At 44.1% G+C, this 109,368-nt stretch overlaps 1 protein-coding gene across 27 annotated transcripts; it reads right to left on the bottom strand.

Annotated features, from left to right (window-relative positions):
• Positions 1 to 3,022: 3,022 nt before the first annotated feature.
• Positions 3,023 to 59,474, bottom strand: Znf644 (zinc finger protein 644). 27 transcript variants are annotated; one of them, XM_050155689.1, is made up of 9 exons: positions 59,139 to 59,474; positions 58,048 to 58,275; positions 46,918 to 47,028; positions 37,059 to 37,119; positions 16,261 to 18,455; positions 15,457 to 16,161; positions 14,678 to 15,283; positions 5,441 to 5,543; positions 3,023 to 4,350 (listed from the first exon to the last, which is right to left on the bottom strand). In XM_050155689.1, exons 4-9 carry the CDS (start codon positions 37,100 to 37,102, stop codon positions 4,158 to 4,160), a joined length of 3,846 nt encoding a protein of 1,281 aa, XP_050011646.1. In that variant the 5' UTR covers positions 37,103 to 37,119; positions 46,918 to 47,028; positions 58,048 to 58,275; positions 59,139 to 59,474; the 3' UTR covers positions 3,023 to 4,157. The 27 variants fall into 27 exon arrangements, with proteins under 27 accessions (XP_050011646.1, XP_050011632.1, XP_050011639.1 ...); XM_050155675.1 differs by adding an exon at positions 38,726 to 38,960 and having other exon boundaries at positions 15,457 to 18,455; XM_050155682.1 differs by lacking the exon at positions 58,048 to 58,275 and adding exons at positions 38,726 to 38,960; positions 58,824 to 58,927 and having other exon boundaries at positions 15,457 to 18,455.
• Positions 59,475 to 109,368: the final 49,894 nt, after the last annotated feature.

Consider the following 109,368-nt stretch of genomic DNA (forward strand, 5'->3'; position numbering starts at 1 on the left):
CCCCCCCCCATCATGCGCTATGCTTAGTAAAGCTCCTGAACGGTGAAACTCCTGCAATCTTGTAAACACCAGGCAGAATGACGAAATTACTTAAGGAAATAAGTCTAACTGCAGCCAAAGAAAGGCAGAAAGCAGAAATGAAACCTCACGCAGGATGAGACAGGAATGCTGGAGAACCGCACACAGCCTGGTTAGCAAAGTCATGGAGTGCACTGAAACACAGCCAGGAGTCCAATTTCCAGTTATGAAACTGTAACGATGTAAATGCTGTTTTGATTTTACAAAGAGAAAGAAGGTGGACAGAACCCGTCTCACAGGCAGAGCCCAGGGTACTGGAGAACTGGCTGCAGGAACGGAGTGAACACATGTGCTGCTGCTGACGGTAAACTTGGAAGGGGCTTTCTAAATGAGAACCAGCACAAAAGCACCAAAGCCCAGCCGTGAATGGAAATGCCATTTGTCTCAAAGGGAGGGGACAGCAAAACCCACTGCGTGTCAGTGACAAAGGGCAGGGCTGGAAGACATCCCACAGGAAGGAGAGAAAGACCAAACAATTAGATTAAATAGTTATGAACTTCTTTTCACTGGCACACAAGAGAATCACAGTCTTGCATCTGAACAGCAAAACCATGAGAAAATTTGGGGAGGAACCCTTTATTTACAATAGTAAGAAATCCAAAACAAAGATAACTTCAAAGAAAATGGGTCATTCTCTATAAAGAAAACGTAAGACTTTTCCGCAACATCCTAGCAGGCTCCTACTGTGCAGACTGTGACTTCAGCATCCCGGGTTAGTGTCCTTCCAAGTGTCTGACCAGGGAGCTGCATAGCCATTTGTCACGGGCAGAACAAGGAGAAGTGGATTTTACAGCTCTTTAAATTTGCCTTTACGAGGGGGCTGGAGAGATGGCTCAGAGTACTGCCTGCTCTTCCAAAGGTCCTGAGTTCAATTCCCGGCAACCACATGGTGGCTCACAACCATCTGTAATGAGGTCTGGTGCCCTCTTCTGGCCTTCAGGCATACACACAAACCGAATATTGTATACATAATAAATAAATAAATATTAAAAAAAAATTGCCTTTACGTAACTCATTTGCTTTAACATTGCTCAGGGTTCACTAGGTGTGAACTAAATAACAAAGCTCTTTAAAAAGAATGGAAGTGGAAAAAAATACAAAATGCCCACTCAGAAAAACTTTATAAGAATTACTTAAAATGCGGGATCAACAGAGGCTGGAGAGACAGCATCTTAAGAGCGCTTGCTCTTCCATGGGACTTGACTGATTCTTAGACCCAAAACAACTTATAACTCCAGTTCTAGGGGATCCGATGTCTTCTTCTGGTCTCTAAGGCACCTACACTCAAGTTCACATAAACAAAAATAAAGCTTTAAAAAATGTTGGATTAGTAAACAAAAACTTAACACAAGCATTAAGAACAAGATAGTGAAGAAATACTGAACCAAAATCTAAAGAAGAGAAAGCAGTTTAGCTACCTCTAGTGAAACCTTTGTGTCTTTCTTAGAAGACCTAGGAGAAGAAAGCTCTGACACTGTATTCCAATGGTCACAGGGGACCGATCAAGACAAAGCTACACAGAACATAAAAACTAGCCTTAGTGCCTGACATCTTGAATTAAAGTATTCTAAAGCACCAATACCCTGAACACTTCACGGCAGTGAATAAAAATCCCAGTGGAGGCTAAGATGCTCCTGGGGGGCAGAAAGCCGGCTCTGTGGTCCAGTGCTCTTGCTGCTCTGAACAAGACTCAGGTTTGATCCCCAGCCCCCACACGGTGGTTCACAACCATTCGTAACTCCGGTTTCAGGGTTCTGCCACCCTCTATTAACCTCCACTGGCATATATAAACACATGCAGGCAAGACATGCAACCATAAAAACAAACCTTTCTTTAAACGGTTTATCTTTAAAAATATGCAAGACAAATAGTTTTAAAATATAATGTTCACCATATAGCCAAGCATTCGACATAGAGCAAGACAAGACCACAGCACACGGCACAGCTTGGGACAAGGAACAGAAAAGGCAACTTGCAATAGAATTCTACTTGCTTTGTTAGCCTATGTTTCTATTTCAAAAACTGTATTAAGCCAGGCACAGTGCCACACTGGTGTGGTCCCAGCCAGGCCAGAGGCTGAGCTGGGAGGGTGCTGAGCCAGCCCAGGGAAATGAGTGAGATTTTCTCCATCAAGTGAGCAGACAACAGGACAGACCCAGACTGAAATCTCATGGAAACTCAACATGACAGACATTTCTAGGAAGAGGTAATCCATACTAACCCAGACTTGGTATACTTTCAGTCAAAAGTAACGGAATGTGATGTAATTCCAAACATTAAATGGCCCTGAATTAAGAGTTTAATAACACAATAGGCAATTTTTTTATATATAACATATTGACCAATGTAGTGTTTCTAGAAAACCAAAGTAACATGGTGAATATAAAAAAATCTAAATAAGCCAGGCGGTGGTGGCGCACGCCTTTAATCCCAGCACTCGGGAGGCAGAGGCAGGCGAATCTCTGTGAGTTTGAGGCCAGCCTGGTCTACAAGAGCTAGTTCCAGGACAGGAACCAAAAAGCTACGAAGAAACCCTGTCTCGAAAAATCAAAAAAAAAAAAAAATCTAAATAAATGAAACAACCTCACGGACTACGTCCCATGATAAAAGATGAGAAGTGCTTCGTGTTTGAGGCATTATACTTCTTTAAGTCTTTTTATTTAGCAATTTTTGGTAAGGAGATATACCATAGAAAGTCATTTCACTGGCGGTGATGTATGTATATACTCTACCCCTTTTTTGGAACTGCTTTAATGTTCTGTACAAATGAAGAAAAGTATCGATGCATATCCTTGGTTGACTGATATTAGCAACTACATGAAATGTCGTGGAACGGGTGCTTGCACACGAGCTACTGCTCGTAAGGGATGCTAATTCTCGAACACAGGAACGAAGCTGCTTGTGGAAGGGTTTGTGAGTCACCACGACCAAGACACCTGCACGGTTTCTCCACTCCTCACAGCACATTTATTTCAGTATTCCATGTCGGTCCTTAGCATGAGCATAGTGTTACACAATTTTCATACATATAATCACATCCAAAACAAGCTCTAAGATTGAAATTGTAAACATTCTCATCATATGTAGAAATATTTTGTGTATTAATAGTTTTGCTAACTGATCAAATCTGGAAGATAATATAAATGAGAAAGTCTATTCTAAATTGTGTAGTGAGCCTTGTTTATTAATTACATTTCTACAATGTTAAATAAAGAGACAACCCTGTCCTGTAAGCATGTCAAACTGTACGTAAAACATTACAAAGAAACAAGTCTGTTAACAAAAGTATGTCTTGCAATAAAGAACATTGGATTTGTAAAATCTACTATGATACAAAGATGGAAAGGGTAATAGCATCTTTGCTGACAAAGTAGGAGGTAGCATGGACGCACCACTTCATTGTCTGAGAAATGCCACTGGAAGAAGACAGCTTCCTCACCGCGGGAGTTTCCAGGACTATGTACATAGTTCTTTTAGAAATACTTGTTTAAACAAATCTCCCTCCAACTTTTTAGTATAAAAAAAAAAAAACACCATTCCATGTGATTAAAAAAAAAACACTTACACACATCCAGACAGATAGTTCTCTGCCCTATCCGGGTGAACAGTCTCAAACTATGAAGTACATGATATTTAATGCCCTAAGTTGAGTAAATTTAGTTAGCAGTTCCTGGTATTATACAAAACACTAAATACATACCAACAAAATATAATATCTTAGTTTTCTATATAAGTGTGGGGAAAAAACAGTCTTGATTCTGGTAACACTGCAGAGAACATAACTGTCAGTAAGTCTGTCTGTGAATTCGTGTGCAACACTTTACAAATGGCTCTCAGATGTAAGACCTTTGAGTAAACTCAGCCAACGAAACTCAGTAACCCTTAAAAACACATTCCACCCTATATAAAATATATATATATAGGCTACTCACTGCCTCAAGTATTCAGATGCTCTGATGTCCTGTAATTCACGTCCCCCACTGTTCCTACTTTAGCATTTATAAATGGATGTGGCTTACAAAAAAAAAATTTTTAAATTTACATCCAATTAAATTTGCTATTGAAAAGGACTCCTGGTTCTATGAAGCTGCTTCTGCCATCAGTACAGAGAATGAGGCTTCTGTAATGGAGGCAGGCTTTCTAAGTAGTGATGTGACTTCCACCATGCCCGCTCCAGTCCGTGGAATATTAGCGTTTACAATGTGTCGTTGTAAGTGCTTAATCCAGTCTTCCTGAACAGACAATGGTCCCCGAAAGACTAGGCCACAAAACCTACAAAAGAAGAAGTGGATAATGGTAGTTCTTTTCATATAACTAATTCTATTTAAAACTAATTCACATAAAGCCCCTAGTGCAGGAAACAAATCTCATCGTATACTACACAGAGCACTTGTTTAATAAATCAAGGGTTCTCAACCCGTGGGTCGCAACCCCTTGACGGTCGGATGGCCCTTTCACAGGGGCCGCCTAAGACTACCCTGTGCATCAGATTTTACATTACAGTTTATAACACTACAATTACAATACTGTCGTTGGGAAGTAGCGATGAAAATAATTGTATGGTGGGGAGGGGGTCAGCACAACATTTAGGTTCTGTTATTAAAGGGCCACAGATTTAGGAAGGTTGAAAACCACTGGTCTGAATTAAGTGGACTCAATTTACACCTTTATTAGCAGGTTTAGTAAATGTCCTTAATTTTTGTAGCGGTTGTAATGTAATATTATCTGAGTGAAAATTAAGTAAATAGGTTTCTTAAAAAACAATCTAGGTGCACCGATATTTCGTCGGCCTCTAAGCTTGTGCACCATGTGCCTAAAGGGTGCAGGGCCCTGAGCCTGGAGTGCCATGCCTGACCCCTGTGGGTGCTGAGAGCAAAGCATGGGTCCCCTGGAAGAGCAGCCAGTGCTCTTAGCTGTTGAGCCACTTCCCCTGCCCCACTAACCTCCTCTATACCATCTAAATTCATCCATGGGAATTACTCCGCAGTGTCTCTCCAGTGCAGAAGGGCACTGCATCCACACATGCATCCATGAAGGAGCACAGAGGGAGGAAAAGAAAATGTGCTTTCAACAAGCAGGAACTTAAAGACAGTAAGAAACAATCCAAACTAAACCGGTCAAATATATAAAGCACAACTAATAGACCACTTCTATAAATTACAGGCATCTGGCTGATATACAAACCCAATCTTACGTGTTGTTGAAGCAAACCTAGGTATATGATGAAATAAGATTCTGCCTCTGCAAAATCCTAATTTATAATGTGTTGTTCAGTATGCCAAAAAATAAAACTGCCAACTAAAATAGTTACTGTGTCTCAAAGAAAACCTAAAGGGACGATGTCTGGCAACGAGACAAATACCTGCATCGGAGAATGTAGACCTCGTCAGCACCATGAGGCAATGTCAGCATCTTCTTCTTGCTTCCAGATCTTGACCTGGACTTCTTTTGCTTACAATCTAAGGCTAAACAAAAGAAGAGAAACACTTAACATTCCTCGTATGTTTAAAGCACACTTATGCAACAGAGAGACAGCGCCACCTATGCCCCATCAGAGAAGTCTGTGCTCCACTTCCCGTGTACAGGGCGCTAACTGCGGGGCCTCGCCCCCACAGCGGCATCTGATCTGCACATGTGCTCTGTGATGCTTTTTCAAAATACAGCTCTCCACGCACACAGAATGGAGGAAATGTGGCTGAAGAACCGGAAACTTAGCAGGTCAATAATAGCAATAATGGGAATCTTTACTTTTGATCACACGTAATTTTAAACATCTTTTTTCCATGAAAATTACAACTTTTTAATGTTAACCGATTAAATTAGCATTTTATTACTAATCGATTAAATAGATCTAGCAAACTGAGCAATGGAATGTCACAGTATAACAGAAAGCTCAATGAAAAGTCAGTTTCTGTGAAATTCAAGAGCAAACATAGCTCAGTTTTCATTTTTTAAACTCAACTTATATTACATGTACAATCATACAAATGTGAATTTTATTAGAAAATAGCTACAAATCTGTTACCTAAGTTCACAGCTGGATTCAATGTTTGATGCCAACTATCCTTTACAGTTTTCATCCTATATTTTCTCCAGTAGTTTATTTTAAAAATGTGATTTAAAAAAATACTTTTTTTAAGGGTAGGCAAATTTTTAGGCTAGTTTTGACATTTTCCATTACTTAATCTTTCCCTTTAATTATTTACTTCAAAGGTATGAGTCAATGGAAGAAGAGATTTTCATCAGTTGAACAGATAGGACACAATGCTCTACAGTCTTTGGGCAGAGCTACAACGTTCCTTTGGACAAAGGAATGATGGGAAATGCGGGTGCTGCTTGTCAATAGCAGGAAGAGAAAGAGTTCATCTCTAGGGGTCCAAGCGTACAGAAGACAGCACCACTCAGATGGCCTTCGTTCTTCTAAGAGAACAGGGCGGGCTGCTCAATGAGCCTGTGAATTGGGCTCTTCAAGAGAACAGGTGTTGCCATCACAACACCGGAGACCACAGTTCGTCATGGCAGCCGAAATGCACACGGCAAACTAAAAACTGTAGGAACCTAAATCTCAGTCACGATTTCCAACTTTTTGCCTCTTATCTACTTAAAAGTAAAATCCAAGACTCATGGTTTTTTTCTATTTATTATTAAAAGGAGACGCCAGTAAGCAAAGAACGATTAGAAGCCAGGCAGTGAAGAATAGCTAATTCAAAGCTAAATAACCCAGATCTAGAAAATTCTTTTAAGATTCTCCTCAGTTATTTGAGATGAGAGTCTGATACTCAGCAGGGACTCAAATGCTCTGGACCAAAAACAAAGCAAAGTCTGGCAATTGAACCACTGGCATCCAGAGGAGGCCACAAAGCAGTCTGGGCAGCGCTCCGCTCTGATGCCACCGCACACTCGTTTCACGCGGTGGCAACCACAGGCTTTGCACTGGCTTTGGTATTCACCAGAGGTCTTCACCAGACCTAGTAGGAATGAGCCAAATATGACACACTTCTTTCCCAGAGCTGCGACAGTCATGTGCACTCAGGAAGTAGAGTTGGGAGAACTTCTAGCTGTCAGCTCCTCCCTTCACCTACGAGACATGTGACGTCTGCCTCTGTAATGTAGGACACAAGGTTTAGCTTTAGCTACAGCCTTTCAAACTTGCCACACTCTATTCACAAGTCCTTGGAGAACGCAGATAAACGACTGCAGGATACAAACAGGATGTAGTATAATGACCCCTGCAAAACATCCAGGACTGCAAACGGTCAAAAGGAAGTCAAGGAATGTGTCGCAAGCTCCCAAACTCAGTTCCTTAGACATGCTATGACACCCGGAAACTGAACAGCCGGCATCTCTAAGATATTTCCTTAAATGAAGAAGAACAAATTTTCTGAATTTTGATACTGTACATACTCTCAGAAGGTGTTTTATGAATGACAATATCTAAGGTTGTAAATGAAGCCATCAAAGTTCAGCACTGATATTTGGAGGTGGCATGACATCAGAACACTGGGCGACCATCACTGTACAGCTGGTAATTTCTGGTAACTAGTTTTCCAAGTCAGGTTACAGATGTTCTTGTGTTAAGAGTCCTTATAAGCTTAAGATTAAGATATTTTAAATCTCACACCCCTGGCAACAAAACCTGAAAGTCTAAAATGTCTTAACATCTTCATTATTTTAAAATTCCTTGGTTCCCAAAAGCATTGTTTAGTAAGTGGAATGAGCACGTTGAGCACACAACCAGCCCTGTAATGCAGGCCACACATTTATAGAACTCTGTAAACAGCCGAGTAATAGGAACACTGCGGCATCAAAGACAACTTACACAGAATGTTCCGTGGAGAGCAGAGGGCAGCACCCAAGCGTGTCTGTCACAGAGCGCTGCTGCTGCTGCAGGAGCAGGAGCACAGAAGCACGCCTGGCCACACAGGCCCTCACAGGCCTGCTCAGACTGCAGAAAATGTGCAGGGAACCAGACTCATCCAGAAGACTGCTTAGAAATCGTTCTAACTCAGGTTATCTGGGTGTATGGAAGACGGACACTTGTTCCTGCAAAGTTCCTCACAAAGACAGTGAACTGAGCTACAAGGACATATACAAAGGTTCGACAACCTAACTTTTAGTAAAACAGCTATGTTTTTACTAAATACGGAAAAAACCCCAAAGACCCTCAGTGTTATGAAAATACAGTCCAAAGCACGAAACAGATGACAACAAGCACGCCATTAGATGACACAGTCCAGAGACAGGCCGCTTTCAGAACAATGATTCCATTTTGTGCACAGAAGAAAAAGAAGTCACTATTGGTACTGACGTAATTATATAAAATCTTTTGTTTTTTCCATTGTTCTGTTCATTGTATACAGTAATTTTTCCAAGAAAATTTTCTTTTCTTCATTATACAAATGACTCCAGAGGACGAGGATTTATTCGGTGTTACCTGAAGCTTCTTTGGCCAAGAAGTACATCGTGGCTAAACTAATGTTCACCACTAACGTTTCAATTGCACTCAGTCATCCCTGTCCAATCTGCTCCTTCTCTGACTGACGACTGGTCTGTCTATGTGTCTCGGTGTGCTGTCTGCTGCTGGAACAGAACACCGTAGACTGGGTGAATGGAAACAAGAGAAGCGATTGGCTCACAGTCCTAGAGACAGGAGTGTGGCATCCACTGTGGCGAGGGCCTTCCTGTTCAACAATAACATGGCAGGCAGATGGGTAGGTGCTCAGAAAACCAAGAGAACACTGGGCAAACTCATTCTTACCATTCCTATGCTAACCAGCCCATTTGTAAAGTACAGCATCAGCCCATTCGTGAGGACAGAGACTTGTAGCTTCTGACCATCTCTTAAGCGTCTGGTCTTCAATAATAAGACAGACATTCTCATTTCAAAAGACAAGAACAAAGAAGAAACTTGTCCTATGTAACTGTAAAAGCTACCAAGAAAAGCACCAAGAAGGCTCTTGTCGGGGCCGCCCTCCCCTACAGCTTTGCGGATCCGGGCAGGGCAGTCTTCTGCTCTTGGTGCTAGTCCTGTGCCTGTACTTGTTACAGGCTTGTGTCACATGCTGGGGGCTCCCACTGCAGGGTCCTAGAGGGCTCTGACTCTCACAGCCCACAGCTGCCCTGGTGGGGACTCACTGTTCAGCCCCCATGGAAGGAAGCCATGCTCCTGCTGTTCCTAGGTTCTGGGGCTTGGAGATTTAACATCACCTGGACACAGCACAGGCTTCCCACTTGTATCTTCTTGAGTGGGTCTGCTAGATCACATGGTCACTTAAGCCAAAGCTGCCACAGTCCCACAAGCCCTCACAGCTGAAACTCTTACACATTTAGGCTTCCTCACTCTGTCTGTCATCAGCCTGACTCGGCCTCACTTTCGTTACAGTAAGCTGCAGCTCCTGGCAACAGTTGTCCTCTCGCAGCTGACAGCAGCTACGGCGAACACTAAGCTACCCAAGGCTCTGCTCACTCCTCCATTCCGTGTTTACACAATTGGGCCCAATTCTTCACAACAATATAACAAGGATGACCTTTACTCTTGTTCCTCATTTTTGTCTGAGCATTAACAGAGCGGCCTTTTCTGTCCACATTTCTACCACTATTCCAATCACAACCACTTAAGGAACCTATAGCTTTCTTCCGATCCCACACCAGAATTACTCAATGTTCTCCACTTAGCAGGGCAAGCCTCTTTTGTAGCACACGCTCCTCCACCGGTCCTGTAGCTCCAAAGGTGGTGTTTCTAACAGTCCTACTTCTTGGCAACAACTTAACTCTCCAAGTAAATACATTCATAATTCTGGAGCCTGGTGAGTGAGGGCCTTTGTGTTGGACTGACTGCATCATAGCACCAGAAGAGGGAGGGGATGGGGAAGCAGAGGAAACTGGACAAGCCATTCTTCCTAGAGAAACCAGCCCTTCAGTAGCTAGCCTCTTCCCTACATGAAGGGTCAGCCTTGACGGCCTGCTCAGGCCATTTTAAAGCTAAAGACCTCTTAAAGCAGCACATCTTATAGTTACAACAGTAATTAAATTTCACACCAAACCGACACATGCTGGGATGGGGTGTGGCTCCTTTTTGGTACATGTTCTTAGCATGCAAAAAACACTGGATTCCAATGCCAGCACCTAATGAGCCAAACCTGGAACCAATTCTGTCAGAGGCTCGCAGGTGGTTCCTAGGAAACTCGCTACAGCGCAGTCTTGCCTCTGCGCTTGCCCAGTGCTTCACAGCTCATCCGCCTGGCCTTGCCTCGCCGGTCTGCCTATCTTAGGACCAGGTGCGCATGTACATGTTTCTGACTCTTGACTCTGTAGTGCCTAGCACAAAGCTTAGACCACAGCAGAACTTGAGGGGATGCTTGCCGAATCAGTGAGGAATCAGCCAGCATCTTTGGGTGTAGCAGGCAAACTGCCCACGCCTTTCCTTGCACAATAGAACAGTTTCTCGGTCCCTTTATAGGTTATGCTAAATGGGCATAAGGCTACATTTCTCCATCTGTTTCACAAGGCAAAAACAACAACCAAATGGCTGGGGGAAGACAAGTCAAGTTAGGCACTAAGGAAGTAATCTCACCATTCACTTTCTTGTCTGAATAATAACACATTACAGCCACAGAAACACACATACTTTTTTTTTATCCCATCTACCTCATAACTGAGGCAAGTTACAGCTAAGAAAATATGGAAAGTGTCTTGTGGACAAGTCAGAATATCCCCTGTGCTCCTTTCGTGTTCATGGGAGTCCATGCATGCAGGGACGTAGGAATCAAACCAGCCTCCTTCCTTCCTAGGTCTGCTCAAAAGGTCACCTGCGATAGGCAAACCACCTGAACGCTGGCCCCCTGTGCCCCTACGGCAGGTCCATCACCTGAACGCTGGCCCCCTGTGCCCCTATGGCAGGCTCCATCACCTGAACGCTGGCCCCCTGTGCCCCTACGGCAGGTCCATCACCTGAACGCTGGCCCCCTGTGCCCCTACGGCAGGCGCTATGCCGTGCACACTGTTCTCCAAGGGCTGCTGTCGCCAAGGACCCACCCAAAACTCATTTCAAAGCCAATCCCGTCGAGAGAATTACCAAGGTTTCTGCCTTTGAGTGAGTTGCTTTGAACAGTTTGAAGGTCAGCACCCTGCTTCTACTCGACAGGACTGAATGACAGTGCCATAGGAGAAAGCACTCCGACAGCATTTTCAGAGCACAGGAGTGACTTTCCCAAAGCTTTAGGAGCCCGTTCAGCACCTGGCGAGTTCACTGGCACTTGTAAGAGTACTATATCACTAAAGCTGAAAACAGGCAAAATACCCATTCATAACATGCAACCTACAATTGCACTCTAAAAATAGATCATTTTAAAAATAAAGTATTTTTTGAAAAGCAGGTACTGACAACGAACTAATGTTGAAAACCTTTTTCTCATTTCTTAATTATTTTATCCCATCTGGTCACTTTAAAAAAGTGGGTCCTTGTTTCTAATTAGACTCATATCTAGACTCCACTAAAATGTTCTCCACTTTAAATCCACTTTCATTTTGGAATTATCCAACAGAAAGACTTCTTGTATATAGCAGAGAATAGCGCCTGCGGACAGCCTATGTAGGGCAGTCTTGGTCTGAATCCCAGCTGTGCTATGAGTAACTCTCCAACTGTGGACAGACGACTCCGGCTACAACAGGAAGGAAGCCTAGACCATGGCACAGGCTGTCCCTATGTGCCATGCTTGGGAGGGCACAGCAGGGATACTGACAGTGACTTCCCACTCTTACGGCCTCCCGTCTTCAGTGTCTACAACTGCATGATCAAAGTGCAGCTGCGTGAGAACTGAGCCCTCACAGCCAAGCTCTGAACAGTAAACTAAAGCCGGCAGTTCTTCTTCTCAGACAGACAGTGCTCCGCCGTCTGCAGATAAAGTCAAGAAATAGAGTGAAGAAGCAGAAGGCACAGCACACAGCGAGGCCATGGACGTAACTTGTAGAACATGAGGAGGGACAAGAAGCTGGGCAAACAACTACTCAGGGAAGCAGAAGAGCAAGAGAACTTAGAAAAGATTAGAAAAAGGATCTTAATAGAAAAAAAGTATATTTTAAGACTTGAGAGAAATGGTAATTGCTAAAGCGGGCAGTTTGAAGGAGTACAAAGCAAAGAGCAAAGCATTTCCAGGGTGTGAGAAGTGCACTACGAGTAGGTTAGCCGACATGCTCACAAGCATCAGTACAGAGATTGCTGGCAAAGCTGGACCAGCCAACCAAACCAGCACAGAAACGTGCGCCCTAACACTTCTATTTGCATCTAGGTTTAGGAACCCTAAATGAAGGTGAGGGGCACTAAAGGGAAAATATTCTTAAGACTTTCCCCCTTGAAGATTCAATCTATACACTAATGAATTATTCTACATATTTGAAATTTCACTGTGAATTCCTTTCCTAATAAAGCATCTTTTCCAAAGTAGAACTATTGTCTTTTTCATGCTTTTTAACCAAAGAGGCGTCTTTATTAAAATCTATTAATAAAAAAATAAATTTGGAAATAAAAAAATAGTATAGTTTTTAAAAGAACAGAATTAATATAGACAAAGTTCACCTCCGGTGGGTTATTTTCTCCTAACCAATCAGCATGAGTCAGATGAAAACTCATCACTTCAGTGCATGTTCAAGCGTTGCTTACCAGGGGGGCTCCAGCTACCGTCTAACATTGGCACCAGAGCACTGCACCAGGCAGACGTGTTGATGTCTGTTCACACATACCTGTGCCCGTCACAAGGGCAGCACTCTTCCTTCGTGCACAAGCGCGGAAGTGGCTGGACAGGCTAACAGCACTTGTAGACGTCGTATTGCAATGCACACATGTTCTAAGCTTCACAGGCACACCTATCCTTCAAAAAAAAACACTATAATCCAGTTCTCACTTCAAAAAGGGAAATTCTCTTAGCTTAATGTGTGTAGAAAAGCACCACAATAAAGATGATTTTTAAAGCGCTCGTTGAGTTGGCTTAGCTTGAATTAAGGAAGGGAGTTAAGGGTTAGCAGTTGGCAGTTAGTATTCAGAGCTGGGCCGTGCTCCTTGGAAAGGTGGAAGGCGGCCTGACCTCTGAGCTCCTCAGGAAACACCCACTGTCACTTTCTGGCAGATGTCTGTGTTACACAGATCATTTCTGAAGCCTACAATAATTCAATCTTGTGATGTGAACAGCACAGATCTGCTGGGAAAGTTCAAAGCTTACAACACAGCAATAGAGAATGACAAAGTCTAGTGGACAAAGTGGTAATCAAAGTGTGGCCACAAAACCGTACAAGGCATGACTAAATTCAGCTTTCCAATGAAGGCTGGAGAGGAGGTGGTAGAACACACCGCTGAACAGCTGTTAGACACAACATTTTATTCAGGGCATTTTATGTTCATTAATCTGAATGCTCAATCAATAATGCCAAGTCAATGATTTGAAGTTTTATGCTAAAATCTTTGTGCTAAATAAATGATCAACAAGCCAATACCACCACAGGAAAGGAAACGTTGAAAAAATAGAAACTCTCAACTTTTCAGACAACCCTCACTTCAGTAGGTGTCCCCAACACTATCATGGCGGTCACAAGAAATTCTGTATCATGGTGAACACAACTAACACGCTCTCTGTGCTTCATCCTTCTTAAAAGGAAAAAACTACGGCCTTTGAAAGACTCTTTACTTGGAATAAAGCAGTTTACTATCCAGAATCCTGCATCAGAGAAAGCATTGTTTCAGGCTATTAATATTCCCCTAAATCAAAATTACAATACAAATATTAGAGATATTTAGTGCTTGCCAAGAGGTGAATCAGAATTACAGTAATTTGATTCTTTACTAATCCATGGGCCAATTTCTATTAGCGAAGACACGTCAACCGGGGCTCACATACACAAATCTTTCAACACTCTTAACCTCAAAACAAATAAACCCAAAACACCCTTCTAGTGTTTGAGTATAAACCAGACACATCCTTTCCCAATACATTCGAAATATCCCTTCAACAGAAACTTGGCACACCAGCACTGACAGAGGCACCTGCTCTGCTGCAGAAAAACACAACTGTAAAATCCAAAGGCCACGCAAATTTTGTTCATATTGACTACAGTTCTCAAAAGTCACACCATCCCATAATACAGTGAGCTTCCGAGAGGAGACGCTTGTTTGGGTTAATGGCATCGGGCACCAGTCCTTTGGTCTAAGAAGTTGTTCTGGACTGCCTTGCCTAAGCAGCAGACACCAGCAGCTCAGTTCTGAAAACAGCCCTCTGCAGCACTGGCAGAGGCGTGCCAGGTCTTCCCTTTCAACAGTGCAGTGCTGATACACGTCAGCCTCCCATATTACAGCAGCGCCGCTTTTCCCAGGTCAGCTGGTCTGGTGTAGGGGTGTGTGTGCATGTGCATGTGTGGGGGTGCATTTTGCTTTGTTTCTCGACTTACATTCAGACCAAGACATGAGGCAGAGACTCAGTGCTGCCAGGCATCCACCTCGGCCACAGCAGAATAACAAGTGTGCGCTGCGAATGTGCAAACGGAAGATGCCCAGAGGCTCCAGCTCACAAAGCCCTCAACTGTGTTCAAATAACAGTCACAAGCGTCCTCTTACCTGAGTGCACAGTCAAGTCCATTTTTTGTGGTTGATACATCAACGGACTGTCGTCGTTTAGTGGAAGAACACATTTCTGAACAAATCTCTTCCTTGCCGTCTGGTTATGAATCTTCTGAGGAGAAAGAGCAGAATTCCTTTCGTCCCCCATCCTTTTGTTTCTAAGAAGTTCTATCAGTGTAAGAGACTGGTTCTTTCTTCCACTGGGCAGTTCGGGTTTTGTTTCGTCACATTCGTTTAGGAAACTCAGGCGCTCTTCCTCTGAAGCAGACACTGACAGAGCCTCTGTCTTTAGGCCGTTGCGGTATTCGCCGAGAGGCAGAACATCCTGAGACAGGAAGTCGTCCCCTGACGTGAGTTTCTGAGCTACGAAGGGTCTGGGAATGACACGGCGATTGTTCAGGGCCTTTAAGATCTTCTCGTACTTCTCTTCGTTCTGCATCATCTCGTTCAGAACACAGATCGGAGACTTGTGAGCATCCCACTTGGTTTTCCCAAGTCTTTTCAGATGGCCTCTGACATGATTTGATAACCCAATCTTTGTGTCAAACCAACCACCACAGAGCTGACAAGTGTGTTCAGAAGTAGTCTCAGCCTTCTCTACAGCTAAAAGAGACGGTTAAGAGTGGCGTCAGGCTCTTTCACAAATCCCCACCAATGAATTAACTCTGAAATATGGAATTCTGGGATTTCTAAGGACCAAACTCAAACACAATTTTCAACTCCTCCGAATCTCAACAGATTTATTAGGCCCCAACTGTCTGCACATGTGAACTTACCTTTTCTAACACGCTTCACGGGCGTCCCTGCGCCCGCTCTTTTGAAATGCTGCATTTTGTCGCTTGTGGCTATTTGTTCTGGCGATACGACATGGCGGGCTTCATAGCTCAATCCTGCTCTATGAAGATGCCCTCGGACGTGATTTGACAGCCCAACACCAGTTTCAAATGTGGCTGGGCAGTAAGGACACGACTTCTTCTCAAGGGACAGATCAGTCCAGTGAAAAACGGAGCCATGCTTTGACAAAGGTGTTTCTGCATTTTCCAAAGGCTGAGGGTCATGTATCTCACGCAAAAAGCTGTCAGTACCACCATCTTCATAATACTCAAAATAAAAGCCCTCGTCCTGATTGTAACTGAGGGCAGCACTGTCCTCAGGACCTTGGCTTTCCATCTTGCTTTTAAATAGAGGCAGTAAGTTTACATGTTCTTGACTAAGACCACTGTAGGTTTCTTCTTCCACGGCCTGTGCAGTATAGTCACCAAGCTCAACATTATCCCAGGAACTGTCATCTTCTGTCTCGTAACTGTCTTTCTTTTCAGCAGAATTAAGCTTTTGCAAAACGACAACAGTCATTTTATGCAGAAAGTCAGGATAGCTATCCAAGTCTTCTCCACCAGAACTGTCCTTCCTGGAAGCCTTACCTACTCTTTTGACAGCCACACGCCTGTGATCTGGTCTTTTGGTATCTGGGCAATGAGGGTCTGAAATAAAATTATTATGAGAATTATTTGATGATGAAAACCGATGTAAAGAGTTTAATGAATTAACCTCTTTTTTGAAAGGAAGTGGGTATGATTCACCTGATTTTTTGATCATCCTGTAGTTTTCATACTTGTGTCTATATAAATAACTGTTTGCCTTGGCATTAGACTTTTCTTTTGCTACTTGATGGAGATACTTTGGCTTTTGGTCAGTGCTGCTTTTAACCGTAACATCCTTGTGGGGAGAGCTGTTTGGATTGCACGCGTTTGCACCAGACTGGGCAATACTTTTCCGGGCTTTTTGTATTCGATGTGGCCGCTTATGAAATTTTGAAAAATGACTTGATTGTGAGCTTGATGCAAATGTCCGTTTGACGTCTTGTTTTAGAGCAGAGTTCTTTGGAAACGTGGCTGACTGTTGTCTTACTAATGGCTTAGTGCAATTGAGATCTACAGACTCCTCAAGGACGTCATTTTTTCTTTTGTCAAGTCCAAGAGGATTACCAAATGAGTCGACACATGACGGGGAATGCAAACACTCCATGTGCTTTTTCAGAATACTTCTGGCTGAAGTAGTAAAGGGGCACATTTTACACAGGTACGTAGCTGGTTTTCTGGATGAACCTGTAACAGAGTCTTTGATCAAAGTCTTTTTCTGTGTTTTCCTCTGAGTTGCATCTGAACTGACGACAGGACATTTCACTGCGGCTCCGTGGGCGATGCCCCGATGGCACTCCAGTTCGTTCTCCGTGACCGCCATGAAGTTACACTCCTCACAGCAATAGTACCTTTTGTCCTTCTCATGGGTCTTAGCGTGCTGCACGAACGTCTTAGGGCAATTGGTACCAAACACACACTGAGGGCACTGCAATCGTGCGTTTCGTCCTTCATCTTGAAGTTCTTTCAATTCCCGGATTTCTTCCATCAGCTTCTGTCTCCTCTCCTGGTGAATGATCATATGCTTCAGCAGTGAATTGCGGTCCCGAAACGTCCGTCCACATTCTCTACAAGCATAGGGTCTCGGGACGTTGAGGTGGCGGAAGTGACTGTTGCCGTCTAGATGGTACATCATATGCCTGTGGAGGTGCTTTTTCTCCCTGAAGTTCACATTGCACTTTGTGCAGGGGTAGAAGGATGGCTCCTCAGCACTGAGGGTGGCAGGTGACTCACAATCACGCGCTTCACATTTCTTTTTCAAGGTATCTGATATAAAAGTGCGAGTATGAACAGGTGAGCTATCTTCTCCACATTTATCTGAGTTATAAACTAGATGCTGGAAAGTGTCCACTGACTCCAGGTCATCAGCAGATTCAGACTTCACTTTTGATAAAGCATATTTCTGTGTGTCTGTTGCTTGTACCTCCTCATTTTGCCCTACAAAGTCAACCTGTAGCATCTTTGACTTTGACTCACTGGAACAGTCCTCTGTGTAGCGAGTGATTCTGCTGACGTCCATTTTCCGCTTTCTCTTCTTCTCTACACCTGCCACTTTAGGATGGACCGGGGCTTTATCCACCGCTTCTTCATTCGTCATAAGAAACTGAATAAACTCTTTCTGGGGATCCCAGTTTGTATCATTTTCTGGCCTAAATCCATCTGTACCTGAGGAAATCCCTGCCAATGCACCGGCACAATCATCTTTTGCCAATGCCTCTTCACTACCCTCCCCCACCTCTACTTGGTTTAGTAAAGTGCTCTCTGACTTCACACTATTCCCTACTGAACTCGGAACATCACAGCCAACTAAAGCAGAGGTAGGTAGTTTTTTAATGGAATGGGCTGTATTCTTAGTATGTGCTACATCTGATAACAAAAACACAACTTGGTGCTGACTTGGTTTTTGTGGTGCAGACAGCTGAAGATCAGCTGCCACCTTCAAAGCTGAACAAGATTCTGTTGCTGGCTGATCCACAGGCTGCCCAGTGGTTAAAGAGACACTACCGTCATTCATACTGGAAGTCTTTGTTACAGAGGAGTGTGAAACTGGTCCATTACTTGCTCCTGTAGGCAAGGTCAAGTTTTCACTAGAGGCAGCAGGAGCGCCGGCAGGAATAAACAAAGCAGACTGGCCTCCACTTAAGGCTTTTTCTGATTTATCTTCCGGCGATTCTTCAGACAGAGTCAATGAGTTGTTTCTCTGAAATGATGTCTGACAGTCTTTTGGTTTATGAACTCCACTGTCTTTCTCTGAGATAAAACTGCTGTCATCTTGGAGTTCTTCTTTAGCACCATGAATATCGGTGTTTATCTTCAAATCATCCATATTGTTGGCAAGATCATTTAACACATTTAGTCTAGAAAATGGAAAACAAAAATTTAGATTTGCATGGAAGACAAGCTAGTGGCATGAATGGAGAGCTGGACGTGCACATTCTCACTGGCTTTTCTTTATATTGAAGACACTGATAATTTTCTAGGAATCAAAAGCATTTCAAAGAAAACGGAACCACTTTAAAAACTTTTCAAAGCAAACGTTGTTGTTCGAGCTCTCTAGAAATTCTGTGCTCCACACACAGACCACCTAGGGGAATGCAGCACACACTCACACACAACATCAATGAATGCATACACGCTGAAAAAGTTTTAAAAATCATGCATAAATTCATAATAAAAAGAATTCTCTGGCTTGAACAGACTCACTAAGGACAGTTTCTCACACAATAGAACTGGAGTTATCAACTGTTGTAAAGAACTGTCTTGTCACCTGGCAACGCATTCCTGGAGCAAAGTAACAATTATTACACAGTAAATAACTTTATTTAGGTCAAATATATTATTTGCAATCAATATAAATGGCTTACCTATGTATAAAATAGTAATTTTTACTTCTAAAAAACTTAAAATTGTTTTGCTATAAAGAAAGTGTTCTGTCAAAATTCTACCAACTAGAAAACTACTTTATTCCTAAGATTCTAGTCATTCTTTATTCAAGTTATCATTAATTATAAGTTACTAATGTTAAAATTAATCAAGTTTTATGCTAAAATTTCATTCAGTGAGATCTCAAATTTGAGGCATTCCCTAAAAGCAAAGCAGTTACAGCATTTATAATCTGACAAATTGCAGAGACCTAAAGCTTTGTTACAATGACTCGTCATAAATACTTAGTTATTTCATTCATAATGCGGACTGACATGGCAGAGTGCTTTTGATCATACGCTGAATTGTTCTAAGAACGAACAGAGTTTGAGAGGAAGGAAGTGGCTGTGAGTCGATCACATGCGCCCATCTACTCCCCACGTCACAGGGCTCTGAGGAGTGGACACACTGTACGGCAAGGACACAACCTGGCCACCAACATGTTTCACAGAACTACATGGCAAAGGTGCAAGGCGGAGTTTGTTAAATAAAGGACTAAGTGTTGAGTAAGTAGAAATGCAATTGTAAAATCAAAACTGAAACAAAAATAGCTTTTTCCTATGAAACCTAGACATACAATTTCAATACAAGTCCTATCACGGCTCTGGATCTGGAGTCGGCTACCACGGCAGAGCCGGGAGCACGGCTCACGCAGGCGCTACCTCTCACTCAGCACCAGCTATGCGCCCGGCACAACTGCAGTTCTGACACACGGCAAACAAGACAGACTTCGTTTTGATTTGCAGATAAAAATAAATCCTTCACAATATCTTTGCAGTATTTAAAACTGGACAGTGAACAATACTATTTTAAGTCAGCAGGGCTCTAAAATTCAATCAGAAACTAAGACATTTTACGTAACTCAGTTGGAGTGTAAATTTCATGCTTTATAGAACATTAACTCCAGCACAAGAATAAAATCTGTAATAACTGTCTCATTTCATAACTTACAAAACATTATTCTTTCGACAAAATATTTAATACATCAAAGATTACAAACAAATATCATAAAAGATCTCTTTGGCATTATTTATACCAACAATCATTATTCCTTCTCTCACACATTTTAGAATTCTGCTTTGAAACTGGCAAACTTCCACAGTAATAAAAATAGACTTCCAATAAGATCATATTCAATGATATCACCCCAAAATGGTGCTAATGCAGCACCCAGCAGGAGGCCGCAGCACAACCCAGAAGTTAAAACGGCAGCACATAAACACGTGCGGGGAAGGGAGTGGGGCTGGCGCTGTCCTCGTGCCCATTCCTGGTGCTTCTTGCTGAGATCAGGACGGAAGGAAAAGCCTCACTATTAACTACCGCCTCATAAATCTGTGGAGGATGACAGTTCTTAACCAGCCTGGAAGACACTCTGTGTTTCTATTTGGTGTAACCACAAAAGTAGACAAATATATGCTCAGTCAGTCTGAAGCCTGTATTAGCTTTTCTCAACAGGAAGCAGCGTCGCTAACGAAGTGGTGAATTCAGTGTTAATGAGTGGTACAGCCTTCCCCGTTCTGTGCCCACCCATCTGCTGTGGTGTTAGAGGTGACGGATGGAGCAGCCGCTTTCCATTTAAAGCAGCCTCACTGGTGCCCCCTGCACAGCAGGGGAACAAACCACGAGGATGCCATGTCCTTTCGGAGGCTGCATCCTTGTTACCAAAATGGCTTAATAAGAGCCTCTAACTTCATATTTGGAAGATACCAAACCAAAGACGTATGAAAAGTACATGTGTAAAACATAACTGGTCCACACAACATAGCTAGTTTAAAAAGAGAGAGAGAGAGAACTGAATTACACTGCTAAAACCTTTACCAGTCAGTGTTTCCTTATGCAAACATAGTGAAATGTGGCAAATAGTTGTGTTTATGAACAACTAACATTTGCCTAGTTGATCCTCACACTCTAGTCTGACTATAAAATGCTCAAGTATTTTACACGACTTCAGGGCACAGCGAGCAGCACTGCCTCGGCCCCACAGGTCATCTGCAGGAGTGACGTCATTTCCTTGGCTTCCCGGAGGACTGCGGTCACCTAGCTGAGAAAGTACTGGGCTATAAACCAAGCCTGCACTTTTCCAGACAGTTCTCCAGCACCTCTATATGGACACACGCAGATGCGCCGCCGCAGCAGTTTGTCACTGGAACACGGAAGAAACCAATCTGGAGATAAGCCATATTTATTCAATTTAAGGAAGTTAATCAGTGCTAGAGACAGCTCAGTGGGTAAGAGCACCGATTGCTCTTCCAGAGGACCTGAGTTCAAGTCCCAGCACCCACAGAGCAGCTAATACCTGTCAGTGTCCAGTTCCAGGGGATCCAACACCCTCACACAGAGAAACATGCAAACAAAAACCAATTCATTAAAAAGTCATATATATAATTACATAACTATACATAATATATTATAGTATATATTATAAGATATATGTAATATATAACATATTAACAATAAAAATAAAGGAAGGTAACATTTAAAACATACTATAATGGTATAATATTTAAAAGATTTCAATGTATAAGAAAACTTGAATTTGATTAAATCAAAGTACACCTTAAGATTCTTTAAAATAATGTTTAGATGGCACTATTAAAATCCTTCTATAATCATAGAATCACAGACTCTTCCTCTTAACTGAATTTAAGCATGTTCTTTAAACAATGCTCCCCTTACAGCTCCCCTTACAGCTGCAAATGGGGATTAGAACCTCCATGAAGGCGTTCCGGCCGGCGTCTAGAGCATAATGAGCTCTGCAGCGGCACCGCCTCCAGTTACACTGCGAGCGGGAGCAGTGCAGAGGTCAGAGCTGTCTTCAGGATGACAGATCATCACTTATGTGCCTCCAGCTAGGCTTATTGTCTCAGAAATCTCAAACATCAGTATTTTTGCAAACTATCAGCACTTGCTATAACACCCTCGCTACACTCCATCTTGAGGTTACTCCAGAAGAAACGAGGTGATAATTGCATATTAACATAATTATTCTGTAATCCCTCTGAGCAAGCTTCCTAGGTCACTCAGTGATTCAGATTAGATACAACCTTCCTGTCATCAGATCTATGCTGTCCACTTTCTGTTCATGAATAATTCTTTTTAGATAAAAATTAGCTTAATTTCATTCTCTTATGTACATTATTAATTGTATTTATTGCAAGTAGGTTAACATTCTGTGGTTACTTTTTACATAATGCCAACCTTTGTCATATAGCATAATTTCACATAAAATGTAGTATAATTCTGCCCTCATTCTAACTTAGTTCATTAGTAATTGTACTACACGGCTATAAATAAATTATAATGCTGCCCACTAGCTGAGCTCCAGCCAGGCCTTCTCAAACCCTATGTTCATTTATATTAGCCCTCGAATACATGACAACTTCAGCCAGCAATCTATGAGACTGGGTCCAGAAGAGAAGACCATTCACAAACTGTCATCTTAACTACAAAATAAATCCCAATTAACTATATTTAAATCACATAGTAGTTAAGTCTATAAGTGCTACACACAATGTAACAACATACAAACCTAATTCTCACCCAGATTCTACTAAAGACAAAGTATAATACATATATTACAAAGTATATCACAGAGACAAAGTGTATTACATATCACCCAGGTAGTATCTGAATGTGGGTGTCACACTGAATGGAAATACTATAAAAAGTGAATAACACTTATACAAACAGAGGTTAACACTAACCACAATGCTATATAACAACAAAGAGGCAAGTTAATATGTTTAGCCTCACAACCCACTCGGTTTATAATCTACACTACCTGCCAAAAACACCAAAGAACAGAACCCAAGGTTGAAGATCAGAAAGACAATTTCTAAGGTCCTCTCTTACATGTACAACACAATTTAATTTAATTACATTACTAAACTGCAACACTATCTGGAAATAGAATGAAAATTTAACTACTGGACTCCAAACATTCTAATTTCACAGTTACTTGGAATAATCTTTTAATAAGCACTTGTAACATGTTGACACAATGACCCTGGGTTCTAGGTGACTAACACATTGAAACTACAGAGCTATCTCTTAGCACAAAATCTTTCAAGAATCCTAAGATCAAATGGCAAAGACACAAAGAGAACTACAAAACTATGATTGGGCACAGGCATGAAACTAAAGCAAATCATGTAAAAAGGTAAATTTGTAGTCTTTGTTTTGTTAGGAACAGCCCAAGGCCCAATTTAGTGCATGTTTCTCTGTGTGTGTGCTGTGTTGCGCATGGCACAGATGTGCAGGTCAAAGATGGCGTACAAGAGTTATTTCTCTCTTTCCACCATGTGGGCTTGGGGGGAAGGAACTCAGATCTTCAAGTTGATAGCAGACACCTTGACTCTGAGCCGTATCAGCAGCTCTCTTTTCCTCATCTAAGAACTGAGACTCATGAGGATTATATGTCGCTATCTGAGGAAATGTGCATCTGGTTCTGCAAATGTGACCAGACCCAGTTAGGGAGCTCACAGACCCCAGGCCCCTGAACTCACTGTTATTATTCTGCTAAACAGACATAGTATCAGGCTGTCCTCTAAAATTGATCTCTGTACTCAGAGATTAGAGCAGCTCTCCAAGTAGATGGGGCTGGCAGAGAAGCTCGCAACTGCTCAGAGTGTAAGAATCAGCGTCTGTGAGCTCAGCCACAGACAGAACACCCACGTCATCACCACCACTTAACATCGCCACGAGTCAGGGAGAGAGGACCACTGCACTCATGCACTGCCTGCACGAGACCTGTACAGAGACAAGCGAGTCAGCACTTACTTACACTGAAGCATCTTGACAGATGGCGGCTTCTGTGAGAAGAGTCAATTCTCTTTAAATAGGTGGGCCCTGGCAGGTGGATCATGGTAAATGAATGACCTCACACTCTTAAACCAGATTCAGTGGGGATGGATCTAGGAGTTATGAGGAGGAGGAGAGTATTATGATCAAAATACCTCTCTGGCAGAAATGTTCTCATCTCAGCTGGTCTTCAATTCATACAAAACTGCAAAGTAGCTGGGTGGTGGTGGCACACGCCTTTAATCCCAGCACTTGGGAGGCAGAGGCAGGCGGATCTCTGTGAGTTTGAGGCCAGCCTGGTCTACAAGAGCTAGTTCCAGGACAGGCACCAAAAACTACAGAGAAACCCTGTCTCGAAAATCAAAAAAAAAAAAAAAAAAAAAAACCTGCAAAGTACCCTGAATAGTAAAAGTAGTATAAAAAGACGAGTGAGGTGCTTCCTAATTTCAACCTACTATAAAATTATAGTAGCAAGTAGCAGAAAGGCAGGTGTATAGGCCGATGGGATGTATTTCAGAGTCCCCCAATCAATCAATCATCTACGGCAAGCCAACTGTCAACACTGTCAACACGGTATAAAGATTACTCCACAGGGAAAGAACTGTCTTTTGAACCAGGTCAGAAATCAGAAATTAAAACAAAAACAATCAACAATCTGAAAACCCCAGTACTCAGAAGGTAGAAGCAGGTGGATCTCTTTGAGTCCAAGGCCAGCCTGGTATACAGTGAGTGAGCTTTAGGCCAACAGGGCAGTACAGTAAGACCCTATCTCTAAAAACAAACAAACAAACAAAAAACAAACAAATAAACAAAAAAAAACAAAAAAAAAGTTCAATGTGTAAAGGTTCCAGAAGACGGCATGAAATATGGATTCTTTGGCATCAAAATCATGGAGACGACAACAATATGGACTTTATCAAAATAAAAGATCTGTGCAGGGCACCCATCTGTAGTCCCACACTCACAAGGCAGAGGCAGGCCTGAGATGTCTGAATTTGAGGCTAGCTTGGTCTACAGAGTGAGTTCCAAAACAGCCAAGGCCAGGGAGAAGAGCCTTGTCTTGAAAATGAATGGATGAATGACTGAATGGCCTGTATATCAAACAGTGTTATCTAAATGTTTTAGATAAATACTAAATATTCAATCATGACATAGAAACAGGTCAACAAGAAAGATAACCAACAACCTGGTCAAATTGTCTTTAAAGAAGATCTACAAATAGGCAAACCTCAATGGAAAAATGTTTCACTTTATGGTCACTAACGAAATAAAAATCAAAGCCTCAAAAAGATAATTCTTCATACCCATAAGATCCTTAGCTTTCACGGCGCACTAGCAACAGCCAGCACAGACTCTCAAACACTGACGATAAGAAAGTGAAGCGCCCATCTGCAGATAGCAAGCTTGGCAGTTCAGAAAGGACTAAATAGACCCATGCAATCCAGTTCAACACCCAGATAATACATTCAGCAAAAACGAAAACTTACCTCCAAAGACATTACGTTTTTCAATGCTGGCAACCGAACCCGGAGCTTAATACATATTAGGCAAATACCATATGGTGAACTAGATAACATCCCCAGCCTCTTGTCTTTACTCAGTGAGAAAAGGGACCCACAGAGTTGCCTAGGCTGGCCCTCAGCTCACTTGGCAGTCCAGAAGCCCTTTAACTTATAATCCTCATGTTCTAGCTTCCAAAGTAGCAAGTATGGCGAGTTGTACCACCCACCAGACCTGGCTCCCAGAGCAACTTCTATTGAAACATTTACAGATGGGTTGTCCACAGGCCGGCGAGATCCTAGTATTTCCTTGATGACTAAACATATCAAGTTAAAACAGGACCACAATGCAAATGCTGAGTAAGGAGGGAGGAATAGAAATGCTAGGAAAGTCTTTTAGATCCTTGCGTTCTCTAAAAACATTAAAACATTAAAGTAATTTAATTAAATAAAACCTTACAGAGAAGAATGCATTTGTAATCCTCAAGGGTAAGTTTCAAAAGTGTGCTTTGAGGACCACTGGGGATTGCAAGGCTCTGTAGAGAGTCCTCAAAATTAAAGCAATTTTCATACTAACACCTTCCTTGCCTTTTCCACTCTCACTCTCTCCTAAGTGTCTAAGGGAATTTCACAAAGGCTGTATGACTTGTGATAACCCAACATAGTAAAATAAAAAGCAGGTATAAGAATACATAAAGCTTCAATTAAGACATTTAAAAGATTTTTCAAAATGTAAAACAATGCTACTCTTCTTACTAAATTACAATCTAGAAAGTATATTTTATAAAACTGCACCATTTATGCTAATGTGTTTCAAAATACTATCTTAAAAGAAAGAAAGAAGAATGTGGTTTCTGCTCACATTCTAATACAACAGCCATCAGTTTCAACCACGCGGGGACACCTTGGCTGTCGCACTGGGTGAGCACAGTGCGGACAGCTAAGCCCCCTAAGCATTTTTCAAGACACAAACACCTTATGATATCTGGCCTGAAATGTCAACTGTACTGAGGTGCAGAAACACCAACACAATCTCATAAACCAACCAGAGCTTAAAGAGACCTAAGAACAAATAATCTGAGCCTCACTGATTTAAACAAATAAAAATGACATTCATAAACACTGAACAACTTAATACCATATCATGAAGACACGGATTCTACCTCACAGGAGTGAATACATTCAGTTTTTATAAAACTGACAATGTAACCAAACATTTATGCAAGTGCAAAGAGCAAGAGAAGAGGGCAACACACTCGTCTGTGAAAGCTCTGTGATGTAGCACTGGTACCAGGATAAACTGATCCACATGTGTATGTATGGTCACCTTACGTATGACAACGTGACACATTATCAGTGCAGTCTTGTACACACATAAAACGTATAATCATATCAAAAGGTGACATGGTATGTAAAAATCAGTTCTGGCCAAATAATAAAGCTGCTAAGACAGTTTCTCAACCAACTGCTAATGGCATTGGCTAGATGACCCCCCCATGTGTTGCAGGTGCTTAGCATTTGGTAGACTAGCTCCTGGGTGGCATCCCTAGCCCAGTGCACGGGAGCCGAAGAACTCAGCCATTCAGCTGCAGAAATAAAAATGTCTTCAAGCACTACCAAGTCAGAGAGCTACGTGCAGTTGAGAATCACATCCTTACAACAGAAAAACAAACACAGAGCACAAGAAGCCAGGCTAGAATGCAGAGCAAAGACCGCCCGGACTCCACTAAGGTTAAGGCCTCTGTTTCACAAAGGACGGTGACCATGGCTCTGTTTCTGTAGGAAATGTACGAGCAGTTCAATCTAGAAGGAAGCTTAGGAAAGGGGCAGAAGACTGATGAAGAAAAGGGAAGATTAATTGCAACTAAAGCAGAAGCAAAGGGGCTGGAGGAACGGCTCAACAGTTCCATGCATACAGGGCTCCTGCTGAGCCCGAGTTTAGTTCCCAGTACCCACACAGGACAGCTCACAACTGTCTATTAACTAACTCCAACTCCAAGGGATCCAATCACCTCTTCTGGCTTCCCTGGGTACTTGTACAGTATACACATGCACACACAGATACACACAATTTTTTTAAAATACACACACACAATAGGAAGGTTTCATAAAAAGAGAATAGCTAATTGAGCAAGTAATACACTCAGGCAGGGTGCCCAGTCAGGAGACAAGACCTCCAGGAGAACCAGAATTAAAGAGGTCAGCAGACCAAGCTGTGGTTAGGAAACAGAACCTCTACAGGCAGCTGGCAAGGGCACACTTGGAAACAATTCTGGTGTTAAGCTTCTAACTCCAGCCAAAACACACCAGCAGAACAGCATCACTTAGTCCCAAAGTCCTGTAGTAAAAGACAAACCAGTATAAACCAGTATACCAACTCCAGGTGAAGCTGCTACACCTGACAAATCCACAGACCTCCCCACACACTGTTGATGAAAGGAATCCAGGGATAGGAGGGTGCGCCAGACATAAAGAGCTGTCTTCTCTCAAGTACTCTGAAAGAAAGGCCTAGGGACTGGGAGAGGAACAAACGCAGGTGCTCCGGGCTGTGGTGTCCTGTCCTGTGGCCTGTGTGTGCTGAACAATACACAACAACACTTTCTTATAGCTATCTATGTCTTTGTTGGGAGTAAAAGTATGTCTGGAAATACAATTCACTTCTCACACTTCAACTACACTTTGTCTAAATAAGAAAATAAAAGATTTTAGAGATCATTACTGGAGCCTTTAATATGCTGTAAGACTTCATCAAGAATATTTAGTTCTTTTTGTTTTCTAAATATGCTTACCTTGATCACCTAAAAAAATAAGTGTTTCTTAGCTTCATAAAAAAATAAAATGCTCACTTTAAAAAATATTACTAATAAAAAACTGAAATATTTTCTAATATAAAAATTACTAAGGCTGAATGGTAAATAGTATTTGAACTAATGGAGGTTTCTTGCAAACAAAAAAAAACCCTGCATACTTCCCTATCCACTTAGATTTTTTATGGAATTTTAGTAAAACCCTATTCTAGAATGCCAGTAATTATCATATTTAAAAACAAGAACCAAAACAACATCGAGTTTCTCATCCTAAGCAGTTTCTTCCCTGAATGTAATTATGTGTAACCATGTACAGCTAACATCACAATCTAAATTCATTTGTAAGCCATGTAGTGCCACCAAGTGGCAACAATTATTTTTTTCTAAAATACCTCAAGTAATTCAAAGTTAGATTGCAATATTTTATCAAAATGGGGGAATCAATCTTATAATTCTAGTCTAAGTTTAGAAATCAAGCAGCGTCTTCTGTTTCTGAGAGCTATAAAGTTACAGCTTGTCTCTCAGCTCCGCGTCTGCTCTCCTCCCCCAGGCCTGGATGACCCAGCTCACTGAGCCCCTGCATTCCAGGGTCTCCTTGGTCTGGAATCCTCTACTCTCCTCTCCTCGGCTCTCACTCACACAAATCTAACTATCCTTATCTTTAACTCGTGGAGTCCCTCAGATCAGCTCCAGCCTGGCTGCCCTCAGAGCTGTCTTTGTCACATGTCCATGTACAACAGTGTCTCTCAGAACGGTCTTCGTCCCACTCATGGCTACTGACCTAACTTCACCATAAAATCCAAGAAAAGGCTTCCCTCAGGAGGACACAAGACAAGCCTGCTGTATTTATTGCACTTTGAGCCATCAAATGCTATGTTAGACAGCATAAATGGACACACAAAATGAAGTAGGCTAAGTATAAATAAGCAGTAATGGCCTATGATCGGTCAGGAATTAAATTTTCTTTGCTAATGTCAGATACGCTGAGTGTTTCTAAGAACCCTCTAGCTCCCAGTGTGCGCACAAGCTCCAGCTTATCTGACAGTAAGGCAAACAAGAGAGGACAGTGCACTCAGTACACCCCACACAATGTACAGGATAGGACAGTGCACACAGTACACCCCACACAATGTACAGGATAGGACAGTGCACTCAGTACACCCCACACAATGTACAGGATAGGACAGTGCACTCAGTACACCCCACACAATGTACAGGATAGGACAGTGCACACAGTACACTCCACACACACAATACACTCCACACAATGTACAGGATAGGACAGTGCACACAGTACACTCCATACACACAATACACTCCACACAATGTACAGGATAGGACAGGGCACTCAGTACACTCCATACACACAATACACTCCATATAATGTACAAAGTCAGAACTTTACCCTGACATGTACCTAACCAGACTTTATCAACATGTGATTTACCAAATTCATAAAACTATATGAAATGAGCTTTACATGTACTCAAAATTTTGAAGGCTATATAATATAATTTAAAACAGTGTAAAATAAAGACAAAAGACTATGTTGAGCAAAGAAAGCAATTTACTCTAAACTCCTAAATTAAAACTATATTAACGGTCTAATTTCTCTTCAGACAAGAATGCTCTCTAGTGTAATTCAGTTGGGGGTTGAGTTGTTTAATGTAAGTTATGAGAAACAAGTGGACTTTAGACAATGGTTCTAATATTAACCATTACTATTTCTTGAGAAATAATTTAAATCTTTGTAGTATTCATGTTCTATCGATAGCCTTATAAAACAATCTTAAGACTGTCTCCAGTTCAAATTTTATAACCTTGACAAATAGTGTGTTTTTCTCTTATGTCAGCATCATAAGAATTGAAGAGGCTCAGGATGAACGTGTCGGCTAGAGATGTAGCTCAGTGACCAGAGGACATACTAAGCATCCTCAAAACCCTGAGCCCAATCCCACACCAACGCCTCCAAAAATTATCACAGTTGGTATAAAGTGAGGTCATACTGGGACTGCCTCAAATAGATGACGCTTCTAAACTCTTTAGTACGCCTCCAGACACGGAGATGCAGACACAGTGAACCAAAGGTCACAAATCTGACCATGGCATTACAACTGTCATCACATCTAAAGGTTAAACACATATTCATTACAAAAACCTAAGTAATGTCTTTGGCAGACATTTTTAGTAAGCAGTATCTATATCTAATAAACAATCCCGAATAGTTACTTCAGCACATATTATCATTCAGTTACAGAGGAGAATATTTTGAACATACTTAATCTGTGTCAACCCCAAATTTACATGCTGAAACCCTGACCTCCAACACCTCAATGAGACAGCTTCCGGAAAAGGCCTTCAACAACTGAAGGCAAAATAAACTGAAGGACAGGCCCTAATCCGGTTTGAAATATCTCTTTAAGAGCAGATGAACACACAAAAAAGGGGTATCCAAGGGTGGGTAAATACAGAAAAGTTCAAAAGCAGAGCTGGACAGCGACTATCTTCAAGTCAAGGCAACAGAACCCAGGAGAAACTACACAGCAACAAATGTCTTGATCTCAGAAATGAGAGAAAGCAGACTTCTGCTGCTGAGGTCGCCATGCTTGTGGCGTATTCTTACAGCAACACAACTGTACAATCACACTTAACATGTTTGCAACCAGACTTTATATGCATGTTCAATTGTAACGTAAACACATTAGACATTTCTCTTCTTTTCTCTCTTTTTCCCCAAGGCAGGTCTTCTCTGTGTAGTCCTGGCTGTCCTAAAACTCACTATATAGGCCAGGCTGCCTTGAACATAGATTTCCTTGCTCTGTTTCCTGAGTGCTGGGATTAAGGATAAGTGCCAACACACCAGGCCCAATACATCAGTGCTTCCCACCCTCTGAAACACCACTAAAGTCCCTTCTACCACACTAAATGTCGATATAAACAAGTACCTATTAAAACATATAAACTGATTTGACCAAGGGAAGTGGTGGTCCCTGCCTACAGGTATCCCTACAAACCCAAACAGCATGAAATAGATCCCAACTTGGATCAGCAACCATGTCAATTTCCTTAATCATAAAGAATAGCTTAACTTTTAAATATCTGATATAAAAACCTACGAACATTCTCTTGCCCACAGAACAGAAAACTTAGATCTGGACTCCACACTAAAGGTCATTCCTATGGTGAGACAACTGGACATCAGTATTACAATCTCCAGGTGTGCCTCAGAGAGAACTTCAGTTCCCCTGCTCGGAGATTAGAGTCTATGCCATTAGGGCCTCAGACAGTCAACTGACCTCCAACTCTTGGGCCTCTAGCTTCTGCTCCAGAGTGCTGATACTTAGTCCTTCTCTAAAAAAAAAAAAAAATACGATCTAAATCACTCTCAAAATGGTGTGTATGCATACAAGTGTTTTTGTGTAATCTCCTGTAACAGCAGCTCCGACACCTAAAATCTCGGGGTGAAGTAATTGTGACTAATGTGAAGGACGCCAGGTAAGGAGGTATTTATCAGAAAAATGCCTTTTCTTTCTTTCTTTACTTGCTTTTCGAGACAGGGTTTCTCCATGTAGCTCTGGCTGTCCTGGAACTCACTCTATAGAGCAGGCTTATCCTTGAACTCATAAGAGATCCGCCTGCCTCTGCCTCCTGGAGTGTTGGGATTAAAGGTGTGCACTGGAAGATATCTTACATCCTGGCAAATGTATTTCCCTACCAGTAAAGACCAGAGTAAAAGAGTCTATGGCACAGCCTGGCGTCACTGATAAGGTCCGCTGTGAGCCTCGCTCAGGAGACCTGAGACAAGTTATCAGCAAAGGTGGGGGTAGCAGCTGATTGAAGTGATTACACATCATGACCAACTGAAATTAATTGTTGAAATTTAAGGATAGTTTAATATAAAAATTAATGTAGCTCAACATGTCAACTTAAAAAGAGCACACAACAACATTTAACAGTCTCCTTCATGACAAACACACTCACCAAAGCAGAAATGAAAGAAATCTATGACAAGATTACAGCTAACTTCACTCAACTGTGACAAAGCCTTTCCTCAAAGACCAGGCACTGAGCAAACATGCCATCTGTCATTCCAGCTTAACTAGAAAGCAAAGGAGTAGACGAGGGAGCGCAGGAAGGCACAGGGACACAGAAGGAAAGGAGAAGGCAGAAGCAGAATTATGTTTACACGTGATGTGGTCTTCCATGTAGAAAACTCTAAACCATACCCAAAACTTGCTAAAATAAAAGATTTTACCAAAGCCCTACTGCACAAAAATCAATACACAAAGACAAGCTGTTTCTATCAGAAACTAACCACGAGCAAACCAAAAAGGAAATGAACACAATTCTACTCCCTGTAGTATCCCAGAGACAAAAACACTCAGGAATAAACTCAACCAGCTCACGAGCTGAAAACTGCACAACAGCGCTAAAGGAAATTAAAGATGATAATGAAAACAGAGGTTGTGTGACTGATTATTAAGAAACTGTATTAGTCAGGGTTCTCTAGAGGAACAGAACTGATAAAGTGAATATATAAATATATGAGATTTTGATTATAGCGGCTCACAAACTGTGATCCAAATAACAGAACAATGGCTGTTATTTGTTCTATTTGCCAACAGAAGAGGCAAGAATCCAGTTGTTCAGTCCGCAAGGCTCAGTGTCTCAGCTGGTCTCCAGAATACGCTGGAATTCCAAAGTAGACTCCAATGCCAATGAATAAGTGGACTTGCCAGTGCCAGGAGGACCAATTGCAAAGAAAAGGAGCCACCTTCTTCCACATCCTGATACAGGCTGCAAGGAGGTGTGACCTAGATTAAAGCAAGCTGACGGCCAAGAACAGTCAACATTATACAAATAAATCTTCCAATTCAATGCAATTCCCCATCAGAATCCCAATGACACTTTTGTCAGAATAGAGAAACTCATCCTAAAATACATATAAAAATCTCAACAAACACCAAACAACTGAAACAAGCTTAAAATGAACAAGGTTAAATATACAAAAACTAAAAATGGGGCTGAGGACTTAGGTCAGGAGGTGGAATGCCTACCTAGCAGGATCAAAGTCTATTAACTGGATCAATCCCAATTACTGCATAAACCAAGCATTGTATAACAGGTGAGAGGCAGCAGGGCTGATTACAAGTCAAAGTGAACTTCACTACACAGCAAGTCCAAGACTGGTCTATGGGAAAACTGTGACTCCAAAACAGACAGATGTGAAAAACTGTTCAACAACAGAAACAGTCAACAGTGAGGGAACCCTTGCAATCAAAGAATTTTCAAATCATGTATGTGACAGGAGGTTCATATCCAGAATATATAAAGAAATTTCAGGACCCAGAAACAACATTCACTCCAATAATCTGTTTATTTAATAAGCAAGGGATCTGACATTTCTCCAACACTAATCCACAAATGTCAAGAAGCACATGGAAGACACTTAACATCCTGATCACCAACCAAGCCTCCACGAGACACAGGCACAGCAGCTCAACACTACAGAGGCCACAACAGAACCTCTTGACACTACAGCAAGACTCCATCTCAAACAAACAAAACTGCACTGAGCCATCACCTCATTACCATCAGGACAGCTGCTATCAAAAGGTAACAACACATACTACCATACACAGACGCAGAAAAGAAGCCTCAGTGAGAAGTTAGAGGCAGCATCACATGTTGTTTACTCCTCCCACCTATGTTTTAACCTATGAGGGCCAAGCAGTTTATTTTTTAACCAATGACCTTCCTCCATCGTACAGTGACCATCAACACCCAAAGTTCTAGACCACAGAGCTGCAGTCTCCCCATGTTCACCCTCAGGGAAATGTGGGCGCTCCCTTCACCTCGACAGATGTGCCCAGTCTTTCTGCTTCTTAAAACTTATTAGCAGCACATCTTTTTAAAGCTTCAGATTAAAGAAATAACTAGTGAAAAAAAACCAAAGAGAATATTTTGTCAATTCCTACAGAACAGTTTTAGTACCTGTGCATGGAAACAGTAATCAAAATCAATGATATTTGGGGACTGGAGAGATGGCTCTGGTATAGGAGGTCCTTTTGTCTTTGTGTTGCTTTCATTGGTTAATAAAGAAACTGCTTTGGGCCCTTGATAGGGCACAACTTAAGTAGGCAGGGAGACGGAACTGAATGCTGGGAGAAAGAAGGGCGGAGTCAGAGAGAAGTCATGCATCCACAGCCAGAGTCAGACTCAGAACCTTGCCGGTAAGTCACAACCATATGGCAATACACACATTAATAGAAATGGGTTAAATTAAGATGTAAGAATTAGCCAGTAAGAAGTTAGAGCTAATGGGCCAAGCAGTGACTTAATTAATACAATTTCTGTGTGGTTATTTTGGGGCTAAGCTAGCCAGGTGGCCGGGACAAACAAGCGCCCCCCTCCCCACGTGGCTCAGTGGTTAAGAGCACTGACTGTTCTACCAGAGGACCTGAGCTCAATTCCCAGCATCTGGGGGACTCTGACCCTTTCACACCAATGCACATAATAAAATAAACAGCAAACAAACATTCACTGAGTGCATGCGTATTTCAAGGGTCATGGGCAGGAGAACAACAACGGGAGTGTCTGAATGAGAACGGCCCCCACAGGCTCACATATTGGAAAGCTTGGTCTGTAGTTGGTACAACTGTTTGGGAAGGATCAGGTGTGGCCCTGTTGGAGGTGAGTCACTGTGAGGGTAGGCGTTGAGGTTTTAAAAGCCCATACCTATTAGCTCCTTCTCTGTCTCAACATGTGAGCTCTCAGCCACTATTCCAGCAACACGCCTGCCCTGTCTCATGCCATGCTCCCCACCATGATGGCTGCGGATTAACCCTCTGGAACCGTGTGCTCCAAATTAAATGCTTTCTTTTATAAGTTGCTTTAATCAAGGTGTCACTTCACAGCCAAAGAATCAATCCCACATAGCACCTACTACAAAATGCCAGGCCTGGCTCCAAGTTTATGAGACAGTCCATGAAACAATGACTATTTCTGAAAAAAGACTGCACCTAGTGGGAAGAATATTGGCAACGTCTCCTAACTGTGGCAGGCAGGCACAGACGAGTCATCATGTATGGCACAGAGCTCACACTCTCTGAATGAGTAGAAGTAGAGGGGTAACAACTGGCAACTGAATGCAAAAGCTTATGAACAGCACACAAACAATGTGTCACATTCATACAGGAGAATATTCCTCAATAATAAAAATAATAATGGTATTCTCACAATATAAAAAAACAAAAACACCAAAATAAAACTTTTTTTTAAAAAGGTACAAACTATAATTTTATGTACTTGAAGTTCAAAATTAAATTTAAACCAGGTTAATGAAATGTAAGGAGGCTTACTCAGCAGAAAGCTATCACACTGAAAAAAATGAAGGAACTTTTGGGAATAATCTAGGAGTGGTTCAATATCATCTACAATACAGTCATCAATTCTGTACTTTAGGTTCACACACCACTGAAGGTTAATTATAACGTGACAAAAGGAAAGTACATATCCGACTCCACAGAATTTCAAATACAACAACTCTGTGACACTACAAACCTGCAACCAAAAGAGGGTTCTAACGCACTGCAGACCTTAAAGTACAGTGTGAGCAGCTTCTGAGTCAAGACAGTCCACAACTTGACACGTAAGCTGTTCTTTTTCACTCTGTATTTTAAGGCCATGTTTACTGATAATGTGTTTTTATCATTTCAAAAGCTTACAATTTAAAAAGCATTTTTTCACACATCAGACACAACATAACATCAAAATTGAGTTTTTTAAAAATCAACCATCTTTAGAAGGCCAGTCAGAATGGAGTATATAAGAAAGCCATCCATGGGGAGGCCCTCAGGAGACAGAATGCTTGCCACGCAAGTCTGGGCTCGGAGGGCAGTCTGGGTGAACCCTCAAGGAAGGAGGACACCTGCTGTAGCCTCTGGCCTCCACACACATGCACATGTGTGACCAAAACATACAGGCTCTCAACATCACAGTAAGAGAGAAGTCATGGCTTACAAATTCTGTTAAAGAAAATAAGCAAAAGCCACAGAAGAGAACTATGTGCTCTAGACCACAGAGAAGACAAAGCAGCTAACACTCTTGCACTAACTAGTGCAAGATCAGCAACCGTGCTTAGCGTGACTAAATCTGAGTTTCCAACGTGGTCCAACAATATTAGGACAATTCCAACAATGTTAGCTTTAGCCTCAATACTAAAGAAAGAAAATTAAGATTGTTTCATGTTGTAGAATATTAGTTTAAATGTGTTACATTCGTTTATGCACGGAATATTTGTTTAATGGCACAAAGATGTGTTGCATTCTTTAACATTGCATTTGTCTAACTCTGTAGAGCTGTGTGACTTTGCCTGTCTAAAACACCTGACTGGTCTAATAAAGAGCGGAATGGCCAATACGTAGGCCAAGGATAGGCAGAGCTGTCAGGGAAAGAGAATAAACAGGAGGAGCGAGGAAAAAAAGGAGAGGAGGAGAGAGGACGCAGGAGCCAACCTCCAGCCACACAGCCAGCCATGGAGCTAAGAAGGAAAGAAAGATATACAGAAGAAAGGTAAAAAAAAAAAAAAAAAAAACCCACAGGCAAAAGGTAGTTAGAGAGAAACAGGGTAAACTGAATTACAAAAGCTGACTAGAAACAAGCCAAGCTAAGGCCAGGCATTCATAAGTCAGAACAAGCCTCCATGTTTGCATTTGGGAGCGGGGTGGTGGCCTCCAAAGCACCAACTATAACGTCACCATTTTATAGCGACTTCTTTACTCCTACTAACTGGTCAAAATGTTAATACAGCATATTGCAAAATTTTATTAAAACTCGTTAATTCTAGACTTGTAGGCATGCTTTCAAAATATAAACTATTTTTTACTATTCCTACTTTAATATGTGACATTTAATAAAGTGGTCTACTTACCTAAATTTTGGCTTATTAACATCTCGATGCAAGAATAATCTCATCCAAAATTAAATCAATCCTAAAAGAACACATGTAAAAACCAACGTTTAGTTTTGTGATTCATTCAGATAGGACAAACTGTATGCACAATACACTATTTTAAATTAAAAACTATAAACTTATTTTACTCATAAAACATCATCTAAGTGTTCAACAACTAAACTAATTAAATGCTCAATAAACTATTAAGTACCTTTCGAGGGCAGCAATAATCTATCCCAGCAAGAAACTTAACATTGTAGGTGGCTGGAGAAACAGCTCAGTGGTTCCAGACACTTGCTGCTCTTTCAGGGGACCCAGGCTGTGTTTCCAGCACCAACAGGACAGCAACAACTGTCTGTGACTCCAGAATTTCTGATGCCCTCTTCTGACCTCTGTGGGCACTGCACACACAGTACACACACACATTCAGGAAAAAACACTCACACACCTAAAAAAATATTTTAAAGAAATATAATTTGTAGTTTTAAAATTTTTTATGTAACTTGCTTTCATCAATTTTAATAACAGCAATGTTAATTCTGTCTATAACCCTTCAAGATAGGAACATCTGCACTTGGTCAGATCCCTTATATAAAATGGCATGATCTTTGTGTGCGACCTATGTCCATTCTCACATGTAGTCTAGATCACTGTTACAATACTTCTGATACAGTGCAAATGCTGTGGACACGCATGTTACACTGACAGACTGGCAACAAGAAAAAGGCAGATCTGGAGACACCTGCACAAACACAATTTCCCCCAACAATTTTAACACAGGGCTTTAAACATTCATTCATTCATTCATTCATTCCATTCATTCATTCATGTTTTTCAAGACAAGGTTTCTCTGAAGCTTTTGGAGTCTGTCCTGGAACTAGCTCTTGTAGACCAGGCTGGCCTCAAACCCACAGAGATCTGCCTGCCTCTGCCTCCCGAGTGCTGGGATTAAAGGCATATGCCACCACCACCTGGTTAGGGCTCTATTTTAATAACAGTGCTTGTTAAATTCATTTATGCAGAACCAGGTATGAGGAGGTTATAGGTCAGGTCCCTGTTTATCTAATAATGTATCCATACCATGTAATAAAGGATACAGTGATAGGATGACATACAACACATCAATGATAAATGGTAACAGCTAACAGAGACGAAGCATAAAGACTATGTTAAGCACCATTAGAGACTTAGGAATCAGTTTAATATATAACACTTTTTATTACTAATTATCCACTAAAAAGAGACTCACCAAAAATCCATTTCTACCAATTCTGAAACTCAGTATTGCCTTACCCAAAATTGATATCTTCCCCTACCAAAAGGATCTATTATTTTAATTTATTATTCTCAAGGTGGAAGCACCATACTTACTCCAATTTCCAACCCAGATTACTCCCGCTATTCCACTTCCAGACCTACCAGCATCTAATCCTGCCCTCCCACAACTACCCCGTCAGTGACTTCTACCACGGTGGTCATATCCTGGTAGACTAGTTTTTAATCCCATCGGCTGTGTCAAATAGGGTTCTACCAGTTATTTCACTGAATTATAAAACCTGTATAATTCTAAACTAGTGAGTGCTTTTTGTGTGCTTGTGTATTTTCTGACCTACAGTGTAAACAAATTAGAGACATAAACTCACTTATTTCAGTTGAGGACATCAGTTGGTTGGCATAGTCTTTGGCTTTTTATTTTTGTGTTTTTTGTTTTGTTTTGTTTTTTCGAGTCAGGGTTTCTCTAGTGCAGCGCTGACTGTCCTGGAACTCACTCTGTAGACTCAGCTGGCCTTGAACTCACAGAGATCCATCTGGCTCGGCTTCTCAAGTGCTGGGTCACCATCGCCCAACTGGCAGTTTTTAAAACCCTAATAATGCAGACTGAATAAAATTCAAATTTTGGAATCCCAACTGTTATTGGATATTTATACACTATGTGAAAATGTATTCTGTAATTAATGTAATAAAAAAAACTGAATGGCCAATAGCTAGGCAGGGGAGATGGGCTGGAATGAGAGGCAGAGAGGAGGGTCGAGGGAGAATGCTGGGAAGAAGGCAGAAGAGTTAGCTGAAGGCAGCGGGAACAGACATGCAGGAGGATGGCAGCACGTAGGTGTATAGAAATAGGTTAAACTAAGTTACAAGAGCTAATGGGACAAGCCTAAGCTAAGGCTGAGCTTTCATAACTAGTAAGTCTCCGTGTTGTTTTTTTGTGAGCTGGTAGTCCAAAGAAAAACCTGACTAGACCCTACGTGTGTCTGAAATAAAGCAACCAAGTAAAACTTCAGTTCACACTTCAAGAACTAAAGAAAAACTGACTTGTGTTTCTAGACACATTAGCATAAGAAATTGGTGCAGGAGAATTGTGTGTAATCTGTCAATCATGTTTTAAATAAATGCTGATTGGCCAGGCAGGAAGTATAGGCAGGAAAACCAGACAGGAAGAAGAAATGATGTAATGAGAACAGAATTCTGGGAAAAAGGAAGTTGATTCCTCCCACTCCTGTCCAGACCAAGGAAGCAGCAGGATTTGATCTGCCCCACTGAAAAAAAAGGTACTGAGCCACATGGCTAACATACATCAGAAAAATGGGTTAATCAAGATGTGAGAGTTAGCCAGTGAGAGGTTAGAGCTAATGGGCCAATCAGCTTATAATTTATAGAGATCTCTGTGTGATTTTTCTCTGGGACTAAACAGCTGGGGTACCAGGCAGGACAGAAAACACAAACAAGCTGGCCCTCCATGTAACAAGAAATAACCAAAACTACTCAAAATGAGAGCTGACAGCCTCACCCCAGGGGTGTTAAGGATGCAGTCCATACAGAAAGCCTGTGAGCAGAAATCTGACCTGACATTAGCACTAAGCAGGAAATACTGGGTGCCAACTGCTGTGACTCAGGATGCTGGTCTCACGCGACACTTCCATAGCTCCAGATGCACAGAGTTATGGGAATGATTTCTATACCATGTGGTGCATTCTTACAACCATTCGACTTTGTGTGTGTGTGAGGGGGTGGACAGACTGGATCATCTGAGTAGGTCCTAAAGTACATATAACTGTGTAAGGAGGCAGGAGAAAATCAGAATACACGCATAGAAATTTGTAAATGCTGGCCTTGACAATAGCCACAAGCAGGGACATCACCAGCAGTCTCATGAAGAGGCAAGAGACGGAAAGTCGCTGAGAACCTCCACAATGAGGAGAGCTGGACCCGTAACAATGACTGCAGACCTCTTATCCCTCCACATCCCTAGGCACTGAACAACCCCCACCCATGCACACACCCATGTGCGTGCGCACACAAACACACTGCACTGAACCTAGGACCTCATGTTCTAGCACTAGGCACTAACTTACCTCACACTCATGCACTGGGCACCGAGCCCGCTGCACGCTCACATACTGGACACCGAGCACACCTCACACTCATGCACTGGGCACCGAACCCACCACACACTCAGGCACCGGGCACCGAACCCACCGCACGCTCAAGCACCGGGCACTGAACCCACCGCACGCCACTGGGCACTGAACTCACAACCTCACACATACAGCAAGTGTTTTGAGCTAGAGCCCTGGGTGGTGTGAGTTTGGTTGTTTTATTATTTTTTTTCCTTCAGCTTTTCAAACAAGACACTAAGTTCCTTAGGCTGGAGTCAGACTTGCTCAGCCAGTTCTTACTTACACCTTTACCATCTTGACCCCAGCCTCCCAGCCTCCAAAGCTGGCATCTATCTTTCCCCAAACGTGACTGTGTGAAGGAAGAACACTTCAGGAAGCAAAGGGATGACATGGGTGCTGAGGGGGAAGCCACAACCCAGTGGGTGAGCTTCCTTACACAAAAGACAGGCCGGTTGTCCCTACAAGGGTGAAAGACTACTTCCAAAATCACACCTAACTGGATATAGAAGGAGAATTCTAGATGAGCACTAGGAAGGGGACATAGGAATGAGGAAAGCAAGAGAGGGCGGTACAGCTCATTCACCTTAGCGGGGTTTGGGAGGAGACTAAACTGTCAAATACATCTCCCTAGTGCCTCCTATACCCCACTGCCCCCTGCCCCCCACTGCCCCCTGCACCCCACTGCCCCCTGCACCCCACTGCCCCCTGTACCCCACTGCCCCCTGCCCCCTGTATCTCTAATGCCCCCTACATCCCCGCTGCCCCCTACATCCCCGCTGCCCCCTACATCCCGCTGTCCTACTACGTCCTAACCCTGAGAAAACACATTGCAACAGAGATCTTATAATGCAGTCAACCAATACCCAAAACTGAAAAGTCATTGAAAACATGTCATGAGCATCTACAGAAAATGGCAACCAAACGTGAAGTGCTGCAATGAACAAGAAAGAAATTTTGGGGGAAAAATTGAGGAAACGGGGGGGGGTATCTTTAGTTAATATTATATGACAATATTGGCTCCGTAATTACAATAACATCTGGTATGAAAAGGAAAAATATGCTGAGGAAACAAATATATTTTAGAAAATGACATATTTCAGAACAGTAATCAGACATTCAGATCCACACAGCTACAAGTGTCAAGAATTCCAGAGCCTAAAAGCATCTGTCTGACTTTAATACAATGAAACCTAAAGCCAGCAGCAGAGGGAAGCAGGGAATTTACACACCAGTGGGAAGTTAGCATCTTGCTCTCTCAGAAAATTCTTTGAAGGATACTTTCAGGATAATACCTTGATGTGTAGTCTAAGCTACCTCAAATGCTACAATTACAGGAATTTGCTGTACCATGGAACCAATCCTAACTCCCAATCAATCAACGCATCAAAACATATCACTGGGAATTTAGAAACCATGCCTCAAAGAACTAGAAAAGAACTAAGCTAAAACAAGTTAGAAAAACGGGAATGATAAATATTAAGACATAAGTAGTAAAAAGATCCACAAAACTGAGAACCAAAAGAAGACCACTGGAAACAGAAACGAAGAGTATTCTGCAAAGGGAATCATGTCAGGAGTCAGAAGGGAACACTAGGAACCACAATGGCCAACAAATGAGAAAACCCAGAATTGAATAGATACTTAAAAACATAATCACTTTGATGAGAGCAGTTAACAAAACTTGCTGCTTTTCCAGAGGACCAAAGTTCAGTTCCTGGCACCCAGTCTGGGTGACTCAAAACCACCTGTAACTCCAGCTCCAGGGGATACAATGCCCTCTTCTGGACTCTGCGGGCACCTATACCCAAAAATGCACACATGCACACACACAAAATATATATGCATAATTAAAACTAAACCTCTGTGTGCCACAAGTAAAACCTCTGAATAATTCGTAACTAATAAAGGAGATTAAATGTTATTATGGTTGAATATGAACTGTCTCCCAAATGCTTGAGGCTGTGGTCCAGCAGTGATGCTGTTTTCAAAGGCTGTGGGACCATTATTACGTGGAGCCTGACTGGCAGGAGTAGCTCACGTGAGGTGGGCCTTTGAAAACCACAGGCCTCAAGTTCCTGCCACAAACTACTGCCATGAACTGGGTGGGCTAAACCTCTAAAATCATTGGGCCATCATATTCTTGTCAAGTACTTTAGTCCAGAGACACGAATAACACAGATGCAGCCATTAAAAGTTTTCAACTAGAGATAGCTTAGTGAGTCAAAGCACTGGACACTCTTGCGGAGGACCCAGGTTCAACTCCCAGCACACACAGTGGCTCACACTGTCTACCTCCAGTCCAGGGTATCTGACATACTCTCTTCTGGCCTCCACGATACACACATATACATGCAGGCAAAATACCTAAACTTATTAATAATTTTTTAAGTCTCTAAATTTTTTTAGAACTAAGAAAAGCCCAAGACCAGATACCTCCTCTGGAAAATTCTACCAAACACTCAAGAGTCAAATTCTCCCAAAGAACTGAATACTTCAAACTCATTCTATGAGGTCAATTATCTTGAAACCGAATCAAGACAAAGGCACAAGAAGAAAACTAATCTAGTATCTCTAATGAAGGATGTAAATAACGAGTAAGTATTACCAAAACAAATCTAACAGTATAATAAAGAACTACGTACTGCAACAAGCGAGTCCTAGCCTGGACAGCACACATAGCTCAACACAAGAGCAACTACTGTAATGGACAGCAATGGGGGAAGGGTCAGAACTTCATCTCAGTTGATGTACAAGACCCACACAACCAAACCCAGCACTACTTTACTATAGAACTAAATATAGAACCCACTTCAACCTGATAAAAACTACACAACTAAGGGGTATCCACCTTTAGACACCACTGTCATCTACAAACACCCTAGCATTCACAGCTGTCCTGGACACTTGCTGCCCACTGACCTCAGACTGGAATGCTCACACATGTGATCTACAGTAAACACAGGAGTAAAGACTGAGTGTTCTCGTAAGTCCGGAAACAAGACAGTGCTCCTTTTTCTTACCACTCCCATCCACTGCATCACCAGAAATGTGTGCGTAGAAATTTGACAGGTAATAAAAGTGCATTCAGTTTAGAAAGAAACAGGAAAATGATCTTTGCCTATGGATGATAGGTTGATCCTAAATGAAGAATACTCTACAGAATTCAAAATAAAATCCTATGGCTGATAACTGACAAACAGAGCAACGTAGCAGAAAACAAAGTCAACACATTAAAAACACTTGCTATTCATATACACAAAAAATAAAAAACTGAGGAAACAATTTTATCTGTAACAGCATTAAAAAATATTTAGGAGTTAACAAAAAAGAAATTGTACTATGAAAATAAGAAAGGATTAGTGACATTAAAGACATAAATGAACACATGTGGTTAAAATGGCAAAGTCAGCTAACACACAGCTTTGTAGAAAAGGAAACAGCCACTTGAACTGTCAAGACAATTGTCAACAAGACTTGACACTTCCTGATTTCAGAACATACTAAAAATCAGTATAATCAACAGTGCTATGACTTACTGACAAACCCATGAAAACCAATGGAACAAAACAACCCAGAAAGAAACCCCAGCATAAGGTTAAATGGTTTTTCATAATGGGACCAAGAATACAGAGTGGGGAAAACATCTCTTCAAGAAAAGATCTTGGTAAAGCCCAATATCCACATACAAAACAGAAAGACAATTCATACCACATACAAAAATTAACTAAAATGGACTAAAAATCAGGACATAAAATGTAAAAACATGAAACTCCTAGAAGAAAACTAGAGAAAAAGTTCCAGGTTGTTGGCCAAATAGGGCTTCATCACTGCAGAACTTCTGCACCTGGCTGGGCATAAGATGTCATGAGAGAACACGGAGCAACTCTCAAACTACAGCAAATAACAATGGCCTAACTCTTTCAAGGGCTAAGGACTTGAAAAATCAATTCTCTAAAATCAAACAGAACATGAGCCTACGAAAAGATGATTCAATATCACCTATTACAGAGAATTAGAGATCAAACCCATGTTGAGATGTTACCCCAATCAGAAGGATGATCACTATAAAAATAAACAGAGCAGCACTGTGGGGACCCAGAGAAGCGGGGACCACTGCTGCACTGTCAGCAACAGAAAAAGGAGTGGCTATTCTGGTCAACAAAAGCAGTACCTCAAAAAACTTAATAAAATTAGCATATGACTAGCAAATGCTTTTGCATGTCCATATCTAGAGCAGTATCCATAGTACTCATACCAGGGAAGCAACTCAGCTATCCACTAATGGAGAAATGAACAAAGTGTATTACATGTAGTGAAATACTATGAGTATATAACAACATGGACAAAACTTGAGGGCATTACTTGAGTTAATACAATATAATTCTCCTCCAATGAAATATCTAGTCAAGGGGGCTGGTTAAGAGCATTGCCTGCACTTCCAAAGGTCCTGAGTTCAATTCCCGGCAACCACATGTGGCTCACAACCATCTGTAATGAGGTCTGGTGCCCTCTTCTGGCCTGCAGACATACACACACAGACAGAATATTGTATGCATAATAAATAAATAAAATATATTTAAAAAAAGAAATATCTAGTCAAAACCATAGTAAAGAAAAATGGTTATCAAAATCCAAATGGAGACTGAACATAAAAAACAAGAACTTAATAGGCACGGAGTTTCAGTTTTCTAGTACTATGTTCAAGAGATCTGCTTTATAAGGTAACCAATCCTAGTGAACTTCAACCATGAGAACATTTAGGATGGATTTGCCTTGCCGTTACGTGTTCCTGGAGCCGAAGAGATGGCTCTGTAGTTAAGAGTGCTTGTTCTTGCAGAGGACTCAGGTTTGAGCTCCAGAATCAACATGGTGGCTCACAACCACCTGTAAATCCAGTTCCATAGGATTCAATACCTTCTTCTGGTCTCCTTGGACACCAAACACGTACATGGTGCACAGACAGACACTCAGGCAAAACACTGATACACACAGAATAAGTCTTTAAAAAAATTAATATGTTGCATGTTTCCTAATGCAAAAAAAAAAAAAACACAGGGGAAAGAATACATATAATGGCCTAGGTGGAGTAACAGAGATGAACTTTATTCTTCTGCAAGAATAGCCTAAAAACCAAATATATTAAAATGCAGCACAACCGTCTTCAGGGTGAGCATAAAAGGGAAATAAATGAAGCAACAATCTAATGCCTGAGGAAAAGACATACCCCATCACACAAAAGACTGAGCAGTGAGCCCAAAACACATAACCAGCAACTTCAAGGCAAAGTGTACAGGAATTGCAAAGAGACAGAACACCTACCTGGAAGTGTCTAGCCATAAGTTATGCAACCCTACACAGAAACCAGTCAAAACTACATCATCCCGAAGGGTGATAAAGAAGACTGCCCCTGACTCAACAAGAACCAGAGATCATGCCCATGCCGTTCAGACAGAGCAGAAACCACCACTGACTAGCTAACCTTCAGTACAGAACAGAAAACACCACCAACTAGCTAACCTTCAGTACAGAACAGAAAACACCACCGACTAGCTAACCTTCAGTACAGAACAGAAAACACCACTAACCTTCAGGACAGAACAGAAAACACCACTGACTAGCTAACCTTCAGTACAGAAAGGGTCCTGACTCAGTAGAGAAAGAAAGCAATGCTGAAGGGCAGGCTGTGTAAAAATAGGGAAAAGTGGGGAGGGTACTAGAGAACAGAAGAGTTTCAAAGAATTACAGGGCACAAACTTTGAGGGCACTCAGCTGGCAGTGGGTACTCAGTCACCAAGAGATTAAACCGTAGAGCAGGATGTGCATACGTTAAATGCTAATACTGTGGCATTGCATGTAAGACACCTGAAGAGCACATGTTCCAGAAACTTACAAGGGCTTATTACGAAGACTACAAGTAAGTGTGTGCTTCGTCGCCTGTTTCTACACTTTCAACAGAACAGGCAGGAGATTTGGAGTGTCCTTTATTTCACCCGAATGACTGAGTATATGAGGATATACGGCACCCTTTGTCACTAGCTGCAATAAGACACCACTACACAACTTTAAAACCAATCATACTGAGTGCTGGTGACGTGCATGTCTGAATCTCAGTATGCTGTGTGAAAAACTCCATGCAAAAGAATTCTCATTTCATTTACTACAACTGCAGGGTATGCAAACCTAGCTAATCACCCTCACAGTTATGGAAGACAATCTATAACCACTAATTTATTAGGCACCATAATACTAACTACTTTCTAAATATTTGTCCTTATACCTACAGGTAAGGGTAGTCCTCAAACCCTCATCAGCTCCAGCAGTTTCTGTTATTCTCAGCATCTGGGGGTCCTCAGGCCTAGGATCAGGTATTTAAAGTCAAGTAGGAATTGTCTGTAGGCAGGTGCCACTATAATAAACCAATCTGAGTCATTTACCTGGGTCGTCTTCTGTTATCAACTGAGCTTTTGTTTTTCCTTTCTCACACCAGCTTGCTGTAAAGGGATGAATTTTCCAATCTTGCTTCTGGGAATAGGATCCTGACAGAACTGAGGAGAAAACAGGCTGGTGTTGGTTTCTCGTCCTCCCCGAGTTTAGGTCCGTACCCTTACCCTGAGCTCTGCCTAGTTTTCTCATCTACACAGACCTTCCAGTTCAGTGTAAGAAAAGAAAACTGGAGGTAACAGATCCCAAATGCTCCTTGCTTTACAGGTTTTTACAAGTTCCTTTCAAAGGGACCTGCAGCCACCAACTCAGGACCAGGCGCAGGCCCCTCACTGGGTGAGTAGTCGCTGCTTGTCACCAGGCTTTTTACCTCAAGGCCACTCTCCTGATCCTCTGAAGTCCCAGAGGGATGCTGACAGCGGGCGGCTGTTTAGCCCACGATGCTCACATAAAGGTTGATCATCTTTCCTTTTTCTGCTCCAAGTCTGAGCAAAGCACAGCAGTGAAGTCTCGGTGGCTACTCTGGTTTCTATGACCTAACATCAAGTTTTACTGCACACTATAGCTAAACATAACCTACAGGATTTGTCTTGTATAAAATTGAAACCCCTTTTGAGGCCAATATATAACCTTTTAAAAAGGATTTATATGCAAGATCAATATGTGCTCTTAACCCATGAGTCATCTCTCCGGCCTCCAATATACTTATAAAAACATTTTTTAATAAAAAGAATCACAGGAATTTGAGAAAATAAGTACTCTATTGGAAATATTAGGAATAACCTATCACATAAAGCACTGCCATTCTCTCTAACCAGTCTTTGGTTGGTGTTTGACTTGATTTATAAAATTCTAAAAGGTGAATTAAGATCCAAGGCTAGTGTTACCAGCTTCTTGAGAAGTTAACTGTTTGCATCTCAAAGCTATTTGTCAGTCACACAAATTTAAGCCTAACGTTGTGCTTAGTTCAGCGAGCTTTTTAATGAAACAATCCTTTCTTCAACTGTTTTGGCACACAAGTATCACTCACTTTAGTGGTTTTTTTTTACATTTTTTGTTTTCATCGTTTGTTATCACTGTCTAAAAACACAGCAAGGCCAGGCAGAGTGGAGCAGCCTTCAATTCCAGCTTCGGGGGCGAGTGGATCTCTGAGTTTGCAGCCAGGCCGGCCTGGTTTTTATAGAGTAAACCCAAAGAGCCAAACAAAACCCAGCAAATGTTTAATGAAGATGAGCAGAAATCAATACTAAGTTTCCAGGTAACTACAATCCAAAGGAAAACTAGCAAGTCAAAGTCAGGTTTGGAAAACAAGGCAAGCTGAAGGCAGCCCGGCAATTCCTACCAGGCATCTACGGTTTCTAAGGCACTGCTACCCTAAGGGCATCACACACTCCTCCAACTTCCAGCTCTCCTGTGTGGACAGAGACGGGAACCTTTACAGCAATCAGCTCAGGGCCCTGGTGTCCGTCCCTGCAGGCAGCCACTTCATTACTCACGGCCAGAGACAGCACCCCACACTACAGGAGTCCTTTCTGTGGTCTCCGCTTCTCGCCACCCTATCTACATCAACTCCCAGGCCCTACTTGACAGCAAAGGAAACATTTTTTTTTTTGCTTTAGCTGATTTGAGGGATGATCAGCAACCAAAATAAGAGTCAAATGTAACTATTCTTCCAAGTTTCCAAAAACTCTGAGCTGTGAGCTAATATTAACTATCAGAATGGCTAAAACGTAAATTTCACACTAACTTAAAACTGTAAAATTCCATATGCCCCAAATGTTGCTTAATTCTCTAAAAAGCAGGAAATATTTCAATTTTATTTCTGCTGTAATTTTCATGTTTTTCCCAATTCCACTTCAAGAATGGCCTACACATTACACACTTCCAGGTGTCACCAAACACAATTACATCCAACTAAGGGGCCTTAGACATTCTAGTAAAGATAAATCATATAAACTATAAAAACATGAAAGCCAGGGAATTGAGTCTTTAGGTGTATCCCCCTCATGTTGAGCACAAACTCTCTCTCAAAGGCGGAGCTCCTGCCTGCCAAGCAGGTGGGCCTGCTTTCTTCCCTAGTTCAGGGGAGTGTCTATAAGTGTCCCAAGTTTTTAAAACAAGTACCTATTTAATAACAGAAACCCACAGTCCAGATAGTTAACTTTAATTACTGCCTAGTTTTCTATCAGCTCTTACACTATGACTAATATGCACTGTTTTCATTCCAATTCAGCGTTGCCTTCACTGAACTCAGATATGTCACTCAGCATCCATCCATTCCATCACAGCATAACTTTCTTGGGTTTCAGTGGTTTTTGTTTTGGATTTTGAGAAAGGGCTCTCCGTGGCCTTGACTATTCTGGAATTCATGATGCAGGTCTGGCTAACCGCCAATGTTCTTACAACAAACTTAACAATAACTCAAATCACCAAGTTTCTCATGGAAAAAGACTCATGTGTCATAAGATCTATAACTCGCATGTAAACTTTACCAACTAAATTGTTGGAGAGCAGGAATATCGTTCCACTGTGTGTGGTATGTGAGTGTGTGTGCTCGCGTGGAGATGTCCTGGAGCTGGCCAACTCAGCTAGACTTACACTGGCCCGTGAAGGACCTCCAAAGACCAACCTGTCCCCTCCACATCCCCACCCCACCCTACTCTTACCAGACTAAGTGCCCACACTTGTACACCCACCAGCCATTTCTCAGCACCATGTGCCCTTCTATTGGGCTCTGTACAACACGGGCAGCGGTCTCAATAGTCCGTGTCATCAGTTTCTCTTTCTGGATGTGGCCCAGCACCCTTTAAGCCCAGCCCCTGGGAAGCAGAGGCAGGCAGATCTCTGTGAGTGTGTCATACTGTCCCCCACCAAGCAGACAAGCTCTGCCGGACTCAGGTCAGTCACTGCCCCAAGCTCACCGTAGCTACATTTTTTCCTACCTTTTTCATGGAATTCTGGCGAATCAATGATCAGTGAAACTTTTACTTCAAATTTCCAAGGCAAACTTCCAATCCTTCCAGTTCTTACGATCTTAAGTTTATTTGAGCTTCCTTTACTTTAAAATTGATTAATCAAGGATAACGCTGGCATCCTATAATTCCCACCAGTGTGGTTTTCTTTTAACATCAATTTCTCCCTGATAAGTCTATTTATATCTATCTATAGCATTTCTTCAAAATTTAGGTAACCACTGTTTTTACGAAGCAGCTCCCTGACCAGCCCAGTGTGCACTCCAGTGGCCTCCAAGTCACCGGCTCTTTGGAGCGTTCCTACGGATGCTGAAACCAACCGTACAACCAGCCCAGGTAAAGCAGGTGAAGGGCAACTGTGGTGTGCATTGTCTTCTTGTTTTGGTAATTACTTCAAGGTTTTTAACAATTAGTTATTGAAAGAAGTTGTTGGATTTACTCTAGAGAAAAATTACCTTCAGCCTGGACTTCCACCCTGCTTAAATTTTTGAAAAGTATAAGCATAGACTGCAAATTCCACTTGATGTAAAATATATATATATATATATAATACACACACATAAAATAACTTACTGTATCACTCCAGATTCAAAACCACGTGGTAGCAGATGTCACCTGTAAACTGCACCACGTTTACTGACACTGTCATTCTCAGCTCTACCATGTTTACAGGTGTGCTCTGCGTTTAGCCGGCCTGCTCAGACCCACGCACAGTTCATGGTATGACACACTGGAGCTCTAAAGCAGTGGCCAGACTGGAAAATGCAACACACCACATACTGCAGTGAAAAACATTTGTTTGTGATATTTTTTAAATAAAGTTTCAAAAGGTTAAAAAAAAAAGACATAAAAAGTGATGCATGCAAACAACAAAATGTTTCTAAAAACGAAAGCAAATTCAGTTATCAAACTCAGCACCATAAACATGTCCAAGTTTACAAAGAAGTGAGTTCCAAAAACTTAAATAACATTCTATTACTTTGTGAATTCCTAAATCCAGTTTTTTTATAAAGTCTTAACATTTAAGTCTTTTTTCAATGACTAATCTGTCCAATTGTGCACTTCACCTGTCCTACTGACCTAAGACAATCATGCAGATACAACTGCTATCTCAAGACAGCATATCCCATATTAAACACTTATTTAAAACAAAAAACAATATTTTTCACATGGAATACAAGTTTTTATTTATTAGCTCAAACACATTCATTATCTAAATGTTAATAAAATCTTTTCATGGCAATTTTTACAGAACATGCAAAACATATCCATTCTTCAAAACTAGATATAATAACGGGTAAGCTACATTATTTCTTTACTATACACCTTTACAACTCTAAGTCCTTAGGTTTCATGGAAAAAGAAACTCACCAATTTAACATTATACAAAAAGGCTTCCACTGCTTAGCAGTAATGCCTAACAGTGATGAAATTACTGGTTCCAACAGAAGGAGAAAAATTCAAACATTCTAAGTAAAAATCATGATCAGCAAATACATTTCTCCGTTTCTTCTTTCTGTGGAGATGAGGGGCGGGGAGGAGCGTTGAGGCAGGCTCTCACACAGCCCAGGCTGACCTCATTAACCTTGTAGCCAGAAGATGACCTTCAACTCTCCCAAGTGCTAGCCAGCATTCCCATTGCAATTCTCAGTTGGTAAAGCCTCCCCTGTAGGTTTTAACCATTCAGAATCTTCCGGTAAGGTAACACTCTAGTTACTCATAGGTTAACAAATGCCAGAATCTTTTAACTTAAAAGGTGGATGCTGAACTGTAAAAACAAGTATAATTTATTACTACCTCCACAATTACAGTACGACATCCTCAAATACCTCGTTAAGCAGCCTGAAAAACCTGAACATTAATCTAGAAGCTACTATTAAGTCTCCAAAAGGCATCTGTGTAAGGGGACAATCCCATACTTCTTGGCCATATGCATAAGAATACTATACTGAAAGCAGACAGTTGTTCTCTGTGGAGTCATTCAAATCTCTATATTCTAAAACTTCCAGATCCTAACACTAACCACTACACAGCTGCTATCAGTAAAAACCGAGGAGCTGCTCTCCAATCTGGGCACAAATCACCGCATCAACTCCCATCCCATCTGACTCCTCCAAACTCATGCAAGGGCAGAAACTGGCTCACTCGCTCCTCCCACCCCTGGAAAGAATATGTATGCCATCACCAAGTCCAGAAACAAAACTAACCCAGCGCTGATACATCTGACAGGGAATCACTACAAAGCACCTTTTTCAGTGCAGAAACCGCTCTGCACTACTTCTTGAAAGGCGGGGTTCCATTGTGTAGCTCAATCAGCCTTGAACCCAGAGCTCTGCCTGCCCATAGAGTGGTGCTCAAACTGGGGTGGAGGCTTCAAGACTGTATTTGTGTGTGTTCAGTGTATGCACAAGCACATGTGAGTGCAGTGCCCAGAGCCCAGAGGAGGGCACCTCAGTTACAGGCAGTTGTGAACCTCCTAGTGTGGGTGCTGGGAACTGAACCCAGGTCCTGGAAGAGCAGCCAGTGCTCTCACCATTGTGCCACCTCCTCAGCCCCAAATGTTCATTTGCCTGAGCTAGATTCTAGCGAAAAGGACATGTGTGCATTATCTGGCACTGGATAGACTTGTGGTATTTCCATGTGTGTAAGCTTTGCCTAAATAAAACATTTAAAAACAAGTCACTATTAGCTAAATCTAAAATCCATTGCTCAGTTTCCAGTCTTCCTGACCAATCACCATATACTGCAAATCAAACAATAATATCCCAACATGGGAAATCTCAGAAGGTCCACAAAACTTCGGTATTTTCCCAGCATTTTTCTTACTCTGCATAGTATTAATTTTACTAAATATCAGTTCACTGTTCATAAAGTACTAACAGATTATGCACACACACTCCACCATATAGTTATCGGTCTGTGTTTCTACCCCTCTCAACCCAACCCACAATTCCAATCCATCAGTTGGGTTCAATGTATAGCTGCTTCAACTTCCATCAATTTTTAAAGGAATATTCTTCTCACACGTTCCTTTTTCTCAAGCATTCTCTAGTTAAATACTTTCTCCAGCACCCTAAAAAGGACGTTCCCTATGTGCACTGTCCAATACAGTAACTGTGTCTACTCTGAACTCAAGTGTGCTTTATGTCTACAGTAGCACAGGATTTTACAGATTTGTTAAGGATAGCAAATGTAAGCACTTCAGTTATATTCACAAATTAAAATAGCATTTTGGATATGCTGAGCTGAACTATATTTAGATTTTTGACCTATTTCTTCTTTCAGTGTGGCTACAATTATAAACTGAGCCTTGCAGCTCAACCCAAATGTCTGCTGTGCAGCACTGACCTCCACAACCTCTAGAAATGACGGACAAGTCAATTCTTCTGTGTCTCTCCTCTCTAGCTAGCATCAAGACGCACTCGAGCTCAACGCGGATCTGTTCACTATAACGCTGTAACACTGAGGTGCTTCCTTATATGTAAAACGGGACATATGGCCATTAGCATTACAAAACACAATAGACAATTTAACTTTATATTAACTATAACTGTGTTATAGTACTAGGATCAAGTCAGAAATGATGATGCAAGCCTGCATTCCCAGCACTTGGGAGGTGGCAGAAAGATCAAGATCACCTTCAGCTATATAATGAATTAGGAGCCAGCATGGACTACATGAGACCCTGTCTCAAAAAAAAAAAAAAGGATGGTGACTTTCCCTTACTTTTTATATTGCTGAAAACAACTCTTAAACATAAATGAAACCGTATTTCATGTCAACATACCTCCTTGTGTGAAATAAAAATTTCACCAGCCTGTACAATTTTGTTTAAGAATTTGTGTTTGTGATGAGGACACATGCATGTGGGCACACAGGACGAAAGGAAAACAGGCAAAGGAAATGCTCCATGTGGAGAAATTAAAAAGCCCCAATGAAAAGATCCCAATTCCTGGGATCAGACGGGGTGCATCTGCACATGTATATGGAGCCAGAGGTCAGCATCTCTCACTGAACCTGAGCTCCAGGGTTATAAATCTTTACCAGCCCAGGCCTGGGGTTGACTCGTGGGCTCACGCCTCGGCTGGCTTTACCTGCATACTGACACTCTAACTTGGGGTCCCCATGCTTGCACATCTGTCTAGCTCCCCTCGCTGTTACCTAGGATATATATATTACACTCAAGCACACAGAACCAATCCACCTTCTCTCCTCTCAAGACTGCAGTGAACCAGGCCGTCAGCACTGAGAAGCACTTCTCCCAAGTACATCTGCTCACCCACTTCCAGGTACAACTATGGAGTGCAGTGAACGGCACACTTCTGTGCCTGCTCCAACATTCTTTAACTCTCCGTTTTAGATAGAGCTTAAGACGGGGCACTTACAGAAACAATTCTAAAGCCAGCACAGGAGAAAAGCTGATTTACTGTCGAAGACTAAACCATGACAATAACCACTGTTTATTGGGCCCCATTTACTCAGAATAACGGTCCAGAGGGCTAACTTGATGTTAGCTCTGCTTGATGAGGGCACTGCTATTATATCCACTCAGTGCACACTGCTAATCTAAACATTATCAGTGTCACCTGAGAGCTCCCGTTTCTCAGCTTTGCCCTTTCCTGCCTCCACTGTGGTTCGTATGCATGCTGACATGCACTCTCTACCTGTCGGTATTAGCAAGTGAATCATGTCCAACTCCAGCAAGGCTTTCCTCTACCTTCATACCATTTGCAAACAAATTCGGAATGGCCCTCCTCCTCTCCAGTGAACGGTGATCGAAAGGTGCCAATTATAGCTAACATGGTCAGGAAACGGATAAAATGCATCAATGTGCACATTTGCGATAAACACTCTGGAAGAAGATTAAGACAGTAACCTTTAAAAAAGTAAAGCAACTGAGCCAGGACTGGTATTGTAGGCCTTTAATCCCAGCACTTGGGAGGCAGATGGATCTCTGTGAGTTCTAGACCAGTCTGGTATACACAACGAGTTTCAGGACAGCTAATGTAAGAGGGAGAGACAAGCCAGGCGATGGTGGCGCATGCCTTTAATCCCAGCACTCGGGAGGCAGAGGCAGGCGGATCTCTGTGAGTTCAAGGCCAGCCTGGTCTACAGGGCTATTTCCAGGACAGGCTCCAAAGCCACAGAGAAACCCTGTCTCGGAAAAAAAAAAAAAAAAAAAAAAAAAAAAAAAAAAAAAAAAAAAAAAAAAGAGGAAAAACAAAAAAACAAAAAGCCCACAAAAATGTAAAAATTCAGTAACTGACAGAATAAAGGACGCCATGTTTGGCAAATGGTGCTTTAATTGCAAAATTCACCCACCTTGGTCTCCCTATCACTGCACATTATGGATATGTATGTGCTGAGACACACACAATACATAAAACCTGTATGCACCATTCCAATCAACTTCAGTTCTACCACAGCCTGCACGAAGAGAACTGAATTTCATGGAATAAATCACTTATCTACACTGTTATACACAAAGCCACAGACCCAAGAATCCTAAATGATTCCCTACTTACAGGAGTCAAAGATTAGCACAAAGGTGATTTCTCAAGACAAACTCATCCAGCCTCCCTCCCCAACCTCAGCTACATCCTTCTTTTCCTCTTGAAATCTCCGTATTCCTCCTCCTGGAGAGAGCAGCGGTCACCTCACCGGAATGCTGTTTTTCTTGTTAACACCTCTCAACTGGAGGATTTTGGAGGGTGGAGGGGCTGAGGGTCTTACTGTATCTGTAACCCAGGTGGCCTCAACTTCACCATCCTTCCTCAGCTACAGCAACGAGAGGACTTCAAGTGTGGCTTCCAAGCCTGGCAAGTCTCTAATCTTGGAGATCTTCAATTAAAAAACACAGATGCGTACAACCCCATAATCACGCAAGAGTCAGGTTAAGTTCAAGCAAGAAGCAACCCCACAGGTCAGCTTTGGAGGGCTGAGAAAAATCTAAGGAGCAGAGAAATTGAGACCTTAAAAGACAAGAAAACACCCTTTCACGTGGACTTGTTCCTAAAGGAAGACTCAACTGAACATGGTGGAGTTCATCCCTCTGTCTGGGAGAGGGGAGGACACTCTGCAGCCCACCAGCAGGGTGAGCTACTGCTGGAAGCAGTCATTTAAACCCCAAACTGAAAGGCCTAAGTGGCGCTATTAAAAGAAGCTATCTCCTTCTACTTAGCCCTAATCGCAAACAGCACTTTCAGGACCACACCTCATAAACTATTCAATGTTTACAATTTCCCATGTACCAAACACATCTCTACACCAGATAAACGCAGAAAAACACGAAGACCTATGAATATCCAAATCACGACATCCACCATTCACTCCAATGTCTGATTTTACAAAGACACCAATTTAAATTTTTTCTTTTTAATTTTCTATAAGGACTGCTAAAAACTCTGTGCTCTGCAGATTCGGACTCACAACTCGACAAGCCAATTTCTACAAGTACTACGGCCGAGTCCTCGTGTGCTCACACTAGGAGCACTGGTCCTCCCAGAGTCACATGGCAACAATAATCCAAAGCACTGATCCGCACAGCCAGCAGAGCCTTTGGCATGGCAGACACACCACCATTTTCTCTGCTTTCCTTCACTCCTTCTGCTACCCATTAGTCTTTAACGCCAACGCTCTCCTAGAACTTGAACAAACCAAAAACCCTGGAAAGCATTCAAGATGCGCAAGTGACATTCACCTTATAATCACAGCTCACCATGCCAGAACCCTAATTACCACAAGAGCAAGTGTGATTACATCGACTCAGTGTTCAACGCTCTGAGGGGGAAAGGGTCATTTAAAAAGCACTTGATATGACCCCTAAGAGGCTTCTGCCAATTTCAACTGTTTCTGTGCAGCTGACAAACTCGGATGGCTGCAGCACTGTGAGCCCTGCACGGATGGCTGCAGCACTTGTTGCATCCCCAGACCCATGCTGGTCTGAGGTCATTCTGAATAGCCGCCTAAGAGGCTTCTGTTTACCCAAACAACAACTTTACAAAATGAAGGGCACTAGGATGGTTTCCAGCACCTATTTCATTTCTTGGCAATTTCTAGCAATTAATGGCAGTTATTTTCAACTTTCCAAGATTTATCAAGCACATGGTTTTGGTTTTTTGTTTTGTTTTATAATTTTTACATTTCTGGGTCAAGTCTGCTTTGAAAAAAGTCATATTTTGACTTTGGAAATTACTTAACAGTACATTTATTGTCACAGGTGATCTCACTAATGGCACTACTTAACCAGGCCTCCCCAGTAATAGCCTTTGTTTTTAGAACCACTAGCGGTGGCTAACAACGAGGACTAGGATAGGAGTTGAAGACCATCTTCTTACATCACGCACTCATACTCAATACACTGCTAGGAGGATGAGAAAGGGTAGCAGCTCTCTTACAGTTCCTCCTCTGGTAAAACTGTCTGATCCAGGAATACAGCTGATGTTAGCTGCTCTCTATGAGAAAGAAACTAAGGAAGGGAAAATACATAACTGCAAAGAAACAAGGAAAAACCAAAGTTTTAAGTAATGTTGAAAAGTTCAGATTTAAATGATCTAAATGTGTTTGAACATTCCGTCAGGCAATTACATTAACGGCAAACACGAGGCACCAGCTCTTTTGAATTCACATCATTTCTTCCAACACAATGCATGACGTAAAAAACTTACAGCCATACTTTTTAGCAGTAATATACAAACCACTGCATTAGTACCAGTCAGGCACCCATGTTTCACTAATCTAAATGTCTACGCTGAGTTATAACTTCATTATAGCAGCTCAGCTTCTTTCTTACCAAGCCTACCCGAAATACAGTATAACTGATATAAATTCCCTGGGCACAGACACAAGTTTCCTTGCTCTGGGGAACTTTCGTTGTTTAGGTTCTGAAATGCTTTCCAAAAACTAACTAAACTACCTACGACACGTTTAAGACAAATCCAGTACATCCCCCCACCACCCCCATGCAGTAAACTTGGCATCCATCAGTACTTGCCCGTACAGAAGACGGTGTTATGGAAATTAACTTGTACACAGAACAAGACCATCATTTCGGGGCCCCCAGCTGTGAGTATTCCCTCATTGAGTTTATCACATAAAATTTGAAATCTACCATAAAAGTTTTATAACAACTATATTTAAAGTCAGTATTACTTCAACAGTTGAAGAAAACTTTTCCACTAATGTCGCTAAACCATGGATGGATCCCGACACGAGAGTCGTCTGTGGCCGTCTGGAGACAAGAAACCACCTAAGTTTCCAATCCCGGGGAAGGGTCTGGGACAACTCATCTTCACGTTCTCGGGAGAGGTGGATGGAGCACACCTGCTTTCCTCGGGCAGAGATTAAGCTCCCAGGGACACAAAGGCCAGGGAATCAGACCTGGAGAGGCAAAAAGCTTTAGCTGGATACCCACCAATCATCTCCAGGCAACCCAAACACTTCGAGTGATTATTTTTTTTTTTTTTTTTTTTTTTTTTTTACCTCTTGGAGTTACTTCCCAGGCACTTAGCGGCACAAGATGTTGCGGACCAGTGGGAAGAAGGGGAGGGCTATGTGGTCTGGTCCCAAAGTCAGGGGAGGGGTGTGGACAGTTAACGCCGGAGCCGGAGCTCCACGGCCCGGACGCAGCAGCCCCGCACCGAGCTAGCTCCGGCTGAGGCGCTCTCGGCCCGCCCCCGTTACTCGGGGCATTACAATGGCGACCGCCAGGCTCCCCCCCCACGGGGCCTCACCGATCTCGGCCCCCTTCCCCCTACCGCTCACTGGCTGCTCCGCTGCATGTGACTAAACAAAACCCCCCAAGTCTAGAGCCCGGCTCAGCCCCTTTGTGTCCGCCACCGGATCCTCCGCCGCCCGAGCGGAAAGGACCCCCCCCCACCCGCCCGCCCGCCGCCGAATCCCGCCCCGCGGCGGCCGCCGCCGCTCACCTAAGGTTCCGCGGCCCCCCGCGGCCGCCGCCTCCCGGACCCCGCGGCCCGGGCTCCTTGTGCAGCAGCAACTCCGCCTCCTCGGCCGCCGCCGCCATCTTAGCCTGTGCGGCAAAACGCGTCCTTTTGGATGGTTGGGAGCCAGCCTAGGGCGTAGCTCCCCGGGCCCGAGCGCCGCGGGCCGGGTCCCCCCACAACTTCTTCCGCCACCCTCGGTCCCGCCACCGCCTGAGCCCGGACGCCCGACACCCGGCCGGGAGGGGAGGGGAGGGGGGGCTCGGCTGAACCCAACCAGAGAAGACCCCCGAAACTCACAGTTTGGTGCCGTGTGCGTCAAACCGGGGCGACGTTGGGAGCGCGCGGCGTCCCCGCGTCACACGCCGCTCTGTACGCTGCTACTCGGCTCCAACGGCCCCCCTCCGCTCCCCGCTTTTCGCCTCCGGCCTCGGTTCCCACGGCGCAGGCGCGCGGCTTTCCCGCCTCTGCCTGGCCGCGGGCCGCCGGGGGAGGCCGGCGAGGAGCACCCGGGCGGTCGGGGCTGCGGGGTAGGGGAGGGTGGGGGGCGGCAGGAACAGTGCACCGCTGTTCTCGGGTGCCAAAGAAACCAAACAAGGTCACCTCCCCCAGCGGTGACCTAATCACTCCCAAGGAGGTTCCCGCCCCAAAGTAGGCATGCTCCAAATATGGTGGCGATCAAACTCTGCAAGACCCAAGGACTAGGCATGCCTGGGCCCTTTAAGGTGGAACAGGCCCGTCTTTGGTTCCTACAATCACTAGTTGGCCAAGATTCCGTTTCTCTTCTTATCTGTTGAAGGAACCAGCTAAAGAACGCAACATATGCCAGCTCTGACCGTGAAGCCCTGGCAAGGAGAGGTTTTGGCAAGGAGAGGTTTTAAACGGCGCCACTCGGAAGATGCCTGGTGGGCAGGCTTCAGGTGTAGGCACTCAACTTTACCCAGTCAAACACCCTAAAAGAAGCCGAGGATTGAGGCTACTTGGACGCTGCGGAGATAGTTTCTGCCTTGTGGAGCATGCCTGGATTGTTCAAATTGGAGTCACACAAAGAAACATCTGATACGCTGGTTACCTCTTCAGATAATCAATAGATTCCCCAGAGGGTCTTCCAAATCTCCCTTTTAACAAGCATTCAGCCAAAGGCTGCTGGGGGAAGCAGAGCACTAATTAGACTTTGCTTCTGAACTGAGCCAACAAGTCCCTAACCTGTTGAAGGTGAACTAACCGTCCTAGAGCAATCTATTAGGCCTGCCCTACTGAGTGCTTTGGTTTCTCTGAACTGTTTCCTCGTGGAAAAACTTTAAAAGTTTTCATTAGTTAAGCAATAATCATGAACTGTGCACCTCCAAGCTTCAAGATATGATTGACGTTCAGAGGAATATTCCGTAATTGCATTCATTTGGCAAGAATGAGAGTCTAGTGGTATTTTATCTGTGTTTTAATAAATAAAGTTTGCCTGAAGATCAGAGGGCAAAGCAGCCACACTAGCTAGTCACATAGGCCAGGGAGAGGTGGCACACACCTTTAATCTTAGGGTTCAGGAGATAGAGGCAGAAGGAGCTCTGTGAATTCAAGGCTATCCTGGGCTGCACAAAATCAATCCAGAAACAGATCCAGGTGGTGGTGGCTCACACCTTTAATCCCAGTGTTTGGAAGGGGGTCAGGTCACACACCTTTAATCCCAGCACTAGGGAGTGGGATCAGGAGCCTTATTGCTGGGCAGAGAGAGGAATATAAGGGGAAGACACAGGAACTCAGTGGAATCTGAGGATTTGTGGAGACAGGACCTTGCCCCTTCGGTTTGAAGATTTCGTAGAGGTGAAAGGTCTCTCTAATGGCTGGCTTCTTTACTTTTCTGATCTTCAGGTTGAACCCCAATATATGTCCCTGGGTTTTTATTACTCATGCAACATGAGAGTATCTTTCCCCAAAAAGTGGTAGCTTCAGCAGCAGCAAACATACTTCAAATAACAGCCATTTTACTGTCCACATAATGGTTTCACTAGGTAATGGCGCCGACACTTGGATGCTTGCCGTGTGTGCACCAGGCATTATTCTAATGCTCAAGTCAACTACAACCTCAAGGGGCGAAGAGAGATTAGACTGGCTTCTCAAAGTCATGTGACTCTTTGGGATGTTACAAAATGCAAACTGGCTTTCCCGTACATGAATGGATAATCAGAATATAAATGTGCATATATTTTCAGTCAACTGGTTAGGGTGAAACACTTTAAAGATTTACTTATTTTTATCTCATGAATGTGGATCGTAGTTTTGTCTGCATCTATGGCCATGGACCATGCGTCATGCCTGGTGTCCAGGAGGCCTAATGAGGATGAAGGGGAGCCACTAACACAGGCTACAAGATGGTTATAAGTGGCCATATGGAAGATGGGATCTAAGCCTGGGTTCTCTACAACAATATCAAGTGCTTTTAACCAAGAGCCATCTCTCTAGTCCCAAGTGATTTACTTTAGATTAGATCCATTAACCTGCAAAATTCAAAGGCCCATTGACTGGAACTAAGCTTTTTATATATGAGTCTTCAGGGCACATTTCAGATATATCTATAGATAGATAGATAGAGATATATGTGGAGAGCGTCTAGAAATACATTCCCTATATCTTAAAAGCTATATATCTTTAAGTTCTATATAAACATTCACATTATATAAACAGTGTTGAATATATGAGTTTCTATAGTTCAACAAAAGTTGACTCTTAAAATACCAACTCTCAATTTACTAGGGATTGGGGGTGAAACTAAGGATTTTAAAATTACAAATAAAACCTCATGAGAGCCAGGCATGATTGTGAACACCTTTAATCCTGACACCCAGGAAGCAGAGGCAGATGAATCTTCTAATTCAATACCAGCCTAGTCTATAAAGAAAGTTCCAGGACAGCCAGGACTACACAGAGAAATTCTGCCAAGAAAAATAATAAATGAATTCATAACCTCATGAAACACAGTAGAAAATAGATTCAGTATACAGATAATATATTGATTATTAATTCTATTAATTATATTAATATTATAATGAATGTATTAATTATATTAATACTATATATAGTTGGGTGGTGGTGGCACATGCCTTTAATCCCAGCACTCAGGAGGCAGAGACAGGTGTATCACTGTGAGTTTGAGGCCAGCCTGGTCTACAGAGTGAGTTCCAGGACAGGTTCCAGAGCCACAGAGAAACTCAGTCTCGAAAACAATAACAAAAACAACTATATATATATATATTCTAAAATTTAACCTGAGCTGGAGTTGGAGAGAGCATAAGCTGTGCAAGGTGCAAACGTGAAGACTGGATGGAGTTCAGATCCCAGAGCACATGGAGAAGCTGGAGAGACATGACACCCATAACCCCAGCCCGCAAGAGGCCGAGACAGGGGACACCTAGACTCCAGGTTCAGCAAGAGACACTGCTGAAAATGAGGTAGAAAGCAACGGAGGAGACAGCAGCACCAATGCCAGGTCTCCACAGGCATGCGCATGTGCAGATGCACACCTCACACACGTGCAATCACTCAATCAGACACCGCGGAAAAAGAAATACATCCTCTGTTCTACCCCGTGAGATTATAGGAGCCTGCCAAGAAAGAAAGCAGTGGACCATGCAAACTTAGTGTCAGATATTTAAGGACTGTGTAGAGAAGCACATGTTAGCTTTGAATCCCTTAAAGTACCTTATAGAAACAACTTAAGTCACAATCTTACTCCACGGCTCTCCGGCCCCACTGCTGGATCAGAGAAAGGCAGAAACATGGTGGGATGTCACATGAGGGAAAACCACCTTACCTCATCGCAGACAGAATGAAATACTCTTCTAAGACACACCTCAGCGCCTATCAGTAACACCTTCAAATCGTGAATCCACCAATGGGCTGACCCACTGACGGAATTAATCCCCATAATCCAGCCATGTCCCAAAGGCCTCTCCATTGTCGAGAAAGCCTCTGATACCTGAGCAGTCGAGGGACAGTTCAGTTCCAAAGAGTAGCAAAGCACAAGAAAATAAACGAAAGGAGACAGAAATAAGACAGAGAGACAGTAGCTCCAGAGGGGCAAAGGAGCCTTGGTAGCGGCTTCCTGTTATGACCAACAGTCCCAAACAGCAGGGTCTAACTACAGCAACCTTCATGTTTTCCTCATGACACACTCCACTGCAGTCTGTCGGGAGAGCAGGGCAGGCCTCGGAGTAATTGTTCAGGGAGCTGCAGTCTCTGCAGCAGACACTGGCAGGAAACACGTCCAGGCATGTGGTCAGACTAGAGAATGTGGTTTATAGTATGCCATGGAGGTGAGACTTCTGGGGAACTAGAGACTCTACTTTCCCCATTGTTGGTGGCTCTAGTAAGTGCCCTGTGAATGACTCTTTCCAGTGCAGTGGTTTTGGTAACAAGTAAATAAAGGGGGGAGGGGGGACTGGGACCACCAATTATAGAAAGTTGATGTGTTGGTTTGAATAAAAATAGTCCCTATAAGCACATAAATTTAAATGCTTGGCCATCAGAAAGTAGCAGTACTTGAGAAGGATCAGGAGGTGTGGCCTTGTTGAAGTAGGTGTGGCTTTGTTGGAGAAAGTGGGTCTCTGGGTGTGGGCTTTGGGGTTTCAAAAGCCAAAGCCAGCTACAGTGTCTCTCACTTCCTGCTGCCTGTGAATCTGGATGTAGAACTCTCAGCTCCTTCTCCAGCACCATGACTACCTGTTTGCTGCCATGCTTCCTGCCATGATGACAATGGACCAATCTTCTGAAACTGTAAGCCAGCCCCAATTAAATGTTTTCTTTTGTAAGAGTTGCCATGACCGTAGGTCCCTTCACAGCAGAACACTGCCTAAGGCAGTTGATGAGATCAAGCTGTTGACTTACCCAACTGAGACTCAGATACAAAGTTATAGGTAAATACTTCTGTCCAGAGATTCTCCGCAGCTAACCAGCCAGCCCTCTCCTGGTAAAAATCTGCCTTCGCTACACTTTCATCAAATTTCCACACACACAAAACTTGACATACTCCTTGGTTATTCTTTTTTTTTTTCCCCAGTCAAAGATTCCAACTACTCTGTAATATTTTCTTGACATCCATAAAGGAAAGAAGGCATCTGTAATTTCAGCTATTCCATCTGCTTTATTCATAAAGAAAAAGAATGTAAAAGAGTAAGCCAGTGAATTAGATCACACGTGCTGATTTTTCTTGTAATCAAAAATGGGGAGATACCATAGAACAAATACATTCCTTTAACCCCACAACAATAACCTGAGGTTGGCGGTGTAAATATAGATGAAATTAAATCCTTTCCAAAGGAACATGGACTCTCAAAACATCACTTATACTTATTTCTTTATTTATATTTGACACAGGGTCTTTATAAGTCCAGACTCGCCTCAAAATCCCTTTGCAGTCAAGGATGACCTCACAGTTCAGACCCTCCTGCCTCGCCGTCCTAAGGGCTGGAATCACTTTATTACTACCACATCCTGCTTAGACAGTGCTGGGAATTGAACCGAGGCTTTGTGCATGCCAGCCTAGCACTCAGTAAGCTGACCTACATTTCCAGGCCTCTACCAAGTATCATTTACGTAAAATTCTATAACCACGTTGAAAGAAAGAGTGATGGTTGTAACCTTTTGTCCTCGTTAGAGTGACTGTTACTGTACTAGAACATCACTAACAAAGCAGCTTGGGGAGGAGAGGGTTTATTTGGCTTGTACTTCCTCATCTTAGTCCATCAGTACAGAAACCCAAACTGAGCAGAAATGCAGAGGCAAGAGCTGATGCAGAGGAGTGCTGCCTACTGGCTCACACTCCCAGGCTCGCTCAGCCTGCTTGCTATACAACTAAAACCCACCAGCCCTGGCCAGACACCACCCACAATGGACTGGGCCCTTTGCAGTCTCCAGTTAAGAAAATGTTCTGCAGTCTTGCCCACGTCGTGATTTTACAGAGGCATTTTCTTAATGAAGGTTCCATCCTCTCCGATGACTTTGGCTGTATCACGTTGACATAAAACTAAGTTAGCACAACCTATCCCTTGTCAGCTTGACACACAAATACATCACTGTTAAGCCACAACCTTTCTTCTTCATCCTGATAGTCACTCATTAATAAAGACATAATAGACATGCCAATATAAAACACTTACAAACTTAAAAAGTCCCATGGTCTTTAAAAAATCAAACACTTAAAAATTCAGTCTCTTTTAAAAACCCAAAGTCTTTTAAAATATAATGTCTCTCAAGTGTGGGTTCCTATAAAATAAAAAGTAAATTAAATATTTTCTTACTTCAAGATGGAAGAATCAAGGCACAGTTACAATCAAATCAAAGCAAACCCAAGCTCCAACTGTGTAAATAACACAATGCTCTGTGTCTGGGACTCATGATTTTGGGGGGCTGTCCCCAAAGGGTTTGGGTCACTTCTCTGGCTCTGCACTCTGCAGTACACTTGTCTTCTAGGCCCAGCACGCTCCACTCCACAGCTGCTGCTGTCCTGGTGGCAACTCCAGAATGCTAGATCCCTTCTTACAACTGGGCGTACTTTCACCTTCAGCCCTGCTACACAGCACGAGGCTTCCACTGCTCCCATGACCCCTTCGTGCCTTTAAGACCAGCACCACCTGAGCAACTCTGACACTACCAAGTTTGGCTGCGCTGTGGCCACCTCTAGAGCACAGCTTCCGCATATGGACTTGGAAGAAACTCTTCCCAGAAGATTTCACCTCAGTGATGCTGATCTCTTAGTCCCTGTCAATCTCTTAGCTCCAGCTGAGCAGCCCTCTGTTGTCCTAGGAACTCAAAGGCTTTACCTCAGTGGTTCTGATCTCTTGTTAATCACAGCTGATTCTTCAGCCTGAGCTAACCAGAACCACAAATTCCTCACTCAAAATAACAAATGGTCCTGGTAGCTTAAACTTCCCTCTGAAACGTCACAAGCCAGGCCGCCATCATCTGCACTGCTCTCTACAGTCTTAACTTTCAAGCTCCCACGGAAGAGCCAACTAAACTCCCAATACTCAAGGGCTTTTCTGGCCCAAAGTTCTAAAGTCCTTCCACAACCCTCCCAAAACCATGGTCAGGTCTGCCAATCAATAACCCACTTCTGGTACCAAAATCTGTATTATTTAGGGTTCTCTAGAATAACAAAACTTGTAGAATGAATATCTATCTAATTTAATATCTTTTATTTTTATATATTTACTTATCATATATTTATGATATATTATATGTTACATATTAATTACACATACTTATTAAAATGACTTACAAGCTGTGGTCCAGCTAACCCAACAATGGCTGCCTATGAACGAAGGTCCAAGAATCCAAAAGTTGTCCAGTCCATGAGGCTGGGTGCCTCATGTACGCTGGAATCCATGCAGCTCATGAGTGGATTCCTATTTCACCCACTCCTTTGTCTAGTACTCGGTGCCTATAAAGATGCACACATCTCTGACCTCCAACACTAGGGAGGAATAGATCAAAAGCCTTATGCTTAAAGACCAGGTCAGCTTGCTATGCATAGCTAATGTCTCACCTGTCACTACAGTTTGGATCCGGAATGTTTTACAAAGTCTCATGTGTTGGAGGCTTAGTCAAACTTAGTGATGTTGAGAACCGGTCCAAAAGGCACGAATGACACTTGGTGAGAATTCTTCCCAGTCTTAGGGTTGTGTCCTTAAACGTCATAGTGGAGTTATTGACTCTCCTCTTCTCTTGGCTCCCCAGGCATAGAGTGAGATCTTCATCTCGCAACATGCTCCACACGACCCACAGCAGGAGAACCTACCCATGAAACTGTGAGCAAAAATAAGTGTCTTGCCGTGTGGTAGCACACCAGAGCTTCTTACTCCTAAGTTAGTGTCTGTCCATCAACCTTCCCCCAATGGGAAGGTTTCTATCTCAGATAACCACCGTGACTACCATTCAGTGGCATCAGCTCACTAATAGTGCCCGTATCAGCAAGAATGTGCAATGTGTGTCTTTCTGAGCCTGGCTGGAATGTGGGGTGCAGAAGTGTGCAACACGTGTCTGTCTGAGCCTGGCTGGAATGTGGGGTGCAGATGTGTGCAACACGTGTCTGTCTGAGCCTGGCTGGAATGTGGGGTGCAGATGTGTATGATAAGCGTCTTTCTGAGCCTGGCTGGAATGTGGGGTGCAGAAGTGTGCAACACGCGTCTGTCTGAGCCTGGCTGGAATGTGGAGTGCAGATGTCTCTTCCATGTTTTGAACTTTTTATTTTTTTGGTCATAGTTCAGATCTGAGAGGTTGTGAAAACTTAGGAGATGTGACTTTTTAGAAGAAACAGGCTATGGGGGGCAGGGGGCAGCACACAGGGGCTCCTGGGGCCCCAGGTCAAGCCTTTGCTTTCCATCACCAGAGGACAGGTTCTACTTCCACTATTTCTCTGTGACGTGCTGACACAGCTGAGCCAAACCACGTGGACTGAAAACTTGGAAGCCATCAGCCAAAATAAATCTTCTTTTCTCCTCTTTGTGAATCTTTGTTGCTTTGTTTACAAAGAGTTTACTGAATTACACTGTAAAAGGCAGTGAGCTAGGCAGTAACTAGGACCCTCTCTGCAGCCAGTCCTTTCCACGCTAAAGATGATTTCCGTGGGTGTTGTGTCTCGATAGGAACCTGACACCGTTTCCTTGGCTATATAACCGATATACACTGGAATTTTCTGTTTCTATATAAATGTTAGGACCTTTTTCTAGTTCTTGTGAGGGATTGGCATTTTAGTGGGGACTGCATAGTCAGTGTTGGGATTGCTGGGTCATCCCGTCTTCCTCTCCCAACAACGCCTGTTTCGTTGTTGTTCTTTTGTTTTGTGTTTTGTTTTAAGATATAGTCTCACAATGTAACCCTGGCTGGCCTGAAAATCACAGTGATTCCTCCACCTCTACCTCCTGAGTCTGGGATTAAAGGTGTGCGCTCCTATGCCCAGGTGTGTGCTCACAAGCCCAGGTGTGTGCTCCCATGTCCAGGTGTGTGCTCACAAGCCCAGATGTGTGCTCACATGCCCAGGTATGTGTTCCCATGCTCAGGTGTGTGCTCACAAGCCCAGGTGCGTACTCACAAGCCCAGGTGTGTGCTCACAAGCCCAAGTGTGGGCTTACAAGTCCAGGTTTGTGCTCACAAGCCCAGGTTTGTGCTCACAAGCCCAAGTTTGTGCTCACAAGCCCAGGTGTATGCTCCCATGCCCAGGTGTGTGCTCATAAGCCCAAGTGTGTGCTTACAAGTCCAGGTTTGTGCTCACAAGCCCAGGTGTGTGCTCACAAGCCCAGGTGTGTGCTCCCATGCCCAGGTGTGTGCTCACAAGCCCGGGTGTGTGCTCCCATGCCCAGGTGTGTGCTCCTATGACCAAGTGTGTGCTCACAAGCCCAGGTGTGTGCTCACAAGCCCAGGTGTGTACTCCCATGACCAAGTGTGTGCTCCCATGCCCAGGTGTGTGCTCACAAGCCCAGGTGTGTGCTCCCATGCCCAGGTGTGTGCTCCCATGCCCAGGTGTGTGCTCAAAAGTTCAGCTTCTATTGCTTTGTTGTTATTGTTTGTTTGTTTGTTGGGGACAGGGTTGCTCTGTGTAGCTCTGACTGTCCTGGAACTCATTCTGTAGATCAGGCTGGCTTTGAACTCAGAGACCCACCTACCTCCGATTCCCGTCCGTGTGCTGGGATTAAAAGTGTGCACTGCCATGCCTGGCTTCCTTACTCTCCATTACTTCAGGCACTTAAAACCCCTTTGAGTCTCTAGAGTCACAGCGGAAACAGGACTTGTTAATCACCCAGCCCCCATGCTCAGCCCCCATTCGGCAGGCTCTGTACAGTGGCCCCGTGAGCCTTCTGCCGGCTCTCCTACCGTCACACGCCAGGAACCTGCGCAGCCGCAACTCAGGACCTGAAGTAAAGTTGCCCACAGGCAGTGCTGAGCCCCCGAGGCTGAGCATTTATTTCCATACACTAGTCTATCGATATTTGACTATTCTATAGAGGTCTTAGGTCCACCATTCCAACTAAGTATCCCTCCCCCAAGGGGCTTTCCCTCTGCCTCACTCTCACTCAGCACTCTGTGCTTCTGTTACACGTTACTTACTTACATTGTGTGACATTAAATCCCACCATACTTAAAATAATGGCTCCACTGGGCCTCACAACCCAGCCAGTCCTGTTGGCAGAGCTGCGGTGCACCAGCTATGAAGCTGTGAGCAGGGGAGAGCTGTCCCCATTGCTCATCTGAGCCGTGGTGGCCTAGGCAGAGAAGTGAGCCTCCCTCCCTGCCCCCACCCACCAATGCCTGAGGCAAGAGGGAGAGCCCTCCCTGAGGTTGAAAGGTCAGGAGAGTTGTCCTGGTCCTCCACCACCTGCAGCACTTGGGAGAACAGGTTCTGCTCCGCGCCTGAGCGCGGCAGTGTGGGCAGGTCAGCCCCAATACTGTGAGCATGGAAGAGCTGCCTGTGGCAGAATGAGAGAGAGGGTGGGGTCCCCCATTGGCTGCAGCACTTGGGAGAGTGACCCCCACCTGGACAACACAGCAGAACTGGTTCTGAAGGTGCAGGTGTGGGAGATCTGCCCTGAGGAAGGGAAAGCGGAGAGCTGGCCCCGCCCTCATGGCTGCACAGGGAGCACTCACCAAAGCCAAGTTCACCCTGGAGCTGAAGACAAGGGAAAGCTGGTGGGTTGACCAATGCTTCAACTCCCCAGGCCTAGAACCAGGGTTATGGGTTGGCTAGCGCCAATATCCACCCCATCTGTGTGTGATCTGCTGGGGCACAGGAAGGGCTGGTCCTGCAGACCCAAAGCTGCAGGATCTCAAGGATAACAAGGAGGAGTCCCAGTGGGCCCTGCACTGGTAGCTTAGCAGAAACCAGAGGCCACAAAGCAGACCAACGACTTGGGCGAGGAAAGATAGATGGACAAAAGGATTTACTGTGTGACTCTCTGTGTCACACTGCAGCTTCCAGACCCAGATTCCCACATCCGTCTTTTCTGTTTTCTTTCTTCTCTCACATTTTATCTGAGGGTGGGGATTTCTGCAAGGCCAGAGAGTGGTTAAGCAGGGACAGGAAATGAATGGAATCATGCATGATGCGAAAGACACAATAAATAAAAAGAAAGTTTTAAAAAAAAAATGGGCTCCAGGAATTCAGTTTCAAAATGTACAAAATCATTTCATTGTGGGATTAAGGAAGCATTTGGAGTAAGTCTGCCTAGCAGCAAACTGTCTTCTAAATACTAATCTTATACAAACAGACAGAAACAGTCCCAGCCTCAATCAGAGAAGCCTCTTCTAACAGACACAGCGGCAAACGCAGAGACTCAGGGCTGCCTAAGACGCAGAAGATAAGCAATGGATGTGGACCCCAAACAAGTCACTCACACCAGCTCCTCACACACTTGGGCACATGGTGGAAGAGGGGGTGGGAAGTGTGTGAAGGCCGGAAGACAGGCCGAAGGGTTTGGAATATTATTGTCTAGATTCCAAGCAAGTGTCGAAACCATTAACTCCCATCAGCTGTAGCTATCTGCCCTGCCCCCACACAAGACAGTCAAGGAAAGGGGGGAGGGGGACCCGGAGTCCCACCTTTAACAGCTGAACTATCAGCAAAGGAGAGGTCCTAGGAGAGGGAGAGTCCATATCTTTAGCTGGATGCCCTTTGATGAGCCCAGCAAGCTCTAGCAGATAGTTCTGAAACCCACAATTATAGAGACGGGCCCGATTACTCTTGGTGGGGAGGGGTGTGCGTGGATGGCCACAGACTGAAACAAGTAGACAAGGGTGTGTTTGAGTGCTTTGGGAGGGAGAGGGTGGGCAAGGCTGACAGGCAGGTGGGAAGTGAAAGGGTTAACATGGAAGGTGTGCGAACGTGAGATTGTAAACACTTAGAAGTGGCTCTCAGAATTAAAGTGAAGCTTAAGGGTTTTGTTTTGTTTTGTTTTGTTTTTGCTGTTTGGTTTTGTTTTAGAAAAACAGTTTGTTTTCAGACAGACTGTCCTGTTACTCAGGCTGGCCTTGACTCCTAAGCCCAGCACGCCTGTACTGAATGGAATCCAGGGCTCTGTGCACACCAGACAAGCATTCTCCCAACCAAGTACTTCCCTAACCTTTGTTAGAAATGGATGTTGGGGTTGGAGAGATGGCTCAGTGGTTAGGAGCTCACTCTGCTCTTGCAGAGGACCAGAGTTCAATTCCCAGCACCCAGGTCAGGTGACTCCCAGCCACCTGTAACTCCAGCACCAGGGGTCCAACCCCATCTTCTGGCTTCTGTAGACACTGCTCTCACTCAGACAAACACAGATGCAAATAATTTTTAAGTGTTAAATTTTTCTCTCACCCACAGTTTGGATAACAGATTGTTGGAAAGTTCCTGCATATCGCATACCTCATTATTATCCATCAAATGGGAGTGACAGGTTAAATTACCCATTTGTCCTCTCAAAAGAGGGATGTTAGGGGCTGAAGAGCTGTTTTATGCACTCAACCTACTAGAGTTTCTGGGTTCTACCCCAGTGATAGAGACAGAACAAATACAAGAACATTTGGAAATCCCACGTGAGATGGTAATTCTGGGTAGGAATCTAGTGTCTTGTGGCCAGCTAGTTGGCTGTCCAGTTACTGCCTACCAAGGTAACCAGAAGTGAATTAGAAGCAATCAGAAAAAAAAAGTGTGTTCATATCTGTTGGACACTCCTGGCCTCCAGCAGGGCTCCCTGCGTCTACATGAGTTCAGCTGTGCTTGTGTGCAGGGATCCCACAGCTGGGCTTGTTGACTGAGCCCTCACAGCAACAGAGCCAGGAAAGGTCCTGGGACCCCAGCCTGCCGGAGTACCCAGCTGGCTGTAATTAATCCCGCCCTAATTGCAGTGTGGCAGGGGTTTGAGGGATGGCCTAGAGTGCTGTCTGTGGGGAAGCCATGGTCCGTGCTGGGTGAAGACTTCCCAGCACAGCTTCTTGGACATCCCCATCTTCTTGTCATAACCCCTCACCCGTGCGCTGTGAGCCCAGGAAACTCACTGGTTCCCTAATGCGGGAACTTTGGTGAATCAAGCATTGGTTACGATCTTACAGAAGGGAGATAGTCATTGCTGAGTCTCCTTCTACCCCACCCCATCCTGAGAGAAAATTCTAGAAACAATATTCTTTCTTCTTCAGCTGTTAGTCAAAAACATTAAAATATGCACAAACACATAAGGGATAATTCTTTTCGTAAGGAGGAGAATAAGGCATATCCCCAAGGGTTGGGACCAGAAATGGATGAGTTTGGCAGGAGGCTTTGGAAGTGAGCAGCAAGAGCCGATCTGACTAATAGGAGAAGAATGTTGCACGGAACCAAGAAAAGCAACACAGTTTTTGAATTGCTCAAAAGCAAAGCAGTCTGTGACAGCTTCTGCAGCAGTCCTTTGCGGGGAGGGAGCATAGCAGCAAGAGAGTTAAGGACGGTCTCGGGGTCTGGAGACAAGGCAGAACAGTGGCTCTCAGCCTTCCGACATTGCGACCCCTCAGTGCAGTTCCTCCTGTGGAGCCGACCCCAACCATAAAACTATTTCCGTTACTACTTCATAACTGTAATTTTGTTACTGTTAAAAGAGTCATAAAGTAAATATCTGTGTTTTCCAATGGTTTTAGGTGACCCCTGTGAAAGGGTCGTTCAACACCCCCCCTCAATGGAGTCGTGACCCACAGGTTGAGAACAGCAGAGATAAATCTTTCTGGGGCTAATACTGATGTTTAGTAGTGAAAGTAGCCATGGATCAGATAGATAGCTGCTTGAGGCAGGCCAATTCACAGATTCTCCATTTGGTCATGAAAAGCCACCTGGCCAGAGCATCCAGGCTCCTCACCCTCCAGGACCAAGTGTGAGTGTGAAATCTAACCCGTGGCTGGCAGGTAGACGTGCCAGGAGAAATAGCTGAAATCCGGAGAGAGAATAAGCAGGATCCTGTGTGGGAATCGGCCCTTTGAAAGTGAAGAAAGGCCCGCTGGGATTCACGCTCTCCTCCGGCTATTTGGAACGTTCGCTTATTTTTCTTAGAGATGAGATCTAGGACTTGGCTGTAGCTCAGTGTCAGAGAGCTCGCATAGCACGCCTGAGGCCCTGGGTTCATCCCTGGCCCAGGAGGAAGTTGGGAGAAAGGAAAGGGGGAGGGGAGGGGAGGAGGCGGAAGGTGTGTGTGTTGGGGGGAGCCTCACCTTGCAAGACCCTTTTCCACTGACTCCTCTGCCGCTAGGGCTGCAGGCTTTTGCTACACCCAGCTTGAGACCGCAACTGCTGAGATAGGAGATCTTTGCCGCATCCAAAGCGTGCTCAGTGGTTTTTCTGTTTAGATAATGGAATACATACTTACAGAAACGACTCAGTTCCTCAAGAGTTTGTTTTGTGATTTATCTGTGATGTCCCGTGAAGAGTGCCTCCCCCCTCCCGCGGCACCTTGGCTCCCTCTCTTTACCGAGGCCGGGTTGATTGACGGTCTTGAAAGACTGGCCTACCAGGTATTTCAGGCTAACCTTCCTGGAAACGGAGTTTCTCTGCCCCCAGCTTTTGGTATGGATCTGGTTACTAATTCAGCACCCAGCTCTAAAGCAGACCCCCACGATTCCCGATGGACCCCACAGTTCAGATCGCTGAAGGGACACCACACTAGGTGTTGGTAATCCTCTATGGGACTTCCAATTAAGGACCCAGAATCAGCTGAGGCAGGCAGGCTGGGGCGAGGGGCTGAGCGGAAAGCTGGGCAGGCAGCGCAGGAGGGGCCCCGCCAGAACAAAGCATTCTTGGAATGAGAGCAGGCAGCAGCCACGAGAGCTATAATTTGAGATAAGTTGGGAAAGCAGCCAGTTTAAAAAAAAAAAAAAAAGTCTCCACAGATGTCTGGAAAAGCGGTTACTTCTTCGGGGAGAGGTGGTGGTTAAAAGCCTGGGTTTCAGGATCAGCGGGCCTGTCTGCCCATCACTCCCCGGCAGTTTGCTGTGTGTCTTTCTTAGGAAGAGTGACTTTGTTCTATTAGCTTCAGTTTCATCGTCCTTGGGAGTAATTACGCCCCTCGGTGTTTGGGTTTGTTTTAAAGATTTATGTCAGGCTGGAGAGAAGGCTCAGCAGCTCTTCAGAGGGCAAGAGTTCAATTCCCAGCACCCGTTTGGTGGCTAACAACCAACTCTAACGCCAGTTCCTGAAGATCTAGCGCCCTCTCCCGGCCTCCGCGGGAAATGTACACACGTGGTCTATGGATATACATGTGGGCAGACAGTTCATTAACACAAAGTAGAAATAAGGAAGAAGAGGGAGAGAAGGGGGGGAGAAGGAGGAAGAGAAGGAGAGGGAGAGGTGGAGGAGGGACCGAGGAGATGGCTCAGTGGATAAAGTATTTGCTCCTGAGCCCGAGGACCCGAGCTCCAACCTCAGCATGCACGGAAAGCCTGTGGTAGCAACAGCACACATCAGCAGCTCCAAGGCTGGAAAGTGGAGACGGGCGGTCTCCAGGGCTCATGAGCCAGCCTACTTGAAACCTCAGCCCGGGGTTCCGTGAGGAGCTTATGCCTCAAAAAATAGAGCAACCAAGCCAGGCGGTGGCGGTGCATGCCTTCAATCCCAGCACTCAGGGAGGCAGAGGCAGGCACATCTCTGTGAGTCTGAGGCCAACTTGGTCTACAAAGCGAGTTCCAGAACAGCCATAGATACACAGAGAAACCCTGTCTCGAAAAACTAAAACAAACAAACAAACAAAACAAAACAAAACAAAAACAAAGTGTGGAGAACAGTGAAATGGCTGGGCAGGTAAAACCCTCGTCACCAAGCCTGGTGTAAAACCCTCACCACCAAGCCTGTGTAAAGCCCTCGCCACAAGCCTGGTGTAAAACCCTCGCCACAAGCCTGGTGTTGCAATTCAATTCCAGGACCTGCGCAGCAGAGAGGAGAGCACCTGAAAGTTGTCCTCTGACCTCCATGTGTATACAGTGTGTGTACATGTATATCAGTTTCTAGCACCTACACGGAAGCTCACAACCATCTATAAGTCCCGTTCTGGGGACCTGAGGCGCACCATAAGAGGACGCAGTGTCCTGACTGTATGGCATGCCTCCTGAACGCATAGGGTCCTATCTATCGGTGTACGTGGGATCCCCGGACCACCTGAGGGGCTTTTTCCCTCATTGTCCTCCTTCAGGCTCTCATCCAGTGCCTGTCATTTTCATGGTGTCAAAATTTTTATCCACTTGGCAGATCTCCTGTATGAATTATCTCTGTCTTCAGCTGACTCGTATTTTCAGTTGTTTAGGGGCAAACTTCTCTCTAAATCTCTTAATGAATGCCTCAAGATTAGGATTTTTAAACCCCACTTTCATAGTCCCTTGAAAGCTCCCTGTGGTGCCCACAGTCTCAGTGAAGTCACCACCGTCCACCCAAGTGCTGATCTGTCCGGGACTGCTCCTTGTACCTCTTCAGTTATGGATAACCAGAGTCCGTTCCTTTCTCTACCCTTGCTGCCCCCACCAGTCTCTACCTAGACCACTGTGGTGCCTGCCTTTAAAACCTCCTTTCCCAGCAGGCAGGAAATGCCGATCTGAGCGTGCCTTTGTAAAAACCCTTCAAAGAGTGCCAGGAGTATATTAATGGTGGAGGGTTTTTGTCTAGGATAAGTGAAGCCCTCCAAGTGATTTCCAATACCACATTAAAAACAAAGGAAACAAGCAAAAATCCCAAGGGCTCGTCCACCATTGCCCTTAAGATAAATTCCAAACTCTGTACGGAACTGTGGCCATCGCTCTCCTGGCTCCCGTCACCCTCGTGCTCGGCTCCGCAAGGCGCACACTGTGCGGCTCCACGTTCATCTCTTACGTTTCCCATGTATCTGTTGTTCCTCCTGCGGAGAACGCTTTCCCCACATCTGAACCTAACCCCGAATCTTGGCTCTCCTTTAAAAGTCATCGCTTCTGTTTAATCTTTGGCACCCCACAGTCCAGTGCCAACGCCTCCACCTGTCCCTGGCTTGTCAATATTACAGACCAGGAACCTGCAGCCAGCTGTGACATCTGGGAACAGAGATCTGCCTTCATCACACAGCTCAGAGCCTAATAGACAGAGGCTGCCAAATGATCATACATAAAAATGAACTTTAGGGTCGATAAGATTGCTAGGTAAAGGGACTGGCTGCCAAGCCTGATCGCCTAAGATCTCGTCCTGGGAAACAGACCCCTGCCAGTCATCCTCTGACCACTACGTGTGCGCACACACATAAATAAGGACATTATTTTTATTTTTAAAATGTGAACTTAAGAAAACTACCATGAAATGGAAATACATGATGCTCTGAGAGGCTTGAGTGGTACATCATCCCTGAGGAGAACATTAGCCTAGACCTGGAGATTGAGTAGGAATTAATGTTAAGAATTGCAAGCTGGTTTAAAGTCCACGCCTTTAAACCCAACCCTCGGGAAGCAGAGGCAGGCAGATCTCCGTGATTATGGGACCAGCCTGGTCTGTATAGTGAGTTTCAGGACACTAGAGCTACATAATGAGACCTTGTTGAGAAAAATCAAAAAACAACAACAACAAGAGTTGCAAAGCTTTCGGAATGTGACCCAATGCTTGGCTAGACCCTGGTTTGATCCCCAGTACATACAAATTGAGCGTGGTGTTATAATCAGCACTTAAAAGGAGGAGGCAGGACGAGGAGCAGGAATTTAAGGTCATCTTCAGTTATATAAAGAGTCTAAGGCCAACCTGGGCTGCGTGAAACCCTGTCTCAAGAGCTGGAAGTAGGAAATAAGGCCCTGTAGAGACACAGGTTATAGCTCTTCGACAGGAGAGATTCAGCGAGATTAAGAACTGAAAGAGCCCGTGGAATAGTAGCTCATGAACAAGGGCAGCTACTAATATAAGGCTATGGAGAAGCAGATATGGCCAGGATTTACAAAGAGTCTGAGTCTTAGTGCCCAAAGCCGTGGCTAATTAGGAAGGAGAAAGGTATAGAAGCCAAGATAACCAGGAAGGAGAAAGCTATAGAAACTATATAACCAGGAAAGAGAAGGTAGAGAAGCCATGGCTAACCAGGAAAGAGCAAGGTACGGAAACCATGCTAACCAAAAAAGAGAAGGTAGAGAAGCCTTGCCTAACCAGGAAGGAGAAGGTATAGAAGCCATGGCTAACCAGGAAGGAAAAAGGTGGGAGGAAAGAAGCCATCAGGTTTGCACCGTGAAAGCTCCGTGGGGAGGGTACATGGACGGGTGGCTTAGAGGAGGTGAGCACAGTGTTTCCAGTAGCTGAGCAGGTAAGAGGTGCTGTGAGCACGTATCAGGGGGCTGTACAGAAACAAGGCAAAGCCATGATGTCCAAGAGATCAATAGTCTTTGATATGGTACTATCTTTAGGAGGGGAACAATTCTCTTCTCTTGTTTTCTTAAAAATCTTTTCTTTGCCTTTCCCTGACTTTGCTAGACATGGTGTCACACTTGCACTAGAGGCAGAGGCAGGATGGTTACTCTGAGCTGGAGGCTAGCCTGAGCTACAAATGCAGTCCCAGGCTGGCCAAGGATGTAGAGCGAGATTGTCTCAAACAACGAACAGTGTTCCTCGCTTCATCCCTCATTCCTTCTTCCTCCCGTTTGGTGGATGAGTTTGGGAGGGATCTGGAGTTGGAAGGGTTAACCTTCCTGCCTCTTCTTTAAGCGGTGTGTCTGGCATATTCTGGGCTGCAAGGGGCCAAGTTGGTTCTTTTTCTTTCTTTTTATTTACTCAGTGTGTTTGTCACATCCTGCATCTTGATCTCATTCACTTCCCCATTGCTTCGAACCCACCCTCTCCTCCTGCAATGCCCCTCAAATAAAATAAAATTTAAGAGGAAAAAAAAAAAAGGAAAAACTAAAGGATCTCGTCACGGAAGCTGCAGTGTGACACAGTGAGTCACGCAGCAAACCCCTTGGTCATTGCAGGGAGTCGTTGGTCGGGTTCGAGGCCTCTGGTTTCTTCCACACCATTGATGCTGCCCCCCCGCGCCCCCCCCCATGCTCAGAAAGGAAAGCTTGAGCTTCGGGGGCTTTGTGCCTGACCACGCCTCCCCACCATGGGTAGAAAAATCTTCCAAAAGCTGAGGTTCAAAGTTTGGACGCTGATATTCCCCACACATCTCATTAATCTGGGTTTCATCAGGAGCAAGTCTGACATATTGATCCCTGTTGTCATCGTGAGGGTTTCTATTGCTGTGAAGAGACACCATGACCAGGGCAATTCTTATAAAGGAAAACATTTCATGGTGGCTCAGTTACAGTTCAGAGGAACACTCAGGTTTCGTCCATTATCATCACGGTGGGAAACACGGCAGCCATGGTGCTGGAGAAGGAGCCGAGAGTTCTACATCTCGATCCACTGGTGGCAGAAATAACTGTTGCTGCACTGGGTAGAACTTGAACGTATGAGACCTCAAAGTCCGCCCCCACAGTGATACACTTCCTCCAAGAAGACCACAGCTACTCCAACAAGGCCATATAGCTTTTAATGGCACTCCCTATGGATGGAGCATTCAAACACACGAGTCTATGGGGGGCATTTCTATTCAAACCACAACACATATTTTCTTGGTGACTCATCCACTCCTTAGTTTATTTAGATCTCAGGTGAGGGCCGAGGGGAAAGAAATCGGTAAGAGAGCTCCTGGGTGGCTCCCTTCTGGGTGGGTGTGGAGTTCTTCTCTTCTTCCTTTCCTTTTCATTTCCGTTTTCAGATGGGTCAACTGGATGTCACACCTTCAGTTCGGAGCAAGCTGAATTTGAGGTAATGTGGAGGTTGGATATGGAAATGCCAAGCAGGCAATTGTGTGTGCAGGTCTGGGGCTCTAGGGATGGAGACAGACATCTGGGAGCTGTCAGCATGTGGATCACACCCACAGCCATGGCCAATGGCACTCGGGAGGGCCTGTGGGGAAATGCAGGGAGCTAGATCTGACCTCTGACAAACTACACTATTTGTCAGGAGAGTGAGTCTGTGAAGGAAGGCCAATTGCTGTTGGAGAAGGCTTCTAGAGGTCAAAGAGCGAGGGTTTAGAAGATGGATGGCAGAAGAGGGGGGTACAGCGTGGGAAGGAGGGTGGGGACAGCAGGCCCGTGTCAAGAGTGGGCTAGACTGACTAGTGAAAACACATTTAGATAAGGTCCCAATGCTTTTAACTATTCAATAATTTGTCGTAAGTATAAGTAACATCTCTTTTCCCTTCAGAAAAAAACCTATATAAGGGCTACTTTTTGGTCATACTAACCCCCTAATCATACCAAAATTTTTTTTCTCTCCTTCTCCTTCTCCTTCTCCTTCTCCTTCTCCTTCTCCTTCTCCTTCTCCTTCTCCTTCTCCTTCTCCTTCTCCTTCTTCTTCTTCTTCGCAGGGTGGTTCAAGACAGCGTTTCTCTGCGTAGTCCTGGTTGTCCTGAGACTCCCTCTCTAGACTAGGCTGGCTTCAAACTCACACTAATCTACCTGCCTCTACCTCCTGATTGCTAGGATTAAAGGCATGCAGGACCACTGCCCAGCAGCACAATTTCTTAAACAAAGTAGAGACAGCTCCACTTTGTTTGGACACAGTCTCTGTATCTCAGGCTGGCTTCTGATTCATTCAGCAGCCGAGGGTAGCCTTGAACCCCTGATCCTTTTGCCTCCAGCTCCAGAGTGCTAGGGCAACAGGCAAGTGCAGCCACGTCAGCTTCATGCAGTGCTGGTGAGTGTAGCCAAGCCTTGAGCACGCTACCGACCTACATCCCAGCCAAGACTCATCTTTCGAGACTCCTTCTCTCACTGAACTGTAAAGAGAACGGAGAAAAAAGAAGCCTCGCAGCATTTTTTAGGTTAGCACTAATTATAGACTCAAAGAGAGGAACGTGGCGGTGAGGAGACACATGTTGTTTATCGAAGCAGTAGCCTCAGTCGCTCTTCAAGCTGGAGTTCTTGTTTGGTGTTGTAGTTAAAAACCTGATTCCACAGACCTCTTTATCAAATAATTCAAAACATTCCCCAGCCCCCTAAAACATATCTGACTTAAAAAAAAATCAGCGTTTCAACTTTGCTAAAATATCCGTTAAATCAAGTGTGCATGCTCACAGCAGCCTGAAGGAAGGTTCCCCTTTTACCTAATTTCTAAACATCTCAGTTATTCTGTTTGTTTTAGAGGAGTTTATATGTTTAAGGAATATTAATCTTTTGTTGATCGTATATTGTAAATATCTTCTCATTTTTAAAAGCTATAGTAATGTTACTGCAGTATTACTAATGAGCCATATTAGAACTGGAATATTCCTACAAGAAAAAAAACAAGGAAATATTCCACATATTTAATAATTTTTATGAAAAGGCTTTGATAATAACCGAGTGATAATTAATAATTGTAACTGAAAAGGAACTTATATAAGAAGAGAGGAGATAATGGGTAGATAATGAGGTGATTAGCTGCAGCCTGGTGAAAACACAGGTACAACGTTCTATAGCGGTGAAAATACAGGTACAACGTTCCATAGCGGTGAAAATACAGGTACAACGTTCCATAGCTCTGTACCTTTGTCTGCTGTCAAACTAACTATGGATCATACAATAGGAACATAAAAATGTCTCTGAATTTGTCAATGAATTATGGGAGGAAGCACAGAGGAAGAAAGAGATTAAGGAAATGTTAAACATCCTTAGTCATCAGAGAAATGCAAATCAAAACAACTCTGAGATTCCATCTTAGACCTGTAAGAATGGCCAAGATCAAAAACACTGATGACAACTTATGCTGGAGAGGTTGTGGGGGAAAGGGAACACTTCTGCATTGCTTGTGGGAGTGCAAGCTGGTACAACCCCTTTGGATGTCAGTAAAACCACTTTTGGGTATATATCCAAAGGATGCTCAATTGTGCCACAAGGATATGTGCTCAACTATGTTCATAGCAGCATTGCTTATCATAGCCAGAACCTGGAAACAACCTAAATGCCCTTTGACTGAAGAATGGATAAGGAAAATGTGGTATATTTACACAATGGAGTACTACACAGCAGAAAAAATAATGACATCTTGAATTTTGCAGGAAAATGGATGGAGCTAGAAAACATTATTTTGAGTGAGGTAACCCAGACACAATTATCACATGTACTCACTCATAGGTGGTTTTAAAATATAAAGCAAAGAAAACCAGCCTACAAACCACAATCCCAGAGAACTTAGACAACAATAAGGACCCTAAGAGAGACTTACATAGATCTAATCTACATGGGAAGTAGAAAAAGATCTCCTGAGTAAATTGGAAGCATGGGGTCCTTGGGGGAGGGGTTGAAAGGGAGAAGGGGAGATTCAGAGAGGGGAGCAAAGAAAAATGTAGAGCTCAATAAAAATCAATTAAAAAAGAATATAATGTATAATTAAGAAATACAGATTAATAGGTAGTCATCTATAATAGTCATATTAGTTAGGTTTTCTATATGTACAGATATATTTCAGTTAGATAATCTTCAACACTTCAAAGACCTGTGGAATATGGCATTTTAAACTTCAGACTCACAAAAATATTGTAACTGTAACTCTTGCTTGATACCTATTTTATTATATGTAATTTTACTATGTTAAAGTTAAAACTTTACTTTTTATCTAGACAGAAAAGGGGAGATGATGTGGGATGTCCTCTGTATATGTGATGCTTTTATTGGTTAATAAATAAAGCTGTTTGACCAATGGCTCAGCAGAGTAAAGCCTTGGTTTCTTCATTCCTGGCTTCCTCTCCTTGGAAATGGCTACAGGTTTGAGCTTGACCTACTGTGTAGATGGTACTTTTTACTAAGACAGGTGAGTCACAGCGGGCAACAGGCTCAGGGTAAAACTCAACAGCCCCTTTCATATTGTTTCAGGCCCTTTTCTGTCGCTTTCACTGTGGCTTCATCATCTTGTCTGTCACGTGCCTCCTTTACAGGCTTCTTCCCTCTTGATGTGTGAGCCCGTGAGGCAGGAATTGTGCTGTTTGTGATCCAGGACTGTGGTGGTTTGAACAAGCATGGCCCCCATAGGCTCATATATTTGATGTTTAGTCACCAGGGAATGGAACTATTTGAAAGGATTAGAAGGATTAGAGGGTGTGGCCTTGTTGGAGGAAGTGTGTCACTGGGGCTCAAAGTCCATGCCAGGCACAGTGCCCTCACTTCAGTCTCTCTGTCTGCTGCTTGTGGTGGGTCAGAGTATAATATTCTCAGGCATTGCTCTAGCACCGTGAGTTCCACTATGCTGCTGCCATGATTATCATGGATTAACCCTCCTCCAAAAATGTAATTAAGCCCTTAATAACCCTCTGAAACTATAAAAAAGCCCCAATTAAACACTTTCCTTTGTAAGAGTCACTTTGGTTATGGTGTCTCCTCACAGCAATAGAACAGTGACTAAGGCAATTATCTATCCCCAGTGGCGTTTGTGTGTGTGCATGCATGCAAGCATGTGTGTGTGCATGTACATGTGTGTACATGCATGTGTGTGTCTGTGTGTATGCAAGCATGTGTGTGCATGCATGATATGTGTTTGCACGTGTACATGTATGTGCATGCATGCACGTGCAATGCAGGCTGGCTTTGAACTCATTATGTATTGAAGGATAACCTTTGGTCTCCCTCCTTTGCCTCCTGAGTGATGGGATTACAGGCACACACCACCATGCTCTGTTTGTGTGGCCCTGGGGCCTTTACCTGGCCTTGTGCATGGCAAGCTAACACTCTTAACAATCAAGCTACATTCCCAACCATCCTTTTGTGAAACATTTGTAACTTTTTCACCCAGCTAAAGTAAATAAAAGGAAATTAAGAACAACTGAAGCATCCCTCCCTGTCAAAGAACTCGATGTTCTACTTCTACAGCACTGAGGACAAAGTCAGACGTCCTTCCTTCACACAGAGAAGCAACACTAGAGCAGCTTACCCGTCTTTCAGAACTGAGTGTCAGGAGCAATAGGGCCACCCTTGCCTCTAAAAATCTGTGGGCAATGTAAAGGAGTAGCAGATTTTTTTTTTGCCACCATAAACCAAAAAAGACACCTGTTGGCCATGAAGATTTTTGCCAAACAGAAATTGTCCAAGGAAGTATACAACAATGGGGTGTTTTCTCTCAAGTAGAGCAAAATAGAGCAAGCCTGTGGTCGAAGCAAAGAAACTATTCAGCTGAATGACACCAAAGTTTCATTTTTATAGAACAAGATGAGTGTGAAGTCAACAAACTCGTGTGATTTGACCAAGCAGGTGAGAGTTTCCGGACTGAACCCTGGAAAAGCAGCACATACACGGGCCAAGTTTGTTTGTTGTTCCATAACTCTTTGTAAGACAAACCCAAGACCTTGCTCTGCTTTCCAGACAGGAAAGCTTAAATCATAACAAAGAACACATGAAGGTTGGCAACTGAAACAACAGAAAACCTTCCATGAAACATTGATGTTCAAACAGTGAAACTATAAACTTTAGAGAAAGCTTCTCAACTGGTTCCTGTGTCTTAAACAATCTTTAAATTTAAAAAAGCACCAAAATTTAGATGCTTTTCAAATCTAAATTAATTTAAACTTTTAAAAATTTTATTTGCACAAGTATTTTGCCTGTGTATATGTGTGTGCATCGTGTGGGTGTTTGGTACCCATGGAGGTCAGGAGAGGACATCAGATCCCATGTGGGCACTGGGAATCAAGCCCTGGTCCTCTGCCGGAGCAATAAACTCTCTTAAGCACTGAGCTGTCTCTCCTGCCCACAAATCCACAGTTTTAACAGCAAAGGGAAAGAGAGACTTACTGAGTTGTAGGTAAATGGACATAGTTTTAACAGCACAACTTATAGACAATTGGCTTAAACTGACACATTTGCACACACAGAGAAGGGAATTCTCACTACTCATGGTAATGTAAATGAGTACAGCTAGGGAGAATGTTAAAGAATTTCCGTAAACAGAACACACAGCCTGGTTCTTCTACTACCAGTTATATATACAAAGGAAATGAAATCGGAGAGACATACATGCCCACGTTACTGCTGTAGTATTTACACCAGCTAAGACAAAAAACTAGTGTAGATACCCATCAACAGAAGAGTGATAAAGAAAATGTGATATACATACACAGAGGAGTATTATTCACCCACAAAGGACGGTGCATAGGATGAACATCAAGAAATTCACATTACATAAGTCAGAAATAGAAAGGCAAACCCCACATTTCTCCTTCACACACAGACGGATCTGAGTGTAGGATGGTGAATCCCAGTGGTTGGAATAGTGATAGAAAAGGGGGATGGACTGGGTGTTAATAAAAAGTATCAACACACAGATACACGCAAGTAATGTGATATCTTCTAGAATACTTTGCAATAAACCCTTATATTTCAGGAGCAACTAAAGAGAGGTGCTTCAAGGCACTAAGCCAAAGTACTGATCAGGAGAAGGAAATATTAATTGCCTGTGATCCAATAAATACATTTATATATAAATGCTAACATTCCATACTATACCTCATAAAACTACCATTCCAGTATCGGAATACATTATTTTTTATTGTTTTTATCGAGCTATACATTTTTGTCCTCTCGCCTCCCTTCCTCCCCTCTCCCCATCTTCCCTCACAGAGCACATTATTTTTTAGACCAAAGACTCTATCCTGTGTTAGAGGATTTGCTTCTCATTATAAAAAACATATAATTAAATTGGTGGGCTGAAGAAGAAGGAAGACATGGTTAATAGAAAGGAAAAAGTGAGGGGTGGAGAGCAAGAGGGAGAAGAGGAGGGAGGGAGGGAGAGAGGGAGGGAGGAGAGAGGGAGAGGGAGTTATCCGGACACCACAGGTATAGTTCCGACTGCTGAGTAGAACGGACCCCTGACCGTCAAGGGGAGCTAGAACCTACCAACGTTTCCCCATTTGTTCTCGGCTGTGAAATGACAGACACATCTTCTCATCCCTTCTCCACACATGCCTTTTGCTCTCTCAGCAGACAATTTTTCTGCTTTTCCAAATACAGGGAGGAGAAATCACTACCTGGGCTCAGATTTTAGCCAAGAACCAGAACTTAACTGTCAAGCACTTATGTCTCTGAATACAAAGTTCCAAATCCCTGGGAAGGAAGAATCCAATTAGTTTAGCTTGATGTGTCTAGTTTTCATCCCATCTACTACGCATAAAACCCATAGAGTAAACACGGCCCTAAGAGTTTTATGCCAGCTTGGCACAAGCTAGAGTCAGCTGAGAAGAGGGAGCCCTGACTGAGAAACGGCCTCCCTAAGTTCTGGCTGCAGGCAAACCTGTAGAACATTTTCTTAACTTGTGGATAGGGACATTCCTGGGTGGCGATCCTGGGTTCTATAAGAAAGCAGGCTGAGCAAGTCAAAGGGAGCAAGCCAGTAAGCAGCACCCCTCCATGGCCTCTACATCAGCTCCCGCCTCCAGGTTCCTGTCCCGATTTCCTTCAGTGATGGCCTTTGATGTGGAAGTGTGAGCCAAACAAACTTTTCCTCCCCAAGTTGCTTTGGTCATGGTGTTCATCACAGCAATAGTGACCCTGACGAGGCCAAGTGTGTTCCTCTGAGGGCGAGTGGGATAGCTCACTGGAGAGACACTTACTGCCACTCTCTACAGCTTGGGTTTGACCCTCAGGACCCGCAGGGTAGAACCTTCATCTACAAGCTGTCTGTCCTCTGAACTGCTCACGGGTGTAGTGCAATACATGCCCCTCCCAACGAATTAGTAAAATTTCCTTTAAAATGTTTCAAAAAAGAAGAGTTTGCCTTTGTTCATGAAAGGACAGTAGTTGTGTGTGCATAGGTGTGGTGTGTATGGTGTGTGTGTATGTAGTGTGTGGTGTGTGTGTATGTGTGGTGTGTTTTTGCAGGGAGGGGCATATTCAATGACTCTGCAAACAATCTCTAAACTATCTAATATATACTATAATCCTGTCTGGTTTTAGTTCCATCTACAAAACATTCTTAAATGTATTGTTCTAATCCAGATTTTGGAGTGACTGTTACTACATATTATAAATACATATTTTGCATACACAGAGACAAGTTAAAAGAAAATTACCGAAAACTAATAACGCTATAAACTTCAGGAATATATGGACAATGTCTAAATTTTTTGTTTTTACAAAATATCTGTGTGTCCTGTAAGTTAGGCTCATCCTAAGTTAACATCCTCAACCTGTGCAGTCTACCTCAACTGACACATTGCAGACAGTAACTAATAGTCTTGGAAGGGAAGATTATCCCTTTAAGGTCACCATCCTAAGTGTCCCCATGGGGAGGAGCAGGAGATCGTGCTGCATGGGGGGAAAGGTCATGGCATGGTGGGAGCAGGGGCTGGCATGATGCTCCAGATAGACTCAGAACAGGCCCAGAACCAAAGTGGTGCAGGGGTCACTAAGGCTGCAGAAGGAAACAGGCTATTGCTGGAGCCTCCGGGTGGAACCAGCCATGCCAAAGCCTTGGTAAGACTTGGACTGATTTTAACTTCCGACTGCCGAAACAGAACTGTAGAAGACACACGTTTTGCTTTAGGCCACTGTGGATGCGGTATTATCTACAGCAGACTTGGGGCACTAACATATACAAGCGAAATCCTGGCTTTGGGACTCAAGCTTCCTTTGTAGGGCTCGTATCAAAACCAGCGCAGAGCTTTCTCCTGCTAGACATGCTTGTGGTGATATTGCGTTTGTGATCCAACAATAAAGCTTGCCTGAAGAGGAGAGTGCAGAGCTAAGTCGCTAGTTAGCCACAGAGGCCAGGCAGTGGTGGCACACACCTTTAATCCCAGCACTAGGGAAGTGGAGGCAGGAGTGATAGGGCTGGGTAGAGAGAGGAATATAAGGTGGGAGGAGACAGGAGCTCGGAGCAGTCTGAGGTTCCAGAGAGGCAGGTTCACCCCTTTGGTCTGAGCATTGGTAGAGGTAAGAACTCTCCAGCAGTTGGCTGCTTTGCTTCTCTGATCTTTCACCACTAACTCCTGTATCTGACTCCGGGTTTTTATTATGAAGATCAATTAGAGTTTGTGCTACCCATGCTTATGAATGTGGTAGCATATTCCAAGTCTGTGACAGCCTTTGACACCGCACTACCATGCCTGGGGGAGGAAGGACTCGTGTCTAAGGACTTCCTTCGGATCATCCAGCTTTAGGATGTTTTCCCAAGCGCTTTGCTGTGTGAGAAGATAAGGTAGACTCTAAGCAGGCACAGCAGATCTGTGCGCTCCTCTAAGAGGAGGGCGTGGTGCTGCTGTGCTAGGAAACTGACGTCGAAAGGCATCTGGAAAACAACCCAGCTCTGGAGAAGCTGTGGCCTCCTACTCAGAGGAATGCGGGCTCTGCCTTCACCGAGGAAGTACCCCATGTATATATTAGGAGACATTAGGAACTGTAATGCAGAGGAGCCCCCAGGCAATTCTGTATTGGAATGGTGTAACAGAAATGACCTGATCTTTGAAAAGAATATTAGAGGTCAAGGATGGATGGTCAGGAAACAGTGGGGAAACAAACCGTCCTGAGAGACAGTGGCCCTCGGGGTGTTCTGTAGAGTTAGTTGTTTGTCTAAGATGCCACAGTCAGTGACAGGTAGCTACTTAGGTCTTTCGTCACAAGTTTTGTTGCAATAATTTCTTGCATAAAACAGCGTTGAAAGAGTATCAGAGTGGTATATGTACATACGGAGCCCAAGACCCGCCAGCTACATTGTCACACACCCGTGTTTCCAGACACGCACTCAAACAAGAAGGTAGCAGTTCATACTACAGACCCTGGAGGTGCCAATAAATTCCCTTCATGTGATTATTTTCAAAACTGGACTTCCAAGAAAATCAAGCTATACGGGTAGACATGTATATGTAATCACACACAATACATGTGTGTGTGTGCACGTGTGTGCGCACATGCACTTGCACATGTGTATGTGTGTGTGGTGTTGGAAATGGAACCTGGGCTTCAAGCATGCTCTACCACTGAGCCACACCCCCATGCCCCAAAAGACACTGTTACAGCACCCACAGACTGTCAGACGCTTTCCTCTATCAGGAAGCAACTGCTTGCTTTTGTGCTTGCTTTGTTCTAAAAACTGTGAGCATGATTTTGCTGATGAAGGGATACTGGCGATTTAAATTCCCCCATTCACCTGGTAATTGGATTTCCAGCCTCTAGATTTTTGTGAAGTTTAGATTGTCAAGCATTCTTAGGGTTTTTAAAGTTTTATGCACTCTTTATGGTAATTTAAGCATGCGGGAAAGGATGTCATGAATATGTATGATAAGTACGAAGCAAATGAGAACTAAGCTCTCACTCCTGTAACCGAGCGCTCAGCTGGTGACTATCCCAGGTGAGAAGGCATGAGAAAAGAGGCATTTCTGGGGACACATAAAACCTTGGCTTGGTTTTCCCAAACTTCTCTCATAAGATTTACCTGAAAAGCTTATAATAAATAACATATCATTTGATCCCCCAAATTCTACTTGCTAATCTTAGGGTGGGGCCAGAAATTTGTATTTCTGGCAGAGGATAGAGACAGACTGAGCAAATCCTCAGGCTTGACCAAGTGTATTTAAATCCATCTCCCTAGTTCATTTGTGCAAGATCTTAGTAAGCATCTATTAATGACCTATGTTTCATTTCTATGGCCAAGAATGACAGAACAATTCTTTACAAAGTAATCAGTGTTAAGAACCAACTGGGGGGCTTAGGAGATACTCAGTTGCTACAGAGCTTGTAAAGCAAGCGTGGAGAATATGAGCCTCAGACATGCTTAAGATATAGATAGACAGACAGACAGATAGATGATAGGAAAATAGATAGATAGATAGATAGATAGATAGATAGATAGATAGATAGATAGATAGATGGATCGATCGATCTGAGTGTGGTGGTGTGGAGAGGCTAAAACAGGGTCCTGGGATTCGATGGCCAGCCAGCCTAGTCTACTTGGTAAGCTCCTGTCACAAGCAAAATGAAAACACAAGAAACAATATAAAGGGCAGCTCTTAGGTTTCTATTGCTGTGAAGAGACGCCATGCCCGCAGCAACTCTTACAAAGGAAATATTTAATTCTGGTGGCGGCTTACAGTTCAGATTCAGTCCATTATCCTCATGGTGGGAAGAAGTGTGGCAGGGAGACGTGGTGCTGGCTACATTTTGATCAGGAGGAACAGGAGGTGGACTGTGTCACACCGAGTGAAGCTTGAGCAAAAATAGACCCCCCCCCCCCCCCGACACACTTTCTCCAGCAAGGCCACACCTCCTAATGGACCGCTCCTTTGGGATTATGGGAGCTAATTATATTCAAGCTACCACAGGGCACCTGAGGAATGACACCTGAAGCTGATCTCTGGTTTCCACAAACACGCGAACACAGGTGAATGTCATGAGTACCTGTGCACCCAGACTCACTCTCTCCTCTCTCTCTCTCTCTCTCTCTCTCTCTCTCTCTCTCTCTCTCTCTCTCTCTGTCTCTCTGTATCCTGACTTGGAAAAACCATGTTAATTGCAGATTTTGATTCTGAAGGTTTGTATCTGATCAATGTTCCATAGTTCTAACAAGCTGTGGGGTCCATGTTCTACAATCAGGAAAGGAAGTGGCCTAGGGATGGCAGGGGCTGAAGATAATTTACGGAGTTGTTGGCAGATAAGACATTTTACTCACTGGTACGCTGACATGATGGTTTAAAAAATGGCCCCCATAGGCTCACATGTTTGAAAACTCAGTCCCCAGTTGATAAACTGTTTGGGAAGGATTAGGAGGTGTGGCCTTGTTGGAAGAAGTGTGTCACCAGAGGTGAGTTTTGAAGTTTCAAGAGCCCATCCAGGCCCAGGATTTCTCTTTCTGCCTGCTGCCTGTGGCTCAGGATGTAAAGCTCTAAGTTACTGCTCCAGCACCGCGCTGTCTGCTTCCTGCCATAGTGATCACAGACTCACCCTCTGGAACGTAAACAAGCCCCCGGTTAAATGCTGTCTTTCACAAATTGCCGTAGTCATGGTGTCTCTCACAGCAATATGACAGTGACTAAGACAGCTGGACACTAGGCAGGCAGATGTTTGTTGGCACCTACACACCAGCACGCACATACCACACGCTAGTGAACACAGGCACGCATGTGTCTGCAGAGGCAAAGGTGAAGACAAGCCTCTGGCCTTTTACTCCTATGAAATCTCTACAAAGCGACATTCTGCCAGGAATAGCATATACATTGCCGTTTATTTTTGGGTTCCCCGGACATTCAGTGTCAGCCGTGTTTGGCTGACGTACATCCATATCAGCACAGTGTTATCTGAACTAAACTGGCCCCTTTGGACTTTCGTCCCCTTCACAGGCTCTCAGGCACCGCCTGGGCTACTACTATACTATTGTGGAGGTTTGAGTTGTGTTGTGAGAATTCCTTCCCTAGGGAGACATAACACGTCCACTCCTTCCTTATATGGCCCCAACCACAAACCAAACTACAGTTCCATCTAAGCCCACCCTGGGGAACCAATGACTTCATTGTGCTCGCTTCCTTACAGAGGAATGGATGAGGGACATTTACAGGACTATGGGGAGCACAAAGCAAGAAATTCTTCCCCCAGCCACACAGATAGAGTCCCCCTTCCACTAACCTTCTCCAGCCTGCACCCTTCACCTCCCCAAACTTTGAGGCCTTGTGCAGTCAGGCCAGAAGTGCACACAGTGGCGGGGAGGTAGGGAAGGGAACAGCTGGAATCTCAGATGAGGGTCCAGTGACCCTCCTCACTGCCTCCTTCCCTGAAGTCATGAGAGCAGTCAGCAGGCCAGCTTGCTAATGACCATCCTTCATAAGTGGACATAGCTGATGGGATGCAAATGGCGGCTGTTTCTCAGGGAGGGCTGAGTAGTTGACCTTGGAGACAGAGGAACCTGAGTTCCTGGAGCACTGGGAGGTACACGGGGCTTCAACGTAGTCCACCATTATTTCTGACTCATAGTGTTTGCCATGTGCCCCAAATCAGATGTCGTGAGAAGGTGGAGAGAAGGTCAGTCTAGGGGCTTCTAGCGTGAGCGCCCGCCTGGTCCTCGGTTAAGCATACACGACATCTATTTCCCCACAATCCCTTTCATTATTAAAAATGATCAGGAATTGCTCCAGCAAAGGAGAAGATCAGGGCCACGCTCTGTTTCTGATTCCTTAGCTCAACTTCTTGCCCAGAACCCTGCTCACGAGTCTCCTAAAGACATTCCCATGGACGTGAGATAGATCAGTGAGTGTTCTTGAGTATAAGTTACGTAAGTTGGATTCTGCTTTCCATGGTTGTCTTCAGGGCTCATACGGTGTGAGGCTTGTCTGCTTCTGGGCACACTGGCAGGAACAGAGCTCTGTCTGCAGAGCTTACCTCACCCTGGCCTCTGATCTTCTCGGACATATTGCTATCCTGGAAAGTCTTGCTCAGAGGTCACCAGCAAGGCCACCAGTTCCCTGTGTGGGGATTGGATGGAGTCCTGAGTCAATGTGTATGGCTGACATGGGCACAGCCACGTTAAGGACCCCAGTGATTCAGTCCCAGGGGAATGGCCAGGCTTTCCCCTGGGCTCAGTATGAATGTTGAGTGAGTCTACAACACTATCAACTACAGCTTCCCCTCTTGATTTCTGCATCCTGAGACCGCGCCCCCAAAGAGACCTCCCGAGGCTAGCTAAACCTGCCCCCCCTTATTCAACTTTATAAGGTATATAGTACTGCTGCCTCCTTCACTCAGATGTATCAACACATGGGTTGGGTTTCCAGGCTACAGGTGTGTCTCCATCAGAACACGTGGCCCACGCAGGCCCAGCTTTTCTGTACATGTGTCCTTCAGCCTTCAAGAGTCAGACCAAGTCCAGCGCCATGCAAACGACTGCAGGACATTTTCACCCAGGTCGCCCCTCTTCAGGGACTGTCTTCATTTTCTGATGCTAAGACAGCCTGAGGAGAGCAACGTAGGGAAGCAAGAGTTTGTCTTAGTTCTGTTACAGCCGCCATAGCAGGGAAGTCATAGCTCGCAGGTAGTTAGGCGCTTGAAGCAGCTGGTCATTATCACATTCACAGCTAAGAGCAGAGAGAGAGAACAAATAGATGCTCTCAGCTCACAATCTCCTCTCTAACACACACTCCAAAACCCAGTCCAGGCAGAGTGCCTCCCTCTATGACTTTAGGGTCTCCTGCACCAATTAACATAAGACAATTCCTCCCAGACACGCCCACAGGCCAGCCTGATCTAGATAATGCCTCGTTGAGATTATCTTCCCAGGTGATCCTGTATGAGTCAACTTGATAAATAAAGCCAACCATCACTGAGCTCTTCGGGCAGTCCACTGAATCCCAATAAGCCAACTGGTACCTCAGGAAAGACCCTTATCCTAGGACTCAAAAGAGGTGGATTTAAATTCTACCTCTTCTACTTATTAGCGTGGTGGCTGTGGATGGTTGAATAATTTCATCATCTGTAAAATGATGTTGATAATATTTACCTCAGTATAATCATAAAAATTAGGTGAAGTAACATGTGCAAAATGTGTCCAAAGAATATCTGGCATCTTATAATAAACAGTGATAAGTGTTAGTTTCCTTCCTTGCTTTAGAATTTTTCCCTGTCTTCTTAGGGCTGGCCATCTGGGTACCAGAGATGTGAATCGCTGTAAGGACCATAGAGGCAGAATCAGTGTCAAATTTTAACAAGGATATTTGGTTTCCTACATTCTTTCTTTTCTCCTAGAGAGAAAAGCAGAAAGTGAACACAGACCATCACAGGTGTGATGTGCGATGTTCTGCATATGTGTTGCTTTTATTGGTTGATGAATAAAGCCATTTCATCCACTGACTTATCCAAGTAAAGCAGGTGGGAAATTTGAATAGAGATAGAGAAAGAGAGTAGGTAGAGTCAAAGAGATGCCGTGAAGCTGCTGAGGGAGAGAGACCCAAAACATCACCGGTAAGCCACAGCCTCCTGGCGATACACAGATTAATAAAAAAAATAAGTTAATTTAAGATATAAGAGATAGCTGGAAAGACACCTAAGCTATTGGTCAAACAGTGTTATAATTAATACAGTTTTTGTGTGATTATCTGGTCTGGGTGACTGTGAAACAAATGAGCAGCCTCTGCCTACATAGACAGGGGAAAACTCAGGAAAGGGTGATGTCCTAAGGGCCAATGGGAGAAAAAAAACTTCACTTGTAAATGACAGTGTCTTACCACAACGTCAAAAGGTCAGACAGCTCCGAGGGCTATGAGCTGAGACACTGAAGAGAGGTCAAGCAAACCAGAGTGTTTATTGCGACTCAGAGGTCACAGTGGTTTTAGCAAGCGTCCTTCAAGGGAAGCCAGTAGGAGGAGTGAGTAGAAGGGGGAGGTAGACAGGACAGTATGGACCAGTGTTTTCAGATTTGACTCTTAGGGGAAGGGAAGGAGTAGACCAGTAGCTCCTGGCAGATCCTGGGTGAGAAAGTCTACTTCTAGAGATGCAACTATTCAAGGTACCATGTGTGGGGAGGAGGTTGCAGCAGAGAGGAGAAGGCTCTAGAAACCAAAGATAGAGGATGATAGGAGAGAGAAGTTCTTGAGGAGGCAGCAGAGACTGGGAGCAGAACTTAGGAGGAAATATAAGCCTTCAAAGGAGGGGGATTTTTTTCCCCCATCAGAACAGGAAAAGGCAGGGTAGGGACACAGGTCCACTTACAGATTGAGCTTCAGGAAGTCAAGAAATGCTTCTGAGATGGCTTTTGTCTTCTCTGCCAAGCTTGAGTAGTTTATCTTCTATGAGCAAAAGGGAGAGAAAGGCAGAGGATTAGAGAGTAGAAATGAAGAAGGTAACAATGAGTAGGGTGGGAGGAGGGAAATGACCGGAGGAAGAAGAAAGGACAGCAGAGCAGCGCAGAGGGCCAGCTGAAGGGGGCGATGCTCCCATGTTACAGGGCTCTGGGTTCCTCCGGTCATCACAGAGGAGAAAGCTCTGTTACCATGGTATATATAGCACAGCAATGTGATGGATACCTGGTTTTACAGAGTGTGACCTTTGCCCTGTCTTTACCACTATGCCTGGCAGTTGAAGACTGAGTTCACTGAGAAAGGGAGTGAGAGATGATTGAAAGTAACCTCCACTCTGCGGCAGAGAGAGGTGTTTGTAGGACAATGGTCAAGTGTCAAGAGTCAGTACTGATGTAGTTACTAGGTTGGACTCCTTCTCGAGACCTGGCTTTTCTACACAGGTCTTTCCCAATGGCTTTTTACCTGTGTACAATGTCATAGTGCAGATTTAAAATACAGACTGTAAAAATGCTTCAGGACAAGACCTACCCTGCCAACACCTTGACTGTGACCTTCCTACCCTTGAGAACTTTAACTCTGTCTCCACTCTTTGTTGCTAAAGACACCCAGTCTGTGATCTATTTTGGTCCCCCGACCTAATTAACCATTATCTCAGATTCTGTGTGTCTGAAACAGTTCATCCTCTGTCCCAATGCTCTCCAAACCAACAAAAAGCAACAAAGCAACCCAAACACCTGCCTTTGGCCCAGTGTCCCCCCTCAGTGGCTGAAGCTGAAAACCTGAGAGGTCTCTTCTTTTCCTCTCTCTACCCCACTGTCTTCCTCCTGTCCTCCCTCCATCCAGCAGTTAGAGAAAGCTCAGTAAGAAACTAATCATACAGTCCCTCAACACTTTCAGAGGCTTCCCAGCGCCTCCACAAGGAGGAAACCCCCTGCGCGTCCACCGAGTTCTTCATCACCGTTCCTATATTATTTTTTTCCCCCGTAGCCCTGGACTCCTCCTGAGAACCCTGGCTCAGTCCTACCCGTTAGGTCTCTGTCTTCCTTGAGTATTTTACCCTTGAGCTTGCACTGACAGAGATGAATTATGAATCACTTGGAGCTGTGATTGTATGTGATTGCAACAGGAGCCAGGCAGGAAGATGGGAGGAACTAGATGGTTGAAGGGCTGGATCTGAGGCTGGAGATGCAGCTAAATTGGTAGAGCATGCTAGGTTTAATCCTCAGCCCTCCAGAAACGCGGTGTAGGGCTCACACCTGTGTTCCTAGCAATAGGCAGGCAGGTAGAGAATCAGAAATTCAGAACTGTTCTTAGCTACATAGTAAGTTGGGGGACATCCAAAAAAAAAAAAAAGACAAAACAAAGGGTAAATCTTAGCTCTTTTCATTTAAAAGTCGCAGATACAGGTATGTGTGTGTGCCCTGGTTTCTGGCACATGTCCACTTCACCTCTGACCATGCGGAACAGCTGGTTTTGAGTTTATGACACACCAGCTTCTGTCTAATTTGGAGGTCCATGGTGGATCTTACTCTAGGGTGTAGGTATTGTAACATCTGTGGCAATCACAGATGTCCTATTTGTGTTAGAGAAATGTATATCCCAGAGGTGAGATAAATTGGCACAGGAGACATGACCCAAGAAAATAAATATCATATGATACATGTTTTTAAAATGGGGTCTGCCATTTGGGTCTATGCCGCCTCATAATAATTTTCCCAGGGAACTAATTAAGCCTGGGTGTCAACTTACTAGGCAATGCTAAATTTCACCACCAATTGAGCTGGAGTCCTAGAAGGTCATTAAGGTGAAATGAATAACTTAATCTCCTTCGTAAAATCAGCCTGGGATTCTAATTCACACTTATCCAGGAAGAAAGGGGAGAGGACGGAAGGACTTTCACTTTGTCCGAATTAACCAATCGGTAAGTGTAATGTTAAAGCAATTATATTAGAAAATCTTTCCAAGAGATTGAATTACATCAAATTAATCCCATGTTGGCTTCGCTCTCAACCCAGGCATTTCCAGGGGCCGCGTGCTGCATTTGAACTACGTCTGGGTTTCTGTAGCCCAGAGCCCCTCGTAAACATAGCAGGTGCTACACATGTTGGCGCGAGCTTAGTACATGATGAACAGTAATAAGATAAGCAATGAAGTAGGAAAACTTTGAGAAAACACCTCAGTTGTGTGATACTATACAGTATCCGTCCCGTTCTCCTTCCAAGTTCCTGACAAAAAGCTCCAAAGAGCTGAGCGTCTTCCGTGTCCTAATGAGATGACTGGTGGCTGGGGTCCTTAGCATGTCTTGAGGATGATTTGGTTGCCATGGGAACACACAAGTGATTAGAGGGTTGGAACTTCCAGCCCCATCTCACTGCTGTATCTCTGGGGAGGGTATAGAGGGCAAAGGTTGAGCTGATAAATCAATGGCCAATGATTTAATCATTAATGCCTGCACAATAAAGTTTCCATATACAGTCAAAAGGACTGAGCTGTTAAACCTTCTGGAGAGTTGGACGCATGCAGGTTCCTGGAAAGTGTGATGTTCCATGCCCTGTACACACTCCTGCCTGTGGCTCTTATTATCTTTTGTTATATCCTCCATAATAAACTGTAAGACCAAAGCGTTTCTTTGAGTTCTGTGAGCTGCTTTAGCAGGTAAATCAAACACAGAAGGGGTCAACGGGACCCACCTTCATAGCTGGTCAATCAGAAGGGCAGGTCACCTGTACTCATTGAGGTCAAGACTGTCCTGTGGGGTGAAGCCCTCCACTTAAGGAATCTGAGGCTGATGGAGTCAGAGCTGAGCCAAACCCTGACTGTCTCCATGTCCAGACCTTAGGCTGTAGGCACGCTTTCACCTGTCTTCCTTGCTACAATTGTTTGCTGTGCCGTAAGATAATAGACGGTCATTGGGGGGGGTGGCAGAAGAGAACCCTGGGATTAATGGGGGGTTGCTTACAGCAGTGACCACGAAACGAGCCTGTTTGACGCAAGCACTGGCCTGGAGATGTGGTCTTTCCTTCAGTGAAGGTTACTCTTTTCACTTCTCTGGGTACTTATGACTAAATAATGTCATAACACATTTTTTTCAAAAATGCTTCCGATCTATGTGGTTTCACCATCCATCTGACTTTGGAATCTTGTACCAAGTTCAGATGACACCGTTTAGTTGACTAGGACAACAGTGTTGCCTTGATAGTCCCCCTGGGATGGAGCCCTGCAGACATCATCCCCTTTTCTGGGACTCCATGCCTTTCTCCTGGACTCCAGCCATGTGGGCAGAATAACTTGGCCATATTTTCCTGTTTCTGCCTCTTGGGCCATATTATTTGACTTCAGAAGTTGCTGTAAAACCCTAGATGGAGTAACGCAACCCTTGTCTGGGCCTTTTCAAAGTGGAGCTGTGTGTGTAGCCTCTGAAAGGGAAAACCTTCTTCCTCACAATTTACCTGTGGGCCTCAAGTTAGAGGCTTGTTTTGAGATGGGGTTGTGGTTGAGTTGGTAGAACACTTACTTGCTCGAGATGCGTGAAGCTGCAGGTTCAGTCCCAGCACCCCGTAAAACCAAGCTCAGTCACAAAGCCTTTGACCCTAGGTGCTCTGAATAAGAATCAGGAGTTCAAGGTCAGCCTCTGTTACGTGGAGATTTTTGAGTTCATTCTAGGCTATATGAAATCCAATGCAGAAAAAAAAAAATAAAGATGTGGTTTTGCATTAGGCAACCAGAAAATTCCAACTAATATTCCAGATAAATATTTATAATTTTGTATTTCCTTAAAGGCAAGCATATTATAATAGAAGTCATGCTTTGTTGACATGATATAAAAATAATATTGAATATTATGAAGCACCAAACATCTATTATCAAGGCACAGTTTTCCAGACAACGAAGCCAGTACTAGGTGGTTTCTTCCTCCAGCTGAAGGGACTGGCCCGCCTGCTGCTGGCATAGCCTGCAGTAGAAACGTTTTGACCATCACACTAATTGTAGATTGTGTGTGTGTGAGAGAGAGTATGTGAGTGTGTATGTGAGTGTGAGTGTGTGTGTATGAGTGAGTGTGTGAGTGTGTATGAGTATGAGTGTGTGTGAGTGTGTGTGTGTGAGAGAGTGTGTGTGAATGAGTGTGAGTGTGAGTGTGTGTGTGTGTGTGTGTGTGTGTGTGTGTGTGTGCTCGTTCCCGTGGCATCAGGAGCCCTGGGTCCCCTGGAACCGGAGTTGGTTGTGAGCCCCTGACCTGGCTCTGGGCAGGAATGAAGTCAGTCCTCTGCAGGAGCGCTGCTTGCTGTTAAACTGCTGCGCCATCTCTGCAGCCCGAGGTCTCTGCTCCTGTGCTCAAACGACAGATGTGAGCGAGGCGAGCCTCTGCTGTCCTAACTTCTGATTTCCTTCTACCTTTCCGCTTACAGCTGAAGCTTTAGCCACGTGGAACTACTGTGTGCCCTCTCGGTTTCCGGTCACATTTCCTGTCTCTTAGCTCGTACCTAAGGGAGAAGTCTCAACTCTTAACTCTTGGCTATATAGGGTTTTTTTCAATATTTAATTTTTAAAGATTTATCATTTTCAAAGGTATGGTATCTTGTTATCTTCACAAAAAGAAAATGAAACTCTACCGCGCTTTCTCATGGAGACCGCTGGAGGAAGGGCAAACCCAGAGAGGGCAGCATTAGGCTGCCTGCTTTGGCTAATTGGGCCTCTTCTCAGACATTTCTCCTGCCTAATCCTGGCTCTCACCAGCGACCCTTCCTCTTTTTGATCAAGTGTTTAATTTCCTTGGAAGATTTTCTCAGATTCACCTATTACTGAGAGGATTCTCATTTTACCCTCGCCCTTTAATCACTAAATCTTACATACCTACTGTTTCAAAAAGAGGTATTTCTGCTCATCTAAGTAACCCGCTCAAGGATTTGATCTTTCTTTCCTATTATTGCTAAAATGAGAATTAACTTAGAAATATCTTTTGCTAAAGAACTATCTCACAAAAATTGAGTAAAATCAAACAATTACAAAGAAGCAGCTCAGCTCTTAGCATCTATACTGATTTCGTCCAAAGCACAGCTTTCTAAAACCAGGGAAATGTCCCAAACTGATTTTGGTCATTCTTCTTCTTTTTATTTTTTTTTACTTTCCTCTTTGAAAAAATATGTGTGTTGTACTTTCAGTTCTTCCAACCCTTTGAAACATTCCAGTTGGGAAGAGGGAGAAGGGGAAAGCATTGTGCGGGTATAGCACAGCAACAAGAAAAAAAACCTAGAAAAGATGTCAGAGAACAAGGGTCAAGTCAGGGATTGCGGCCATAGGGCCAAAAGGTGGATCAGACATCAAGTGTGCAGTGTTCTCAATGAGGGCTGCGTTCAGTCCCCAGCACCCACACCACGCAGCTCAAAACTGCCTAGACCTCCAGATCCAGGGGATCTGAAACCTCCTCTGCCTCCCATGTATAGTCCAATAAAACAATATCCAAATACACAGGGATTTTATTGGTTTGTTTATTTTTGTAGGCTTCTGCTCGTCTCAGCTCTGACTGTAAACTTCCACTGGCTTCCAAATCTGAGGCTGGCTGTTTATACAGTCAAGAATTTGACTTACCAAAGGAAAACTCTGGCGTTCTTCCCTGACTTTTGGGAGGGGGTGTAGTCTGTCAAACTTGTCAGAAGGGACATGGCTCAGAGGGGAGTGGATTGACTCAGGGTAAAGACTTAGGGGCCTGCAGTATTGCTGGAGCAGGAGGCGGGCTTCAGTAGCATGGTTAGCAGATATCAGTTAATCGTGCTGTGTAAAGAAGCCCCCGGGAGAACGCTGGACGCCGAAGCCCAGATAAACATCTGTAGTGACGTTTCTTTTGTATTTTAGTAAATAAAGCTTGCCTGAAGATCAGAGAGTAAAACAGCCCCACTGATCAGCCTTACAGCCAGGCAGTGGTGACACACACCTTTAATCCCAGTAGACACACTAGTTGCCATAGAAACTGGGCAGTAGTGGTGCACTCCTTTAATCCCAGCCCTAGAGAGGATTATAAAATGGGTGGAGACAGCTCTTAGTCACAGTCTCATTCTGAGACTCCTGGAGGCAGGAGCGCCATTTCAGACTGGGGTAGAGGGAAGAGCCAGTGGCTGGCTGCTTTGCTTTTCTGACCTTCAGGCTGAACCCCAATTTCTGTCTCTGGGTTTTTATTAATCATGCTATAAGCATCCCTGGTTGTCCATGTTCCATACATGTTGTCACAGGCTGACGCTGGGAGGGTGTTATGTCCTGACTCCAAGGAGGGGGACCATCGTAAGATGGCATCTGAAACCCTCTTACATCCCGCCTCTGGTATCTCTTCCCGGGACCGATGTTTCTTCTCGCGGTAGTTCACCTTACTGTAAGCCTGACGGTGCTCTGTGAGTTCTGAGTTTCTATAACGAATTATAGCACCTGAGAGCGGTTTGAGGAAACTGAAGTTAAAGCTGGGGAGAGGCATCTCAGGGACAATCCACTGGCCCCACTGCTCGTCGTATCTGGAAGATAAAGGAGAGGAGGAAATTAACAATATCGTTGATAGCTGATTAAATGTTATTGTCCCATGAGAAAGATGATTTGGAAGAAAGTTAAATAAGCTAATTTTAAAAATTCTACTTTATGGGTATAGGATTTGCATTAAATAAAAATGTATACATGTTGAACTTGGATCAATGTCTTTTGATAAATATATAAACTGGATACTTGCCATCTCCATTGAGATAAAATACTTGGTGGGGGGATGTTCCCCAGAAAGTTCTCTGTGTCCCTTCTTTTCCTTGTTGTACCTCTATAGCCATTGATTAGATGTTGATTATCTTGAAGATCAATTTTTATCTATTCTTGAACTTTATAAAAACAGCATAATACGTGTAGTCTTTCGTATCAGGTATCTAAACAAAACAAAAACCCCTTTTATGGGAGCATGTATGCAACATTGTGCAGAGGCCAAAGAATGGCCTTGGGTTTGAGACCCCGCCTTCCTCTTTATTTGGGGCAGCGTCTTGTTTGCTGCTATGTGCACCAGGCTAGCTGGCCGGGCAAGCTCCCAGGAATTCTGTCTCTGCCTCCTGTCCCACCATAGCAGCTCCATGAGGTTCTGGGGATTAGAACTCAGGTCCTCACGCTTGCATAGAAAGCTCTTTAACCTATGAGTCACCCCCTCAGCTCACATCTGGTGTCTTATTCACTGCGATGTCTGAGATTCTTCCGTGCTGCTCCCTTAAGTTCTCTCAACACACCAAGCCGACCGCTGTATTGATTGAAACCGTTTAGTCATGCCTTTGTCTGTTGATGGACATTTGGGAGATTTGCCACTGTAATGAAACTGCCACAAACATCGAAACTCTCTTTCGCAGACAGATATCCTCGTCTACCTTCTCGTGGGGACACCCAGGAAGCAGAATGGGCTGGCTCATCGTGAAGGCTATACCTTTGCCCATTGGCATTCCTGTCCGTCTTAGTCGGGGTTGCTATTGCCATGATGAAACACCATGCCCACGCAACTTGGGGAGGAAAGGGTTAATTTGGCTTACGATTCCGCATGGCTGTTCATCACCGAAGGAAGTCAGGGCAGGAACCTGGAGGCAGGAGCTGATGCAGAGGCCCTGGAGGGGTGCTGCTTGCTGGCCTGCTCCACACAGCTTGCTCAGGCTGCTTTCTTATAGAACCACAGCGGGCTGGGTCCTACCCCATCAATCACTAATTAAGAAAATGCCCTACAGGCTCGCCTACGGTACAATGTTATGGAGGCATTTCTCAATTGAGCTTCTCTCAGGTGGCTCCGGCTTGTGTCAGGTAGACATAGTCGCAGGCAGCACACAGCTTTAGAGAAGTCGAGTTTGCACACAACAAAAATCCACCATTCTAATGTGCAGTGCAGCAACTGCTACAACATGTAGTCGCGTGACCCTCACTGCAGACTAGATCCAGCTTATCGCTGTCCCTCCAGGGACTTCAGTGTGCTCCTTTGCATCCAGTCTGCTCTGCTCCGTGCCCGAGGAGCTACAGCCTGCCTTGCCTTCCATCCCTGCAAAGTCGCCTACCTTTCCAGGGTGTTCTGTGTAGATGCAGGTCTTTCATTTCTGGCCTCTCAAATTTGCCACAAGGTTTTGAGTTTCTTGCACCATCTAATCTGCATGTCCACAGCTGGGAAGATGTAAACTTTTACCTAACGTGTTAGCCTCCCACAGCTCCACCAGTTCTTGGCTGCAGGTTCCTTGTTCTGGAAGAAAGCAACGCCTCTTTAGCAGATAGTACTTCTTCATGTTTACACAGATTCCCCAAGTCCCACGGTGGGTACTGACGGGTGCTGCACACACTCTGGGTTAAACTGAGGGACCCCAAGCCTAGAAAGTCTGGTTTAGTAACAGTGGGCAGCAACAAAACCTGCTTAGTCACTGGCTTGGAATAAGATCCTGTCTTTATCCAAACAGACAGCAGTCACTGAGAAAATGAAGTATCTGCCTTCCAGAGCCATTGGCGACAAGGTGTATATAACTTCCTTTCCTTTCTTTTCTTCCTTTGCTAATATTTTACTTAAGTAAAACATTACATATAGGTGTCTTGATCAGAGTTCTATTGCTGTGAAGACATACCATGACCATGGCAACTCTTGTTTCTTTCTTTGCCTTATAGAAAGCCAAGAGTAAATGTTCTTGCCTTGCCCCAGGTCTGAGGGAGAAGCATGTTTAGTCTCAAAGTATTGTAAGCACCAGTGGAACAAAATTGTTCATCAAGGATTTTTAGAAACCTAGCAAATGAGACAACACGCCTCAGATGATAAAATCTGTCTTTCCAGTTGGCTTAAGTAAACCCTAGGAACAACATTGAATCCAGAAATGCTTTTTTTTTCAAGTTGGGCAACATCAGAGACTGGAATAAAGATGCGTGCACATAGGGCATATTTTATTTATCACGTAAATGCTTGTGTATGACGGAATGGTAAAGCAATAATGATTACTTTGAATGGTATCAGCAAAGACGATTCCATCAGTGAGCTGTGCTGAAGAGGGCATGAAAGGCTGGACAGGACATGATACGTCCAGGCGCACCCAGTAGCATTCCATCTGCATGAAGGACTGACTCTCAAAGTAAGAAGAGGGAGTGCTGCTTTCCTGTGAGGGCAGGGAGGCCGAGGATCCCTGGACTGGCATTATCCGTACAGAAAATGCTGTCGGAAGGACTAAGACAGGATGTAGACATGCGTTAGGGGAGGACAAATCCCTTTAGTGGGAAACTAGAAGTTGAAATACTACATTAGTCAAGTGGACCAACTGCCTTCCTCATCAAATATTCATGCTAAGATTCCTGTCAATCAGCAGGAACACCCATGGCCTGCTCAGACACACAGAAGAAGCCGTGTGGGTCACTTGGCGGATTGCAAGGCGGTTTTTGCTGTGTACAAGGACGGTAATGAGGTCAGTGTTGACGCTTATGCTAACTCCCCTTCTTGGCTCATCGTTGGGCAGAGCCGGCGCCTTGTAGGGCGGTGGGTGGCTGTGGTGCTCAAACATGAATGTCCACCGAAAATTAACTGTGGGTCTTGTCAAAATTTACATTTGGGACCTAGAGAGCCTTCCTAAGTGGGTAAGGGCCTTTGCTACCCCAGCACAGGACCAGACAGTGCAGTTCCCAGTACCCACATCAGGGGGCTCACAACTGCCTGCAACTCCAGCTCCAGGGCATCTGACACCATCTGACTTCACAGGTGCCCACACACATACACATACACGTCAGAGAGAGAGAGAGAGAGAGAGAGAGAGAGAGAGAGAGAGAGAGAGAGAGAGAGGAGAGAGAAGCACATAAAAGTAAAATATACCTTTTGTTTTGTTTTGAGACAGGGTCTCTCTATAGCCCCAGCTGGCCTGAAGGAATTCACTATGTAGACCAACTGGCCTGAAATTCACAGAGATCCTTCTGCATCTGCCTTCCTGGAATAAAATGCATGTTTCACCATGCACCATGCCTGGCCACATCTTTTTTTTTTTTAATGTAGATTTCTGAGTATCTCTTGCTACCCCACTCTCAACCCCAAATCAGTAGGCTATGGTGAGACTTCGGGGAGTGGACAGGAGCTAACTTCTGACACACATTGCTTGCAGCCCAGTCACTGAGACCCTGAAGTGATGAAGAGCCCAGACTTCTGTGACAGGCAGCTTTGTTGCATGACCTTGGAAGTAAAACCTAACCTTAAAATCTCTACCTGAGTGAATGGTGGACCCTGACAATGACATTCGCAGAGGTTTGGAGGGAGACTTGAATCCGCTGTCACCTTGAGTTACAGAGGAGATAAATTACTTAACACATTGTGACTCTTTCTTTCTTTCTTTGAGACAAAATCTATTGTGTCTCAGGCTGGCCCCCAACTTGCTATACAGCTGAGAATGACCTTGAACTTCTGCTCCTCCTACTTCCACTGGGGTAACGGGAATGGGTCATACACCAATTTACATAGTGCTGGGGATGGAACCCAGGGCTTCTTGAAAAAAATTAAAAAAAAAAATGCCAAAACCTAATGACTACTCAGATATCACCAGGAACCTTAAAACTCCGGTCTTCTCCTCCCCAGTTGCTGAGAGTCTAGCAAACAGTCAGGCTGTCAAAAGGTTTGGGTTTGGCAAAGGCTGATACGGGCACATGCTTCCCACGGAGCCGCCTGTGAGGATGAGGTGTAGTAGCCTGGCCGCCAGGCCTCCTTTACAAAACTCTGACCTCAGGGGTTGGTGTGACCTGCCTTTCTGCCATGTGCCTCTGTGGTAAAGCCTGCGGGGAAGCTGGCGGGTCAGGAAGCAGGACCGCGTGGAAGAAGGCAAAGTGACCCAGTTTCCCGTCCTGGTCCCCATCTGGTAAGCCGAGAGGTTCTGCATATGTCAGGCCATGCCTGCCAATTTCAGCGTCCTTATCTCTGATATGAGGCTAAGCAAATATTTGTATATGGGCACTGCGGCTTAGCACTTTGCACACAGACTCCTTTCGGGTTCCCACAGGAGTGGGGATTCCACAAAACAAGAATTTTATCCTGGACTGTGAGCAAAGGGGGGTTGATATGTTTAAAGGACCCCCTTCAGGACGGTGAAGGGTAAGTTGAAAGGCAATCCTGTCACAGTAAGAGACCAAGCGAGACTCCTCATAGTCTAGTTCAAGTTGTTTGGGATCCTGTGTAGCGTCCCTTTTCCCCAGAGACCGGGCAGGATCCCTCATGACAGGATCTTATGACTTGGCGAGTTATAGGATGTCTTACTGCCGCCCTCACTAAGAAAGCCTGAGCAAAACTAAAATAATATTTCTAGACTTTACGATTGACTTTGGGAAAGGGGTGGGGGTGGGGCTCTGGCTTCTATGTCCCCCCTCAGAACATGGGGTGGGGGCAGAGGAAGAAGGGCAGGAGTTAGGACCCAGACTGTATTTAGGAGCTCTTCCAAAGTCCGTCAGTCCAGAGTATAGATGGCCTCCAGCTTAGGATGGTTTGGCATTTTTTGACTTTACAACAATGTAAAAGCAACATGCATTCAACAGAAACCACACTTTGAATTCTCCCCAGCTCCCTCTATCGCAACCCCTCCTCAACGCCAGAGATTCATTTATTTAAAGACTTATTTAGTGTTGACCAACAGTCCATTTTTCTCTCTGTGTCTCTCTCTGTGTCTCTCTCTGTCTCTCTCTCTCTCTCTTTCTCTCTCTCTCCCTCCCTCCCTCTCTCTCTCTCTCAAAATATGGCCCCTTCCTGTTCTCCTGTTCTTTTAACAAGAATGAATCCCAGGGGGCTGGAGAGATGGCTCAGTGGTTAAGAGCATTGCCTGCTCTTCCAAAGGTCCTGAGTTCAATTCCCAGCAACCGCATGGTGGCTCACAACCATCTGTAATGGGATCTGGTGCCCTCTTCTGGCCATCAGGCATACACACAGACAGAATATTGTATACATAATAAATAAATATTAAAAAAAAGAATGAATCCCAGCCCTGTTATGGTTTAAATAAAATGCTTCAGATCTCAGAGTGGCTGCAGCCAGCGGGTGCAGGGGGCAGCAGGGCCATAAGACAGCCAGTCCCAGGCAGAGATGGCGCAGTTCCCCAAGTGGCTGCAGTGGTTCACAAGGGGCAGCGAGTCCCTAAAGGAGAGGCAGAAGGATGGGCACTCCATGAGACCATGCTGCAGGGAGACACCTGGCAGGTGAGAGAAAGAGACATGGATAGGCACGCCATGCAGAGAGAGACTGGATATTTATTTAGTGGGTATGGAGGGGAAGTGGGGAAGAGCAGAGAGAGAGCCAGAGAGCCAGAGAGACAGAGAGACAGAGAGGGGGAGAGAGAGAAACAGAAGAGGGGAAGGGGAGAAGGGAGAGACAGAAGCTGCCTCTTCAAGAGGGAGATGGGAAAGGAAGGGACTCAGGCTGGAAGCTGAAGATTAGCTTGCCTCAGCTGATGGGGGAGTGGGTGTGGCTTGTCTCTTAAAGGGACAGAGCAGACCATTACAATCCCTGCCCCCATCTACTTCTCCTTTGATTATTTTGTGTGTAAAGCGATCCCTTGCTTCTGTTTAAGCGTCCAAACCTAGGCTTTGTTCCTAGCTAGCCCTAAAGCCCACACCTCCAGAAATCCCACCTTCTAAAGTGTGGCTGACGAAGATGGAGCTTCTCCTACTGGAGAAGTCTCTTCTAAAATCCTTAGGACTCTGGCTCAGCCCAGAAAGTATACTGCCAGAGGGTATGGATCCCAGGACGTCAGGGTCCCCTTCTTTCAAGCTCCTTGTAGGAATATGGCTCAACAGCTTTTCAGAGAAGTGACCAAAGTCCAAATTACACCATGAGGTGACGAAAGCAAGAAACAGATGACCGGTAGGGACAGGAGCTGGAAGGGAGGTCGGTATAATTTGGTGATCTTAACAAATAAGTCAGTTTCCATACCAGTGTCTTTCCCTGTGGGTTCCTAACCCTGACCAGTTTCCTGTGTGTGCTCAGCCAGCTCCAGTTCAGAACCCTTGGGCCCCTTCCATGAGCACAGGTCACTGAGACTGGGCGTCTGAGCGGCCCATCTTACACTTCTCTCTATTACATTGGAAAGCCGTGGCTCCCATTCTCATAATTATAACACAGCAGAGGGCAAAGCCAAGTCATTTTAGTGATCAGCACAACCATGTGACCCCATTTTTCTTTCTCTAAGCATATTGAAAAATAACAGCCACTATATACCACTGCCATATGTAAAATAAAGAACCAGCATGCAAATTACTTAAGAACTCAGTATTAACACAGTTTTCCCCTCTGATGTTATTGTTGAAGAACTACTGGGGAGAATGCTAAATGTATCCAAAGACAATGGAATTTGACACATTCAAGCCCATTGAAGGAGGTGTAAAACTTTAAGACAATTCTGAAGCCATGTCTAAGGCATCTCAGCAATATTGTTCCCCTCCCCTGGGAACCAAGGACATAACAGCTACATGTGCACTTACTGAGATGTTGGAAACTTTCCATCTCCCTGAACAGGGGCAAGATAACCCTTAGGTATTGACTCAGTTCCTGGTGTTTTGACTCAGTCTCTGGGAAAGGGGCAAAGTGACCCTCAGATGTTCCCCTTTACCTCATCTGATCTGGCAACCACTCTCCAGCCAATTATTGGTAATAGCCCTTTGAATAAGCCTATCATAATAGTTAAGGAACAACCCCCAGACACCCCCCTTCCTTTTGTGGCTTTTTGCTTTAAAAGTAGTAGCCTGTACCAGCTACTAGAGGTCTTTCTGGCCTCTCAAATGCTGAAAGACCCTGTCATGACAGAATTAATAAAATCCTCATGCTTTTTTACATCAGCTGTGGTATGAGAGATGATCTCTTGGGGCGACTCCTCCTCAGTGATTGGACTCTGGGGTCCAACAGAGGAAGTAAGGAGCAATTGAGGGAAGCTCTTTCTGGGAGAGGAATGGATCTGTCAGGAGGGTGCTTGAGCTTAGCCCTGAACACAAGGTTTTACTACTTCCTAGTCAGTTCTCAGGGAAGGGACAACAGCAGACTAGGCACTGGATGGGGGAGCATTGCTGGGTACTGCTATAGCAACCCAGGTGGACCTCACAGACAGGAATTAGAGAGGTCCACCCAGGTGGACCTCACAGACAGGAATTAGAGAGGTCCACCCAGGTGGACCTCACAGACAGGAATTAGAGAGGTCCACCCAGGTGGACCTCACAGACAGGAATTAGAGAGGTCTCAGCCTGTGATCAGTGTTTGGTCACCCATCCTCACAAGCCAATTGAAACAGTCAAATTAGTGACAGCAGAGAAAAGGGGATGCATTCAATATGGTCACGTTGGGGAGAGAGACAAATAGATTCAGTGACCCCCCCCAAGTCCGTCTTCAGTGTGCCGGAGTGAGGTTACAGCTTAAACAGAGAACTGTCTTAGCTAGGATTTCCATTGCTGTGATGAAACACCATGACCAAAGCAACCAGGGAAGGAAAGGTTTACTTCCACATCACCGTTCATCAGAGGAAGTCAGGACAGGAACTCACGCAGGGTAGGAGGATCCTGGAGGCAGGAGCTAGCTGATGTGGAGGCCATGAAGGGTGCTTCTACTGGCTTGCTCTCCATGGCTTTCTCAGCCTGCTTTTTTACCGAACCCAGAACCACCAGCTGGGTGTCTTTCCCTTCTCCCAGCATGAGGCATTTTCTCAATGGAGACTGCCTTCTCTCTGACAATTTTAGCTTGTGTCAAGGTGACATAAAACCACCCATACAACTGAGCCCTTGACCACTTGACACATAAACACATGACTTTTCCATTAGAACTTTTCCTTTCACATTGATCTCCAAGTTGACCCATTAATATTAATATCACAATATAAAACGTAAGTAACTTTAAAAGTATCACAGTCCTTGCAAAGTCAAACATATTAAAAGTCCAGTATCTTTAAAATATACAATTTCTTTTTAAAAATTCAATTTTTTTAAAAGTTCAAAATACTTCAGTTGTGAGCTCCTGTAAAAGTCAGAATAATTTAAGTATTTTCTTACTTCAGGAGGGTAGAACCAGGGTGCATTCACAATCTGAACAAAGCAAAACTAACTCCAATAGTGTAAATAACTCAATGTCCCACATCTGAGATTCACTGGTGACCTCTGGGCTCCTCCAAAGGGCTGGGTCACTTCTCTGGCTCCACCTGCTCAGCACACAGCTTGTCCTCTAGGCCCACTGCTGCTGTTCTTGGTGGTCACACCATGGTGCTGGCATCTCCAAAATGCTGAGGTCCCTGCTGCAACTGAGCTGCACTTTTACCGACAGCCTCTCCTGGGCTCTCTTCATGGTGCCCCTTCAACCCTGTGCTAGGACTAAGGATATTCACATTTAAGCAGCCCACCATTGACTCATCATTGTCTGGGTTTCAGTCTCATCCTGTACAGCAACTGGACAACTTGTTAGAATCGTGTGAAAGTTCTTCGTAGGAGCCAAGTTTGTCCTCTAAATGGTATCTTTCCCTTCTCCCAGCATGAGATTCCTAGAAAAATTCCCTTTTCTTTGGGGTACCTTGTTTCAATAGTCTGATAGATTAATTGCCACAAGAGCCTTTTTAGAGTATCTTCATTTCTGCTGAACCTGCTACAAGGAGAACGTCACAGTAAGGATCATGTTTCTTCACCATGTACATGAGGTTTTGTTGCTGTATGTAAATGCTCAGGAGAAACAACTTAAAAGGCGCTTGCTGGCTAGTTTTATGTCAAATTAACATAGACTAGATGTTGGAGGCCTGGCTCGTGGAGCTGCAGATGTTGGAGGCGTGGCTCGTGGAGCTGCAGATGGTGGAGGCCTGGCT

The sequence above is a fragment of the Alexandromys fortis genome, unplaced genomic scaffold (assembly GCF_014885135.2).
Source record: "Alexandromys fortis isolate MF-2015 unplaced genomic scaffold, M_Fortis_MF-2015_v1.1 scaffold_87, whole genome shotgun sequence".
Lineage (NCBI taxonomy): Eukaryota > Metazoa > Chordata > Mammalia > Rodentia > Cricetidae > Alexandromys > Alexandromys fortis.

Excerpts from the sequence above, each read along its gene's own strand:
- Znf644 (XM_050155678.1), bottom strand. The coding sequence starts at position 37,102 with ATGAGATTATTCTTGCATCGAGATGTTAATAAGCCAAAATTTAG. Across the intron at positions 5,544-14,677 it reads GGACTTGACTGTGCACTCAG|CCTTAGATTGTAAGCAAAAG; the intron begins GTAAGAGGACGC and ends TCTTTTGTTTAG. Across the intron at positions 4,351-5,440 it reads GTCTACATTCTCCGATGCAG|GTTTTGTGGCCTAGTCTTTC; the intron begins GTATTTGTCTCG and ends CTTCTTTTGTAG.